The sequence below is a fragment of the Arvicola amphibius genome, chromosome 1, assembly GCF_903992535.2.
Source record: "Arvicola amphibius chromosome 1, mArvAmp1.2, whole genome shotgun sequence".
NCBI classification, from domain to species: Eukaryota; Metazoa; Chordata; class Mammalia; order Rodentia; family Cricetidae; genus Arvicola; species Arvicola amphibius.
In genome coordinates, this window is record NC_052047.1 from 36,860,872 (window position 1) to 37,005,050 (window position 144,179).

Sequence of the window (144,179 nt, forward strand, 5' to 3'; positions counted from 1 at the left end):
TCCTCCATTTATTCTCCAAACAGCCTTTATGCCAAAACTTAACTTAGGGGAAATACATTAGCATTCTGTCTCCTAGTAACCAGGTGAATGGCTTTCTGTCATGTCCACAGCTACCTGTGTGTTGTGTATGCTAGCTGTCACATAGGCTTGAATCAGCATTTCTATCAGGCATCCTCTAAATTACAAAGAAAAGAGCAACAATATCCTGATCCTTTGTTAGGGCAGTGACAGCCTGCCTGGTAGGATATGTGACCCATCTCAGGTGTGGCCTATGGCTTGATGGCTTGGCGGCCATGCCATATAGAAATATGGGCCTACAGTAATATAAATCTCTATGCATGCCATATGAAAAGATGGGATGGACTCTGTAGCCAACAAGATTTACCTTGTCTCATTCAGTCTTGGGGTTGTTCCCAGGTTGAGGGATCAGCATGCCCATTACTTGTCTTGTAGTCTTTCTTGGCTTTTTCTCTCATGTCTATAGCCAAGATCCTCAGGAAGTCCCTCCCAGTCAAATGTGATCTCTATTAACTTTGAAAGAATCTATAGCTTCTCATTTCCTGTGGAAACAAATGCACATATCTCCCCAAATGCAACACATTTACTCTTCATTATGAAGTCAAGACATCCCTAAAGTATATAGGCTGGTTTAATTCAGCAGTCCCTTCCACAATCCAATGTCTCTCAGAAGCTGTCATTTTCTGCTTATTAGCATTCAAAAAAGTTAAAATTAACACACCACCACAGGGGTTCCTGACTCTGTTTATTTTCCTTCTTACATGGCCTATCTTTTTTTATATCATTTTCAAACACACTGTAACCTGTTTAAAGGTCCCCCCCCCCCCATCTGAATCCGTGTTTTCTGTGCACCTGCAGCATTCTCTGGTCAGAAGAGACAAATTTTAAACTGCTATGTCAGCCACCTACATGGCTCAACTTAGCGCATGGTGCTGGTACATGGTGTTGTTGGCTGGCTCTAACCCACAGGTCGTCTCTGTATGCCAAGCCTACCCAAGAGACCTCGGTCACCAGGAAGCTGTGTTTTGAACTTTTTTTTTGCTTAAGTTTTCTCAGGCCTTATGTGGATATATTTGGCTGGATTTTGGGTACCATGTGTAGATGGATTTTTCATTGGGTTGCCAGCTCACAAAAAAATGACACAAAGCCTTATTAGTAGTTATGAAATCTTAGCCTTAGCTTAGGTTTGTTTCTATTATGCCCAAATCTGTGGGTCCCCATAAAAGCCAACAAAGGAGACCAAGTCCCATATGTAAAAGCAAAGAGCTTTTATTTTAATCAAGTTTGTAAACTCGGTCTCTCCGCATGTCCAACATATTGGAATATCCAGAGAGCCCCAAGCTCAATTAGAATTGGGTTTTTTTTTTGTTGTTGTTGTTTTTTGGTTTTTCGAGACCGGGTTTCTCTGCAGCTTTAGAGCCTGTCCTGGAGCTAGCTCTTGTAGACCAGGCTGGTCTTGAACTCACAGAGATCCACCTGCCTCTGCCTCCCAAGTGCTGGGATTAAAGGCATGTGCCACCACCGCCTGGCTAGAATTGGGTTTTTATAATAGTAAATGTGGGGGTGAGGGGTCTCTGAGGTTCAGGACCCCTGATTGGCTGACATTTGTCTAGGGGTGTCCTGGTGAAGTGCTAGCAGGTATTTCTATTTACAGTGTTTGGAATGTCAGGAATTTCCTTTGAATGGTCTGCTCTTGGGTAGGGGTCAGATAATCTCAGCCTGCCAAGCATTGTCTCAGGGTAAACTATTGAGACTCTAGACTCCATTTAAATTTATCAATGGCCAGAGTCCCAGGTGATAATGGTTGAAGTAAAGAACTTCCTTTCTGCCCAGACTTAGATGATCATGCCTGGCCCTCACATTTCTAACTAGCTCTTATAACTTAAATTAATCCCCTTGCTTTTTGAGCAGGGTTTCTTTGTCTAACAGCTTTGGCTGTACAGGAACTCACTTTTTGGACCAGGCTGGCCTTGAACTCACCGTATTTTTTAATCTACTCATGCCTGTTAGCACATCTCCATTTTGCCCAACCAGCTTCCTCCACCTTTCTTCTTCCCAGAGCTCTCTCTGTCCAGAAGTGCTACCTGTAATGTTCTGTCTCTTTAAGAGATAAGCCACACCCACTCCCTTCCTACTTGCAGCCTTGTTCCTCTCTTTCCTGTCTCTCTCAGAAGCAGCTTCTTCCTCTCCCCACTTCTCTCCTCCCCCTTCTTCTCTCTCCCTTTCTCTCTATCTGTCTCTGCCTCTCTACCCTCTTCTCCCCTTTTCCCTTCCTCTCCATAACCCACCTAATAAATGTCCAACTTCATTCTGCATGGTTTGCCTATCCTTCTCTCTCGCCTGCTCCCACTGTCACATGGAGACCTGGAGACCTGTCACGTGGTCTCATGCACTGTCCCTGCTTGGGACTGGCTGCTTTTGGGACCAGGCAGCTTGCAGCAAATCCATTAAACCACCTATATCTCCTGGCTAGCATTTAGCTTTTTATAAAAGCAATCACAGTGACACATCTTTGCAGTGTAAAGCAATATTTCACAACATCTGCCTGCCTCTGCCTCATGAGTCCTGGGATTAAAATTGTGCACCACCACTGTCAGGTGAAATAATGACCTTTAACTTCATTAAAATTTTTTTTGTCTGCCAGGTGGTGGTGGAGCACATCTTTATTCCCAGCATTCAGGTGGCAGAGGCAGGTGGGTCTTTGTGAGTTTGAGGCCAGCCTGGTCTACAGAGTGAGTTCCAGGACAGGTTCCAAAGTTACACAGAGAAATACTGTCTTAAAAAAAATAAAAAATAAAATAAAAATCAAGTAAAATAAAATGAAAAAATTTGCAGGGTGGTGGTGCACACCTATAATCCAAGTCCCTGTGAGGCAAAGGCAAGCAGTTCTCTGTCAGTTTGAGGCCAGCTTGGTCTACAGAGCCAGTTCCAGGATAGCCAGGGAGAGAGACAAGATCTCACTATCTTGCCCAAACAGGCCCTGAACTCCTCAACTCAAACCTCTTTCTCAGCTTCCTTTAGTAGCTTGAACTACAAAATGCTTTACTGATTATTTTTAAATATTTATTATAAAGTATTGGGGATGACAATTGATAAAAACCAAGACTGGTTGCCTAGGCCTGTATTCCCATCACTCTAGAGATAAAGGCAGGAGGGACGCTCAAAGTCATCCTGAGCTACATATTTAATTCAAGGCCTACCTGGGCTATGTGAAACACTGATTCAAAACAAAAGACAAAAAAATAGAAGAAAGTATAAAAAATAGCTAGTTTATCTCCTACATACTAGTCTTGGGTGTGTATGTATACGGAGGTACACCTATATGTACCCATGTGTATATGTATATAGATTATACCTATAAGTACCCATGTACATGTATATGGATGTACACCTATATGGATCCATGTGCATGTATATGGATGTACACCTATATGGACCCATGTGTATGTATACGGATGTACATCTATATGGACCCATGTGCATGTATACAGATGTACACCTATATGGACCATGTGCTTGTATACAGATTACACCTATAAGTACCCATGTGCATGTATATGGATGTACACCTATATGGACCCATGTGTATGTATACGGATGTACACCTATATGGACCATGTGCATGTATACAGATTACACCTATAAGTACACATGTGCATGTATATGGATGTACACCTATAAGTACCCATGTGCATGTATACGGATGTACACCTATATGGACCCATGTGTATGTATATGGATGTACACCTATATGGACCCATGTGTATGTATACAGATGTACACCTATAAGGACCATGTGCATGTATACAGATGTACATCTATATGGACCATGTGCGTGTATACAGATGTACACCTATATGGACCCATGTGCATGTATACGGATGTACACCTATATGGATCCATGTGCATGTATACGGATGTACACCTATATGGATCCATGTGCATGTATATGGATGTACACCTATATGGACCATGTACATGTATACGGATGTACATCTATATGGACCCATGTGCATGTATACGGATGTACACCTATATGGACCATGTGCGTGTATACAGATGTACACCTATATGGACCCATGTGCATGTATATGGATGTACACCTATATGGACCCAAGTGTATGTATACAGATGTACATCTATAAGTACCCATGTGTATGTATACGGATGTACACCCATATGGACCCAAGTGTATGTATACACATGTACATCTATTGATGGAGGACTCTCATTGGTTAATAAAGAAACTGCCTTGGCTTTTTGATAGGGCAGAATTTAGGTGGGTGGAGTAGACAGAACAGGATGCTGGGAGTGAGGCAGACACCTCGGGCAATCGTCATGCCTCTCCTCTCGGAGACAGATGCAATGAAGCTCCGACCCAAGATGGATGTAGGCTAGAATCTTCTCAGTAAGCCTCCCCTCGTGGTGCTACACACATTACTAAATATGGGTTAATCAAAATGTGAGAGTTAGCCAGTAAGAGGCTGAAGCTAATGGGCCAGGCAGTGTTTAAATGAATACAGTTTGTGTGTTGTTATTTCGGGTGTAAAGCTAACCATGTGGAAGCCGGGCGGGATGAAAAGCAGGCCTGCCCGCAGCTCCTCACTACAATCTATATGTACCCAGAGTCTCATGTGCTTACAGGAGCAAGGCTAAGGTATTTGTGGCTCTACTACTGTAGCAAATGTTTCTCTTTCCCTTAGAGACTATTAACTACCTATACAGATCTTAGGGAAGGGTGGGGCTTTGTGACCACTCTCCCTGAAACAGGATGGTTTGAGCTTAGTGATTCCAGACCAGCCTGTGCAACACAGACCATCTCCAGGGTTAAAGAGGGAGAATCTCACACAGTGAGTCACACCTCTGAACCCAGCACTCAGGATGCCGAGGCACGGCTGCAGGGAGTTTGAGGCTAACTTGGCATAAACAGTGAATTTCAGACCAGCCTGAGCCAGAGTGAAATCCTGTCTCATAGGAAAAAAAAAAAAGCAAAACCAAGCCAGGTATGCAGTGTACACTTTTAATCCCATCACTCAGGAGGCAAAGAGAAGTGAGGATCTATGAGTTCAAGACCTGGTCCTAAAAATTTCAGTCAGCCAGGGCTATATAGTGAGACCATATCTCTAGAAAACAAACACAAACGATTCAATCAAATTTGTCAGAGGCTGGCAAGATGGTTTAGCAGGTGAATGGCTGGCTATTGGTGCCAAGCCTGACCATATGATAGAGAGAACTGCCTCCTCCTCCTCCTCCTCCTCCTCCTCCTCCTCCTCCTCCTCATCCTTCTTCTTCTTCTTCTTCTTCTTCTTCTTCTTCTTCTTCTTCTTCTTCTTCTTCTTCTTCTTCTTTCTTCTTCTTCTTCTTCTTCTTCTTCTTCTTCTTCTTCTTCCTCTTCCTCCTCCTCCTCCTCCCTCTTCTTCCTTTTCTTCCTCCTTCTCCTCCTCCTTCTTCCTCTTCTTCCTTTTCTTCTTCCTCCTCCTCTTCCTCCTCCTCCTTCCTTTTTCCTTTGAGACAGCATTTCTCTGTGTAATAGCCCTAGCTGTCCTGGAACTAGTTCTTGTAGACCAGGCTGGCCTCCAATTTACAGAGATCTGCCTGCCTCTGCCTCCTGAGTGCTGGGATTAAAGGTGTGTGCCACCACTGCCCGGCAGAGAACTGACTTCTATCCCCTAACCTCCATACGATTGACTGTTGTGATGTTCTCAAATCTACTCCACAAATAAGTGTGTTGAAAATATATGTAAAAAGACTCAAAAAACCCCCCCAAAACATCAGGTAGGTGTCCTGCAGTATGCATGTTATTCTAGAAGTTGGGAGGCTGATCTGGGCTATATAAATGAGACAATGTCTCAAAAACAGCAGCAGCAAAACAATAAACAGTTTTCAGTGGGAGGTTGCTTCTCTTTGCTCTTTTAGAAAGGATCTCCTTGGAACTCACGTTCCACATGCCTTGGGCCCTAGAAGTTAGTGTAACAGGATTGCCCCATTCTGTGCCAAAAGACAGACATTCTAAAGAGTATCACAATTTGTTTCAGTTACATTACAAATCCCAGAGTTTACTATCTTCTGAGTGCTTACAAAACTAAACAATAGTAGGAGGTTTGTTTAAAAGTGGCCCCTTAGGGTCTCCCTGCCTCATGTGTTACTAGCTGTCTAGAAGTCTTGAGCTCAAGAAATAGCTGCAACCAGAGGCTAGTTCAAAGGTGGGTATTTTAAAGAACATCAAATAAATTCAGCCACTGCCCAGCTTATTATCATTATAGGACCCAGGCATGACAAGCTCAAGAGAGTCCCGAGTCTTAGTAGTTTATTCTGAGGCAATACCTGGTTCCAGGAAAGACCATAAACTGAGACTACCCCGGCACCACGCAGGAACAGACCATCCAAAGGAAATTCCTAATGTTCCAACGTTGTAGATAGGATCACCTGTCAGCACACACCCATCGCTTTTCACCAGGACAAATGTCAGTCAACCTGGGGTCCTTAGAAATCCCTCACCCCCACCTTTGCTACTATAAAAACCCAACACTAACTGAGCTCGGGGCTCTCCGATTACTCCAATACGTTGAACACACGGAGAGTTCGAGTTTGCAAACTTGTTAAGAATAAAGGCTCTTTGCTTTTACATTAAGGACTCGTTCTCTTGGTTGGTTTTAGGGGGACTCCGTGATCTGCGCATCGTCACCATTATCATCATTATTTGCTTTTTGACAGGGTTTCTTTATATATGTAGCTCTGGCCATCCTGGAACTCGCTCTATAGACCAGGCTGGCCTCAAACTCAGAGCTCCACCTGCCTCTGCCTCCCTAGTGCTGGGATAAAGAGGTGCGCCACCGCCGCCTGATTTATTATTCTTAATTCGTTTCCTGCAAATTATGCATGTATTGTCCTGATTCATTCGCTTCAATATTTACCTTAAATTACTCAAGCACTGCTTTACTGAGTTTTCCTTGGCAATCGTTTCCTTTGGATGAAAGTTAAGCTTTGGTGTATTTACAAGTTTTTTTTTTTTTTTTTTTTTTTTTTTTTTTTTTTTTTTAATAAGGTTCACAAACTCACACGAGTCACCCAGATACTGGTAAATCTGTTAAGACCCCACTCCCAGCTCCCATTTTTTCTGGGTTTTCACTGTCAGAAACTCCGATCCGTGTTTTTAGCCTGTACCCTGAATGACTGAGAGGCCAGAAGCCCAAGAACCATAGCTTGAGAGCGTCCCGTTGCCAACTTTCGATACTGCAGCTTTGAAAAAAATCTTGTGAGGCATCTAAGGTCGTAGGGAGCGACCTCGGGCGAAGACACAAGAATGAGCAAGCCCACGTTGTGCCCCTTCGTAAAACTTTGCCTCGGCTTCTATAGCTACGTCTGGAGGAGAAACTAGCAATTTCTGCGAGCAATTGACCATTTTTCCAGCCCGTCCGCTTCACACGTCCCCCATCAGACAAGCTTCCGAGAGCCCCGAACTCCGAGCGGGCCGCGAGCGCCCCAGGTCAGCGCCTCCCGACCTCCGCTTCCCGCCACCGGGGCTCCTCCTCCTCCGCGCGCCCGCTCGGCCGCCGGCCTCCCGGAGGCGCCCGCGCCGCCAGGTCTTGGCGCCAAACGGGTGGCGGCGCTGTCCACCCCGGCGCGCGGCCGCGTCGGGCCCGAGGGAGGCGGGGGTTCGGCCGGCGGAAGAAGGGGCGGGAGCGAGGCGCGCGTTGCTCTCGCGTGCTCTCGCGCCGCTCGCGTGACGGGCCCTGGGTGTGCGCGAGGCTCCCGCTCCGCGGGGCAAGGGCAGCCGGGAGCGCGCCGCGGCGAGAGGGGCGGCGGGTGCGGGTGGGCGCGAGGTGCGGGCGAGCGAGCGAGCGGGCCGGCGGGCGGGCGAGCGCGGGGGACGCGCGGGCGTGCACCCGCGCGCGGGCTCTCGGTGGAGTCGCGGCCGAGGCTGCGCTTCCTCAGCCCGACGGAGAGCGGCAGTGTCGCCCCGGCCGGCGCACGCTCGGCCCGCGTCTCCCCCCGCGGCGGCTGCTCCTCGGCACCGCCAGCCCCAGCGCCGCTCCGGGGCGGGCGGGCGGCGGCGGCGGGACCCGCGGAGCCGCTTTGTGTGCAGGCCGACAAGGGGCGGCGGCGGCGGCGGCGGTGGCACAACCACCTGACAGAGGCCTGGCGCTCGCTGCACCGTCCGCCCGCATGAGGAGGAGGTAAAGCGGCGGCCGGGCTCGCGCCCTCGGCGGCGGCGGCGAGGGAGGGACGGAAGGGGGAGACCGCAGGGGAGGGCGCGCGCCGAGGCCCGGCGGGGTCGTCCGGAGCGGCTACTCGGGCCTCGGCGGTGCCGGGTGGCGCCGGGCGGCCGAGGGGCGGGAGACGCCGCCGGGCTCGGTTGCTGAAGTTACGGAACAAAATGTGAAGTGCGGAGCCGCGTCCTCCGCTTCCTGGCGCGGGGCTCGGGCCGGGGGCGGCTGGCGGGGGTGGCGGGCTCGCTGGGGAGGGGCGGCTGCGAGGCGGGGACGCCGGGGGCCCGGGGCTCGGCGCGGCCAGGGCGTTCTGCTCCCGGGCGCCGGCGTCGCGCGTGGGTCCTCTTGGGGACCTAGTTTTGCGGCCTAAGCTGAACCCTCTAGGCCTCGCGTCTCCTTTCCCGGAGGGGACCGGCCAGACGGGGTCCCGGCCGCTTCTCCTGAGCCGAGTTGGGGTCTTTGGGTCCTCGCTGGTCCCTCGAGACCACCAAACTTCCGACCTAGGTGCCCGGGGGTGCATTTCATTGTGAAAGGAGGGCTAGGAAACTCCGGGCGCTGTTGGGTACCTCCCGCGGCCGCGGCAGCCGGGAGCCCGGTGGCTCCGGGGCTGGAGCGGGTGGGGGCGGCGGACGCCTAGCGGGATCCGAGTCCCAGAGGTGGAGCGAGTGGCGGGGGGGTTCCCCGGTCTCGGAGAAAGAAAGGGCTCTTCCCAGATTAGAGATTTTTGAAATGAAAAAGAGGTTACAAAGTCGCCCCTTTCCCGCTGAACTTTGGTTTTCTGACCGATAGAGGCCGGTAGAGGACTGTGAGAGAAAAGTTATCCCCCAGGATGGACTTCACGCAGCCGAAGCCTGCCGCTGCCCTCTGTGGCGTCGTGAGTGCGGACGGAAAGATCGCTTACCCCCCTGGAGTAAAGGAAATCACCGACAAGATCACCACAGACGAAATGATCAAACGGCTGAAGGTAAGCTTCTGGGTCGATGATCTGCGCTCCGGTTGGCTTGGTGACTCGTGGTTCCACTGGACTATGCGGCGTGGCCTTTGGAGTTTTGAAATACGAAGTTTTTAAAGATAGCTTATCGTCTTCTCTCTTAAAAGTATTCCAACTTGGATAGGTTCTGAAAGGACCTAAGTATGCGACATTTAAAAGGAGTGTGATTGTTCACTATTCCTGTTTATTAAGCATAAAAACTCAGATTTGGTTGCATCTCATCTCTCTGTGATCCCTTTCATTTACTGAATATTGTGGCCTGTATCCTTAAGTGTAGGCAGTGATTTGCCCCGGAAAGTTCCTTTTGGGTTTTTCTGTAGCCTTGACTGTCCTGAAATTTACTATGTAGACCAGGCTGTTCTTACATGGTCCTCCTGCCTCTGTTTCCCGAGTGCTGGTATTAAAAGCTGGTATTAAAAGCGGTCACTACTGCTCGCTGAAAGTTACTGTTTTTATCAACTCCAAATAAGCTGATGTGAGCACAGACAACTTTTTTTTTTTAAACCTTATGTGTATTGGCGTTTTGCCTGCATACATGTCTGTGTGAGGGTGTTGGATCCCTGGAGCTGGAGAGTTACAAGCAGTTGTGAGCTGCTGTGTGGGTGCTGGGAATTGAACCCAGGTCCCCTGGAAAAGCAGCCAGTACTCTTAACCACTGAGCCATCATCATCATCCATATATCAATACCCCCTATCCCATTTTCACACAATTTTCGAATAGCTCGAAGCTTAACTATGTATACAGTGTGGCTAAATTTGAACTTAAAGTAAAATGATTTAAGTACTCACGCCCAGGAAATTTGAGGACTGTATTATCGCTGTTTCTGTGAGGGTTATCTTCCTTGGTGTAAATGTGATAATACTTAACGTCAGTGTTATATGCTTCAATTTTGCATTGGTCGGTGTTGGGCTTTCTTTTCTGTGGACATAGATTGTGGATGGAGCCTTACCAAATGAGGGCAGTTTTTGTTAGTGAATCAGTTTCAGGTAGTGATTGTCACTCTGGGGCAACTTACATTCACCAGGGAATATTGTAGGCATTTTGGTTGCCATAGTTGGGGCTTGTTTGGAATAGGGAGATGGGTTCTGCTAGGAAACTAACAAGTTTAGGTGAAAGATCTTAAACTTTGTAAGTAGGGCATTGACAGTGGAAATAAAGAATGGGTCAGATGAGCTGTTTGAGAGAGGATCTCGTGTAGCCCTGCTGGTCTTGAATTTACCACTTTCCTGCCTCCACTTTCCAAATGCTAGAATTACCACATCCTGTTAAAACAGTGATTCTCAAATGAGGGGTTGAGACCCCTTTGGGAGTCGAACCACCCTTTCACACGTTGTATATCAGATATTTACATTTACCAGTAGCAAATTTCAGTTATGAAGTAGCAACAAAAATATTTTTGTGGCTGGTGTCACTACAACATGAGGAACTGTATTAAAGGCTCTCAGCATTACAAAGGTTGAGAACCGTTGTACTAAGATGCTTCGAAGTTAAGTCAGACATGGTGGAAGGCCCGGCAAGAAACATGGTTGACAACTTTTCTGCCTTGTGCAACTTTATTTTATGTGCATTGGTGTTTTGCCTGCATTTCTGTCTGTGTGAGGGTTTCGGGTCTCCTGGAACTGAAGTTACAGACAGTTTTGAGCTGCTGTGTGGGTGCTGGGAATTGAACTGGGGTTCTCTGGAAGAGCAGCCATGCTCTTGATCGCTGAGACATCTGTCTAGCCCATTTGTGCAACTTTATACAATGTATTTTTAGGGCCTGATCTTAGAATTGAGTATAATGTCTAGTAAGTTTTGTGTATTTAAAATATTACTGTGGTTTCGTTTCCATTTGTTGCCATTTTGAAAGAATCAGTTTCTTTAATTAAAACAGGTCTTTTCTGTTTTCTTTCCATTCCCTTTACTGGGGTGGGGAGGATGCACATGTAGGCAGTGCATATTAAACCCAGGCCCTGCTCTACCTACCACCCCAGCCTAAGGCAGGTAAATCTTTTTTTGTTTTGTTTTGTTTTGGCCTAAAACTTGCTATGTAAATGAGGCTGATCTTAAATTTCCCTCAGTTCTCTCCATTCTTTCTGCCTTTCAAGTGTCACTGTGCTCAACTAAAATTTTTATGTGAGAATGCCTAGCCTATATGTCTGTGTTTGTGTGTGTGTGTGTGTACTTGTGTGTTTGTGTGTAGGTACATAGGCACTTTTGTGTAAGTTTGTGGAGGCCTCTGGACAGTCTTGGGTATTATTACCTTCTGTCCTCTGGCCTTTGAGAGAACACCTGTGAAGTCCACCTCCTTTGAGACAAAGTTTCTGATTGTCCTGGAGTTCACCAATTAAGTTAGACTGGCTATCCAGTGAGCTGGAGAATCCTCCTGCTGAGACTACAATTGTTGTGTCCACATGGAGCTTTTTATGCTGTCCTGGGGATTGGAGCTCAAACTCAGATCCTTATACTTGGAAGGAAAGCACTGGTCACTTAGTTTCTCCTTAGCTCCCCAAAGTGAATCTTGGTACTTGTACTGAGTGTTTGTTAATGCTTCATAAGATTATATTGGATATTTCGAGTAAGACTGAATGACTAAGAAAAATAAAACTGTTCAGTAAAATTAGAATTATACCTGTATGTGTGTGTTTTGTCCTTTTGTATTTTATTCCCTATCCCAGTTTGTTTGTTTTTTAGTGTTTTTGAGACAGGGTCTCTCTATTTGTCCCTGGCTGTCACAGAACTCATTATGTAGACCAGGGTGGCTTCCTCTGCCAGGGGTGCTGGGGTTAAAGATGTGTTCCAATAAGATCAGCGACTCAACACAGGTTTTTGACCAGTTTTGAGACAGGCTTTTTTTTGTTTGTTTCTTTGTTTGTTTTTTTGTTTTTTTTGGTTTTTTTGTTTTTTGTTTTTTGGTTTTTTTTTTTGTTTTGTTTTTTGTTTTTTTTTTTGTTTTGTTTTTTGTTTTTTGATACAGGGTTTCTCTGTGTAAAAGCCCTGGCTGACCTAGAACTCACTTTGTAGACCGGGCTGGCCTCAAACTCAGAAATCCACTTGCCTCTGCCTCCCAAGTGCTGGAATTAAAGATATGTGCTATTACTGCTTGGCTTGAGACAGTGTCTTACTGTTTAGCTCAGGCTAATCTTAGATTCAGAGCTAATCCTAGATTCACAGATCCTTCTTTGGCCTCCTGATATGAGTGTGCTGGGATAACAGATATGTGCCACCAAACCTAGCAATCATCTAGCTTTGATTAAGTGTTTAAATTAAGAATATTGAAAAATGCCCCCTTATATCCCGGCAATTCGGGAGGCAGAAGCAGGTAGATCTCTGAAGTTGAGGACAGCCTGCTCTACAGAGTGAGTTCCAGGACAGCAAGGACTACACAGAGAAACCTAGTCTCCAAAAAACAAAACAAAAATTGAAATAGCGAGGCATGGTCATGTTCACATTTAATCCCAACACTCAAGGAGAGCACATAAATCTCTGTCATTTCCAGGCCAGCCTGGTCTACATAGAGAATTCTAGGCCAGCTAGGAGTACACACTGACACCCTGTCTCCAAAAAATAAATAAAATTAGATAAAAGAATATTAAAAGTTGAATTCTTAGGGGTAAACAGTCTTTTTTTCTTAAATAAGAAAATTTGGGTCCAACTTGGATTCTGTATTGTGGAAGGAGAAGGGATTCCCACAAGTCCTTAGACCTTCACATGCAAGCCATGCATATTCTCTCTTTCCCGCCCTCTTTCTTTCTCTCATACATACACAGTAAAGTACAATGAAAAATTTAAAAACGGGAACTTATGATATACTTTTCCATTTAAATAAAGATAGATAAATATTAGAAGCACTCTTGACTGCAAAAGGTCAAGGACAACACTGGGTTAGCTATTCATTTATTATGAATTTTTTTGTAAGTTAAAGTTGATACACATTTTTATAAATTTTACTTTCTTTTTGGTTTTTTGAGACAGGGTTTCTCTGTAGCCCTGGCTGTCCTGGAGCTAGCTTTTGTAGACCAGCTGGCCTCGATTTCACAGAGATCTGCCTGCCTCTGTCTCCCAGTTGCTGGGAATTGAAGATGTGCATCAGTTTTTGTTGTTGTTGTTGCTGTTTAATAAAGACAAAATCACATAGCCCAGGAGACCAGGCTGGCCTTGAATTTAAGATCCTCCTAACTCCATATCTGAAATGCTATGAATACAGGTATATGCCACCACACCTGAGGATTGAGTCTAGTGCTTCATGCATGCTAAACTGACACCCTACCAACTGACCCATATCCTTAGCCTCTCTTTTTTCCCCCTTCATATTGTTTATTCTTGAGAGATCTCTTCATGCCCAGACTACTCCCAGAATTCTGATCTTATATCCTAGGGGTCACAAAAATGTATCACTATATGAACTTGGCTCCATACTTTAAGAAAAAAATTGTGTTTCTGTATATAGGTCTACTGTGCCTTGGTGTGCATGAGGGAGTCAGAGAACAACTGAAAGTAGTTCTCTTTTTTTACCCCTTGGGTCCCAGGGATTGAACTCAGATTGTTTGGCTTGGTTGCATCTTATTGCTAAGCACTTTTATTTATTACTGGCTCCATAATTTTACAGTTAGAAGGATCCTAAAAAATTCTGGAACCCACTCTTAGCAGATGACAAAAGTTATGTCTGTTGTATCTAAATGACTCAGTAGCTGGTTAGTGGCATTGGCATTGTATTTGTTTTGGTTCTGATGTAACTTGCATCTAAATCGTCTTTAGTAGATATGGCTAAAGACTTGTGATGTTTTAAAAAGTGTCGGGACCAGCCTCAAACAAAAATACCTCTTGCCAGGGTAGAGGCGTGGGTATTTAGAAAATATTAGTAAAGAATATGAAGACGTGAAAGAAATTAATAGAGTGAAGAAACATAGTACCGGGAGGAGTTCCAGTGAGTGCTTAAAATTAAATATTTCAATTTAAATGTCCACAGCACATGTGTGGAGAGGTAGGACAATTTTGTATAGTTGCTTCTCTCTGTCCACTTTTATGTGTTCCAGGGATCAAACTTAGGTTGTCAAATTTGGCAATTGCCTTTGCTCTCTGAGCCATCTCCCCAGCCCAAGAGTTGTGACTGAGAGTGGAAGAGGGTGGGTTTGCTTTGACTTATCTGATCCCTAGCTTGCTGGTTAGCTGAGGATGACCTTGAGCTTCTCATTCTGCTTCTACCTTCCCAGGGATTCTAAAGCAGGCACACCTCTTTGGTAGGTTTCTTCAGTCTACTCAGGGCATCCTCAGGTTTGCATGGTAAAATATATATATATATATTGAGACATGGTCTTTCTACATAGTCCTGGCTGCTCTGAAGTGCTGGAATTGAAATTGTGCACCAGAATGCCTGGGCATAGTAAAATTTCAATTTCTGTTTTTCAGGAACTACTCTATTGTGTTAGGTTTCATTACACTTGGTTTCCTTTTGTTCCCCTTGAATATACTAGGTTCATTTCTGCTTTAATAGATTGTTCACATTGTATAGTCCAGAACATCTTTTGTTATAGCTCTCAGTTTTTACTAAGGGAAGTGTCTTGTGTCTTAGATTTCTTATTGGGTTGTTTTGCTTTTTGTTTTTCCCTGCTTTTTCCAGTTACTGTTTGTCTGTGTAACATCTCTAGCTATCCTGGAACTAGTTCTGTAGACCAGGCTGGCCTCGAACTCAGAGATCTGCCTGCTTCTGCCTCCTGGGTGTTGAGACTACAGGCATGTGCCAACTCCTTCAGGTCATATACTTGAAGTTTTATTAGTTCTGGACATTTGTTTCTTTGATTTGTCTTCTGCCCAAGCTTTATGAATACAGACACTAGATCACATTTGTTCACTTATTGATTCTCGTAGCATATTCTTCCATCTTAATACCTGGTCCATATACATAGTAAATATTTGTTAAATGATTAAGTACTTTTATGTAGGGATTTTAATCCCTTCTGCTCTTAATTTAAAGGCGTGTGCCACCACCACCCGGCTTAATTTAAATTTTTAAGAAAATTGTATGCTTGTGCTCACTTGCAAATTTCAGAGACTATTGGGAGTCAGTTATTCCCTTTCACCTTGTTGCAGCAAGGTCTCTTTCTGCCATCTTGAGTACTCTGAAGTAGCTGTCTAGCAAGTTTTAAACAATTTTCCTGCCTTCCATTTTATAGTAAGAGTACTAGAAATATGTTGTTTTGGGGGAAAATTAAGATGTTAAAAGTTCACTTTCCCCCTCTACCTTAATCTAATATAGGATTATAAATATTTATAATTTCTTTTAATTTTGGTCATTTCTCCATATCCTCGTTTGATTCTGGCCTTTTATTCTTTCATATTTATTTTAAATCTTTTTTTCCATGTGCTGGGGTTTGAACTCAGGGAGTTGCTCATGCTTGGCCAGTATTCATTACTGCTTCCTGAGCTACAGCCTCCACCCTGATGTAATCTTTTTTATTTTTAGATATATTTATTTTATGTGTATGAGTATTTTGCTTGCATGTATGTCTTTGTACCATGTGTGTGCTTTGCGGCCTCTTGGTCAAAAGAGGGCATTGTATTCCCTAGAATTGGAGTTACAGATGGTTGTGGATTGCCATGTTGGTGTTGAGACTGAACACCAGTCCTCTGGAAGAGAAGCAAGTCCAGCCCAGCATAACCTTTTTAATGCATTCATCTAGTATGTCTTAAGGTTCTCTTACTATTCTGATTCTATTATATTATGGCAAGTATACTATTTAGGGAGAGTTGAATAGAATAGTCTTTTTACATTATATTGGGAAACATGTCACTCGTCCTTCTAGGTATGCTATTTAATATTTGGTCTTTTGGGTTTTTTGTTTTTTATTTTTTGTTTGGCTTTTTGAGACAGGGTTTCTCTGTGTAGCTTTGGAGTCTGTCCTGGAACTCGCTCTATAGACCAGGATAACCCAGGCTGGCTTCAGACTCACAGAGATCTGCTTGCGTCTGCCTCCTGAGTGCTGGTTTTAAAGGTGTGCGCCACCACTGCCTGGTGTGAAGCAAATTTCTTTTCCTTTGCAATTAGTAAGTAATGCTTTAGAAAATAACTTATTAGACTACCTTGTTTTCTAACTGTTTTATTTGCTTTTCTATTGCTGTGTTAAATGACTGACCCAAAGCAACTTAGGGGAGGAAGGTATTTATTTTGGTTAGAGGTTACAGTTCATCTAGGGAAGCCAAGGAAGTAACTGAAGTAGAGACCAAAGAGGAGTTCTGCTTACTGAGTTGCTCTCTATGGCTTGCTCAGCTCTCATATATAACCCAGGACTACCCATCCAGGAATGACACTGCCCACAGTAGACTGGGCCCTTCTAAATCAGTCATTAACCAAGAAAATACCTTCAGTGAGGCAGAGATAGGCAAATTTCTGAGTTCATGGCCAGCCCTGTCTGCATTCCAGGCCAGCCAGAACTACACACTAAGACCCTGTCTCACAAAAAGCAAAAGCAAAGAAAAGAAAATGCCCCACAGACATGCCTACAGGCTAATCTGATGGAGGCTCTGTTTGTGTCAAGTTGTCAAAAGCTATCACAATTAGCCATGTTTAGAAACAAATGTCACACTGTTTTTTGAGTTGAGGTTCAGGCAGACCAAATTTAGCTCTGGTATCCTTTTTAATATTAGTGTCTTTTTCTTTTTGAGATAGTGTCTTACTGTGTAGACTAGACTGGCATGGAACTTGTATTAATTCTCCTGCCTCTGAGATTTCTTGAATCACTTTGTCCAGCTAAAGAATCTCCCCTTGCCAAACTGAGAATTAAATCAAGGCAAGAGTTCCACTACTACTGAGCTGCATTTCTCAGCTCACGCTCCCTATTGTCTTTTTGCATTCTCTTACCTCCCTTTGACTAGGCACAAGTCTGTATTGGTCACAGCTCCTTCAGGAGAATGAAGTGAGACTACCAGGTGGCACTGATGTAGTCCAACTATGCTTTATGAGCTGATGTAGGTAGTGGAAATGGTTGAAGGTCTTATCGTACAAGCCCACTATGCTTCCTAGCATATAATACCTCCAGCAGGATGATCTTGTCCCAAAGGTAGGTCTTCACCATCTTTGGCTTCTCTGTGGGTTGTACCTCCTTGGCCTTGTTCAAGCTACTGAATACAGTGAGTGTAGCATCCACTGCAGGCTTTGGTTCAGGGGTCACTTCTGGCAGGTGCTGTACAATTGCATCAATCACTCACAGGCTATGTCCAGCAGCTGGTTCAGGTCCATGTCATAGTAGGTGAAATTGAAGAAGCTCTACTTCTGCTCCATTTCCAACATCCTGCCAGGTGCTCAGAAAATAACGCATCACCTACACCTGTGCGATTGTCTTTTCAGAAGTGACCCTTTCACTTCTTGTCTAAGGTGTTATTTATCGTGTGCTTTCTGGCCCAGATTTGGGAAGCTCTTTTATTCCGGTGGCCCTAACATTTCCAGTTTTAGTAGAAAGTGGCATTAATAAATCAAAATCTAGGGTTTATATTTGCCTATAGGATATAATCCTTTAAGTTCTCGGTATACAGAGCTAGGAAATAAACTTACGTTTATTTAATCAGTAAGTCAAATGCCTATTTGGATACCCCCAGTTGAAACTCATCACATAATTCTTCCTAGGCTTTCCTCCTTTTCATATTTAGATTTATTCTTTTTATAAAGTAGGCCTGGTTTCTATAACATTGACAAATTTTCATACTATCCTACTGTAAGCACAAAAGTAAATTCACATTTTTTTTTATCAGTATCATAAGGTTTCTTTCTTTGATTAAAAGTTGAAGTGCTAGGGATTGTGCCCAGGATCTCAGGCTCATTCTATGACTCAGATACCTCCTGCCTACAAGATTTCCTTGCAGTTCATTTTGCTTTATTATTACTGTGTATGTGCATGGGCACACAAGTGCTATGGCATGTGTCAGAAGCTTTTCAGTTTCAGGAGGTCCCATTTATTGTTTCTCTCAGTGTCTGTGCTGCTGGGGTTCTATTTAGGAAGTGGTCTCCTGTGCCAATGTGTTCAAGTGTACTTCCCACTTTCTCTTCTAGAAGAGAAGGTTCAGTGTGGCTGGCTTTATGTTGAGGTCTTTGATCCATTTGGACTTGAGTTTTGTGTGTGGTGATAGATATGGGTCTATTTTCATTTTTCTACATGTTCGATACCCAGTTATGCCAGTACTACTTGTTAAATATGCTTTCTTTTTTCCATTTGATATTTTTTTGCTTCTTTATCAAAGATCAGGTGTTCGAAGATGTGTGTATTGATATTGGGGTCTTCTGTTCGGGTCCATTGGTTCTTCTGTCTGTTCTTATGCCAGTACCAGGCTGTTTTCATTATTGTAGCTCTGTAGTAGAGTTTGACATATTCCTATTTTGCCTTATTTAATTTTTCTTGGCCTCATTTATGTTTACTTCTTTAAAATAACTTTTTAGATTATTTAGTGTTTGGGGGTATGTGTGTACATATGTGTGGAGGTCAGAAGACATCTTATGGGAGTTTCTTCTTTTTTAATACTGTGTTGGTTCTAGAGATTGAACTCAGGCAAAGGAATTTAACCACAGATACAACTTGCACTACATTTTATTTGATTTTTAAATTTAATGATTGGAGACAGTCTGATTATGCAGCCTTAGACTAGTCACGAGCTTTCTTATGTTTCTGCTTCAATACTAGGATTACAGTTAAAACCTTTCATGCCCACCTTCCTGTCTTTCTATTTACATTTTTAAATTTTGAGACAGAATCATGCTGCTGAGGCTGGCCTCCAACTAACTATTCTAGGATGAACCTGAACTGCTGCTCTGATCCTCCTGTCTCCACCTTCTAAGTGCTAGAATCACAGGCATTACTGCTGCTGTTCACACTTTTGTGTATATGTTTGCATCGACTATTTTTTGTTTTTATCTGCTTAACACAGATTAGAGTTGTCTGGAAAGGGGACCTAACTGTGGAAAATGCATTCGTCAGATTGCCAGTGGGCAAGTCTGTATTTTCTTGATGATTGATGTGAGAGGGCCCAGCCTGCTAGGGGTGATTTTTACCTCTGGACAGGTAGTCCTGGTTAGTATAAGAAAGCAGGTTGAGCAAGCCAGTAGGCTCCTTTGTGATATCTGCTTCAGTTTCTGCCTCCAGGCTCCCACCTTGTTCTTGCCCTGACTTTCCTTGATGATAGACTGTAAACTCTAAGATGAAATAAACCTTTTTATCCCCAAGATGCTTTTAGTCATGGCATTTACCATAGCCATAGAAACCTGTGGCTGTGAGTGTTGTATGGTGGTATTTGTATACCTGAGTTTCTGTATCTGTGTACTTGTATGTGTGTGTACCTGTATGTCCATATATGTATATCTGCATATGGAGGCCAGGAGTCAGTTACTGTTGGGTGTCTTCCTCTATCACCCTTTCTTCCCTCCCTCCCTCCCTCCCTCCCTCCCTCCCTCCCTCCCTCCCTCCCTCCCCCTTTCTCTGCCTTTGTCCCTTTTCCTCCCTCTCTCTTTTTCTCCTTTCCTTTGAGACATAATTTTTTTCACTGAATATGGAGATCACCAAATAGCAAGATTGTCTGGTTAGTGACACCCTTCCAGTTCTCAGTCTTCCAATCTCTGCTGTTATAGGTGTAGACTGCCATGCCAGCTTCAGTTTGTGTGTGTGTGTGTGTGTGTGTGTGTGTGTGTGTGTATTTTGAGCATATGCACATATATGTGAGTGCCCATAGAGGCTAAAAGAGAAATTTGGATTCTCTGGAGCTGGAGTTATAGGTTGTTAGGAGTTGCCTGATAAGGGTACTGGTAACCAAACTTTTATCCTGGAAGAACAGCAAGTGCTCTTCTGAGTTATCTCTCAGTTGTTTCTGTCTGGAACTCAGTCTGTAGATCAGCCTGACCTCGAACTCAGATCCACCTGTCTTTGCCTCCCAAGTGCTGGGATTAAAGGCATGTGAGGCATGTACCACCACCTCCTACTGTCTCCACTTTATTTCTTAACATACTAAAACCTGAACACTCTATACTTACCTATTGTTTATATTATTTTTGACTCTAAGTGGGGTTTATTACCCAGTTCTAAAAATTACATTTATTTATTGTACTTGTGTATGAGTGCACACAGCCATGGTGCACATGTGTAAGTCAGAGGACAATTTGAAGGAGTCAGTTATCTATTTTTACCTAATATGAGTCCAGGAATTGTACTCACATGGTTGGTCATGATAGCAAGTACCTTTACCTACAACTGAATCATTTTTCCAGCCCTAAATTGGCCTTGTAATACTTTGTAGGTTTAGCTTATGTGGCCAAAGTGAGCATTTAAGTTCCAATTTAAAATTTTTATTTATGTGCATGAATGGTTAGCTTGAACATAAATATGTGTACCATATGTTTGCCTGGTACCTACAGAAGCTAGAGTGTGGAACTGGAGTTACTGATGGTTTGAGTGATCTTATGGGTTCTGGAAACCAAACCGAGGTCGGGAAGTGTTTGTAACTGATGAGACACCTCTCTAACCCCTGTCCCAAAGGATTTTAAATACTCATGATGAACAGCATGCTGTAAAGTAGATTGGTTGCTAAGTTTTTAAGTTCTTAAATGGCACCTGGTATTGTGTGCAGGTGTGTCATTGATCGTCCATGAAGCACACATGAGTGCATGAGCCTTCATATGTGTACAGGTGCCTTCAGAGGCCAGAAGTGTTGGATCCCCCTGGAGCTGGAGCTACATTTTTTCATTTTTGAAGACTCAGAAGTCCAACTGGGATTGCATCTACTACACAAATAATAATAATTGGGTTGGAGAGATAGCTCAGTGGTTAAGAGCACTGGCTGCTCTTCCAGAGGTCCTGAGTTCAATTCCCAGCAACCACATGGTGGCTCACAGCCATCTATGAGATCTGATTGATGTAGGTGTGTCTTCTATCTATCTGATGATTTCATTGGATAATTAATAAAGAAACTGCCTGGCCCATCTGATAGACCGGCCCTTAGGTGGGTGGAGTAGACAGAACAGGAAGAAGGAAGTGAGGTAGATGGCTCAGTCAGATTCCACGCCTCTCTTAAGTTAGGCAGACCGCTGTGCCTCTCCTCAGAGAGAAGCCAGACGCAATGAAGCTCCAGCCCAAGATGGACATCTTTCCAGGTCTTGTCCCTCACCCCGCCCCCCCCCCCGCACTTTTTTTTTTTTTTTTTTTTTTTTTTTTTTTTTTTTTTTTTTTTTTTTTTTTTTAGCAGTAGACCCTGGAACTTGCTGCCTCTTACTCTGAGATCATTGCTTCTGCATCTTGAGTGCTGGGATGAAAAGCACACACCACCACACCTTGGGCATCACATAAGAGCTTTTTCCTCCCTCCCCCCCTCCCTCCCTCCCCCCTTCTTCTTATTTCTTTAATGTAAATAGGAGTTTTGTCTGCATGCATGTCTGTACATCATGTCTGTGCCTGGTGCCTGCAGAGGGCATTAAGTGCCCTGGAACTGGAGTTATAGATAGTTGTGAACCCTTGTGTGTTTGCAGGGAGTCAATCCCAGGTTTTCTGGAAGAGCAGCCAGTGCTCTTCACCACTGAGTCATCTCTCCAGCCCTTTTAGTATTGTGTGTTATACATTAGCTGATAACTTACAACAGGATAATTGTACAAATTGAGAGGAGCCAGAAATGTTACAGGAAATTGACCATTTTCCAGTGTGGTAGTATCTGACCAAGTGCACTATTTTTTTACTTTACAAATGTATTAGAATTAAAAACAAAATACCTCACTTGACCACTTAGGATTTTTGAAATGTTTCTACACCATCTGATTTCCAAAGACATAATCTCTTGCTCGTTTTTCAGAGCCACCTGGCTTTCTTATAGTACTAGGGATCATTCAGCTGAGTCCTTACTGTGAAATTCTCTTCAGCTGCTTCATTTGCTTGAACAGCTCAAAGTGGTTGGGTGACAATCTCAATTTCAGAGTGTGTTGTATTCTATGGTAACCAGAAGCATAAATTAACTGACCAAATGTTAAGGTGGAAGCAAAACAATTGACTACAGTCTTAGGTATAATAGTGAAAGGAGCACTCTGATTTCTACCCCTCAGTAGAGAAGTAGCAGTTTGTTACTAGTCCAGAGCATATATTACAGTTTAAAAATAGAACATTACTGTTTCATGGGTGAAGTCACATATCTGACACTGTAACTGTATGCCATTCTGCTGGACTTATCTCATTAGTGGTACTGTGGAATATGTGCAAAGATCATAGGGTTCTAAGACTTTGAATTCCTTACCAATTAAATTCTAGCCTTGTGAATTCTAACAGAACTCTTTTTTTTTTTTTTTTTTTTTTTTTTTTTTTTTTTTTGGATTTTTTTAGGAAGAGTCTTGCCAGACAGTAGAAAATGACCTTGAACTCATGATCCTCCTGCCTCAGGATTACAGATAAATGCCATGCTTAGCAGCACAGGGTTTTCATAGTAAAATTTGTATAAAGATATGCTACAAGTTTTTTGTCCTTGCCTCTGTTGCCACTTACTGTGATCTTGTAAGACACATGCTTACTCTAAAAGTATTAAAATAGGAGCCTTAGAATTGATGGCGTACGGGAATTTTGTAGGACTGTCACTTTGTTTCTGTTATGTCTAAATACCAGTTTTACATGGTTATGCTTCTGTCTTTTACAGTCAAAGAAAGAATAAGTAACATATTTAATTTAGGTCACCTGTTCATTAAAAAGCAACCCTGAATTGATACCTGGTATCTGACTAAACTTCTGTCCTTTTGTGCTGTAATGAAGGAGGCTAGTTTTGGAGAGTGGAGTAGAGTAAGTGTCTATGTATGACACAGTGCCGTGGTAGGTATGGTGTATTCAACCATAGGAACTATCTAGGGCTGAAGATTAATGAAGTCCAGGGTGGTGATGTAGGGTAATGATTTTGAAATGGCTATGTTTAGCTCCACATCATTAGGCAGTAACTAAGGCAAGAGTGACTATACAATTCGATTGGAGATTTAGAATTCATATTGAAGGCAAAAAATATATGTAATTACTAAGGACAAATAGAAGAGTTATAGGTAGACTCGTTCTTGAAAGGAAATTGTGCAGTTTAGGATGCTAGAGGTAAAACATTTTTGAAATCTGAGCTCCAGGCTCCGCTAGGGTTTGATAAAGGTGAACACTGATGAGATAAATTAGTGAGAGCTGCTTTCAATAATTAAGCTGGGACCACAAGTCTGCATTTGGCCTTTCTGGAGCAGATCAAGGCACATGGTCTTCCTGTGAAGAGTTATGAAAGCTAAAGTGTTAATTGGGTTCTTGGTCTCCAGTGAATTAGAAATCTGAATTCTTAGTTTAGGAGCTCTGGACTTAGAAATTTTCTGAGGATTTGTATTTATTCCTGGATTCAAAATTTACCAACAATAGGAGATATAGATAAAAATTCTCTTTCCTGGAGTTCACTTTTTCTCTTGTAGAGAAGAGTTCTATTCGGTTTCTCCTTTTCATATTAAGGGTTATAATATCTACACTACAAGGTACTATTTATTATTTGTACCTGGGTTTTGTGGTATTATTATACTGATACCTGAAGTAATAGCTCAGTGGTGAAAAGTGCTTACTGATTTGTTCCCAGCACCCATGGTGGGTGGCTATAGCTACCTGTAACTGCAGCTCCTGGGCATCTGATAACTTAGTGGCCTCAAACACCCAAGTTTACATGAACATACCTGCACACAGACAAATACATATATACATAATTAAAAAGAAATTTAAAATCCTTTTAAAATACTGATATGTTTTGGGGCCTTTTTTTATTTTTAAAAGGAGTGTACAGCTAGGTGGGGGCACTTTCCTGTAATCCTAGCTCTTGAGAGGCAGCGGGAAGAGGATCAGTTCACGGCCAGCCTGTGCTACTTGAGACCTTGTCTCAGAAAAGGAAAGAAATGTATGCTCATTTACCAAAGAATTATCCTATCTCTGAACTTTATAGTCCCCTTAGTTCCTGAAGTGGCTCTTTGATTCTCTGTTTGATTTATAACTCATTAGGGTATGCTGGGGATGTCACTCAGTGGGAGAATCATTGTATTGAGACCTTAGTTCAATCCTTAGACACTGTGGGGAAAAGAAGCTTGTTTGTTGATTGATACACGTCAAAGTTGTCAGGCTCTAGGAGATGGAGAGATGACTCTGGTTTAAGAGCATTGGCTGTTTTCTAGAGGACTGGGTTCAATTCCTAGCACCCACATGGCAGCTTACAACTTTCCGTAATTCCAGGATCTGACACTCATGCAGCCATAACACCAATGCACATAAAATAAAAACTAATTATCAGGGGAAAAATAACTTCTTGTTCTTGAATAGGACTGGCATTCAGTTCTCAGTACTCACATGGTAGCTCACAGCCATTCATAACTCAAGTTCCAGGAAATCTCACACATACGCACACAGGCAGAACACTCAGAAATAATTTCCTAAAGCTAATATAGATGTCATACATGGTACAGATCATTTTGTTCACTGTTCTAGGGAAATTATACCTTATTTTTGAAAACTATTTTTTGCTGTTTTTATTTTGAGTCAGGGTCTCACTAAGTAGCCCTGACTTTCCTGGATCTCTCTCTGTAGACCAGCCTGGCCTCAAGCTCAGAGATCTACCTGCCTCTGCCTCCTTCCCAGTTGCTGGGATTAAAGGTGGGCGCCACCACATCTGACTTTTTTGTGTGATCCCAGGCTGGCCTGGAACTTCCTATGTAGTCAGAGCTGGTCTTGAACTCCTGATCATTCTGCCTCTGCCTCTTGAACTCTGGAATTAGAAATGTGCCGCTATATCCAGCTTTCTTGTGATTTTTATTTGCTTTCCCCTGGTGAGAATCTTTTCATGTTTTTATTAGCAGCTTATCTATTTTTCTTGGGAAAAAGATTAAATGCTTTGCCTGTTAACAACATTTTAAAAAAATACATTTGCTTATTTGTGTAGTGCAGAGAGGAGGGGTGTACATATATTACAGCACACATGTGGAGGTCAGAGGATAACTTGAGGGAGTTCTGGGGATTTCACTCAGGTTACCAGGCTTGTTGGCAAATGCCCTTATACTCCATACCATCTTGTAAGCCCTCTTTGCTCATGTTAAGTACATTTTAAAAAATCTTTTCATTATTAGTTACAAGTTATTTATACATACACACACATGTAATGAAGCACTTAAGCATGATTTCAGTTAACTTGTAAAGTCTATTTTCTGGTTTTGAGTCTAGGTTCTCTGTTTTCTTTTGTTCCTTTATTGGTATTACATCTAAGAAACCCTGACTTTAACAAAGATTTATGTATATTTTTGTTTCTAATATTTTTGTAGTTCTAGTTTCTTTTTTTAAAAGATTTTATGTGTGTGAGTGTTTGCCTGCTTGTATATATGTGCACTATGTATGTGTCTGGTTCTCAAAGAAGACAGAAGAGGATATCCTCTACAACTGTAGTTACAGATGTTGTGAGCCACCATATATGTGCTGATAATCAAACCTAAGTCTTTAACACCAAGTGCTCGAAACTGCTGAGCCCCAGTTTAAATTCTCGAATCCTTTGTCCATTTTAGACATTTTTATGTATTTCAAACTAAGGGTCTAAATTTAAAGATTTTTATTTTTCCTTATAACATTTATTAAAAAGCCTTTTTCTTTATCCATTGTTTTGGCACTGTTGAAAATTAGTTTCTGTTGAACAGAATTTTCATTCCGTTCCATTGAGCTATATGTCTTTGGATTGTACCATACTGTCTTGATTACTGTTGCTTTGTAATATGTTTTGAAATTAGTTTGGGTTCTTGTACTTTGCCTTTTTACCAGGATTTTTTTTGGCTCTTCTGAATTCCTTGCAGCTTATGGTCAGTGTATCAGTTTCTGCAGAGTAGATGGCCCACCAGCTCAGGTTCCGATGAGGTTTGTGGTGAGTCTGTAGATTGGTAGTGTACTGTGGGTTTTTTGTTTGTTTTGGTTTTTTGAGACAAGGTCTATAGCTCTGCTAGTCTAGAACTCAGTCTGTAGATCAGGCTGGCCCCTACAGAGATCTGCCTGTCTCTGCCCCTGGAGTGCTGGGGTTAAAGGTCCGGCCAAAAAGATTTCTTTTTTCCTTTAGTTTACTCTTCTAGCACCATTGTCAGAAATTAGAGGACTGTTGGACTGGTTTATGTTTGGACATCTTTTTGTGTCAGTGACCTGTTTTTTTTTGTTTGTGGTTTTGAGGTATAATTATAAATCAAGGGTTGTAATATATCCACAGTTACTCTTTTGCCTAGACTTTCTTTAGCTATAGGGTCTCTTATAGTTTCCTATGAATTTTAGAATTGTTTTTTCTATTTCTGTAAAATCAGTCATTGGAATTTTGGGATTGCATTGAATATGTGGATCACTTTGGGTAACATGACCGTTTGTTTCCCTAAGCATGGAAAGCTTTTCTGTCTTAGGGCATCTTCTCAAATGTCTCTTCAGTGTTTTAGAGATTTTATTGTAAAAGTCTTTCTCCCTCATTAGGTTTATTTGTATTTGTAGGATGAAAAATACATTTTTTTATATAATTGTTTGAAGTATGCTTATGGAGGACAGAGGAAAACTTACGGGAGCCTACTCTTCCCTTTCACTGGATCCCAGTTTCAAACTCGGGTCCCCAGCCTGGCAGCACATGCCCTTACACATTGAACAGTCCGTCCCTGAGAGCAGTCGGTATGAACTCCAAGCAGAAGTGGAGAGTGCTGCTTGCTGGTTTGCTCAGTCCACCTGCCTAGAAATGGGCACATCAATTAACACCTCAGGACCCTCCCCCATAGGCTAATCTAATGGAGGAAATTCTTCAGTTGAGGTTCCCAGGTCAGCGCCACACCCTCTCTTTGGTTATTGTCTTTACAGGTACATTAACTTTAGAAATGTCCTTGCTACTGTTTGTGGAGTAGTCAGGTTCTCACGGGCTCCTGAGGTCTACTAGCTTGTTCAGGGAAGAGGGCTGGGGCGGGGCAGGGTGGGGTAGTAGAAGTCCAAGTTGAGGGATGTGGTAAAAGCAAACAGAGCACCGAGCTTTGCACTGGAGCAAATCTGAGGAAACCAGACACTTAGTTTGCTGGTATTTTCAGACCTTGTCCAGCTGTAAGCCATCTTGTGAAGGGGGAGCTTGATAATGCAGTCATCTAGATTCACCAGGCTTGGGCTTAAGGGTCTCGGTTTTAGCAAATTGTACTTGGTAGTGAGGTAGCGCCAGAGGCTGGGCAATATTCTGGACTTGACTCAGAACTCATAGTCTTCTTACTAGTCTACAGGTGGTTGGTCTCACTCCTTGACACAAAGGGCAGGATCACCAACAATCTTATGTCCATGGCCTACATTCTGCTGTTCCAACTTCTCAGTGGGTCTACGGCTGATCCTGTATATTGTGGCATGGTGTCCTTAGGCTCCCTGACTTGTTTCTAGATTTCAAGAATAGCTCAGTCCTCAGAAAAACAGAAACAGAAGGTCTCCTCCCTTGATGGTGCCAAGCTGACACATTCTGAGCTAGAGCGGTAAGCTGATTTAGTGCACCCTCAGGACAAACCCCTGCATCTTACATATTACTACCACAAACTTTTCCTACATTGAAATTTCAGTTTATTGGGCTAATCATAGGAATTTGGATGAGGGGTTATCTATAGAAGCATGAGAGATCCCAGCAGGACTGTCTAATAGAAACTTGTAACAATAGGAAGTTCTGATTTTTGCATTGTTCAATATAGTAGTGACTAACCATGATACTATAGAAATAATGACTTTTATTTTCCTTTTTTTGTTTTGATTTTTTATATTAATATTTATTGATCTCTACATTTTTCTCTGCTCCCCTCCCTGCCTCTCCCCTCCCACATTCAACCCTCCCCCAAGGTCCCCATGCTCCCAATTTACTCAGGACATCTTGTGCTTTTATACTTTCTACTTCCCATGTAGATTATATCTATGAAAGTCTCTCTTAGTGTCCATATTGTCTAAGTTCTCTGGGATTGTGGTTTGTAGGCTGGCTTTCTTTGCTTTATGCTTAAAAACCACCTATGAGTGAGTACATGTGATAATTGTCTTTCTGTGTCTGGGTTACCTCACTTAAAATAATGTTTTCTAGCTCCATCCATTTTCCTGCAAAATTCAAGCTGTCGTTATTTTTTCTGCTGTGTAGTACTCCATTGTGTAAATGTACCACATTTTTCCTATCCATTCTTAGATCAAGGGACATTTAGGTTGTTTCCAGGTTCTGCCTATAACAAACTAAGCTGCTATGAACACGGTTGAGCACATGTCCTTGTGGCATGATTGAGCATCCTTTGGATATATACCCAAAAATGGTATTATTGGGTCTTGAGGAAGGTTGTTTCCTAATTTTCTGAGAAATCACCACACTGACATCCAAAGGGGTTGTACCAGCTTGCATTCCCACCAGCAATGCAGAAGTGTTTCCTTTTCCCCACAATCTCTCCAGCATAAGTTGTCACCAGTGTTTTTGATCTTGGCCATTCTTACAGGTATAAGATGGAATCTCAGAGTTGTTTTGATTTGCATTTCTCTGATGACTAAGGATGTTGAACATTTCCTTAAGTGTCTTTCAGCCATTTTAGATTCCTCTGTTGAGAGTTCTCTGTTTAGGTCTGTACTCCATTTTTTTAAATTGGATTATGTGATCTTTTGGTGTCCAATTTCTTGAGTTCTTTGTATATTTTGGAAATCAGACCTCTTTCTGATATGGGGGTTAGTGAAGATCTTTTCCCATTCTGTAGGCTGTCGTTTTGTCTTGTTGACCGTGTCCTTTGCTTTACAGAAGCTTTTCCCACTTGTTAAATATGCTTTCTTTTTTCCATTTGATATTTTTTGCTTCTTTATCAAAGATCAGGTGTTCGAAGATGTGTGTATTGATATTGGGGTCTTCTATTCGGTTCCATTGGTCCTCCTGGCTGTTCTTATGCCAGTACCAGGCTGTTTTCATTATTGTAGCTCTGTAGTAGAGTTTGAAGCCAGGGATTGTGATGCCTCCAGAAGTTCTTTTATTGTACAGGATTGTGTTTGGCTATCCTGGGTTTTTTTGCTTTTCCAAATGAAGTTGAGTACCATTCTTTCAAGGTCTTTGAAGAATTATGCTGGGATTTTGATGGGCATTGCGTTGAATCTGTAGATTGCTTTTGGTAAGATTGCCATTTTTACTATGTTAATTCAGCCTACCCAAGAGCATGGGAGGTCTTTCCACTTTCTGGTGTCTTCTTCAATTTCTTTCTTCAAAGATTTAAAGTTCTTGTCATACAAGTCTTCCACTTGTTTGGTTAGAGTTACTCCGAGATACTTTATGCTATTTGTGGCTATTGTGAAGGGTGTTGATTCTCTGATTTCTTCCCCAGCCCTTTTATCATCTGTGTACAGGAAGGCTACTGATTTTTTTGGGGTGGGGGGTTAATCTTGTATCCTGCTACATTGCTGAAAGTATTTATGAGTTGTAGAAGTTCCTTGGTAGAATTTTTGGGATCACTATGTAAATTATCATATCATCAGCAAACAGTGAGAGTTTGACTTCTTCTTTTCTAATTTGTATCCCCTTGATCTCCCTTTGGTGTCTTACTGCTCTAGCTAGGATCTCAAGAACTATATTGAATAGATATGGAGAGAGTGGACAACCTTGTTTTGTTCCTGATTTCAGTGGAATCTCTGGGAGTTTCTCTCCATTTAGTTTGATGTTGGCTGTTGGCTTGCTGTATATTGCCTTAATTATGTTTAGGTATGTTCCTTGTATCCCTGCTCTCTCCAAGGCCCTTATCATGAAGGGAAGTTGTTGTATTTTGTCAAATGCTTTTTTTGGCATCTAATGAGATGATCGTGTGGTTTTTATTTTTCAGCTTGTTTTTTTTTTTAAAGAGTTATTTATTTATTATGTATACAGTGTTCTGTCTGCATGTATGCCACCAGACCAGAAGAGGGCACCAGATCTCATTATAGATGGTTGTGAGCCACCATGTGGTTGTTGGGAATTGAACTCAGGACCTCTGGAAGAGCAGGCAGTGCTCTTAACCTCTGAGCCATCTCTCCAGCCCTTTCAGCTTGTTTATATGGTGGATTACGTTGACAGATTTTCATATGTTGAACCATCCCTGCATCTGTGGGATGAAGCTGACTTGGGGGATGATGGTTCTGATGTGTTCTTGGATTCGATTTGCTAGTATTTTATTTAGTATATCAATGTTCATGAGTGAGATTGGTATGTAATTCTCTTTCTTAGTAATGTCTTTCTGTGATTTGGGTATCAGGGCAATTGTAGCCTCATAAAAAGAGTTTGGCAATGTTCCCTCTGTTTCTATTGTGTGGAATAAATTTGAGGAGTATTGGTATTAGTTCCTCTTTGAAAGTCTTGTAGAATTCTGAGCTGAAGCCCTCTGGTCCTGCCCTTTTTTTGGTTGGGAGACTTTCGATGACTGTTTCTATTTCTTCAGCAGTTATAGGTCTGTTTACTTTGCTTATGTGGTCTTGATTTAATTTTGGTAAGTGATATTTATCCAGAAAGTTGTCCTTTTCTTTTAAGTTTTCCAATTTTGTGGAGTACAGATTTTCAAAATATGACCTGATGAGCCTCTGTATTTCCTCCATGTCTGTTATGTTCTCCTTTTCATTTCTGATTTTCTTAATTTGGATATTCTCTCTCTGCCTTTTGGTTAGTTTGGATAAAGGCTTGTCTATTTTGTTGATTTTTCTCAAAGAACTAACTCTTAGTCTCATTGATTCTTTGTATTGTTTTCTTTGTTTCTATTTTGCTGATTTCAGCTCTCAATTTGATTATTTCCTGTCGTCTAGTTCTCTTTAAGTAAGTTTACTTCTTTTTGTAGTAAAGTTTTCAAGTGTTCTGTTAATTCACTAGTGTGGAATTTTTCCGTTTCTTTGTGTAGGCATTTAGTGCTATGAACGTGCCTCTTAACACTGCATACATTGTTTCCCATAAATTTGGGTATGTTGTGTGGTCATTTTAATTGAATTTTAGGAAGTCTTTAATTTCCCCCTTTATTTCTTTCTTGACCCATTGATGACTCAGTTGAGCATTGTTTAATTTAAAAACCCATTGTTTGTGGGTTTTCTGGAATTGGTATTGCTGTTGACTTCTAGTTTTAAAGCGTGGTGATCTGATATGGTACATTGGGTTATTCCAATTTTTTTTGTATTTGTTGAGGTTTGTTTTGTTACTGAGTATGTGGTCAACTTTTGAGAAGGTTCCATGAGATGCTGAGAAGAAGGTATATTCTTTTCTGTTTGGATAGAATATTCTATAGATGTCTGTTAAGTCCATTTGAGTCATAACATCTGTTAGTTCTCTTATTTCTTTGTTCATTTTTTGTCTGATTTACCTGTCCAGTGATGAGAGAGGAGTGTTGAAGTCTCCCACTATTAGTGTCTTGGGTTTAATATATGATTTAAGCTTTAGAAGTGTTTATTTGACATATGAGGGTGCTCTTGTATTTGGGGCATAGATGTTTATTGTTGAAATTTCCTCTTCATGGATTTTTTCCTGTGACTAATATAAAATGTCCTTCTTTGTCTCTTTTGACTGATTTTAGATTGAAGTCTGTTTTGTTAGATATTAGGATAGCTACACCCGCTTGTTTCTTAGGTCCATTTGATTGGTATATTTTTTTCCCAACCTTTTTACTCTGAAACCATGTCAGTCTTTGAGGTTGAGATACGTTTTTTGTATGCAGAAACAGGATGGATTCTGTTTTCGTATACAATCTGTTAGCCTGTGCCTTTTTATGGGTGAGTTGAGTCCATTTACATTAAGGGATATTAATGACCAGTGATTGTTATCTCCTGTTAATTTAGTTTTCATTGTTGCTGATGTTAATTTGTGTATTTTTTTTCTTTGGGATTTGCTATAATGAGATCATCAATTGTGTGTGTTTTTGTTGGTGTAGCCATCTTCCTTGGGTTGGAGTTTTCCTTCTAGTATTTTGTGTAGGGCTGGGTTTGTGGCTAGGTATTGGTGAAATCTAGATTTGTCATGGAATATCTTGTTTTGTCTTTCTATGGTAATCGACAGTTTTGCTGGGTATAGTAGTCTGGGCTGGCATCCGTGGTCTCTTAATGTCTGCATAATGCTTGACCATGACCTTCTGGCTTTCATTGTCTCCCCTGAGAAGTCAGGTGTAATTCTGATAGGTCTACTTTTATATGTTACTTGATCTTTTTCCTTTTCAGCTGTTAATATTCTTTCTTTACTCTGTATGTTTAGTGTTTTAATCATTATGTGGCAAGAGGACGTTTTTTGATCCAGTCTTGTTTGGTATTCTGTAAGCTTCTTGTATCTTCACAGACATATCTTTCTTTAGGTAGGTAAAGTTTTCTTCTGTGATTTTCTTAAATAAATTTTCTGTGCCTTTGAGTTGAACTTCTCCTTATTCTATACCTATTATACAAGATTTGGCCCTTTTATGGTGTCCCATATTTCATGGATATTTTGGGTTAAGTTTTTGTTAGGTTTAATGTTTTCTTTAACTGATGAGTCTATTTCCTCTAATAGAATTTCCTCTAATATTTCTAATTATTTCTAATAATTCTAATAGAATATTTCCTCTAATATTTCCTTCAGCGCTTGAGATTCTTTCTTCCATTTATTGTATTCTGTTGTTCATGCTTGCATTTGTGGTTCCTGAGCTTTTTCTCATGATTTCTGTTTCTATAATTCCTTTGCCTTGTGTTTTCTTTATTTTTTCTATCTCAGTTTTCAAGCCTGAATAGTTTATTTTATATGTTTTGAGTTCTTTTGCTTGGATTTCTTTACGTGATTTTTTTCATATCTTCCAATTTTTTTGTTAGTTTTTTTCCTCCATTTCTTTAAGGTTATTTTTTAGATCATTTTCTTCTGGTTCATCCATATTTGGTTGTTTAGGTCTTGCTTTTGTAGGGTCTTTAGGTTTTACTGGTATTGTGTTGCTCTTTGTGGTGTAGCATGTGATCTTCCCTTTTCTACTCATCATTTCCTCTATTAGGTGTGGTTGGGGCTGTCTGAGATTTTTTTGAATGATCTTCTAGGTGCTAGTGAATCCAAAGCTCAGATGGTTGTTCCTCGTGGTACAGTCCGTGTCACAGTTCTAGTTACCCCGTTGGTTATTCCTGTTCCTGGAGGTAGCTCAGTGCTCCTGTGCTTTGGTCTGCTCTCTTGAAATTTGCTGTCTCAGGCCTACTTTGGCCTAGGCTGCTGGCTTTGATCTGTTTCTGTAAATCTTGGTCTGGATCTTCTCCTGTAGAAGTCCCTGGCTTGGAGTTGGACCTGTTGTTGTGAAGATTGCTGGCTCAGTCAGTCCTGATCCACCCGTGTTCCGGGACTGCCTTCGGTTCCTGGTGGAGCTTGTTCTCTCTGTGTCTTAGGTAACTGGCTCAGTCCTGCTCCAGTTCCGGTGGAGATCGCAGACTCTGAGTCAGGTCGTTGGCTCAATCCTGGTCTGCCTGTCCCAGGACTAGATTGACTCCCAGTGCTGGATTTGCTCCTGGCTTCTGCTCCCAGTGGAGCTTGTTTATTTACTAAATTGTACATTTTTAAATGAACTGCACCAGTACAATACTTTAAGAAGAAAAACAAGCTGGGTGAGGTTGTGCACACCTTTAATCCCAGGACTAGGGAGGCAGAAGCAGGCAGATCTCTGTGAGTTTGAGGCCAGTCCTGTCTACAGAATGAATTCTAGGACAGATTCCAAAGCTATAGAGAAACCCTGCCCCCCTCAAACAAAACAAAACAAAAAGAATAGAAACAAATATAACAAAAATAACCTTAAATCTTTATCATGTACAAAAATCAGTACCATTGTAAAATATTTAAGACTAGTAGTTGCTTTTTTAGTTCCTAAAAGTCAGTAATCTACACTTTTATCCTATTATTTCTGCATCACCTTTTTTTCTTTTTAGAGCCAGGTCCCTGAATCTAATCTCTTTTGTTCAGTTTTATTTCCTTATCATGACCAATAACAAATTATAACCAACCCCCCTAAGCAATGACAAACATCCACTGAATGATCAAAAACCATCTGCCCACCTCTTAGAAATGTGGGCATTGTGTTCTCTAGACTGTTTTCTGTTGTAGCTTTGGCATCTTTACGGAACCCTGAAAAAAAAATCAAGGTAATCATCAAGCCTTGGGGATGGTAGCTGTTGTCCAGTCTTGGTATGATGAGATAATGCAAAGCTTATCTGAAATTTTGGCTGGAGTAGTCTGTGAGGGTGGATCATATCAGCCAGCAGACTTAAAGCTGATCTGGATGCAGAACTCTGAGGAAACTGCAACAGAGGCACTGAAAGAGGTTGGATCACGTGGGGCCACGTATTTTCTATGGTGTTTGATTCCCTTTCTTTGAAAACACATAAACTTTTAAAGGTAACATACATATCTGCATTAACACAAGTATGGACTATATGTTATTCACAAGGTAGCCAAAGATAAGTTTTTCTTTTATGTTTGAGCAGGTAAAATATACATTATTTATCTTGTAATGTTTCTTGGTTTATTTCTTTATGTCTGAAGTCAGGATTTACTAGGGGTCTCCCCCAACCAAACCTGATCTCTATCAACCTTGAATGATTCTACAGGTTTTTGTTTTCTGTGCAAACAATAGCATAACCTCTTCTCCAGTGCAGCATATTTTTTTATTTCCATTTTGAAGTTAGGCCATTTTTAAAATATGTAGGTTGGTTTAATTTAGCAGTTTCCACATCCAATGTCTCAGAAGCTATTGTTTGTTCATAAAATTATTAAGTCAGTACAACACCATACAGGATCAAGTTTCTGTCTGTATTTTCTTTTTTTCCCTTTTTTTCTGTCTGTATTTTCCATCTTTATGTGACTTCTCTTTTTTAAAGTTTTTTTTCTTTGAAGACTTTATCTTACTATTTATAAGCTTGTTTTTTATGACTGTTATTTTCATTTTTAAGCTTATGTACATTGTTAAACACACTGTAACCTACTTAGAGTTTCTTTTTGTCTGAACCTGCTTTACTGCAGATCTTCAATTTCTTTGTCTGAGTGAAACCTTAACCTGCTGTGCAGCCTAGCTCACGGCTGGCAGATGGAGCCTGTAGGCAGTGGCTGGAGGTGCGTCTTTGTTGCTTAGCCTGCATGAAAGACTGTGGTACTACGAAGCCATGTTGGCTCCATTTTTGTGTGTTTAGAGCCTTTTTAAAAAAGCTTTCTCAGGTTCTATGTGGGAATACATGTTGGGTGCCATGTGTAGTTGGACTTTTCTTTGAGCTGCCAGATCACAAAACATGACAAATTTACTTATTAATTATGAAAGCTAGAATAACAGCTTAGGCTTGTTTTTAACTGGCTCTTATAACTTAAATTAACCCATTTTTATTAATTTACTTTCTGTCTTGTGGCTTTATTACCTCATTTCCTAATAGCCCATCCTGTTTGCTCTGTGTCTGACTGGCTGTTCTGCCCTCTTTCTAGACTTCTCTATGTCTAGAAGTCTCTGTTATACTTCCTGCCTAGTTATTGGTCATTTAGCTTTTTATTAAACCAATCACAGTGACTTTTAAAAGTAGAAACAAGATTGAGTCTTGCTATGTAACTCAAAACGGCTTCCAGTTAGTTCTTTAGATCAAGTTTAGCTCAAACTCAGCATGTTATTTATAATTTTCCATCAGCAATAGAACTACATGAAGCATATAAATATGGTTTTATATTATACAAAGGCCAGTAAAATTCAGGTGAAGGTTTAATGAGCCTATAAAATGCAACTTTGATTATAAAATGAAAATGATATAAAATGCTAAATACCTTATCAGTTGTGTACATGGGGTCAAAACCGTTTTAGTTGAGTTACATTTGAGTAATGAGATCAAACATGTTGACATATACCTGAAGTTACAATTGCTTGAGAATCCAAGGAAGAAGTTGGGAGAATTCCTTGGTTCTGCTCTGACAACTTAGCAAGATATCATCTAAATAAATAGTTCAATGTGATCACAAATGGAAGTCTTTAAGTTATAAGAAATATGGTGTAAAACAAATAAGGTGTCTGAGTAATCTACAAGTTGATTCTTGTTTTTATAAATTTCCTTGTGACTATGCTTTTCATGATTATGATTTTTTTTTCAGTGTGTGGGTGTTGGTGTGCATGCTTATGTGGTGGTTGGGAATGAACCTAAGACCCTTTGCTCTTCCACTGATCTGCACATCCCCAGCTCTTTTCCCAAGCTCACAAAGGGAAGGGGAGGAGGGACATCTTTAGCTGATTACTAAGTATTATGAATTGATACTATTTTTCTTTTTTTACAGATGGTAGTGAAAACTTTTATGGATATGGATCAGGATTCGGAAGATGAAAAGCAGCAATATCTCCCACTAGCCTTGCATCTCGCATCTGAATTCTTTCTCAGGAACCCTAATAAAGATGTGCGCCTTCTTGTAGCATGTTGTCTAGCTGATATATTTCGAATTTATGCCCCAGAAGCTCCATATACTTCCCACGATAAACTTAAGGTAAATATATTGTTTGCAAAATACCATTACTTTTATTTTGCCACATAAGATGGTTTTTGACCACAGTTTCATATAATTATTTATTATCTACAGATATGACTGGTACAGAATGAGGCTTTGGAAGGTAAAGATCAGAGCTTGTCCTGGTCTGCTCATATTTAACCTTCCTGTTTGTCCCCCAGAAAGCCCAGTCAGATAGATGGAAAGCATAAATAGTGGCTTAATGATAGTTTGTGAAACAGTACTATACTAGAATTTAGACAGTGAGATAATTTTCCCCTTATAGGTTATTAAGTAGTGGATATTTAGAACTACTCATTTTTGTGGTTCTATCTTTTAAAAACAATTGTTAGGGCTGGAGAAATGGCTTAGAGGGTAAGAGCACTGGCCGCTCTTCCAGAGGTCCTGAGTTAAATTCCCAGCAACTGCATGGTGGCTCACAGCTGTCTGTAATGAGATCTGGTGCTGTCTTCTGGCATACAGTCATATATACAGACAGAACACTGTATACATAATAAAAAAATCTTTAAAAAATTGTTAAAGTGATCTATTGAACTGATTTTATACTGTTTTTGAGTAATGCTTGGGGAAATTGTAATCTTTTATTATTTATGTGCTTGTGCCTGTGTGAGTTTATGTGTATGGCATGCATGTAGATGCTGGCAGAGATAAGAGGAGGCTTTCAGACTTTCTGAAATGAGTTACAGATGGTTGTAAATCCCCAGATGGATGTGCTGGGAGCCACTCTCGGGTTGTGTATAAGGGCAGCAAGTGCTTTCATCTACCGAGTCGTTGCCCCTTTAAGCACAGTTAGTTTTGCCCTCTCATCTCTTTTGTTTCTTTTTCCATACTTTCAGTCACTTGTGATCAACCAAAATATTAAATGGGAAATCCCACAAATAACAACAGTTCACAAAGTTTCAGTTTGATAGGACCATAATGAAGTTCACTGTCATGCTTTCTCTTGAGACATATGCTGTCTGCCCATGCATGAGTCACTTAGTGACTTTCTTTGTTCCCTGAGAACTGGACTAGTGTCTTATTGCTTACATTCAAGTCATCAGTACTTAAATAATGACCCCTTTTATAACTTTGTTTTGTAACTTTTATATACTGTTCTATCTCATGGTTATTTTTGTTTATGTTTTACTGTGCCTTATAGACTAACCTTTATCATGGATATGCATTTAAGGAAAAAACAAAATACATGTAGATTGCAAGCATCCACTGTCTGGATTACAGCAAAACAAGTCATTTTATGCTATACTAATATTAGTTTGAATGAATGAAAATGTCTCAAGGAAACTTATTAAGTAACAAAGCACCATCCTCAGTCCTCAGGCCAATGCCTTGCGTTTGTGCCAAATAGCTTTTCATCATCAAATTCAAAACCATGGACTGAAAACTACTTGCTTACATGTCAGGAGAAAAGAGTAGTTTTATTTTCCATGATGCAATGCAGAGACAGTGAGTGAGTGACAAGTGTAGTAAGATGAAGAATGTTCTCAGATGAGTTTGCAGTAAAAGTCTTTAGTTTTGCTTCCAAAGGATGTCGTTTTGTTTGTTCTAATCTATTCCAAGCATTTAAAATAATGCTGTCCAACAGCATTCAAATAAAGGGGAACTTTGTTTATTGTAGTTTATAATGACTTTTAGATATCTCTACCTCTATATGTAGATATAGATATGCACTTAGTGTATTGCAAAAATGACAAATAATAGTGTCAAAGCTAATAAATTTTTTACTTTTTTATTTCTTTAACAGGACATATTTCTCTTTATTACCAGACAGTTAAAAGGTTTGGAGGATACAAAGAGTCCACAGTTTAATAGATACTTTTATTTATTAGAGGTAACAATAATACTTTACTTAATAAATATGATTCCATGTAGTTGCAAATTCTTAAAATTATAATGTAAAGTAAAACTGTTATATATAACTTATTTATTAAATTGTCTTACATTTCATAAGGAAAATATCTCTATGTTTCCTCCGTCTTTAAAAGATGAAGTATATCTGCTGAAAAAAATAATTTGATATTTCACTGTCATTCTTAATCTAAAAATGAATCTTCACAGCTTCTGAAATTTTATGCGTATATATATATTTGTAATAATTCCTAACTATTCAGTACTTTTCAACCTGAGACAGTTGATGCTGCCAGTTAAGTTTTTAAAGATTGGACTGATTTTAATTGTGTACATTGAGTCTTTGTAGACTTCACTGTAAACAATTCTACATGTAAAAATTAAAATTGTACTCGTGTGCTTTTGTGTGACAGTTCTACATGTATGTGATTAACCAGTTATTTTTATTTGTTGATTTAAGAATTTAGCTTGGGTTAAATCATATAACATCTGCTTTGAGTTGGAAGATTGCAATGAAATTTTTATTCAGCTTTTTAGGACTCTCTTCTCAGTAATCAAGTAAGTTTTTTTTAAGCTTTTTAAAAAATAATGTGTGTATTGAAGTATTATGTACTCTAATATATAAGTTAAACTATATTTCTAGAGAAATTATTTTCTAAGAATATTACAAAGGGGGGAAATCAATCTGTTGTTTGAAAGCTGTGCTTACCATTTTTCAACTAATTAGTTAATTATTTCCTTGATATAGGGGCTCCTTTGTAACTTTGAGAGACCTGGAACTTAGGTAGCCAGGTTGGCCTCAAACTTGTAGTCTTCTGCCTTAACCTACTGAGTGATTAAATTATTAGGATTGAGGCAGCATGCTTGATGTTACACTGCCTCTTTAAATTTGCTGTATAGATGAATTGGTTGACTTTTCTGTGTTTTTTTGTGTGTTTCAGGCTAAATAATATTAGAGGATTATAAAAAAAAGTCCTTGGAGTTTTTTATTTTACTTTTTTAATATTTAAATATTTATTTGACAGTTGTGTACATATATACATTGATTATTTCACCCTCAGGATACCCAATTTTTTGTGTTGTTCCTCCTTCCCCCCCTGTAATCCACTGAGTCCTGTTAGTACTTCCTGCTGGAATATTTTAAGGCTTTTGTTAGCTTGTTCTTCCACAGATGACGATAGAGTGAGTTCAGCAGTATAGTGCCCATGCCACCTTCAGAAGACAGTCCACAGCACTCCTCCTTCTCTTCTATGCTTTCTAGCCCCTCTTCTTTGCTGTTCCTCACGTCTTGACTAGGAGAGTGCAGTGAATTTCATGTTGAGCTGGTCTCTCAACCAGCACTTATTCTCAACACTGCATTATCTGTTGTTTACTTTAGAAACTTCTCTGACCAGGCTTAGAGCAACACTGACCTATGGGCTATAAACACAAATACTTAGGGCACGGTTTGATCACATGTCCATTTAGCAAAACAGCAGGAGTAGACTCTCATCACCAATTATCCCCATGAATTTCTGAGCCATGGACTTTTGACCAGATTTATTATACTGGGCATGTGTTCTCTTTTGTGGAACAGGCCTCTAATCCAATCAGAAAGTGGTTGGCTATCCTTTTCCCTCCCAGCTGTTTGCATAGTACTTTCTGCCACTATAAAAGCTAGCTATTGGGGGAAGTTTTCGTGTCAGTTCCAACTTGATTTCTCTAACTGTCCTGCAGCCACAGTATATGTGTCTCCAGTGGTAGTGGTAGTGAGCAATCAGAAACAATAGAAATGGTCTGTGTTAATGGGATGTGGGGACGCTCTTGAACCTCTCCAAACAACAACTTTAAAGGAGGTTTGAAAACACCTTGTTTTGAAGAAACTTAGCCATAGAAGCAATGGCATCATAGTGTAAATGGCATGAGACATTAAACAGTGAAGTATTAGGTATTTTGTGCATCAGCGATGTGGAACAGAAGAGATTAGTTCGTTCACTTACTAACTTTGATAATGTTTTCTTTTTGGATGAAGATAATAAGAGTATGTATGTAACATGTATTTTATGAAAGTTTTGGGATGAAATCTAGTGCCTCAAACTTGCTAGATACTAGGTAAGTGCTCTACAACTGAACTATAGCCCTGACTCTTGAAAGTCATATATGTTGCTTGAATCAGCTTTTCATAGAATGGAGAAACTAACAGAAGAAAAAAAAGAACCAGTATAGTTCCTGATCAGGAGAATCCAAACTGATTTCAGTCTAGTTGTTTTCTTGTGGGTTTCTTTTGGAGGCGGGGAGAGGGGTTGGGTGTGTGTGTGTGTGTGTGTGTGTGTGTGTGTGTGTGTGTGTGTGTGTGTGTATGTATGTATATAAAGACAGGGGTTCCCAGTAGCTATGTAGCTATGGAGCCAGTCCTGGGACTCACTCTGGCCTTGAACTCATAGACCTGTCTGCCTGCCAAACACTGGAATTACAGGTGTGCATCACCACTGACCAGCTTTTTTTTTTTTTTTTTTTTTTGGTCTAGCACTTTTATTATTTGTTCATACCTAACATCTGAGATGTGTCTTAAGGTGTTATATTATACGCACATATATCTTGTGTCAGTTTTAAATTCTCTACCACAATAAGAAATGGCAGTTAGGATAAAAAGCAGATGAATTTCATTTTATTGGTTCATTGTATCCAAAAGACTTAACCTTTTAGTATGTGACTCTGTTGGGTTGCATGTGGATTTCTAGAAATTTTTTTCTTTCTCCTTTAGTATAGTGAAGGTTTTATATTAACCTAAAGTAGACAGATTTGATTAGTCTAGTAGCTAAAACATTTAGCTCATAAGAGCTTCCTTTGTCATTTTACTTCCAGCAAGCCATTGGAATAAGTGACAAACTTTTATGCTAATTACCATCTTCTGTATAACAAAGCCTACTAGGAACTTGATTGTATAAGAAGCCACCATTTTTTGCCCATGATTCTGCTTGGCAGTTTGTCTGGTTTGGGTTCTCTGTGGTGTCTGTAGTTTTTTAACTGGGCACCTGGCAGTAGATTGAAGAAATGCAATAATAAAATCACATGTCAGTATCTTTATACACTGAATAGGCTTCAGAATTATCAAGAAAGGCAAGCTCTTCAATACTAGAATTTTTGCTAATCCTTTAGTAGCTTCGGACTTATTAGCTAAGCTGGATGTATAGTCAAACCCAGATTAAGGATTGTTCATATGGGCTTCATGAATGGAACATCACTGTAATGTGACATAGAGGGACAGTTTGTGGGGAGATTACTCAATTGGTAAAGTGCTTGTTGCTTGTCTTTAACACATGTTCAAATGGGTATTTGTACACTATGAATATGTACAATAGATACACTAAAATAACTTAAAAAACAATTTCTAACTTTGCATTGTGACATTTCATAGACTTTTCTTTTGAAATTTATGATTACTATCTTCAATACTTGTGAAATTATTGACTTGTTCCTCCTATAACCTCTACAAAATCTACTCGAGCTGCATTAAAGCCTTTGTTAATTCATTTCAGGAAATTTGTTACAATATATTTTAGAACTTTTCTTCTGGCGTTGATTTGATTTGGGTTTTGTACTTGGCTCCTTGAGTTTCTAGATTCTGGGCTTACCTTCTTTTGATTACTCTTCCAAACTCTCATAGGAAGTTCAAAGATTATTCATTTCCAGATTTAAGGAACTTCTCACTGCATGCAATGATCATTAAGCACTTGAATCTTTGAGTTTGATTCCTGAATAATTCTTTGTTCACTGATATGCAGCTCTGCAAACTTTATTCTGTATGTACTCTGCAGAGAGAACCATTAGGGTCCATGAGGGCTGTCTTCCCTGGGCTAGCCTGTTAGCTTACCCAGAATGTGGTGCTGTTTTTTTGTTTTTAGTTTTTTTCATCAGTGTGTGAATGAATCCCTATATCAGAACTCTATTGTTTCTGTATTTTTCCTCTGTTTTTAGTTGTTTCAGATAAAACACAAAACATAATCTTGTTACTACATCCAGATTCAAGTAAAGTCTTAAGTTTATTGACTTGGATTGGTGAAATCTTTAAAATAATTTGTTTTTGAGACAGGATATCATTGTGTAGATCCTGACTGACCTAGAACTCCTTATGTAGCCCTGGCTGGCCTTGAATTCACAAGTGTTTCTGCCTCCCAAGTATTGGGGTTAAAGGTGTGTATCACTAAGCTTGGCCGTGAATAATTTTTTTTAAAGTCTCTTTTATCTGTCTTCCTTTATTTTTTCTTTCCTTCTCTTGATATATGGATCTGAGAACTAAGCACTTAAGATTTTGTGGGGGTTTTTTTTGTTTTTTTTTTGGTTTTTTTTGTTTTTTTTTTTTTTTTTTGTTTTTTTTTTTTTTTTTTTTTTTTTTTCGAGACAGGGTTTCCCTGTAGTTTCTAGAGCCTGTCCTGGAACTAGCTCTTGTAGACCAGGCTGGCCTCCAACTCAGAGATCCGCCTGCCTCTGCCTCCTGAGTGCTGGGATTAAAGGTGTGCGCCACCACCGCCCGGCTTTGTGTTGTTTTTTTTGCATCAAGCTGAATATATTCTTCAAGTCATCCACTGCCACACACAAGACATATTGAGAACTGTGCCTCAGTAGTCCTTCACAGTTGGCATTTGTAAAGTGTGTAAGATATTTTGGAGAGTACACATGAAAGGACTGTCTTTTTAAACATTGTAGAAATTGGGGCAATCTCCTCCCCCCCCAACTTTTAAAAGCTTACATGTTTTCCTTCATTAAATGCTAGATGGGTCAATTATTTTTTGTTGTTGCCTCAAGAAAAAATTTAAACACTTAGATAATCCAGTCTTTCGATTTTGTTTCAAACTTCTGTATTTATACTATAGTATATGGTCCTATCATTCTATAGACATTTTAAAGATATTTCTTTGTGAGTATGTATGTGTATATAGCTAAGTGACTTGTAGGGAATACTTCATTAGAAATTAAGGTGATGTTAGTTTAGAGTACTTTATAATATGATTCACTTATCAAAGTAGGCTGTTGCAGGGTAGTGGGAGAAGTAAATCTGATAGCTGGAATTTCTTTGCCATTGTCATCATGGTTCCCTGGATTAAAAATCCTTTAACACCTGAGATTGTTTGTGTTGTGCTGTGGTTGAATCTAGGGCTTCGTGTGCATTTAGCAAGTACTCTACCACTGAGCTCTATTTCCCAACCTTGTTCTCTCCCTAGAGAGAATCTTGCTTATTTGATCAGCTGGCTTTAAGCTTTGATTTACCCTTCTTACTCTCCTGAATATATAGGATTAAAGGCCTTTGCCTCTAGGTCCTAAGATAATTGCTTTAAACTGAAAATTTTGATTGGCATAGTGGCACTTAGGGTGAGGAGGTGCAACCTAAGTTTGAGGTCAACCTGGGTTACAGAGCAAGACCTTGTCACCAGTAAATAAACAAGTATATGAAAGAAAACAGACCCCAGTGAACTTTGTCTTTCTATATGCCTTAATTATTTTCCCTTCTTTTTAGCAATAGCCACAATAAGAAGGTACAAATGCACATGTTAGACTTGATGAGTTCTATCATCATGGAAGGTGATGGAGTTACTCAAGAGTTACTGGATTCTATTCTTATCAACCTCATCCCTGCACACAAGGTCTGTATAGTATCAAGATATTAAAGATCAGTTTACCTAAAGAAATCAGCTATTGGCCTTTTCCTTTTGCGATTTTATATAAGAATTCCTATTCTGATGCTAGAATCAGTCTACATTGTCTAAAATATTTAATAGTTTTTATTTGCTTTTTTAAATGTGTATGTTTATTTTTTGCTTGTATATTTGTGCACTATCTGTACTCAGTGCTCACAGAGGCCTGAGAGTGCCTGGAGTTACAGACAGTTGTGAGGCACTATGTGAGTGCTGGGAATCAAATTCCTATCCTCTGTAAGAGAGGCCACTGCTCTCAATGACAGGCCCCAGAAATGTGTTTTTAGCTTCTTTTTGAGAGGTGTAAGATGAGAGAGATGTTAACAGGTGTTCTTTGAAACAATAATTGTTTTTTCGATAAATTTTTAAAATTTAAATATATGCCATGGCTACCATCTTTCTTAGATCCTTTATTTGTTATAATGCATTGGTACATAAGGAAACAGAGTAGTCATCATTTCAGAAATAGGTGATCTGGGTGTGATGGCTCACAGCTTTACTACAGTCGCTTGGCAAACAGGCAGACAGATCTCTGAGGCCAGCTTGATCTCTGTAGTAGTTCCAGGCTAGCCACTGTTACATAGTTAGGCCCTGTTTCAAAAGAAGGTTGATCAAGGACCTTCCCAGCCTTTCCTTGTTGTGGTTTAGGAATTTGAATCTTTGGTGATTGCTCTACAATATAACTGAATCACATCCTCAGGACTTCTTCAAGTACAATTGATTAAACAATGAAATATTTAGTATTTGGGTATGGGGAGGGAGCATGCATTTAGGGTAATGTGTTTAGTAAGTTCATGTTGGTTTTAGTTTAGTAAAACTTGCTATAGGTTGGATTTCTGGCAGCCTGTCATATATATTTTAGAGTTTGTTTTGTTGAGTTCATTTGGCTGGCACCTTCTGTGTAAAACCTTGAATGGAATTCATTTAGCTGTTTTCATATTTTGGTTAAATATGTAATTGTTCAAATGATGCTATCATTCATCAGTTCATTTGTAGCTTTGCATGATTTGTTTTTCAGAACTTAAATAAACAGTCCTTCGACCTTGCGAAAGTCCTGTTGAAAAGGACAGTCCAGACTATTGAAGCATGCATTGCCAATGTATGTATCTCTATACATTTATTTCAGAACTCTGATTCTTGGACTATGTGGATTTATTATAATTATATACAGATACATTTCTCGTAAAGATGGTTTTATTCAGATAAAATATGAAAACATACATAAATATGATCACAATTGGAAAAAATGTAGCATAAATGTAAAATGCCTTTAAACTTGCCCAAGTGATAGATATAACTTTAAAATTTGACCCCTTCTTCTGCATCTGTATTCACACTTGCCGTATTCTCCCAAATATGCGAAACTTTAAATTCGTCTCTGGAATTTTTTTCCCTTTTTATAAAAAGGGGTCTCATTCTATATCCCTGGCTGGCCTGGAACTTTTAGGTAGATCAGGCTGGCCTAAGAGATCTGCCTGTCTCTACTTTTTGGGTTTCTGTCTATATCTGTATGCATTTGCCTCTTTATGTATTCTGGGTCATTTTTTCTAAAACAGTTTCTTCTTTAATAGATGTTTATAAATATATATTTTAAAAGACAGTGTGTGTTATGGGGAGCTGGAGGCTCACAAGATAATCTGTAGGAATTAAACTAAGCTCATCAGGTTTGGGAACAAATGACTATGTCCAGACTTACAGTGTTTTTTAAAAATTCATTGACAGCTGAACTGTGGTGGCATGTGCCTTTAATGACAGCACTTGGGAGACGTAGACAAATGGGTCTCTGTGAGTTCTGAATTCAAGGCCAGCCAGAGCTATAAGAGAAATCTTACCTTGACATGCTTCCCCCGACCCATACACACGCAAGCATGTGCATAAGTTAATTCTGTAAAGAAAAGATTGTAATTAATTGAGCGTAAATTTGGTCTTTGTCAAAAAGTAGAATTTTATTTAAAAAAATTTTACTACTGGGCTGGAGAAATGGCTCAGCAGTTAAGAGCACTGACTGCTCTTCCAGAGGACCCGGGTTCAATTCCCAGCACCCACATGGCAGCTTACAACTGTCTGAAAATCCAGTTACAAGAGATCTGACACCTTTACACCAACGCACATAAAATAAAGATAAATATATCAAAAAAATTTTAAAAAATTTTACTACCTTAAAATAATAATTCTCTTATAAATTTACTTATGCACATCTACTGTATTCTATGTCTAGCTCTATATTTATGTAGCTTTTTATTAATAATATAAGTGAGTATAAGTTGACACTTATTTTCCTTATTGCCTTGTATTAAAGGTTTTTATCAGTGTTTTCCTTTATAGGTCATCTTTGAGAATGCAGTTCTGTCTATTGTGGAATTACCTCCTTATAATAAATAAAATAGGGATTATTAATTTAAATTGTATTAAATTGTTATGTCTGTTATTAAATTAAATTATTATTAAATTAAATTAAATTATTAAATTAAAGACTTTGGTAGGTTGCCTTGAATGTCCCGTTCTCAGTTATTAGAAATAACTATCGATAGTTCACATACACTTCCATAAGTATCATACCATGCTTATTTGTGCGTATGCATATATTCTTTTATTTTATATATATAGATGTTTTTACTACATGTATGGGGGTCAGAAGAAGGCAACAGCCAGCTCCCTTGGGACTAGAGTTACAGATGGTTGAGAGATACCACGTGCATGCTGGAAATAGTACCTGAATCCTCTGGAAGAGCAGCCAGTGCTCTTAACTGCTGAACCATCTCTCCAACCTCATTTATGTATATTTTAAGACTGTATTTATTCTTTTCAAAGACTCCATTGAAATATTAAAATTTTCTGATTCATAATTTAGCTATCTAAAAAGATACATGTAACTTTATGATTTCTGAAACAAATGCTAGCCGGGCGGTAGTGGCACACACCTTTAATCCCAGCCCTCGGGAGGCAGAGGCAGGTGGATCTTTGTGAGTTTGAGGCCACCCTGGTCTACAGGACAGGCTACAATGCTACAGAGAAACCCTGTCTCGAAAAACCGAGAAAAAGAAATGCTGATTTGTATAGACCTGTGTTTTTAACATTTCAAAGTCTGGTTCCCAGCTGGAGAGATGGGTCAGTGTTAAAGAATGCTTACAGAGGACCCAATATCCTCTTCCTAACATCCATGTCTCACAACTGTGTATAACGCCAAATTCAGTGAATTCAGCACCCTCTGACTTCTGTGGTCATATACTCAGAATATATATACACAAATGAAATCTATAAAAAGTAACAAACATTCTCATGTGTGTATGTATGTGTGTGACACTTGTGACAGTTGTAGTACTTTGGATATGAAATATTCATTTTCCTGTATTCCTTTAGTGTATCCAAGTATCTCTGATGGTGAGGGGGTAGGTGCACACAGTGCAGTTAATTTTCTTTGGAGAAGACCAGAAAATGGTATCACATCACCTGGAACTAGAATTACAGGCTGTTTTACACTTAAAGATCTTTGGGAAGTAAACTTGGGTCGTTTATAAGAGCAGTGCATTCTCTTAATTCCTGAACCATTTTTAAATTACTAACTTTTGTGTCTTCGACCTTTATTTTTATCATCTGAGTCAAATTGTATTTGGCTTTCACTAGAAATAGAAAGAGAGCACAGAAACTTAAAGCCTACCTTAAAATAATTATCACTCAACTCAGGAAAAATAGAATTCTTTAAAATTGAAATCAGATTGAGAGTTTAAATTGTGTCCCTATAATGAATCACACGTGTTGTCTAAATTTTCAGATATGTCATCCTTATTTGAAACACAACAGTAATCAGTGTTTTAATTCATGATTTGATAATATTTGGAAGTTTGTCTCGTTTAGATGTCTGTCCTTTACATGTTAGCAATTCCATAGCGATCTGCTGTTCCTTTCAGTTGTATGTGTAATGCTCATAGTTCTCTTTGTGTCTATATTTATAGAAAAATTTTAAAGTAAATTAACCCTTCTTATTGTAATGTCTCCTATAGTTTTTCAATCAAGTCCTGGTGCTGGGAAGATCGTCAGTCAGTGATCTATCCGAACATGTATTTGATCTGATTCAGGAACTTTTCGCTATAGATCCTCATTTATTGTTATCTGTCATGCCACAGCTTGAATTCAAACTGAAGGTACCCTATAAGCTTTACAGGAAAAAAATGTATATTTTGAAGATTTTTCACTACCTCAGCTGTCTTCTCAACATCACAACCTGCCTACTTGTTATCAGTTGATAAACACAGTGACAGAGATAAAGTATTGTTGTCTTTGAAATTTACAATATTCAATATTTTTATATTAAATAATGTTCATATTTAAGTAGATACTAAATTAATTTTATTTATAAATAATGGATTTAATCATTTTTTTGCCAAATCAGTGTATTGGGATGTTCCATACAGTCATACATATACTAAATAAGTATTATATTATACACAAACTAAATAAATACAACATTTTAAAAATTGATAAACTATTAATATAGAATGTTTTAAACTTTGTTCCACTCATTCATTAAAATGGATATTGTCAGTTCAACATATATCTTCATGAGATAATACTTCACTGTGACTAAAAAGCTCTTTTATACCTGAAGGCCATTGCAAATTCACTTGAGGAGCATCATAAAATGAGTGCTTTAGGTCATCTTAGCAGTTTTATTTTAGTAGTTATAGATATAAAGTGTTACGTGAATTGAAATAAATGGATCTGTAAATATAGTCATTCACAAGATTTCCTTAGATTCTGTTGTTTGACATTTAAGGCGTTAATTTTTTCTTAAAAGGTTAATTGGATTAAGTAGTAAATTTTGGAGGCACTAAACATTGATATTGCTCAGCATTGTTTTATTTATTGCTTGAGAAAAAAGTTTTTTTTAAAAAAATCCATTTTGTTACTACTGTGTTAAAGCCTTAACACAATTGTCATTTTGCATTTGTTTTACACAAATGTAGATATTTTATTCCTACTCCCCAAAAACTTTCTGAGAGTAATTAATTTGATTTTTCAATTCTTAATCTCTTTAGTAGTATTATTCTTCTTTATCATGTTTTTTTAGTCAGTGGAGAATCATTGTTAAAACTGTATACCAAAACCTTAAGTATTCTGTATTCATGTTGACGTTTCAATTGTCGGAAAGAGTCTTTATGAAAGAAGCTCACTAGCGTAGGAATTATGTGTCACTTTGTCCTTTGCGAAATTTTCTAAAGTCTTAGACAATGTAAAGATTTAATAAAGTGCTTATATTTGTACAAAATATAATCAATGTGTAAATAAGTTGAAAAGTAGGCATGAATTAGCAATCTGGAAGATAGAAGCAGGCCAAGAGAGCCCGCAACACAATCCAACATGGAATCAGACAAAATTTCTCATAGTAAACAAAAACTTGTGCTAGTTCACATTGTTCATCATGATAGTTGAAATATAAAATGGTTTCTACTTGGGAAGTAAAGTGCAGCTTCCTTCATTGTGTCTTTTCTCTTCGCAGAGCAATGATGGTGAAGAACGATTAGCTGTGGTTCGACTTCTAGCTAAATTGTTTGGCTCTAAAGATTCAGATTTGGCAACTCAGAATCGGCCTCTTTGGCAGTGTTTTCTTGGGCGGTAAGAGAGATAACTTAGAATTTTGTATGCTCTCAGAGTCCACATGATTGAGAATAAATACACCAAAACATTAATTGATATTTGTTGGCTTTTAGAATAAATTGTGGAGCAAAGTATTTATAAAGACAGTTTATACATTCATTGTAACACTTTGTGCTTGAGTGTGTTTAGTGCAGCGTGTGGATGTATGCAGAGTATTTTGTAACAAAATTTCAACCTTTAGTAATTAAGGTCATCAAAATCTGTTGTCTGAATTGGAGAATATTTATGGTAGTTTTTGTTTCAACATGATAAGCACATACTGTTTGCAAAAATGTTTCTATAGAATTGTGCGTCTTCTTTTTTTTTGATATAGGGTCTCTATTATGTAGCTCTGGCTATCTTATGCTCACTCTGTAAACCAGGCTCTGTCCTTGAACTCATAGATCCACCTGCCTCTTCCTCTTAGAGTGCTGGGATTAAAGGCGTGGGATACCTGCTCAGTTCTTTATATTCTCCATAGAATACATTAGCTATCAGTAACCATTGTTGTTCATAAACACTTTTATATTATTTATTTGAAAATAATTAAATTGCCTCATTAATATTTAACGATCTTCTGTTTAGCTTTAATGACATTCATGTTCCTGTGAGATTAGAAAGTGTGAAATTTGCCAGTCACTGTTTGATGAACCATCCAGATTTAGCAAAGGACCTTACGGGTAAGCCTCCCGATTTATTAATCTTATCAAGCACAAAACATTTCAGATGTGGCCTGTACCTAACTCTTGTTTCCATTAAGGATTTGATTCTAGGATGGTTTCATGTCTGCTTTGTGGACTAGGAAATTATTTCCTTTTTATAAGATAAAATTTAAAAAAAAAATCTATGTATTGATCATTTGGAATTTTTTTAGAAATTATGTTGAGATAATGACATTGGAGTTAGATACAGTACACATGTACATTATTAAATATAGTAATATCCTTAATGTGTGCAGAAAAAAAGGGGGGGTTATTTAGTTTAGATGCAACAATTACATTATTTAATTTAAAGTATTTAATCCTACCTATTTGGCAGCAGCAAATGAAAAGCTTTTTAATCAGCCTAGTGCTACGTATTAAAAACCTAGTTAATTGCTTTTTGTTTTGATTTTATTTGTATTATAATTAAAGGGTCATTTTGTGTTTTTATGTTATGGAATATATATAGTGTTCTCATTTGACCTTCCACAAAAAGAAAAAAAATTCTTAAAATGTCCTCTGAAGTAATAAGCCTAGTTTTATTTATAGTAAAGGCTACTTAGTGATGTCTTATAGGAAAATTTTAATTTTATCCTGTATTTTGTAAACATTATACAGACAAAGCTTAAAATTTTGCCTTTTTTTCATTCTGAATCATGAAAATTTATATAACTAACATCTTAATTGTTCCTTTTTAATCATAGAATATTTGAAAGTTAGGTCACATGATCCAGAAGAAGCCATTCGTCATGATGTCATTGTTACTATAATAACAGCTGCCAAAAGAGACCTTACCTTAGTAAATGATCAGTTACTTGGGTTTGTCAGGGAAAGGACACTGGATAAGCGGGTAAGATCTGGGAGTTTTGCTCTTCCCTCATTTACCATGTTCATATTGTTTGCTCTGTATGTCTGGTATTATAATACCAATTCAGCTTTTCTTTGAATATCAGAATAACACTAAATCTGTAGAACTATTAGTTTTTATGTTTCCAGTGCACATACTACTTTTGGAGACAGGGTCTCACTGCTGTCCTGGAACTTGCTATGTAGGATATGCTGACTGCAGACTTGCAGAGATCTGCCTGCCTCCATATGCATAGTCTTTGCTTATCTCTATAAATAAGTTTGTGGGTTCTGAATCTTTTTTCCTATTATGGCATAGATTTTTAAAAATAATTTATTTTTAGTTTATGTGCATTGGTGTTTTACCTGCATGTATGTTTATGTGAGGGTGTTGGGTCTTCTGATACTGGAGTAACAGACAGTTGTGAGCCACCATTTAGATTCTGGGAATTGTACCTTGGTCCTCTGGAAGAGCAGCCAGTGCTTTTAACTGCTGAGTCATCTTTTTAGCCTCAAGGGTATGGATTTTTCTTATAGCATTTCTATATAAAGTAGAAATAGGTAAATGAAATAATTTAATTTTCTGCACATTTCAGTTTGCAAAGTTCAAGTCATTGGTTATGTATATTTACTTATATTTTGCTTAACTTAACTGAATCTAGCAATCAATTCAGTTAAAAGAATATCTTACTTTCTAAGAAAAAACATTGTTTGTACAATGCCTGCTGAGCTAAAAGCAGAAATGTTTCTGTAATTACTTTATTTTGCTGTTTCTGTCATTGAATGCAGTTAGAAACATGGCCTGATAAAGAAAGGTGATGTTTTGAACAATGACAGTAGTTACTAAGAAGATTTGAGTCCATCTTAAGAAAGATCCAGACTTAACTGTGTGGCACTTGCCTTTAATTTGGAGGCAGAGGCAGGGGCATCTCTGAGTTCAAGGCCAGCCTGGTCTACAAAGTGAGTTCCAGGATTGCCAGGACTACACAGAGAGACCCTGTCTAAAAAGAAAAAAAAGAAAAGAAAGAACCATACTTGTGTTTAGCAGCAGTTGCAGTATAATTATAGTGTACTGGTTCAATTGACATTTTTGAAAAACTATTGTTTTCTAGGAATGCATAATTTAGGTGTGTTTTCAGGATATACCAGTATGTTTTGACATGCTACCAGAGGTTGTCTTTCTCTTCTTAGTTTTAAAATAGTCATGTGACAGATGTCGGAAAAGGAAAGGACACTAATTTGTTTAATGATGTCGGTAATTAAAACTTTTGAGTGTTGGTTTTGGCGATAAATTTTCAAGTATGAGTTCACATTACTGAATCTCCTCTTCCCCTTGACTTGCAATTACCTATCAAGGGCATAGATGGTTAGTGTGATATTTCTTCCTTTACAAAAATACTGCTCTTATTAATGTTTATCTCATATTTTCACAGAGGTAAATAAATTACTCTTCCTGACTGCATGATCCGCTCTCTCATTTACGACACATTTTTAGTTCATGATTTTGGTCTCTTCAGTTAGTTTGATATCCATTACGGAAGATGGTGGAACAGGAATAAATCTTAGATTTCACTGCTCACATTACTGAGTTTCATTCCATGCATTCAGTAGACTAAAAAATTTATTCAAAAACTTAAGAGAAAATACTGATTTAAAATTAGCTGGAATGTTTTCTCTCCCCTTGTAAAAACAAGGATTCTTTCCCCCTTTATTCCCCTGTCTTTTTCCTTGTACCTCTGGCTGTCCTGGAGCTCTCTATAGACCAGGATGTCATCAGACCTACAGACATCAGTCTACCTCTGCTCCTGAGTATAGGAATTAAAGGTGTCCACTTTTTCCCTTTTTCTTTTAAAGACAAAGTCTTGGGGCTGGAGAGATGGCTCAGTTATAAAGAGCATTGACTGCTCTTCCAGAGTTTCTTAAGTTAAATTCCCAGCACTCATATGATAGCTCCCAAGTGTCTATAACTGTAGTATTACCTCTTCTGGTGTGCATACATGCATGCTCATATATGTTAATAAGTGGTAAATAAAAACAGGCTCTTTAAAGTCCAGGCTGACTATTACAGCTAACGTTGACCTAGAATTTCTAGTTTTCTCTGTACATTTGGTGTTTGGGATTCCATGTTTGCAATGATGGGAATCAAATCTGCGATTCTGGGAATGCTAAGTGGGCACTCTTCTACTGAGCTACATTCCCAGGCCACAAACTTTTGTTTATTTTTTAAGATTTTTATTTATTATTATTATTGTTGTGTTGGGGTGTGTGTGTATGCAGTCTGAGGATTCCATGTAAGTCCCAGGATTGAAATGGTTACCATGCTTGACAGCAAGTGTCCCAACTTGCTGAACCACTGCCATTTGCTGAAGTCTACAAAGTGAGGAAGTTCTCCAAAGATAAACAAAAATATTCTCAAAAACTTTGTTTTTCCAGAATTTTTGATTCTGAACTTTGTTGTTATTTATAGTTAAGCTCAAAAATATATAATTAAGAACTACAACAGAAGTTGGGGTGGTGGCACACGCTTTTAATCCCAGCACTTGGGAGGCAGGGGCAGGCGGATCTCTGAGTTTCAAGGCCAGCCTGATCTACGGAGTGAGTTTCAGGAGAGGCTCCAAAGCTACAGAGAAACCCTGTCTCTAAATAAACAAACAAACAAACAAATAAATAAATAAATAAAAAAGACCTAAGACATTGAAGCCTTTTGTGTACAGAATAAATTAATATAATTTGCAATTTTCCATTTTCCTTTTATTTGCATCATTACATATTTAAATAATTGAATTGATTGAAATCTGTACTTTGTTTAGTTGGAGGCAAACTAAAAAAATTGGTAGATTATGTAACAATACTACCATGGAAATTAATGAAGGAACTGGTATCTTACCAGCAGTAGTTGTGAAAATGATTAGTAAAACAGTTTGGCAGAGCTGCTTGTGAGAAGATGCACTGTGTTGCTGTGGATGACATATTTATTACATAGCCTAGTGGCTTGCTCATCTCATAAGTGCTATTTTTCTAGTGGCGAGTAAGAAAAGAAGCCATGATGGGTCTTGCTCAGCTGTATAAGAAATACTGTCTTCATGGTGAGGCAGGAAAGGAAGCTGCAGAGAAAGTCAGCTGGATAAAGGACAAACTTCTGCACATCTACTATCAGAACAGCATCGACGACAAGTGAGTCTAATAGTTTGGTAAAATTGCTTTTTATTTTTAAATATTTCTGTATAATTTTATGTAACTTATTGCTAAATATAAAAATAATTTTCTGTATATTTGTACATATGGTACTTAAATATGATTCTTCCTAATAACGTAAGTAGTGTAACAGTAGTAAAAAAAAGTCTGGACTTAGGAGTAAGGCAGGATAGAGACTAAAACCTACATTCTGTCTCTTGTCATTTTTATTTATATGTTCTTCAGTTTTAAAACTAAGGAAGTCTAGTGAATTTAGACTGGGGATAAGAAAAGTCAGATGTGCTTATTTTCAGGAAGTAATGATGGTCGATCCTCCTGTTTTTATTACATGACAGTGTAGGCAAGGAGCTGAACTACATTCAGGAAGTTGATTAGTTTCTTGAGAATTAGCTGTCCTTGGTATTATAGTTTTCTATTAGTGCTACTTATAATCTGTTGTTTCAGCCTGCTGAAGATTAGCTGGGACAGTCAAATACCTGGGTTTATAAATGACATTTAAGAAACCAGGGCTGATGCTACACACTTGTAATCCCAGCACTTTGGAGGCTCAGGCAAAGGTTCAAAGCAAGTTTGGCTTATACATAGCAAGTTTGAGGGCAGCCTGGGCCACATGAGACTTGGATTATAAAAAGAAACAAACACAAATCTCTCCTCCCCGAGAAAGAGAATAAACAGGACCAGGGCTCCTCGTAATCCCAGCACTAGGAAAGGCTGAGGTAGGAGGAGCTCCCTGAGTTGAAGGCCAGCCTGTGTTACAGTGTGAGACTCTGTCACCTTGGAGTAGCAGTCAAGCATTCTTGAAGAAATGTTTTATGATAGATTGTGAAATTAGCTTCAAGTATAAACTGGATACAGGGTCACTACTGATATACTCTGAAGGAAGGAGTACTGACGCTTTTCATTATTTTGGGGCACACAGATTGGTTTAGTAACATTATACAAAATGGTTAAATTCACTTATCACCTCTTAAACAGCATAATTGTTTTTGTGTGTTTGCTTTCCATAGACTCTTGGTAGAGAAAATCTTTGCCCAATATCTTGTTCCCCATAACCTGGAAACCGAAGAGAGAATGAAATGCTTATATTATTTATATGCCAGCTTGGATCCAAATGCTGTGAAGTAAGTTACTTTTCAATGGCTCGTATGTTTTCTACATGAGTATTTTGTTTTGTATTGTTTTTCTTTTTTTAATATGAGTGTCTGTCTGTGTGTTCGAGTGTTCATGCACACTTTTGATAATAATGTCAGTAATAGGGTTTCAAGTATTCAATCAATTGGTGTGTATGGGTATTTAAACTACCAGCCTTGCTACATAGTGAGTTTAATTCTAACCAAGATACTCCATCTTGACTGAAAAGAGACACACATACAAGTGCACTAGGGTGCCATTCATGGTCGCGCACAATTTTAATCCCCATGCTCAGGAGGCGGAGACAGGTGGATCTCTATACGTTCAAGGCCAGCCTGGTCTACAGAGTGAGTTCCAGAACAGTCACAGTTCTATAAAGAGACACTGTCTCAAAAACCTTAAAACAAACAAACAAAAAAACCTAGGGATAACTCATTGGTAGAGAGATCTTGCCTGGAATTCTGGCATGCCCAAGGCCTTGGTTAAACATCAAACACACAGAGAATGCATGAAACACTGCAACTTCAAACTTAAAAGAAAGTTGCAGAAATAGCAGAGCACATAGTAGTATCTATCATATTTGACCATGTGTATTTGTTTATTCTATCTAAACACATTATTTTTCTTAATGATTGGAGAGACATTTACAGATATGTACTTCAAAATATTTCAGTTTTTTATGTATGAAGAAAGGCCTTCTCTTACCTACATAACCTTTATATGACTTAAAATTTTAAAATTTGGGGCTGGAGAGATGCCCAGTGTTTAAAAATAGTTGTTGCTCTTCTGAAGGCCTGAGTTCAGTTCTCAGCACCCACATCTGGCTGTCCACAACTGCCTGTGATTCCTGGCCTTTGAGGGCACCGCACACATGGCGTATGTTTACATAGACACATAAATAAAGTTGATCTGAAAAAATTTAATTCAATAAGTTTTCCACCATCTGTGATTTCCTATTACATATTTAGTTTTTACATGTTTTAGAACAGTGTTGCATAAATATTGTATCTGGTTATTTTATACAATTTGGCCTAAGTTTGGGATCTTCCAATCAATGTTTTTCTTGTTGGATTGAGATTATGCATTTTCGGCAGAAATCCCACAGGCTAATGTTGTGACCCTGAGGTATTTCAGCAGGTGTTAGTCATCTTCCTTTGGAAGGTTCGTGGTGGAAGCTAAGGCTCCTTTCGGGTGGCTGAATCTTGCTGATGTTGATACCTTTTGTATTTCCTTTCCTTCACTCCCTTTCAACAGGGCCTTTTGTAACTCAGACTAGGCTTTAACTTGCTATGTAGCTGAGGATAACCTTTAACTTCTGGTTGTAATACTGGCATTACAATAGGACACTTGGAACACACAGTTTATATAGCTCTGGGGGGTGGGACCCAGAGCTTTGTGCTTGTTAAGCATGTACTCCACTGCCATCAGTCCTCCATTTATATTTATTTCTACATATCTAGACGTGAGTATTGAGTTACCATAATTCTTAGAAGTGCTCTTGACAACTGGAATATAGAGGGGATTTGTGTGAGGTAGAAAATCTCTCTTTTCCTGTAGTCTTGACAGGGTCTCATGTAGCCCAGGCTCGTACAGACTATAATGATCTCCCTGCTTTGGCTACCAAATGCTAGGATTACAAGTATGCTCTACCATGCCTGGTGACAGTTCAATTCATTTTTCAATTTTTATATGATTGTGTATGCATATATGTTCAATTGTGCATGTGCAGCAGCATGTATGTAGACATCATCAGACCTTGTCAGGTGTCAGTCCCTGTCTTCCACCTTGTTTGAGACAGGACATTTTGTTCGCCTAGTATCTGCCAGGCTAGCTAGCCCTCAAGTTTCCAAGCATTTTTCTCTCTGCCTCCAGTATAATCTTAGGTACACGGGGATTATTAACATGGATTACTGCTTTCCATGCATACTGGGATATGAAGAAAGGTCTTTATTTGTGTATAGCAAATATTTCCCACTGAGCATTTTTCTAGCCTAGCATTTAATTTTTTAATTATGATTACATTATTTCCTCTTTCCCTTTCCTCCTTCCAACCACTTATGTATCCCACCCTCCTTACTTCCACTTGAATTCATGACCTCTCTTTTTCTTTGCTTCATATTGGGGGGGTGTTAACACATGTGCCAAAATATATAAATACAGCCTGCTGAGTTTGATTAGCATTGTTTATATGATTTTAGGACTGACCACTTTGTACTAGATAACTAATTAGGGGACTCATCCCTAGGGAAGACTGTTTGTTACCTCTAGAATTTCTTTAGTTCATTATGGTTCTTTGTTGAGGGTAGGCCCCATGAGATTTCTTCCTTCCGTGTTAGCATGTCTGTTGGTGGTACCCTTGTTCAGGTCTTGTTTAGGAACCTATTGAGCTACTGTTAGTAAAGCTTCCCTGTCCATTCTAAGAGGTACAATCTCCCCAGATTTCCTGGTCCTCTGGCTCCTAAAAATATTTTTGCTCTCTTGTCTGTAATGTTCCCTACTAGTTACCATGGTCGTGTTGTAGATGTGTGAGTTAGGGTTAGTCACAACAGAGTCACTTATTTTTTGCGTTTTGATTGGGTGTTATTTATTGTAATGGTCTCCATCTTTTTCAAAGGGAAGCTTCTTTGATGAGGGATGGGAGCTACATTTACCTTTGGGATAAATATTTAGAATGCAGTTAGGAATTATACCAGGTTAGCAAAATGATGGTATAATATGTTTGTCATAAGATTCATGGCCTCAAACCTGGCTAGGTGTCTAGTACCATGATTGTCTCTTTGTTGAAGGATAATGATATTAGAGAGCTGTTGGTTACTAAAAAGATATGAGTGGGGCTATTGTACTGTGCTAGTTGTGGTTCACAACTGGTGTCACAGCTGGGTAGGCTATTTTCTTCCCTGGGCTGCTTTTGTGGCACTTTGTGGTACTGTGAAAGCTAGTCCTCAGGGAGGAGGCTTTCAGGTGGCTCTTGAACAGTCTCCATCTCTCCCAGTGTCTTTCTGGCACTCGATAATCCTGTGTCGTTTATTTATCTCTACTCCAGAATCTGTATGCTCCCACTTATACTCTTTAACACCTTTCTTTTTTCATTAGACCAGAACTCTCCAGCTCCCTCTGCTTAGAATTAAAGCTTCTTTCAGTCCATTTATGACCTTGGCAAGATCAAATTGATTCTTTGAAATGGGGCATTCACTCAGTGGTGAAATGCCTGCTAAATTTAAACTTCTTTAAATTCTAATAAACTGTTGCTTAAAATATTTTATGTAGGAATATAGAAATAGCACACTTAAAAAGTCATAAAGTTGAACAGTTTGCAGTATTGTTAAATGTATCTTTTCATGTTTATAACTATATACAGAGCTCTCAATGAAATGTGGAAGTGTCAGAACATGCTTCGGAGTCATGTGCGTGAACTGTTGGATTTACACAAGCAGCCTACAGTAGGTTTATGATTTTTGTTTTAATTTACATATTTCAAGTCACTATTTTTTCAGTAATATGGTATAATGAAAGTATTTCAAGGTGTTTTAATTTCCAAATGTTGGTTCAGCTGTTTTCAAAGCTAAATTACATTCTTAGTTTGTTTCTTTTTCTTTTTTTTTTTTTTTTTTTTTTTTTTACATTTTTTTTGTTTCTTGTTTTCAATATTTTAGCTCAAGCTAGTCTAGAAATCACTGTGTTGCCTGTCAAATTCCCAACAGTTTTCCGTTCTCAGCATTTGGTAGCTGGGATGCTAGTCATATATTAGTTCCTTTTCTTATTTTGGTGTCAGAATACCCGACAAGTTCAAAAGCAACTTAAGGAAGAAAGTATTTGTTTTGGCTACCAGTTAGGGCACAGTCCACCTAACCAGGAATGTGTTGTAGCAGAGCATAGGCCCGCTGGTTATGTTGGCAAGGCTGACTGGGAATTCCTGGGCTCAAGCAATACTCCTATCTTAGTATATGAGATGACAAGCACATGCTACCACAACTGGCTATTCAGTCTCCTTAATTTTCCTGATAATATTTTTTTTCTCTTAATATATGTTCCTTTTCTACTATTCTTTGCTTAAAACTCTTTCTCTTTCTCTCATACACATACACGTGCGGCGACAAGTAAGGTTAGCCCTAGTTAGACTATGATGAGTTATTTAAAGATGATGAACATTGTTCAGTGTATTATTTTTTTCCCAAAATATTGTTAATACAAATGACTAGTTGTTCTTTCATTTTTGTTTTAAATTTTAGTCAGAGGCTAACTGTTCTGCCATGTTTGGAAAACTGATGACCATAGCAAGTAAGTATGTTTTATTACCCAGTGAGCATGTAATAAATATCAAAAAGGCTTTTTAAAATATATATCTCATATATGAATTTTTTGCATGCATATTTGCATCATGTATGTCCCTGCTCAGTTCCCTGGAGCTGGAATTACTTATAGATATGTTTGTGAGCCAACATGAGGCGCTAAGAATTGAAACTGGCTACTTTCCAAGAGCAACAAGTAATCTTATCTGCTGAGCCATCTCTCCAGCCACATAAAACAGGTTACTCATTTATGAATAAATGGTAAAAGATATTCCTTAATTTTGTTTATAAGAGCACTTTGTCTCACTGTCTTTTACTGGGTCACCAATATTTATTTTATAATATTGTTTTTATTTTTAATTATGTGTAAGTTTGAGTTTGAGTCTTGTACCTGAGGATTCCAAAGATAACAGATCCTCTGGTGTTACAGCAATTGTCAACTACCTGATGTGGGTACTGGGTCCTTTGCAGGAGCGGTAAACACTCTTTCTAGTAACTTATTTATGTTTCTTTTATGTGCATTATCGTTTTGCTTGCAAGTATGTCTGTGTGATGTCACATCCCCTGCAACTGGAGTTCACACAATTGTGAGCTGCAGTGTTGGTGGTAGGAATTGAACCCAGGAGCCTCGTTGTTCTTAACTGCTGAGCTATCTCTCTAGTCCCTTCCCCTACAGTGAACACTCTTACCTGCTAAATCTTCTCTCCAGCCCCCTACCAATGTCTTAAAGTCATTCTTTTCTAATATTTATTCTCTTCATTTTATAGAGAATTTGCCTGACCCTGGGAAAGCACAAGATTTTGTAAAGAAATTTAACCAGGTTCTTGGTGATGATGAGAAGCTGCGGTCTCAGTTAGAATTGTTAATCAGCCCAACCTGTTCATGCAAACAAGCTGACATTTGTGTGGTTAGTGAATTAGCCTTTATAATTTTTTTTCTAATAACTTGGAGAAATCTGTATTTCGTTACATGTATTTTTGTGTTTCTTTTAACCGTACGGTAGATGCTAAATTACTTAATAATATATCCAAATGCAACTAAATTCTCCTTTCCCAAAGATTTGAGCCAGAGAGACTGGTCTTAGGGAATCACCAAGACTTTTTATTTAATGTGTGTTTCTTCACTTAAGAAATGGAAAATAATTTTCATAATGTTTTATATGCATGCACTTCCTTCTTTTTTCTCTGAGCATAGAAAAAGCCTGCCAATAATTTAGTTATAATCATGTCATCATACAGGATTTGATTTGTAGAAGAAATAAATTCTGTTGTAGAGTTTTCTTTTCTTGCACTCCTTATTTTCTAGGAAACTAGTATGATAGAAAATTAGAGAAGAAAACTTTGTGTCTTCAGCACTTAATGCTATTATGCGGATGGTATACATTATGCAAAGATTAGACTTAAACATGAAGAAAAGATTAGCATTTTGATTACTTATTTTTACCTTTGTTCTGAAAAGGATTAAAGTTGATAATTATTTAAATATGTAATGAGGGATTAAAGATTATAATAGATGTTCTTACAAAGTGGTCAAGGAGCCTAAAACAGTTCTTATTCTTTGGGGGGAATCTAAACTGATCATTATGTAAGAAGATGTGCTGCAAGGTCCATTGGACAAGAGAGCTCTTCTTTGTCCAGGTGTAGTCATTGGCCAAGTGTCCTGATATTTTCACCTTTGCACTTACCTGAATAATTTGCTGCTTTAAAGATTACATGTACTTAGAATTTAGTGGTGTTGTAGGTTTCAAAGAATCTTCTCATATAATTGGATTGATACAGTTTAATGACTTAATTACCCATGAGAGCATGTGGTTTAAAGTTTTGCCTATAAGGACAAAGAATTGTTAAAGGACATTTTTCATGCTTCTTTTCATAGCAGGATATAGTGGCTAAATTACAAGAAGAGCCTGTATTTCATGTGTGATAGTGTCATTTTTTTTGTAAGAACCAGTGCAGGGGCTTATGATCATGAGGTGTTTTGTTACTAATTAAAAAAGCATGAAGACTTGAGTTCAAGTGCCCAGATCCCATGTAAAAGGTGAATCATGCACCTCATCTTAATACTGTAGAGGTGAAGACAGATAGATCCCCCTGAGGACTCACTGTTTTAATCACAGGTGTACACATGCACACCACACACACATAATACAAAGCAAACCAAATACCACACCAAAAAAAAAAAACAAACTGATGATGAAACTTTAATCAAGGGATACTTTGATTTGGGAGAAAATAGGGATTTGAATTTGATAATAAGAGCAATAGCATGAGTCCCTTGGTTACACCAGAAATATATAATAGGCTTCAAAAATATATATTTATGGGGCTGACTTCATGGCTCAGCTGATAAAAATTCTTGCCCCCAAACCTTAGAACCTGAGTTCAATTCCTGAAACCCTAATGGTGGGCAAGAAAACTGAGTTCCAATTTGTCTTTTGAACTCTACATATGTATGCATTCATACACTCACACATGCACGCGTGCACACAAGCACACACAATATATGAATAAATAAATGTAAATGAATTACAGAGGTCTGTAATTAAAATATCCAGGAATGAATGCAATGAGCAGGCAGTGCATGCAGTCATTGCTTCTGGTTTTAAGTATCAGGAAGGTGAAGGGGGAGGAGGAGGGGAGGAGATGGAAATTTTTAATTTTAAAAAAATGAGAAAAAAAGAATCAGGAAGGTGGAGATAAAAACTATATTTGTCTGAAAAATAGCTTGATATGATAGTACTTGTCTGTAATCCTAGCCTTTAGGAGATGAGGGGAAGAAATCACCATGAGTTCATGACCATTCTGCAATCCATAGTGAGATCCAGATTGTGTTTGTTTGTTTCTAATAAATGAATAAAACAGAGCTAGTCAGATAGCTTGGTGCATAAAGGTACTTCCTGTGAAGCTAGATGATTGAAGATTGATCCTTTACCCAAGTGGTGGAAGGAGACAGTAGAATCCTTCAAGTCAGCCTCTTACTCCCACAAGCCCTCAGTGGTGCACGAGCTTGCGCACACACACACACACACACACACACACACACACACACACACACACTAAAAATATATAGATATGTAATTTTAAGAGTCTGCTAATGGTTCCCGTTCTTACCTTGCTATTAGCAATGACTGTGTAACTTGTATGTATTATTTAAATCAGCCCTGTTTTTATATGTAAAGTAGAAACACAAGACCCTGTAAGCTGCGGGAGTTAGCGGGATGGACATTGTACTGTGTGACACTGTAGAGACAATAGAGAAGAGCTACTAGAGGGCATCACTCGTCCTCTAATTTGTGTTGCAGAGCAGAAAGTAAGCATGAATGGTGGTTCATGCTTATGACCCTAGCGTTGGGGGAGGCCAAGACAGGATGAATAATTGGAGGCCAGTCTCTTAAAACCCTTTTTCAACAAAGCAACAACAAAAGATTTTTGTATGGGGTTGTCCAAATATACATTGGATCTTCAGAAATCTAAATTTATTTTCCCTTGATCATGTTTACACCGTTTTAATTTATTGTTACTTTTAGTAATTTGTATTATACATGGTAACTTGTAGTTTAGGTGACAGAAATAGGTCACTATTTTGATAGCCAACACAACATGGTAAGTGTTGTAATAGAATTATATATGGAAGAGCATCACAGAACCCTGGAGGGGTAGAAACAGGTCAGAGAATAACTTACTTTGGAATAAGTGGTTCCTGGGTTGAATCTTAAAGGACATGCAGGAACTAGATCACTATGTCTAGATCACTTTTCTAGTTTTGGGGAGTGAACAGTTCTTTGTAAAAATAGATCTATTGTTCAGTGGCAAGCTCCCACCTGAATTCAGTTCTAAAACCTATAGTGAAGGGGATGAACTGACTGTGAAGATAGTCCTCTATCTTCTATATGCAAGTTATAGAATGTGTGCACCCACATGAAACACACACACTTCTAATAATAAATAAAATAAAATTTAAATTAAAAAATATGAGATGACATGTTGTCTGACTTATGATTTGAAATCTAAGTTTTTACCTGGTTGATATGTATTAACACTGTTAAATCACCTGAAAGACCTAGAGACAATAAGGTAAGATCCCGTTCTTGTCAGAGATAGTTAATATTACTGCCATCTTTGAGCAAAGACAAAATTGATTCATGAATTCAGAATAGTGTAAAATAATTCTGTGTTCACATTATTAAAATTCTGGAAAACTACATGCTTCTATTTATCTCTTCCTTCTGTTTTTTCAGAATTTAAAAATATTGCCAGACTTTTAAACATAGCACCTCTCTCCCATTTTTTGGTTTGCTTTTTTATGCTAGGTCTCACTGGCCTACGCTGTTCTGAAGTTCCTGGGCTTGGTGCTTCTGGAGGGTCTCTTACCCCAAATTTATGTATATGCCATTATATGTATGCTGCATAACACCCTCTCATTTTAAAGTTTTTATTAATTTTCTGTGGCTGCAAGGGGACAAATAGGTCAAAGGAGACAGTTTTCTCTCCACCGTATGGGTCTTAGGGATCAAACTCCGTTTTCCTGCTCCATAGCAAGCCCCTTTATCGTCATTCACCTTGCTGCCCTTTCCTTTTTCAAAGAATAATTTAGGCTTGGATTGATAGTAGTTACAAGCTCATACTGCTCTTGCAGAAGACCATAAAGTTCATTTTCTAGAACTCACATAGAGCAACCCACAACTTCCTGTAACTATAGTTCCTGTAATCTTTTTAGAAAAATAGCTCTGATACTGTCCTCTGACTTCTATTTGCACTACGTTCATGTGCACAAACGTACACTCACATACATACATAAACACATAATACTGAGAATGTAATTAGGAAATTAACTGAAAGAAAGCCCAATATTCTATTTAATCATGAAATAATAAAACCATTTATAACTGAATGAAATTTTTTTTAAATAGAGCATTTATGTTGTTACAGTAAATAGAAATTGTATAGTGGAAGTACAAGTCAAAATCAAGTCATTTAAAACTACTTCATCCTTTCTTGTTTTTTTCACTGTCTGTATTTTTTAGTGATTACTTACTATGTACATTTTTGTCTTCATTTCTTCCTGGTTTTCAATTTTTCATTGCTTCTCTCCCTATAGTTATTGTGAAAAATCATAAAGTGATGAAACTTAGAGTAAAACTTTTCTTTTATAGAGAGAAATAGCTCGGAAACTTGCAAATCCTAAGCAGCCAACCAACCCCTTTCTAGAGATGGTCAAATTTCTTTTGGAAAGAATTGCTCCTGTGCATATTGATTCAGAAGCCATAAGGTAAGCCAGGAGATTTGTGCAGAATAAATACACTCTAACCCAAGAGCATGTTTGTGAGCTTAAGTGCTGAACCCACAGAGATCCGTTCCTTTAATGTAGGAAGTGTATCCACCACTCAAGGATATATTTAATGCCTTTTACTTTTTGTAAGTTCTTACAATTAGATTTATTCCGTTTGTGCTGATTTTCAAAATCCTAGAATACATATAAACAACATAAAGAAAATTTTAGAGTTTGGTTAAGCATTTCAGTGTTCATGTTGTTTTCTGTTATGGCTTGTTTTATTGCTGTACTTGATGTATGAGAACAGAATGACATTGAAAATGAGAACTTGTTTTTTTTTTTTTCAAAACAATCCACACATTTTATTTCTAAGAGTTTACTATTGTAAATATGTATGAATGATTCTGTCTTGTGATAATTGTTACTCATGTTGGTATACTTTGTAGCACTCATTGGTTCTTAATCCAGATATATCTGGATCTGGAGACCTAATCTTGGTACTCAAGAAACCACCAATTATTTCATCTGTATGAATCACTACTGTGGGTTCTCTTGGAAGACATGTTATACTGGTTTTCAAGGGTTACCATAACAAAATACCATTGGCTAGCAAGATACCTCAGAATGTGACAGGTCTACAGTAGAATATTTTTTTCTAAAGTCCTTTTCTTCTTCTCAAGATAGCTACCAACTTCTCATTGTGTTTTCAAATGGTCTTTTCCTGTGTATCCAAAATAAATCTGTGTCCTTACTCTCCTTATTTTTAAAAAATAGCGGTCATCCTAGGTTAACCTCATCCATATAATTTCTTTATATAATTATTCATTAATGCTATATCTCTAATATAGTCACATTGTGAGATACTGGTCACTAAAATCTGTGAGTTAGAGAGGAACAGTTCAGCCCAGAACATCATTTTTACTATGATTAAATTAAGACTTCCTGATTGACTTTCCTCTTTGCAAAAAAGAAAACAAAGGAACAAAAGTTTGGATAATAAAACTTTTGTCCATAGTTAGTTTAAAAAATGTAGATATATTATTTCTTGTCAGTAAGTATCCTTTGATCTGTACCATATACTTCTCACCTACCCTGCCCTTGTGCAGCTTGCTGTGTATGTGGAGGGGTGGGGTACAAACTCAGGAGCACATCCATGTGTGCTGGTGCCACGCACCGCGCTCCCGTGTCTGCACTCTGTGCGCTTTTACCCCAGTTACCGAGATTCGGGTGAGGGGCAGGAGGTTAAAATACACAGACACACACAGACAGAGAGACAGTGACACAGGGTCATCCTTGATTCCCCAAGAATGCCCCCCTTTATTGTGTTCAGGGACAGATTATATAGAGATAGCCATGCCCCAGCCAAACCCCACCAGAAACCACTCTCCTGCCATCAGGAACTCCTGAAGGTCTCGTGCTCAGAGCAGCCTGTAGGCACTCAGATCAGGGGATGACAAGAAATTCCAGGATCTGGGGTCTCACTGCTCCCAACATGCTGGGGAATGAATTCAGGATCTTTCCAATACTGAGTACATGTCAGTGTTTATCAAGTCAACCCCTGGCGCTGTAGCATCCCTTTGTATCCGATTAAAGATACAATGCAGTAGGAATAGGAACTCCTGACTGCATATTAACTTAGATAGGGATGTGCAGTGGATATCAGGGAATTTCACAGGGGTTCTTTATGTCGCAGGTTACTGTTCTTTGAGTCCCAGTGTTAACAAGTCTTCTGAAAAACTCAGAAATTTTTTTGCCATCAGGAGGTGTTTGATTCAGAGAAGAACATCTTGGTTAAGATTTCTACAATAATCTGAGGCATTTAAAAAAGCAGAGGAGATGGATCTCTCTTAGTTTGTGGCTAACCAGACCGACCGTAGTTAGATCTAGACTAACCAGGGATGACCCTATATCCAAAAATAAAAGGACATCTTCCTTATATTTAGCCAAATCTTCAGAATAGTAGATTACAAATAAAAAAACTTATTGTTAGGTTTTATGTTAGCTTTTTGTAGGTTAGCTTAAAAATAATAAAGCTATGTGTAAAGTACATTGTGTACCCACTGAAGAATAAGTTACATAACCCAAACTGTGAGTGGGTGTGTTATTATAGAAGGCTCCAAGAATAAACTGTACATCTGATGAGTGGTAAAAGGAAGTATAAATTATAGAGATTAACCAAGTAAGGACTTCCCAAGATATAATCCAGGTCACGGACCTTGGGTTTGTAGGTTACTTAGGTACTCTGAGCTTCAGTTTCCAGATCTATAAAAAATTATAGCAATGATAATTACTACTTTGTTTAATCATGGAGAGGTTTATTGTATGTAAGTATCATTCATATTAAATAATCTTATAATTTGCCACACTTAGTCTTTGTATTATATGCTGGCTAATATTGGTAGTTTTTTAAGGGAAAAATAGCAGACAGAAAAAAGGGGAAAAACAGTCAAAAATATTTATATAGGTTAGTGCTATGACTGAGTAGGAGAGCACACATGCGAGAGAGAGGAGAGAGAGAAAGCGCTAGCTGTTGTTTTGGAACTCACGGTGCCTCCTGAGTGCTGGGATTATAGGCATATGACACCACTGCCTGACTATTTAGGTCTCTCTGTCTGGTCTTGAACTTTTTAGCCTCCTGCATGTTGTGATCAGGCCACCCGCCGCGAATAACTCACAATGTAGAATTGTAAAGCATATAGTTTTACACTCCTTTAATCCCAGCACTAGGGAAGCAGAGGCAGGTAGATCTCTGTGATTTGGGAGTTAGCCTGGTCTATATAATGAGTTCCAGACTGATCAGGGTTACATAAACCCTGTTTGAGAATACAAACAAAAAAGAGAGGAGGAAAAAATTGAGAGAATCAGAAAATTATCCATCCCCAACCAATTATATACAATGTTAAAACTACAATAGTCATTGTAATAGTGGTTGAAACCTAGGAATGAAAGTAAAATTAAAGTGGGAAGAGGTGAAGAGAAAGAACTGAATCATGAGGAAATAATGATGTCATCAAATATGAAAACTATTTAGTAGGAGGAATAACTAGAAAGGTTAATGTTTGGCTGAGCATGTAAAGATGCTTGCCAACAACTATAATGTTGGAATTTGATCTCCAGAATCCACATGGAAGAGAACTGACTCTTCCACACATGTGCCATGGCGTTTGTGTGCACACACACAGACACATGATAAATAAATGTATGTAAAATGCAAGGGTGCTAAGAAAGATGGTTCTGCGGTTAAGAACATACACTGTTCTTTTGTTTTTCCTTCTCTTTTTGAGACAAGGTCTCTCCAGGACACTGTCTGGCCTTGAACTCACTATGTACACACACCAGGCTTCCCTCAGACTTCACCTGCTCACCTGCACCTGCCTCCTGGGTGTTCAGAATGAAAGATAACAGTACTACTCAGTATATGCTTGGAGCATATGCTGTTCCTGCAGGGAACCTTATCAGGGACCATGACAAAAATACCACTTGCCAGGGTAGGGATGTGGGGACTAGAAACATAACTAAAGAGCACAAAGATGTGAAAATAATATAATAGAAAACATGAAAACTACCGGGAGGGAGTTCCAGTGAATACTGAAATCACCTGCGTTTAATTTTCAATTGCTCAAAATACCCCGACCACAAGATTTTTTTTAAAAAAAATACATTAACTTGATATGAAGAAATGAACAGACCAGTTGAAGGTCGTGGGCTACACCCAGTTAAACATTCTCTTGCTAGAACAAAACAAGTCACGCTCACGCCCTACACCAAAAAATTCTGTAGGCAAACCAACCACTCCCTGGATGGAATCCAGTATTATCTCTTTGAGGGAACTGGAATCTTAGTTGGACCCTTAGACTTTTGTTTGAGGTAGAAACATGCCTACTTTTCTATTCCTGAAATACATGATCTGTATATTAGATACATCTGTTGACAATAACCTTGAGAGAGCAGAACTCTCTGAACTAAATCTAGGTGGGACCTTTGTTTGAGGTAGAAACACAATAATCTTGGTAAGTTCCAACTCTTTGACCTTTAGTCTAGGTGGAATTAGGCTCAATAGAACCCACGTTGCTGATAGCCCCCTGTTGCTCTACTTGTAGGACATCCAATGCTACTTTCTGACAGATAGATATGCCATACAGAGAGAGCTGGGATATAGAGTTTATTTAGTGGTTTGTGGGTGAGGAGGGAAATGGAGAAGGGCAGGAAAGGAAAGGGAGAAAGAGGGAGAGGAGAGAGAGGCAGGAGCTGTAGTTACCTCTTCTGAAGAGGGACAGAAAGAAGGCAGGCTGGAGATGGGAGGTGGGGTTGTGTCTTAAAGAGACAGGGTACCCAGGTGACAGACCAGGCCAGCTGATTACAGCACAGGCACCTTCAAATAAAGAGGAAGTAAATCTGTGGCAACTGAGTATATTTGGAGAAGAAACATTGGATTCTTTTAATAGTTGACTTTTGGATATATAAAAATTTTATTTGTGTATCTGTGTTGGGTTTGTGCAGGTGACTAGTACCCTCTGGGACACCATGAAAAGAGTGTCAGGTCCCTTGAGCTAAAATTAGTTATAGGTGGCCTGTAATCTCACTCACTGAGACATCTCTCCACATTGCATGATTTTACTTTTTCTGTAGTCCATGCTGGCTCTCTGTACTTGGATTTTTCTTCTCAGGTGGTGATATTGCAGTTGTGTACCACACACTTCAGGTTCATACTTTGTATTTAAAACAAATAAATTCTTTACTACTAGAACTAGTAATGGTAACATATGCCTGTAATTCCAGCTTTTACCATGTAGAGAAGAGACTATCCTCTGCTACACATTGAATTTAAGGCCACCCTGGGCTATGCGAGACCCTGTCTCAGCAAGAGCAAAAACATTGTTTGATTTCCACGAGTGGTGTGCATTAGTCCCAGCTACTCTGAGACGGGAGGATCACTAAGACTGAGTTAAAGGCAAGTCTGAGCAATATGCAAAGACCCTATCTGATAAAACAAACCATAATAATTTGATTGAAACAGTTATTGCATCAAAGGAACAGAATCTTTCTCACTCCATTCCTCATCCTCATCCCTAACTGTTTCTTGAGAGAGCATCTTGCTGTGTAACCTTAGCTGACTTGGTGTTCACTGTGTAGCCCATGCTGGCCTTGAACTCAAGGCAGGCCTCCCACGTTAGGTTCCCTTATGCTGGAATTACAGGCAAGCACCACAACACCCGATTTTGTGTGGCATAGAGGATCAAACCCAGAGCTTGACAAGTTTGGCAGTCTATATAAAAACTACATTCCTGATCTCGTATTTGTTTTTATTTTAAATAGTATTAGTTTACTTAGAGAAAGTAACTAGACACCTGTAATCTTACCACATAGGAGACTTGAGCAGGAAGGACCAAGAGAAGTCAGCCTTGGATACATGTGAGATCTTGTCTCAAACAAATAGATCTATTCTATTAGATACTATGATTCTATAGATCAGGTATTATTCTATTTTGTGGTGGGAAATATATGGAAAAAGATAACTCGTCTACAGTTCATGTTATCTACTTGCATGTTTATGAATACAGCATGTTTCTAATTAGTTACCTTTTGGTTATAATATCTTAGAATGGAATTACTGATGCTAGTGGAATTAACACTATTTTCCCCTGTATTTGTTCATTGCTGAATCTTTACATTACTTTTATTTATTGTGTGTGTTAATGTGGCACATGTAGCACAAATTTGGAGGTCATTGAACACTTTCAATAATCCTTGGCATCTCTAATGTGGGTCATGGATCAAACTCGGCATCAAGCTTACTAGCAAGTACCTTTACCCACTGAACCATCTTCCTGCCCTAGTGTCTGAATTTTGTTTGGCGTGGCCATTTGCCAGTTACTAACTTTATATGTAGAAATGAATATTGAAATAGCTAATATTAATAGCTTATTTTTTTTAGTCATTGTTGTTACTATTATATACAATTACGCTTTGGGGAGGGTCACCTAAAAGTAAGCTTACCCATCAAGTGGTCATGCTACAGAAACTTCTTTGACCATTGTCTTTTTAGATTCTCTATGCTTATCATATTTCAGTTGGGATCCAGTTACTAATTCAAGCAGTCTTACTAACTTACATTTCCTTCTTTTAATAGTGCACTAGTAAAATTGATGAATAAATCAATAGAAGGGACAGCAGATGATGAAGAGGAGGGTGTAAGTCCAGATTCAGCCATTCGCTCAGGACTTGAACTTCTTAAGGTATTTTTAAAACAATTTTATATCTGCTTATTTCCAAAGATTCATAATGGCATTCCCTTTAGGGTATGCAACAGCAGGCTTACTATACTTTAGATTATGCAAAAAAAAAGAAAGTTTTCTGGCAGAAATTACGTCCGTTTCTTTTAATGTTTAAAAAATAAACCAAAACAAAATAAAACAGACTCTCATTCTATAGCCCAAACTGTCATGGAACTCTCATTTATCCTCCCTCTCAGACGGCCAGGCACTATGATTCCAACTGTTTATCTAGAAATTAGATCTTATAAAACATTTTTTTGCATCTTTAAAATAGTTTTTAATAATTTGCAAAATCATTTTACATTAATACTGTAGCATCTTTTTTAAAAGATCTGTATATGGGGGCTGAAGGATGACTCAGGAGTTAAGATGGCTTAGCAGTTGGCCGTTCTTCCAAAGGACCCAGGTTCTATTCCCAGCACCTGCTTGGCAGTTCACAACTGTCTATAACTACATTTCTGAAGGACCTGGCAGCCTTACACAGACATACATGCAGGCAGAACCCCAGTGTACATAATAAATCTTTTTAAATAAAATATTTCTGATTATCTTTTGCATTCCTGCTCTACTTGTGACCATGTATGCCAAATAATCCTGAGTTATCTTTCAGAGAAATTGTATCTGAGATAGTTAGCTGACCACTGGAGTTGTTGACATCATCTGTATGATTGGGACATTTTAAAGCTATCATGATCTCTTTTTTTGGTGGGGGGAGGGGAATTGGTTCCAGATAGGGTTACACTGTGTAGTTCTGACTGTCCTGGAACTCACTCTGTAGATCAGGCTGGCCTCGAATTTAGAAAACCACTTGCCTCTGCCTTCCGAGTGCTGGGATTAAAGTCATGCACTACCACCACTTCCCAGCATGCTATTCATGATCTTAATAAATGCGGAATAATTCAGTTACCTATAAAACAGAGCCAGGTATGGCTCAAGAATTTTTACTGTGACTGCAAGTAAGAATTGTTTTCAAGCCGGGCGGTGGTGGCGCACGCCTTTAATCCCAGCACTCGGGAGGCAGAAGCAGGCGGATCTCTGAGTTCGAGGCCAGCCTGGTCTACAAGAGCTAGTTCCAGGACAGGCTCTAGAAATTACAGGGAAACCCTGTCTCGAAAAAACAAACAAACAAACAAAAAAAGAATTGTTTTCAAGACTAGTAAAAGGATTGGTCCCAAGTTACAGAGTGACATGGGAGCTTTTAATCTACTGCTTTTTGCCCATTTTAAAAATGAGTTTCTCTAGTTTCTCTGCAAGTAAAAAATCTCACTGAGCCCATTTCTGTACTTTTAAGATGTATTTAATGTTTACTTTTTAAGAACAGGAAGATGGACTGTCAATTTTCTACTTCTCTACTTAGCTCTTGTTTCCGATAGAAGTTAGCCTCATCTTTCCCACATTATGAAGACAATGTAGCCATTTCTTAAGTTAGCTGGTATAAGTTCCTTAATGGTAGAGACTGGTTAGGGCTCATGTCCAATACATGTTTGTAATTAAAAGTTCACAGTTATGTCTTTATTGTTGACAATTATAATATATTAACTTTCTGTGAGGATTTCACTTGACATATTTCTATATAGATCATCATTTTGACAGCCAAAGCTGTGTTTTTTGTTAAAAATCAATAAACTTGGTGCTTTTACTTCAAATAAAAATTTTCTTACTTAAATATATTTATAAACTGAAAGTGCTTATTACTATTTAAGATCATTCTTCATGAGAAAAATAAGCCTTTGGGCAGGAGAGATGGCTCAGCACTTAAGATGTTTTAGAGGACTGAGATTCAATTCCCAGCACCCACATGGCAGGTCACAACTGTCTGACACACATTCAGGCCAAAACACTAGTGCACATAAAACAAAAATTTCCATTTTGTCAGAACTTGCTTTGCAAACATGAGCACCTAAGTTTGATCCCTACTACCCAAATAAAAATGCCTAGCTTTATAGCATGCTTGTAATCCCAGCACTGGGGAACGAGAAACAGGAGGATCCCAGAGTCTCACTGGCAAGCCATTCTAGCCTAGTGAGCTCCAAGGCAATAAGAAGCCCTGTCTTGAACAGAACTGTGTTTCTGAATGTGATGCCCAAAGATTTGCATGGGCCTCTATAGACATGAGCCTGCACATGTGTACACACACACACACACACACGAGCATACACAGGCATGATTTTTCTTTTTAAAAGAAGATATTCTTTGTTCTAAGTGGCAGTAATAATCAAGAGATTAAGTGATTACATCAAAGGTGGCATATTAGCTACCTTGGGGAAATGACTTTAATTTAAAATGACTTTAAGCTACCATGCATTGTTTTATTAATGCCTCATGAGTAAAAGTAACTGTAATGGTAGCTAAAATATGTAATATGTATTCCATGTGGTGTAGCTAACATATGTTTACCAGAACATTTATTGGTTGAAAGAAATCTCCTTTTTAATAGAGTAGAGCTGCACTCTTAAAGGTGTATCTATTCCTCCAGGTTCTGTCTTTCACACATCCTACCTCGTTCCACTCTGCAGAAACGTATGAGTCCTTGTTACAGTGTCTGAGAATGGAAGACGACAAGGTAGCAGAAGCTGCAATACAAATTTTTAGGAACACAGGCCACAAAATAGAAACAGACCTTCCCCAGATACGATCGTGAGTATATATTTTTTTTAACCCGGGTAACACAAAAGTTTATGTTTGTGGAAGCAATTGAATCTTGATTTCTCTTTTATGGAGGAAGATGGGGTAGAAACAAAACTTCCACTTTCGTGCTGATTTTCTGTCTCCTTTAGTCTCTCTGTCCCCTCCTTGCTTCGTTGCATCATATTTAGGATAAAGGTAGAAGAACAAACTACAACTGTTTGTTTAGAAGAAAATGACTTGAAAATTTCAGTAATCAAAATGTTATTGCTGAATTAAATATTTTATTACATTTATGAATAATTTATTTTTCTAATCTATGTATTTTCTTTCAAATTGATTATAAGTTCAAAGCTGTAACCTTCCTGTCCCAAAACAAAAAAAAGGAATAATCAAATAGTGTTCATCATAAGGGATATTAAATAGTGTTCATCATAAAATATTTTTTAGTTGCTTGGTAATTGATAATGGTGGCAAGACCGTGGGAATAAAGTACATTTATATATTTTAATTTGGCATTTTAGGATTATACTTATAAAGGAGGGAGATATAGAAGAACATGTTGATATTATCCATTGCATCAGATGTTCATTGTATATGAAAATAATTCATGATAAATACAAGTAAGGTTTGTCTCTTAATATAATTAAAAAACACATGGACTCCTAAGGTTTTATTAAATTTAATTCGTGTGATACAAGTCTACACTGTCAATCCTTGTCTTCAACAAGCTTGTGGTCTAAAAATGATCTTGTTATAATGAAAAGATCATTATGGTTAGGCTTGTCACAGATCTGCAATCCCAGGCAAGAAGACTTTTAGGGCTGGAGAGATGACTCAGAGGTTAAGAGCACTGACTATTCTTCCAGAGGTCCTGAGTTCAATTCCCAGCATTTACATGGTGGCTCAAAACCATCTCTAATGAGATCTGATGGTCTCTCCTGCTGTGCAGGCATACATGCCTGCAGAACATTATAAATAAATAAATATTTTCAGTAATTTTTTAAGGGAATTTGGGAGTTAAGGACATAGCTCAGTGGGAGAATACATACTTGACATACATGAGTCCCTCCCTGGTTCAAACCCCTGTGTACAGAAAAGGAGAAAAGTTAACACAGTAGGATGTAGTTTATGACATTTTCCTCCAGACTTAGAATAGTTCTACATTTTAAGGCAAGACCTTTGTTAAAAGAATGCTGTATAAAAAGAAGCATTGAAAAAATAGATACAGGTGGAATAGTTAACTTTAGAATCAAAGAAGGAAACCTTTTGTTCTTAAGAGGATAAAAGGAATAGACACAAAAAAGCAAAAACACAGTATGAAGATGTCAGTAACCACCCTGGTATTGCCTTTGGATACTAGCACTCTAGAAACAAAACAAAGGTGTGGGGAAAAAAAGAAAGATTAGTTTATTTTTATATCACTTCAGGCTTTTATTAAAATAATTTTATATACCTGTACTTAATCAAAACTATATCTTCTGGGCCTTGCAACCTGACTCAGCAGCTAAGAGCACACACTGCTCTGCTCTTACAGAAAATACTAGCTTTCTTCCTAGCACTCGTAATGCTTGTAATTCCACCTCCAGCAGATCTGACTCCTGACCTTCACTGCAGTGCATCTGCACTCAAGTGTGCATGTCCACACACCGGCACAGAAGCATAATTACATATTTTAATATATTTATGATGGATGCATCCTTTAATCTGCACATTTTTTTCAAGTTGGGTATAAATTCAGTAGCTACCACCTTCCTGTCCCAGCAAAGCAAAATAGGACAATTAGTGTTCATCATAAACATATTTATTAGGTGCTTGGTAATTGATAATGGAGAAAATGATCATGAGAATAAAATACATTTAAGTTGTATTTGCTTTAGTTGTTCACCAGTTTTAATAGTGGTGAGCTTATAGATGTGAAATTATGAACAAAAAATCCAAATGGTGCTTTGGCTAGCAAGGCTATTTAGACATGGAAGTCCCTAGTTTGGCTATCCATGGAGATAGGCTTGAGATGTTTATAAACATGTCAGATTTATACTGACTCTCATGTTCCACACTTTTTTGGTTTTCAGTTGAGGTGTATGACTTGTGCTCTTGAATATTGCTGTTAAAGTCTGTTGTTCAAAGTAGGCCTTTGTATTTGATGGCATCAAGTTTTTGGTATATAAAATGACGCCTTTTAAAAATTGTATTGAAGTTATAACAAATATTTGCTGTAGAGTTCTGTTGCTGTACAGATTTCATCTGATTATCTAAGTATTTATATGTATCGTGACAGCTGAAAATAAGGCTGGGTGTGTGCCTCCATGGTAGTGTGTGCATAAAGCTGTGAGATGTCCCAGCATTTGGTGGGGAGGTCCGTTCACGAGGCTGGGAAATAAAAGGAAGTGTGCCTATTTCATGTTTAGCTTTCTCAACCTTGCTATGGCTATAATAATAGCCACAATAATAGTTCTTTTCAGGTATTAATAGTCATTAGTTGAATTAATACGTGTTCACAATACCTCAAATGATAGTTACACTTAAACATACTGGATGATTATTAGAAATGTCTAATTTCATTTTACCAAACTGAATGTAACTATCTGTGTGTACTTATGCTCACTGATATCATTTCAGCTGTTTAATAAAACTTGGCCTTTTACTACTGATTTTCCATGGCTTCTTTGAAAAACTGAAGGGAATTATTAAAGGGAACTGAAAAATTAGGAATGTCTACTTAGAAGGTAAATGTGAATATGCCTTGGTTCAAGTAGAATATTAATTAAGGGTAGCTTGTTCTTTTCCTATATTCATAAGTTAGCTTTAAAATGAAAATTGTTTACTTAAAATAGCCTTTGAACAAATCTGATTAAGTGGGGGAAATGATGAATAAGAAGAAACCTAGGATTTGTATGCTCCCAGAAATGACAACTGTATTATTATTTCTTGCAGAACATTAATTCCCATTTTACATCAGAAGGCAAAGAGGGGTACTCCACATCAAGCTAAACAGGCTGTGCATTGTATCCATGCCATCTTCTCAAATAAGGAAGTCCAGCTTGCACAGATATTTGAGGTATACCTACTACATAGAATGTGTTTCCATTGGTTTGTCTCAGTCTCTGTCATTTGGTAAAGCTGGAGTCTAGGTTTATAAACCTGTTTACATGTGTTCTTACATTACAGTGTGAGCACCTCAGAGCGCTTGTCTACTCAGCACTCTATTCCAGCTGTTAATCTAGGGTCACATATTTCCTATTGGAGGGTATTTTATATTAGAGGGTATTCTCCTTGCCTTTAGTCATTTCCGCTCTGGCTTACACACACAGACTGTTGACTGTCCTGCTTAAGTACCTACAGCCATACCTGACGGCTAATCCCTTGTCAGTCTATGGAGATGATCATTGGGCAGGCAGAGTCTGCTGAGATGATATGACTTCATGAACCTTTACTTTTTTATTATTTAGTGTTATTTAAAATAACTTTATCAACATAAAAATCCATCAACATAGCAAATTAGACGTAAAGAATTGGAAAATAATGCGGATTTGGTAAAAGACTGATGTCCTAATTCTTACTACTTTTATTAAGATTTTATTTTTCCACTTTATCTTTTTTTTGTATTTTTTCAATTTTATTATTCTCTTAATTACTCTTATATTTTACTGTGTTGAGACACCATGACCAAAGCAACTTGTAAAAGAAATCATTTAATTGTGAATTTGCTTGTAGTTTCAGAGGGTTAGTCCATCACCATCATGGTGGGGAACATGGCAGCTTTCAGACAAGCATGGGCTTAGAGAAGTAGCTGTACACATCTTATTTGTAAGTTGCAGGCAGAGAAATGGAGATACAGGCTTTTGAAATGTCAAAGCCCATCAACAAGGCCACATCCCTAATCTTTCTCAAAATATTTCAGTAACTGGGGACCAAACATTCAAACATATGAGCCTGTGGAGGCCATTCTCTCTTGAACTGCAATTAATAAGCTGGTGAAATAGCCAAATACCTAGAATTGTTAAAATTAATTATGATCATATCACTTAAATCAGGAAAACAGATTGACTTGTACATGCTAAAACGACTGTAGAACATCTAAATGCTTAAAACCAATTGGTGACTTCTCTCTCTTACTTTCATAGCCACTCAGCAGGAGTCTGAATGCTGATGTACCAGAACAACTTATCACTCCATTAGTCTCACTTGGGCACATTTCCATGTTAGCACCAGATCAGTTTGCTTCCCCAATGAAATCTGTAGTGGCAAACTTCATTGTTAAAGATCTTCTGATGAATGACAGGGTAAGTTTCTCATTTATTTATTCAGTTTAGAGTCATGAGTTTAAGGCTGTCTATATATCACAGAAACATTTACTTTTGAATATCTGTGGGGTGAGTGTGTGCATTAAGCCTAGGTACATGTTTTACATGTTAGATTTGAGGTGACTGATGTGCCTTCTAGGATCTAGCCCTTATTGTGTACTAGTTTTAAAGTGACTGTACCCTGTTAATATAACTGTTTGTCACTTTAAAATTATAGTTTCTTTTTTTAAAGTTTCTTTTTTTTTTTTTTTTTCATTTTGTTTTTCAAGAGAGCGTTTCTCTTTATAGCTCTGGCTGTTCTGGAACTCCCTCTACAGACCAGTTTGGCCCAGAAATCTTGCCTGCTTCTTCTACCTCCTGAATGCTGGGATGAAAGGCGTTGTGCCACGACCCCTGCCATTCATTTTTATTTTATGTGTTGAGTGTTTTGCCTGCATGTATGCCTCTGCACCATATGCAATGCTCCACTTTTCTTGGCCAGGAAAAGTCAGGGGATCCTCTAGAAGTAGAGATAGAGATATCATGTGGAAATAGCATATAACTGTAAATAGCACCTTGGTTGTCTGCAAGAGCAGCAATTGTTCTTAATCACTGAACCATCTCTCCAGCCCCCATAATGTATTTTTAAAGGAATCTAACAGCACAGAATTAGGGAAGGTTCAAGTACAAGACACATTTAGGGATGTCATTGTTTTTAGTGTAACATTGAGCACTCTAAACTACTTTTTATTAACATAATTCATATTTCCACCCCCATTTTTGTTTAGTTTCTTCCTCTCTTCATCCATCTCCTGCTCTAGTTTTCTATTTTGCTTTTCAAGACATGGTATGTTCTCACTGTGTAGCCCTCGCTGGCCTGAAATTGTGTATGGAGGTCAGGCTGGCCTTAACTCATAGAGATGATCCACCTGCCTCTGACTCCCAAGTGCAGGAATTAAATCTCATATTCAGCCTTATTGTTTGTTTATCTTTTTAAAAAGAGGAGTGGCTCTACTTGGCTGGTCTGGAATTCACTGTGTAAATCAATCTGGCCTCAAGCTGACAGAAATCTGCCTGACTTTTCTTCCTGAGTGCTAAATTAAAGGCATGTACCACCACCCACAATCTTTTTTAAAAAGTTTTTATTACATGTTTTTAATTAGGTGAGGGCTGTACCACAGTGCATATGTGAGCTTGTGAAGGTCAGAGGGCATGTGATGGAAGTCAGCTCTCTCCTTCCATCATGTGGGTCCTGGAGATTGAGTTCAAATTGTCAGGCTTGGCAGCATCCTGAGCCTTTTCTCCCTTAGCTGTTGCGCTGGCACTCATCATAGGTGTATTATCTACCCTCCCAAATAGAAACACTCTGCTGCTTATTGAGCACGGTACTCAATCCCCCTGCATAGCTCTTCAGAACCTCTACGTGCTAACTCTATGAATTTAGTCTAGCTATCTTAATGTCTGTACTTGTCCTTTTATAATCTAGATTGTTTTAGTTGGCATGTTTTCTAGATTCATTTTGGTACGGTATTGATCAAAATTTTATGTATTTTCTGTCCTGAAAATTACTACTCCTTTGTGTTGTCTGCATTTTGTTTGTTTATTAATTAACAATTTGAAATTGTTTTTCACCTTTGACATTGTAATTAATCCTAATATGTACAATCAGAATATTTTCTGATCTTTTGGATAAGTAACTAAAAGTAAAGTTTCTGAGTCGTGATTATTTGCTATTGAACATTTACCATAGTGTCCGTTCATTTTTAATACTTTCACCAGCCTATTCTGAAGGTTACGGTTTCCTTACCTCCTTTTTGAATGGCTATTTTGATTTTTGAAAGAATAAATATTAAATAATTTTTTATTAAGGATGTGCTTATTTTATAGTATTTAGAATGGTTTCTGCGTGTTTACTTGGCATCTATGTGTGTTTTTGGAGAGCTGTCTACTCAGGTTCTTTAGTACTTTCAGTTGTTTTGTGAAAGTGCTAAATTTTGGTATTTTGAAGATAGGTGCTCATGTAGCCCGGGTTGAGCCCAAGCTCTCTGTGTAACAAAGGCTGAGCTCTACCTTTGCCTACCTCCCAAGTTCTGAGATTACAGGCATTCATCACTACACAGCAAGGTTTATTTATAATTCCCCTTCTTTTGATAAGTGCAGGGTAACAAAGATTTCTTCCTGTGTTGTGTACTGAGTTTATAGTTTTAGCCTAGTATGCTTTTCTTTTAGGTGATGTTTGTAGTTGGTAGGACAGTTTAGCTTCAGGCTTCATTTGTTGGTTCCCGGGTTTCTTAGCATCATTTCTTTAAAAAATTATTCTTTTCTCACACTTTGTATGTGTGCCTTTGTCAAGAATGAATTGACCCTTATAATAAAAGTGTTTTTAATAAAAAAGGTTTTTTTTCCTCTCTATTCCATTGCTTTGTATCTGTATTCTTACACCACGATCTTGATTACTATAGGTTTATAGTATGTTTGAAATTGGAAAGTATGACTCTGCTAATTTTGTTCTCCATTTTTAAGTTCTTTTATCTGTATATTTTCACGTGTATATTACTCCACATGAAAAAAACAATTTCTTCAATTGTCTATAGTCAACAGGTGAGAAGAATGGAAAATTGTGGTCTCCAGATGAGGAAGTTTCTCCTGAAGTACTAGCAAAGGTAAATTTGGATAGGTCTTAATGATCTTCATGTTGAATAAAGGAATGCTTGTGGGTATTCTGGGCTCTCTGTAGTGAGCTGCTTTATTTTTTACTTATTAACTGTGGGATGGGGCAGTGTGTGTGTGTGTGTGTGTGTGTGTGTGTGTGTGCACGTGCACATGAGTGCAGGTCTCCTGAAGCTAGAGTGACAGGTGGTTGTAAGTCACCCTATTGGTGCTGAGATACCCCATGTGCTTTATTTGAAAATTCATTGTAAATTAATACTTCTATAAAGAATTGTAGTTGCCATTGATTTTTTTTTTAAAGGGTTTGAGTTGGTGCTGGGTCAGTGTTCTAACACTGAGTACAGCCCTATACTTTTATGTGTGAGCCTATATTATTTTATTATTGTGTATTTTGTGGCCAGTAAAGTATACAAAACAATACTTACGTCTTTAACTAGCTTTTCATGTATGGTAGAAATAGTCTTTTAGTAAATAAGACTACAAATAATTATGTAAACACCGTTTTAGTCAAGATGTTTAAGATGAACCTGACCTGATTTATTCAACAGTTTTTGATAGATACTACAGTGATACAAAAGCCTCTAAATAATTATTTTTAATCAACATAGGTTTAGTGACTATTTTTAAGTTTTTAAAGATTTTTAATTCATACTGTACTTTTTTATGGAGGTTCTTAGCTCATATCTTTTCTTTGTATTGAGAATGTTCATAGTCCTCTCTACTAGCTACCTTTGAAATGTCCAGTTAATCATTGCTAATCCTAATTATCCACTTTTGATTATATTTGAAGTTACTTGGTGCACATGCTTTTAATCCAAGACCTCAGGTGGAGCTCTTTGAGTTCTAGGATAGCCTGGTCTACATAGTTCCAGGGCAGCCAGGGGTTTGTAGAGAGATGCTCAAATAAACAAATAAATATTTATTTTGGTTTTTTGAGATAGGGTTTTTCTGTATAGCCTTGACTGTCCTGGGACTTGCTCTGTAGACTAGGCTGGTCTTTGACTCCTGGCTGCTGGGATTAAAGGTGTGCCACAAAAATTACTAATTCTTTCCAAGTACATTGCTGTACCAGTTAGCACCCATTCCTCCCTCACACTGGCCTGGTCTCTAGTAACCACTGTAGTAATGTGTACCTTCTGTCTCCTCTGTTGGAGATGCAACATGTACAGCTCTGAGAAAAGTGCATCTTCAAGTTGAACAGAGTGATGCTCTTCATCACTGTTACTCTCTCAGTATCTGCTGATCAGGATAAGTAGTGTCAGTAATCAAATTGTTGAAAATAATCTCCTAATTGGAATTTTAAGTTGCTTTCTTTTTTTAGCATGTTAATATTTTATAGGTACAGGCAATTAAACTTCTGGTAAGGTGGCTGTTGGGTATGAAAAACAACCAGTCTAAATCTGCCAATTCAACTCTTCGGTTACTGTCAGCGATGTTGGTTAGTGAGGGTGACCTGACAGAACAGAAGAGGATCAGGTGAGCTCTTCCTAGTTTCCTTGACCATAAGGTTGAGTAAGAGTTGCGTACCGTTCCTTTCTTGACTGATACTGAGTGTTAGTCTTGCACTAACCGCTTAGGAGTTACCTCTCTTGAATACATTGAAGAATGTTAGCCTTTTTTTTTTTTTATCATTCCCAAAAACTATGAGTGTCTGTAATCATCTCAGTGTTAGTAAACATTCATATTTGGTGACTGATCAAACAGTTACTTGTTGAATTTCTGCTCTTTGTTTAAATTTTTTATGTAATTTTATTTTTGAGACTTTTTTTTTAATGGCTTTGTAACCTGTCCTGGAATTCACTGTGTAGACCAGGCTCGCCCCAAACTCACAGAGATCTGCCTGTCTCTGCTTCCCAAGTGCTGGGATTAAAGGGAAGCCCCACCACCACACAGCTGAATTTCTACTCTTTGTACACTATGAAAAGTGTAGCAAAGACAGATTACCCTATAATGGGATTGAACAAGTGGAATGGCTTGAAGATAATAAAATGGCTGTTAATAGTGGCTCAAAAAACAGGGGGGAGTAGAAGCTTTCCAGTAAGTTCAAGGAATGTTTATAGATGCAAAAAGGGGGAAAATGGGTAAATTAATTTTAACCTTTCAGTATAGTGAAATTAGTGTCTCTTTTTTGTTTCTTATCTGAGGAAATTGTCAGGTTCCTTATTTCTTTCAAATGCTTGATATATCAAGAGCGTCAACGAACATAACTCATGATTTTTACTTAGATTTACGTGAGAGGACGGACACGGGGCTATTTTTTATTTTACGAATTCAGTATTAAGTACTGTTGTGTAAAACTGCACCGGTTCCGTCTGCGCTCTACTCATTACGCACTATGGTAACTAGGCTGGAAATTTAAAGACATACACACACAGAGACAGACAGACATATGGGGCCACAGGGACATCCTTGATATAAGAATGCCCACTTTATTGTGCTCAGGGGGAGCTTATATAGGGCTCTGGCCACTCCCCAACTCTCGGGATCTTTTAGCTACAGACCCATCAGAGCAACTGCAGGCTGCTCAGAGCAGAGGAAAACAACTTGTTCACAAGAAATTCAGGGTCTGGTGGTCCACAGTCTCCAACACTGTTGGATACTAGGTACTGCTGTGTTGGGTTTTTTTTTTTTTTAAGATAATGTTATTTTCTCCAAAAACTATATAATCTGCTTATTAAAGTGTTATATATGACAACTAGTTCATTATATTACGTTTAATGCTTTAATAAATTGAAGCAATATGCAAAAATAAAATAAAGCCCAACTTTCTCATGGCGAGTAAGCCAACAGAAGGAGCTAGTTTGGCAGTAATGAAAATTTTGGCATACCTTTACAGTGTACTTAAATGCCTTGTAATGAGGTCTCTTAACTCAGTGATACATAGGCACAATCCTCAGCAGAGCTGAATGTTAAATATTGCCAGTTGACCTAGAAAAAAAAAATGTTTAACTATTTGAAAAGCTAAACTAAGTAACATGATATAAATTTAAGTAATACCGTTTTTTCCATCAAATTGAAAATATTTTTTGTGTAGTGGAAATTAAGAAAGTGGATTCTGTACTTATTCTCCTCTGAGTTGGTGCCATCCTTGTAGAACTCTGAAACTTTTTATATCTTTTCTTTTAAACAGGTTAATACTGACACATCCATATTCATGAAACTTAATATAATAACCATTTAAAATATACATACAAACATAGTCTAATCTCTGTCTTTTCCTTTGAAACATCTGGTACTTTATAATTGTCTGCCTATTTTACTCAAAAACTGTGTGAGTTTACTCATAAACTTAATTATGTGTATAAATATATGTGACAATAGTTTTAAAGTGATGATTGGCTTCTATTTGGTTTAAATCAAGATTTCACAATTAATAGTGTAATTGACAAGGGATTCAGATTGTGACGAAATAGCTTTTCTTAGCATTCTAAGTAGTTTGGTAGAATAAGACTTGCTTTGTTGAATGAAAGTTTGAATGTAGACCATGGGTAGAAACCATAGTTAACTGGAGCCTTTCTTCTAGGTTGAGTTCATAGACACAAAGTCAGTGCCTTTACATACATGTTAAGTTACCTACTATCAATCTCACACTCAAGAAACTATCAGAATTTTATGTGTAATGATGTTTATAGAAACATTTATTTTGTTTGTTTGTTTCTTTATAGTAAATCAGATATGTCTCGCTTGCGGTTAGCTGCTGGTAGTGCCATAATGAAGCTTGCTCAGGAACCTTGTTACCATGAAATTATTACCCCAGAACAGTTCCAGCTCTGCGCACTTGTTATTAATGTAAGTGGAAAACTTCTTTCAAATCCTTGTCTTCAAAGTTGAATGTGTTTACTTTGCTTTGAGTACAGACTCATTTAATATGTGAATATGCATAATAAGAGATTATTGCTATTGTTCCATACTAATCATCATTTAAAGTGCATGCATGTATGTAAGCAAATGTTTACCCATCTTGTGTATCTTTGTTTTGTGCTGATACAGGATGAGTGCTACCAAGTAAGGCAAATATTTGCCCAGAAGCTTCATAAAGCACTTGTGAAGTTACTGCTCCCTTTGGAGTATATGGCGATCTTTGCTTTGTGTGCCAAAGATCCTGTGAAGGAAAGAAGAGCACACGCACGCCAGTGTTTACTAAAGAACATCAGCATACGCAGGGAGTACATTAAACAGAACCCCATTGCTACCGGTACGTACATACTTAATAGTTGTCCTAGTTAGGGTTTCTATTGCTGTGAAGAGACAACCATGACCATGGCAACACTTACAAAGGAAAACATTTAATTGGTTGGCTTACATTTTCAGAGGTTTAGTCCATCATCATCATGGTGGGGCATGGTGACATGCCAGCAGACATTTTGCTGGAAGGAGCTGGGAGAGGAGTAGAAGGTACATCTTGATCCTGCAGACAAGAGGAATTAGGACATTGGACATAGCTTGAGCATATATGAGGCTTCAAAGCCTACCCCCACAGTGACACATTTCCTCCAAGAAGGGTTCACCTCTTAATAGTATCACTTCCTATGAGATTATGAGGGCCAATTACATGCAAACAACCACAGTAGTTCACAGTGTACATCAGATAGAGCACTCACATTTCCTTTAGTTTATCTTAAAATGGTTAACTTTATAGAGTGTTGTCATTGTAGCTGTAGTATGTGTAGAAACTGAAATCTTGGGGCTGGACAGATGGCTCAGAGTTTAAGAGCACTGGCTGGTCTTTTAGAGGTCCTGAGTTCAATTCCCAGCAACCACATGGTGGCTCACAACCATCTGTAATGAGATTTGGCATCTTCCTCTGGTGTGCGGGAATACATGAAGGCAGAAAGTTGCATACATAATTAATAAATAAATAAATAGATTTTTTGGAAAAAAAAGAAACTGAAATTTTGTATTGAGTCATATTTAGCTTTAAATTGTTTGTGGTGGCAAGCACCTTTAATCCCAGCATTTTTGAGGAGCAGAGGCAGATGGACCTCTGTGAGTTCGAGGCCATCTTGCTCTACAAAGCCAGATCTAGGACAGCCAGGGCTGTTACATAGAGAAGCACTGTCTCGAGGGAGGTGGGGGGATAGTCTTGGGATATTTTCTTATGCAGTCAGCAGCGTGGTTTAATTTGTTCACATTACTCACATATTAAAGTGTGTGCTTTTTTCCCCTGATTGTTCCAGTCATCTGCTATATAATTTGTTTATTCTTTGGCTTTGATTTCTTGCAGGATAAAAGTAAAAATATTACGGTGTCATCTGAACACACATTCCTTTCCTTTTGTAAATATCTGAGAAAAAAATAGAAGCAAATGTTTAGAATTCAAACAATGAGGGAATTTATAAAAGCTGTTTTCGTTAACCATGATTTTTTTCATTTTAGAGAAATTACTATCACTACTGCCTGAGTATGTGGTTCCATACATGATTCACCTGCTAGCCCATGATCCTGATTTTACAAGATCACAAGATGTTGATCAACTTCGTGATATAAAAGAGTAAGTTGTGTGTTTCAGAAATTCCATGGGAATATCCTGAATTTTCTTTTTTAATAATTTAAATTTTTTGTGTATTGGCATTTTGCCTGCATGTATATCTATGTTGGGGATTCTCGATCCCGAGGAACTGGAGTTACAGATAGTTGTGAGCTGCCATGTAAATGCTGGGAATTTAACCCTGGACCTCTGGAAAAGCAGCCAGTACTCCTAACTGCTGAAGTCCAGCCCCTGAATTTTTCTTAATTTATTGTATATTTTTAAAAATGTTACTTTAGAATTATTTCCATTTAACCATCCTTTCCTTACTCTTTTGTTTATTCCTATTTATAGATACTCATCTTTCTAAGTCCTGAAATAGATTAATAATTTATTTTAGATTTTATGCTTTAGTTTGGTAATTTATAAAGCTGTGATGAAAATTTCTTCTCATGGATTAAGAATTTATTTACTGGTTTGTATACCATTTTTCTTGGAATGTGCTAGTTTCGAGGGAGAGGGGAGGGAGGGAGAGGAGAAAGGGGGGGAGATTGCGAACACCCTATCTACCTAAAATAATAATCATTAGGACTGGTGATGTGACTCAGCTGGTCGTGTATGTTCCCTAGTATATATGAAGCTCTGGGTTAAAGCCCCAGCCACACATAGATCAAGCATGGCAGCATATACCTATAATCTCTCCACTTGATCAGACGTTCAAGGTAATCTTCAGTTAAGTGGCAGATTCACGTCAGCCTGGAATAGTTAAGGCACTGTTTCAAAAACCTAATGGGGTTTTTAAAAAAAAAAGTAATCTTTATATCATTCTTTAAAAAAAAATCTCCTAAAGGAGGCCATAAATTTGAAAGAGAACAAGGAGTAATATGTACATGAGAGGAGTTAAAGGGAAGAGGGAAATGGTGTAATCATGAGAAATCTCAAAAATATGTTATATTGTTTAAATATTTTGTTTATCTAAAATATAAATAAAAGCTCAAATAAAGAAAAAAGAAATCTAAAAAAGTATGTACCCATCTTTGAAAAGATCTGGGGCAAGTCTGTACATAATTATAAAACACTTGATTGGATTATTGTTTTTAAACTACAGTTTTATTATTTGATAAAACTGTATCAAATTATTATGATCTGATATAGAATGAATGAATTAAAAGAGACTGAGATTTGGGCATAGAGACCTAAGAAACTTTGAAACAATATATACTTTCTTCATTGCTATGTGTGTGTTCACAGTATAAGTCTTCTTAGGAGATGTTTAGATGGCCAGGCAGGTGTGGAAGGGATACATTTATTAGTGATGCTCGTGCAGTGGTGTGCATCTGCAGCCTCATCAATCAGTCTGCAACAGGAGATTCTCAGCTCAATGATGGTTTTGGACAACACATGGAGATGAGAGCACACACACACATCTATTTGTAAAGCAATTTTGCTGTGGAATGAGTACTGTGTTTGAAGTCATTGGGACTAGAATTGAGATCAGTGGTCTTGTAGCCTTTTGTTTGTCATGATATAGGAACAAATCCTTCCCTGAGAGTAAAGGTGCTGGAATGGTGATATGAACACAGTAAAGGTTGAAAACAGCTTCTTGTCAAGATGAAATTCAATTTGATAAATTGTTAGCTCATGTACAAAGATAAATTTTGTTTTTGAGACAAGGTCTCATATATCCCACTTAATCCACAATCTTACTGTAGAGTCAGGCATGACCTTGCAATATCTGAAAAAGTACACCACCATGTCCAGCAATGGTGGAATCATAAACCTTTTCATTAGAAGCTGCTCTGCCCCTTAGCAGTTAAACGTTCTGCCAAGAACCCAAACACTTGAGGGTTTTTGTATGGTGGTGGGCCATACATACCATGAATACTTGTGTGCACATAGAGGCCAAGGGTCAATCTTGGGTGTTCTTCTGGAACCATTCACCTTGGTTTTTACACACTGGGATATACATGTCTGTCTCTGCCTCCCCATTGCTAGGAATGCAAGCAACAGTCACAATGCCATGTGTTTATACAAGGGCCAGGCATCAGCTTGGGCTCTCATCTGAGTGACAAGTACTTTCCTGACTTAGTTATCGCCCCAGTCCCCAAGTTGTGTGTTTTTAAGGCAAGTGTATTAGAAAGAGAAATGTATTAGTATGAACTAATCAGTATGGAGTATGAGCTAAATGTTGAATAAATACGGTCACAGTAGAAGACTGGAGAGCAAGGGGGATAGAAAGTGTTAGAAAATTAACAAGGCCTCAAGCTGAGAGGTTCCTATGAGGTCGAAGAATATAGCCCCACCTCCCAAATCACATGTCCTAGAGGCTTTAGACATTGCTAAGTAGCTATCCTACCGTTGAATCATTTCTCTCTCCCATAAGACTAGAGGACCTTAAAGGACGTGTACCAGAAATGCAGCAGTGATGCACTAGTGGGGAGGATGCCAAGGACAATGACAGGCTATATGGATAGTTGATAGACTGTAGTCTAGAAATGAATGAGTGTACACATCACAGGAAGTTGATAGGCAACAGTAATGAGGAGAAGCGAGTACACATAGCCATTAAAGTGGCAAAAGCTTCCTAGGTATAAACATAGATTAATTAATTGGAATTAGTACCAGAGATGAAAGAAGCTGACCACATCCCAACCATAAGTATGCAACATGTGGTAGAAAAGGGATTGTAACCTCAAGGCAGGGGATGCAAGAAAAGTTGAGAGATGCTTCGAGCATGGTCTCAGGTGTGTGGAGGTGGCCATTCACTAATGTCTGCCTTCTACACATAGAAAGGATATTTCAGGGAGCTTGGTGAAAAGATTTGGGAAGGAACCCATGCTTTGAGGACTGCAACTGTAAGCACAGTACAATGGGCTATGTGTGCTGTGGAAGATGAATAATATTTGCAGTTCCATGTTTTTTCAGGATAAATTTGTGTGTGCTTACTGAGTGTGGGAGGCTCACATCTGTAATCCTAATACTCAGGAGTCGGGAGCAGGAGGGTTAAGTTAAGAGTTCAAAGCTAGCCCAGGCAAGCCTAAAAGCAAAAAAAAAAAAAAAAAAAAATGTATGTTTTATATGGCCCTTAAGTTTTCAACATATTCTAACTTCACAAAAAATGATGTCAGGAAGTAGAATCACCTGAGTAAATTGGGAGCGTAGAAACCATGGGAGAGGGAAATATTCCCCCTCAAAAAAATAAGTCCATATTTCTTATGTTGTTTTGTATCATAGAGCATCTTAGCATTTTCTGTGTGAAGGTTGGTACAGTTATATATGTTTTAGACATTTATATTTATTGTCTTTGGAGTCAGATTTCTTTGTGAAGCCCTGGCCATTCTGGACCAGGCTCTTTTTGAACTCGAGATTTGCTTGCCTCTGCGTTCTGGGTAATAAAGATGTTTACTACCAACTCCTGGCTACATTTAAAATCATTTTTTTCTATTAGTACTTTTAAAAGCAATGACTCTTATACTCTTAAGGAAGTAATTCTAATGCTGTAGGTCTCTGTAAAAGCATCAAGAATTGTGCAAGTTGGGGCTGGAGAGAAGCTTTAGCATGAGTGCACTGTCTGTTCTTCCAGAGGATCAGGTTCATTACCCAGCACCCACATGGCAACCCAGAACTGTCTGTAACTCTACTTCCTGGAGACCTAATACCCTCACAATACACCAGTGCGCATAAAATGAAAATAAATTATATATATATATAAAGAATCTTCCAAATGAATAGGATGTTAGGGTTCTGAACCCAGAGAATTTATGAAGTGTCCACTTAAGCAAACTGAGTGCCTCAATCCTTGAATCCGGTATAGTCACCTTGGTGCAGTATAACTAGTTGTTCAGATAATGCTGCATGTATACATAGTTGCTCAGATGAAGCTTTTTATACATGTTTTCATTAAAAGTATAAAAATTCTGATTCTATCTTTTTATATAGGTAAACAGATGGCATTTGATCCCTCCCTTAAAAAAAAAAAAGTTCCTAGAAGTTGTTTATGTATGAGATGGGGTAATTTTGTATTCGTTGCATTTTCTGTTTTAGTGTTTTGATTGCAGCAGTCAACTAGATGACTCTGCCAGGGTTAACAAATACAGATACCCTCACTTCATGAAAAGATTTTGTTCGTTTCCTGTTAGTTTTTTGTTTGGTTGGTTCGTTGGTTGGTTGGTTTTGGTTTTTATTTTTTGAGACAGGGTTTCTCTGTAATAGCCCTGGCTGTCCTTGAAATCACTTTGTAGACCAGGTTGGCCTCAAACTCCCTGAAATTTACCTGCCTCTGTCCCTTGAATGCTGGGATTAAAGGTGTCCACAACCACTGCCTGGCCCTCTTGTAAACTGTTAAGCTGAGCTCAGTTAAGCTGAGTTCATATAACACTTAATATAGGCAAGAATGTCCATGTAAAAGAGAATTGAGATAAGGTCTTTTGTAGCTAGTGTGGCCTCAAACCAACTGTATAGTGAGAAGACCTTGAGCCTCCACTTCTCAGGTGTGTACGACCACACCTAGTTTGTGTATTGCTAGAGATAAAAGTCATGGCTACATCCCCATCCCCTCACATAAAATGCTATCAAATTAATTCTACATTTTCAATGGAACACAGCAGGTACTCTAATCTGTAAATCGTTTTGGGAACTTTGCGAAAAGCAAGCTCTGTCCATGTGTTTGTCAGTTCCCCAAGTGATGCTTGTGTTTTGTATGATTTGGGGTTCACTTGTCCTTGGAAAACATTCATATGCCATCATCACAGGCTTTGTATTAATGAGTGTGCTGTGGCAAGAGGAGAGAGCGAAAGTGATCTTACAAGGCTCCGCTATAAACAACTAAGCTTCACAGTAAGATTGATCCATTAAGAAAAACCATTTGTTCTGTTCAATGTGTTTCCACTTAGGTGCCTGTGGTTTATGCTTGAAGTCTTGATGACAAAGAATGAGAACAATAGTCATGCCTTTATGAAGAAGATGGCAGAGAACATTAAGCTGACCAGAGATGCCCAGTCTCCAGATGAGTCCAAGACGAATGAGGTCAGACAGTTGTCAGGGAGTGGATATCAAAGGAAAATACACTAACTGACTTGCCCAGTAGTTTAGTTTTTTGTTTTCTCCAGACAGGGTTTCTTTGTAGCTTTGGCTGTCCTGAAACTTGCTCTATAGACCAGGTTGGCCTTGAACTCACAGAGATTCACCTGCCTCAGCCTCCTGAGTGCTGGAATTAAAGGCAAGCGCCACCACCCCCAGGTTTATTTTTTTGTTGTTGTTTTTGTGGGGGGGGATATTTTTAATGTATATGAGTAGGTTGCATGCATGAATGTGTACCAAGTGTGTGCCTAGTGCCCATGGAGATCAGAAGAAGGACCAGGTCCCCTGGAACCAGAGTCATTGATGATTATGAGTTAACCATGTAAGTTGTTGATAACCAAGTCCATGTCTACAGTAGCAACGAGTAGTGTTAACTCTTGAGCCTTCTCTCCAGCCCTGGTTTTGAGTTTCTTTTTAATGCCTATATTCACAAAGTTTGTTTTTCTGGAAACCGTTAACATTGTACAAATAATAAATAATAATAATAATAACCCTTAGGAGGGTACAAACTGATAAAATATACAGCAGTCTTGTGTTAGTGACTTCTTTCTAATGAGAGAAAGTGGATATGCTTTTGGTTTGCCTTCTTCACTGGGATTCTGAAGAATGCTGAGCAGAAACAGGAACTGTTCAAGGAGCAAGGGGTCACATGTCTTTCAACCTGAATTTATATATCTGATGGAATTGGCACTTGTGATTTTTATGTAATCGTGGAAGTTATGTAATTGTCTTTATTTTTTTTATTCTCTAGAAACTTTATACAGTTTGTGATGTGGCTCTGTGTGTTATAAATAGTAAAAGTGCTTTGTGCAATGCAGACTCGCCAAAGGATCCAGTCCTCCCAATGAAGTTCTTTACACAACCTGAAAAGGTAATTTTTTTCACTTTATTTTTCAATCACACTAAAGATAATTGAATTTTTATCATCAACACCAGTGATGAATATTGTATAGTTTTAAGGGCAGATTTTACAATAAAAAAAAAAAGCCTATAAATTTATTGAGAAATGGAAGCTTGTTCTTCTTCTCTCAGTAGTAGAGTCCAAATTAAGTTTTTTGCTACTGCTTAGTCATGCATTCTGGGTATGGCAAGAAGCTTTCAGGTTTTAAAATTATTTTATCCTATTTAATTAAAATAACTACTTGTGTATTTCATTGTATGTATATTTGTGTTTTGAGCTTTACACTCAGGACTACAAAGTGCTAGGCATAAAGCTCTACAGTGAGCTTCTTCTCAACTGTACAGAAGGGACAGTGTTGTCAGGCAAGGGGAGCACTTGAAAGGCCGAGGTTGGAACATCATTAACTCAAGGCTGGAGGAATCATGGGTGGATAGATGGATGGATGGACACATAGAAGGCCAGGGGAAGATGGATGCATAGATTGATAAGATATAAGATGTTTGAATATTTGCCTAACATATAAAAGGCATGCTGCCACATGCCTTGAATCTCAGCAAAGCAAGTTCCAGGACAGCCAAAGCAAAGAAAGAGAGACAAAGAGTCCTAATAGGTACATTTAAGCCCCTCATTCAGTTCTGTCACAACTGCATGAAGGTACATTTCCTAAAAGAAAAATGTAGAAAAATAAGGCCATTTTTGTCCCTATATACAATGTTCTTTAAATGTGTTTTTAGTAATTAGTAAGACATTCCTCTGCAGCCCTATGGGCCACCTCTGGTTCCGGTCATTGTCCCCCTCTTCTCCCCCAGAGTATGTCTAGCTATAACGCCCAAATTGATCTTGATCTTGTACTCCTAAGGGCAAATGATCTTCCTGCTTCTGCCTCCCAGGTGCTGGGGTTGATGATATTGCTACAGATATTTGTTGCTTTACTAACACTATTGTACTTTATTCTTAACTTCCAGCATATGTAATAGGGAAAGTCATCAAATGATAAACTTTGAGTTGGTCTTAGTAGTTAGTACACAGCTTTAATCCCAGCATTGGGAGTCAGGTTGGACCTCTTGTGAATACAATACTAATCTACATACTGAGTTTCCAGGGTACCAGAGTTCTTCCCTCTCCAATCCCTCATCCCCCCAAATATAGCTTAGATACAGATAGACATAATTCAGTAAAACGTGTTTGCAGTTGATTTAACTTTTTTATTGACTCATTGGTATCAATACTGTTAGGGAATGTTATGTTTACTTATTTGTTTTGTAGTGTGTTTATCTTTGTAATTTGAACTTAGGTCTTACAGTTCTAATAATTCCTGGGTTTTGACCTGTTTCAGCTGGCTTTAAAGTTGAGATCCTCTTGCCTCAACCTCCCAGTAACTTGGAATTTAAGCATACATCACTGTACCCAGCATATATTGTTAAGATTAGAGGTTAAGGTTAGTCTAGGATAAGGCTGGCATGGTAGCAGGAGGATCAGGAACCCAACAGCTGGGCTACATGAAACTTTAAAATTACGGTGATAACAAATACACATTGTCTACTTTATCAGCTGACAAATAGATTTTATACTATAGTGAGAGGTAGTGATAATACTTTGAACAATATGAAAAACTAGAAATAGTTTATTTAAAATGGTGAAAGTGATTTTCACAGGTACTGTACACACATGGTACACTTACACAGATGCAGGCAAAACACCTGTACACATAAAAATAAAAATAATCTTGCTGGCAGTGGTGGTGCTCGCCTTTGTTCCCACGACTGTAGAGGAAGAAACAGGAGGATCTCAGTGAGTTTGAGGCCAACCTGATTTACATAGTGAGTTCCAGGACAGCCAGAACTGCTTAAACCCTGTCTCAAAACAAAGAAACAGAAGTTTGAAATGTTCAAAGGCTGAGGATGTTATTCTGTGGGAAAGTTTCCTGGGTTCACTCAACAGTAGCGTTCACTACAAAGGGAGAAAATGCACCTCTTGCATTTATCCAGGAACAGCTGCACACGGACAGTTGCTGCTTGTAAAACATCCTGAAAATACTGTTCAGATGATAAAAGTGTTCCATTTTGTTGTTTTGTTCTTTTTTCAAAATAGGACTTCTGCAATGACAAAAGTTATATTTCAGAAGAGACAAGAGTGCTTCTGTTAACAGGAAAGGTACTAACACATCTCCTCTTGGGAGCTTTGTTTAATATGTTTCTTGTGCCTTTTTGCCCCTAGATTCTTAGGGATGCATTAAGGGTTTGTATAGCATCTGTGTTCTCAGATATTTTTCTGCAGTTAGCCAGTATTCAAAATCATTGCTGTATACTCTTAGCTCTGGTGAAAAGCATAAAACTATTTAAAGTTTTTTTTAAAAAAAGACTTTAAAGTTCATAGTGAAGAAATTCATAAATAAAAATAAGTAGATAAGAAAGATAAATAATGTGAAACACTGATACAGTAGATATTCATGAAAGTAAGGTGATGTAAGATTACATATTCAATTGTCTATTTCTAAGGTAAATGCATCATTTATTTCCATGTGTTTTAGAGGCATGCATTTTGTTTAAATTAAGGAATAAGAGATAGTAAATATTTCCTCATTATTAAGTGAAGATAATCCATATGTTTTTGCTTATTTTAAGAGAGCCAAACACATTTTCTAGATTTATCATTTATAATGATTTTCCAAGAGAACAACCACCCCTGGCTTAAACATTAAAATATATATTTTACCTGTTTATAAATTTTTAGGTATTCCTTTCTGTAAAGTGTAAAATAACATGTGTGGTTTTTGTTGTGTTGTTTTGCTTTTCCAGCCAAAGCCTACTGGAGTGCTAGGTACAGTAAACAAGCCTTTATCAGCAACAGGAAGAAAGCCTTATGTTAGGAGCGCTGGCACAGAGACTGGAAGCAATATTAATGCCAATTCAGAGCTGAGTCCTTCAGCCGGAAGTCGTTCAAGGCAATTTATTTTTCTCTAAATACATTTTGTTCTCTTACTTACTGCTTGGCTTACGTTTTAACTTATATCCAAGGCATTAGATCATAAGATGAGCTTCTGTGGAATATAAAATAATATTCATGTGTTTTAGGATTTTTTTTTTTAATGTTGAGACTCAACAGTGTACTGTATCTTTTCTGAAACAGGGTCTGACCGTGTAAATCTGTCTATCCTGGATAGACTTGGCTGGACTCTCACCTGCCTCTGCATCTGCTTCTCTGGTGCTGGAATTAGAGTTGTGTGCCACCACACCCGGCTTACAAACAAAGCCTTGTTTTACATTATAGATTGTATACTACAAACTTGTGGCAAGCCTCTTACCTTAGCCTCCGTACTAGAATTGCAAACTTAAATACTAAGGCTTTTAAGATTTTACTCTTATCTGAAATTTAAGACTAAAATAGTGTTTAAATCACATCACAGCACATTCAAAAATATAAATTCTAAGAGCTATGGATTAAACCAATGGGGACTCAACCCCTCCCTGGCAAGTGGATTCATAGTAATACAATCTATTAATAAGTAAAATTATTTTAATTCTGCTTTGGGGTAATTCTAAGAATGATTTCTTTTGGGGGGAATTCCCCCCCCCCCCCTGCAGAGACAGGATTTCTTTATGTAACAGTCCTGACTGTCCTGGAACTCACTTTGTAGACCTTGGTTTCTGACCTCGAACTCCCTGAGATCCACCTGCCTCTGCCTCTTGAGTGCTGGAATTAAAGGTGTGCGCCAACACTGCCCAGCTTAGAACAATTTCTTGACAATTTTTTTTTGTTGGTTGATTATAGTCAATGATTTATGTCTTTTGTTATGAATGTTAAATAAAAATGGTGTAATAAAGTAAATGAAAGACCTTAGTTAGTTTTTTGTTTGTTTCCCTGTTTTTCTACTAGGGAACAGAGTTCAGAGGCATCAGAAACTGGAGTTAGTGAAAATGAAGAGAATCCTGTGAGAATCATTTCTGTCACGCCTGTAAAGAATATTGATACTGTAAAGAATAAGGTAATTGTTTCTACATTTGTTTGTAGTGCTGGGGCTGAGGCATGCACAAGTTAGGGCTGGAGGGATGACTTAGCAATTAAATACTAATGATGTTTCAGAAGACCCAAGTTCAGTATCCTATATGACAACTCACAACTGTCTATAACTCCACCTACAGAGGATCTAACACCTTCTGACCTCTATAGGCACCAGGCATACATATGATACACAGGTGTACCTGTGAGCAAGATAATCCTATGCGTAAAATAAAATTTGAAGTATGTAAACAAACAATTTAACAAGTAGAGTTTTCCAATAGAGATTTTTACTACAATTTCAAGGTTGTGGTAAGAAACTTATAGATAGCAGGTTAGTGCAATACCACAGTTTATATATATGTTTATTTTAATTTCATACTCAACTGTGCTTTTGCTCTTTTAAAGTGATTCTTTCTATACCCATCCTCTTCGTTTTGTAGATGATTATTTATAGTAACACTTTTCCACACTGCTACTCCAAACACTTTAAAAGAACAAATTTGAGAATTGGGCGGGGTGGGGTCTGATGAGAAGGAGATGGATTCCCTGGGGCAGGAGTTGCATTTGGTTGTGAGCTGTCTTGAGGGTGCTAGGAGCATAAGTCAGATCTGATTTTAATCCTGGCTCTGCCACTCACTGGCTTGCATCTTGATTGAGATTGCTTTACTTCTGTAACCTTCCATTCACTTGTAAAATGAAATTAGTTGCTTAATAGGAATGGCTTGAAACAGAGGATGATAATAAACAACACACGAGCTCCTTCACTACCAAAAGTCTTAGAATGAAACCACTAGATCTGCTTATTATGGGATCTGTGTACAGAATTAAGTAATTAAATAAATAATTAAGTAATTAAGTAATTAAATAAAGAAACTCATAAGGTGCCCTACTGCTATAGACATTGAGTTATATATGCTTACAGTAATCAGGTGCATTCATAGGGCCTTGTAACTTCACTAGCCATTGGGCTCCTCCCTCCCTTTATATGTGTGTCTATGTCTTTGTATGTTATGTTAGTCAGCAAATGCAAGTCTTGGTGCCTGCTAAGCATCGTTTTTTACTGAGCTATAACCTTAGACAAATTGAACATGTAAATTTTTATTTCTGAATGGTCATAATTTTGCTCTGAGTGATATGAAATGGTAAACTAAACCTTTCCTTCTCCTTTTTACATTTTCAAAGAATGTTCTTAAGGGCACCTTGACGTGGCTTGGTTGTACTTTCAGAAAAGTGTGACATGGTCAGTTCTCTTAGGTCAATAGGGTAATTTTCCCTCAGTTCTGTCCTTCATTTCTCTAATATAGGCATTATAAATGTTTTTATTATTTATTGTACATGTGTATATGTCTCTGTATGTGTGCTTGTATCTGAGGTAGGGTCATCCCCCAGAGATGGAGTTAGAAGCAACCTGATGTGGGTGCTGGGAATTGAACTCAGGTCCTCTGCAAGAACAATGCATGTTCTTAACAACTGAGCCATCTCTCCAGACCTAGAATATTTTTTAGTGACCAGTTTCTCATTAAAATTGATATATAAACCAATGTACTAGTCTGCATGAAAATTGTGCATGCACATGTGTATGCGTTATTGTTATTTGTTTGTTTTGGTAAAGTGTTGTTTTGAGATCATGTCTTAATCTGTAGTCCAAACTGCCCTGGTACTCACTATTTAAACTCCTGAGTTCCTGGCCATCCTCCTGCCTCCACCTCCCAAGGACTAGGATTGTATGTGCCCCTACCCACAAAATGGATATGAATATTTACAAATCAGTGTATTCGCTCTTGTTATTTGTATGGTAAATTGTAACATAAAGAATGAGAACTGGATGTATTCAGAGAACCAAGATTGCTTGGATTCAGGTGAGGGACAGTATTAGAACTTCCTTCCTCCACAATTAGCTTTTTACTTGCTTTCCTTACATATGTCTATGTATGTAATCCTCATAGTGAGTGTGACCTTATGGGTAGTTTGCTTTGTGGTACAGGCTGACTTCAAGTTGAAATCTTCCTGCCTTAGCCTCCCTAGTGTTGGGATTATTATACAATAGTACCACCATGTTGGTTTGATTTGGGGGTTAGCCTAGTGATAGAGGACTTGACTATATTTATATAAGGCCCTGAGTCACTGCAGTTAATACAAAGGTTGGCTGTGTGATTGGCACACCTTGTTTTCCCCCAAAATCTCCATGTTTCTTCAAAAGGACTTAAGCATATCCCTGTTGTGTTGCCTTACGTGTTGTGCTGCAGTCCATGAGGACTATTCTTGGCAAACACTGTGGTCAGCCGTCCTCTCAAGGAAAGACTTAGAGTTACACTAAGGAATTGGGTGTGACACTGACTTCTGGAATTTACTTCGTGATAGTCCCCCTGCTGTTCCCACTCATTCTAGAAATATTTTTTCTGAGAAAATTGAAAACTGTTGAAAAGCTGGTTGTTGTTGTTTTTTGGTTTTTTTTTTTGCATGATGATCATTTTCTTCTATTTGTTTTGGTTGGTTGTTGGTTTTTGCTGTTTGTCTCAGTATGTAATCCAGGCTTATCTGGTGTTTGCTATGTGACCCGTGCTAGTCTCAAACTTGTAGCCATTCCCTGCCCCAACTTCCCGCATTCTGGGATTATAGTGTGTGTCAAGCCTAGCTTTTCTTTTCTTTTCATTAATTGGAATTATATAGTTAAATTTAACTTATTCCTAAATGTCATCTGTGTGAAGGTCAATTTTATTCTGCCTGTCACTGCTTCTCCCAAAGCCCATTACACCGGTTTGGATGAAATGGGTTTTATTACTTGTAACATTTTATGCGAGGTAATATTGAATTTTAAAACAACTTAGGAGAAGGTGAATTAATGATTGAATTCACATAAAAAAAAAACAGCGAATGGATTCAAGTTAGAACAAAATAGATTATTTGAGAGGCAACAGAATAAAGCCTGTTGATTTATGAAAATATCCCTTCCATGAAAAGTGATACATATGGAGAATGTCCTTAGTAAAAAAGGAACTAACATGAAGGGAAACAAGTAGACTTCTGTTACAGTCTACTATTCTTTTGTGTCCATGTGTGTCACATGTGTGCAACTTCCCAAGCAAGACCAAAGTGGGTTTCATGGAGCTGTCTCAGTCAGATTAGTCCTGACCTCCTCATCTGCGTGACTTGTGCAGTAGCTCACCCTTGCAGGAGTTCAGCACTTCCCTCGTCTTTTCTCCGTGTTGTCTTTCTGCCCCTCTTCTGTGATGGTGTGATGGGGCGAGAGAGAGGGGGTGTCCATGTGATATCAACAAGCACTCATTCAGCATCCTATATCCCCACACAGCTAAGGTAGGCTCCAGGCACAGTCCTTAACCTCTGGGAGCTTACTTTTCTAATGGAATGAAGCAATTCATGATCCTATAAAATGGTTTCTGAGGGACTCTTGATACGGCTCCACTCATAAAGGCCATTGCCACTTAACTCAGTGATCTGAGTTCAATCTCCAGGTCCCACATTAGGTAGGGGAGAGAACTGACTCCTGCAAGTGGTTCTCTGACCTCTATTCATATGCTATAGTATGCAAATATGCACACGCAAAATAGATAATAAAATGTAATGATGGGTTCAGATACTTTCGGGGAGCTGGAAAGATGAGTCAGTGGTAGAGAGCCTTTGGTGCATGACTAAGACTTGAGCTTGGCTCCCAGTACCCATGTAATGATCCAGGTGTGGTTTCATATGGACCTGTGACTCCACCCCTACCCCCCACCCAAGTGAGCCAGGAAGGATAGTAGGATTCCTGGAATTTGCCATCTACCAACCAAGCCAAACATCACAAGCTCCACATTTAGAGAGCAACCTGGAATAAGGCTAAACATTGAGGAGGAAGACACACAATGTACTTAACGCACATAAATTGGATCCACATGCACACAAAATTTAAAACTAAATTTATTTTTTAAAATTTATTATCTTTTCTAATATGCTCAGGTTTTAAGGAATTGGTGTTAACAAATTTGCTTTTGTGCTCTTTTAGGAAATTAATTCTGATCAGTCTACCCAAGGCAACATCAGCAGTGACCGAGGAAAGAAGAGAATTGTAGCAGCAGCTGGTGCTGAGAATATCCAACAAAAACCAGATGAGATAGTAGATGAGTCAGGACCTCCTGCGCCTTCCAAACCTAGAAGAGGACGTCGCCCCAAATCTGAATCTCAGGGCAATGCAACCAAAAATGATGATCTAAATAAACCCACTAGCAAGGGAAGGAAGAGAGCTGCAGGCAGCCAGGAGAGCCCTGGGGGTCTGGAAGCAAGTAATGCCAAAGCGCCCAAGCTACAAGATGGAGCCAAAAAGGCAACACCAGCAGAGAGACCAATCGATTTACAAAGGTAACGTGCCTCACTCACCCTCACCATGTCAAGGACGGTGGAACGTGTTGACAGAGTATTCAGAGTAGGAAAGAACATGCTTCCCCACGTTGAGGAAATAGAACACATTTTCATTAATTGTATTGGTACAGAAAATATATAAAAACTGATAGGTGATGATGCCCCTCTGTAATCCCAGCCCTGTGAGGCAGAAAGAGGAGCTAATGAGTTCACCACCAACCTAGGCTATGAAGCAAGGTCTTGTCTCAAAAGAGGGAAAGAGATCAAAAATTAAAGTAGTTTTTAAAATTAGTACTTTGAAGAGAATAACATTCTGAACATAATGGATGAGCCTTTAGGGCATCATGCTAAATTAAATAGACCAGTTTCTACAGGACATGATGATTCAGGGGTGGTTTTTGTATTTTTATTTTGCTTGTTTGAAGCCTGACAAGTCTTAAACTTGGGCGGTCCTGCTACCTTAACCTCTTGAATGCTGGGGTTGCAGGTGTGAACCTCTCTTCCTGCAGCTGGGAATTAGCAGCTCCTGTGAGGTTTCTGTGGTGGTGGCTCTTGCAGACCAAGGAGACAGACCTTATGTTGATGAAGTTCCAGTGGAGGGCTCTGGGAACGCCCTAAAATTGGGTAGTTCGGGCTACTGTACTATAATGTGAATATACAAAACTCTACTGTTCTGAAAATAGTTTGCTACATAGAAATCTAAGATGATTTTATTCTCTGAAATGCTGGGGAGTAGAATCATTATAGATTTTGAATTTTATGGCATTTGCAGGTATATAATAATACCTAAGAGATAGAAACCAATTCTAACACAAAATTTACAGTTTTTCTTAATTTGCATGTGTGTGTTTGGTTTTTCAAGACAGCTTTGGCTGTCCTGGAGCTCACTTTATAGACCAGGCTGGCCCCAACTTCACCTTCCACTGCCTCCCCAGTGTTGGGTTTAAACATGTGCGCCACCACTGCCGAACGTGTTTCTTTGTTTTGAGACACAGTCTCACTGTAGACCAAGCTGGCCTGGAGCTGACTTTGTAGATCATTGCTTAACTCTAGGCAGCCTTCCTGCTTAGGCCTCTTGTGTGCTGGTATTGTAGACATGAGTTACTGGACCTTACTTCTTATATGTTTATACACAAACCCTAAAAAATATGAGCTGAGAATGTGTCTCAGTTGATAAAGTGTTTGCATGTCACGGATGATGTCCTGGGCTTCATTCCCAGTACCATCGAAACTTGGTGGCTTAAAAGTTTAAGGTCACACTTGCCTGGTTTGAGACCAGTCTGGGCTACATGAATAAGACTAATGAATGAATGAATAACGAGGTAGCTTCATGGAATGTTTGTAGTGCATGTATATTCTTGTCGACATTCTGTCACTTGATCATGTGTGTAATTTATCATCATTATTTTGTAGCGTTTCATATTCTTGGTTTTCAGATTAGGGTTATGTAAACCCGTAGAGTAGCTAATGCTAATACAGTAATGCTTGGTGCTAAGCTGAAGGTGTGCGCTCGTGCATTGAAGCTCAGCAGCTCTCCAGAGCATGAGGGCCGGTAGAGCCTTCCATCCCTTTGCTTATGTGAATGATGAAGGTATGATTAAACAGCAAGCACGGTGCTGAAATCCTAAAATACTGTACTTTAAAGATTAAGTTGTTTTGAGTCTGCTGCTGTTTATGCTTGTTATTATAAATCCTTTGAGGACGTTTATTTGCATGTTGTCCATTTGCAGTTCGTTTGTGTGATCCTTCTTGTGAAGATGAATATGTCACCATAGTTTTAATAACTGTTAGGTAAATATCAAGAATTTAACATAATCACATTTTAAACTAGACGAATTTCCTTCCGAGCACATGCAGAGAAAAGCCCCCACTTTAAGTTTTAGTGAAAAGAAGTAAAGGAAAGATCAATAGTTTTGGAAATTGGAAAACTTAGAGTAGTTGGAACACTAAACAGGAAGAAACAAACCATGGTGAAAGTTGGTAAGATTTACCTGTAAAGCAGTGGTCATGACCCCTTTGCCAAACAGCAGCTAAATGACTGTTTAGAATTAGCAACAAACTAATTTTATGGTTGGGAGTCAACTCAACATGAGGAACTGTATTAATTGGTTGTAGCATTAGGAAGGTTGAGAACCACTGCTGTAAAGGGTACGCGACATGCTTGTGTGTCTGTTTGTGTGTGTATTAGGAAAAGTTGTCTCGAGTATATGTGGTCAGCCATATAGTAAGGAAGTGTGGCCATTTGCTTTAAATAAGTCATCATTTTCACCTTAGTAGCCTGTTAACACTGATGGCTGCAGATGTGTTTCTTTTTTCAATTAGTCATTTTAAAATCTTTTATCTTGTAAGCATTCAGGACCCTATTATTTCTCCCTTTCCTGCTCCCGATCCCCTTTACCTTATGTTACTTATTTTATTGGAACTGGTCTCAATAGCTGAACTTTTGTGTTGAGTCTAAGATTTGTTGCTTGAAGAAATACTTTCCTATTTAGTTTAGTCTGATAAAACCAAAAATAAAGGCCAGTGGTGGTGACACCTTTAATCCTATACCTGATGTAGAGGCATGGTGGAAGCCTGTGAGTTGAAGGCCAGCTACTGCTCCAACTTTTTATTTTAAAAACATTTAGAAGCAACAGACTGGCAAAGATGATTCAACCTATAAAAGCGCTGGCCACCAAGTCAGACTCTCACAGAGTGGAAACAACTGTAACGTTAGGACCTGGCCCTGACACGTCCCACACCAAATGTAATAGAATTTTAGATTTCTAAAAAATACTTATTTATTTATTTATTTATTTATTTATTTATTGTGTTTACAATATTCTGTCTGTGTGTATGCCTGCAGGCCAGAAGAGGGCACCAGACCCCATTACAGATGGTTGTGAGCCACCATGTGGTTGCTGGGAATTGAACTCAGGACCTTTGGAAGAGCAGGCAATGCTCTTAACCTCTGAGCCATCTCTCCAGCCCAGATTTTTTTTTTTTTTTATGTGTATGGTTTTACCTGCATGTATGTCTGTGAGGGCATTATATCCTCTGGAACTAGAGTTACATACAGTTGTGAACTGCCATATAGGTGCTGGGAATTGAACCTGGGTCCTCTGAAAATGAATCAATCAGTGTTCTTATCCGCTGAGCCATCTCTCCAGGTTCTATAATAAACTTAAGATAACAAAATAAAAGACCAGCACAAACAAAAAATACTATTAAATATTACTGATTCTTAATGTTCTGCTTATACTGAAGGCAGATTCTTCCACGACGAAGAAGCTATTAATAAACACCAGTGGTGGTGACTAGTGTACATCTCGGTTGGTCCCCAGCATCACAGTAGCTAGGCACGGTCACTCAAACAGTGGTTCTCCCAGATGGAGGCAGAGCATCAGAAGGTCAAAGTCATCTTGGCTATGAATGGATTTTGAGGCCATCCTGGTCTATGTGAGAACCTGTCTAACAAATAGGCAAGACCGTGGGCAAACAGTCTTCAAACTTACAACGTATGGGAGATTTGGACTGTTAGAGAGGTATGATAGCGGATGATGGTTTTCTTTAGGTCCTTGTCTGCCTGGCATACTAAGTGTGGAATCTTGGGAGTTTTAGGATCTTGGAATTCTGGTCTTTCTTAAGCAGAAGGATTTACTGGTTTGCTTTGCAATGAGAAGACGACATAAGCTCCTGTCATACAACTGCTTATGGTTTACAGGGTTGTCAGATATTACTGCAGGTCAAGCCTCAGCCTCCTGAATTTGCAGATTATAGACCTGTGGCTATATCTTGTGTATTAAGTTTGATATAAATATACTTTCGGGAAAAAGTAAATTTCTTTTTAATCTTTGGTTTGGTTGGTTGGTTTTGTTTTTCTAGGTTTGTTACAAAATTATTTTTGTTCATACAGCCCAGAAATCAAGACTTCCTTCGCTGTTTATAAATTCACTGTTTAATTTCTAGTTACAGTTTTTCTCCTATAATTTCATTTTTAAAAGGATTAATTAAAAAACTTGCAGTTCTTCAAGATGACTGGCTTAGCATTTGTAAACAAATAAGCGCTGGCCACAGCACTTGGCAGCAGCACAGAGACTCGTGTGGTTTTCTTTAGCTCTGGCTTGTTCCCTAAAGCTAGTGAAATTCCAGGTCTGAAAAGTAAGTTTTAGTTCACAACTTTAGACTGAAAGTATGAAACACATAGTAGATGGTTCTTTTGAGCTCGTCCTTCCATGTGTTCTAACTTTGTGTTCTTCTGTTCCTAAGGTAAAAAGAGAACTTACTTATACAGGGAGAAAATGAAGGCCAAACAGAAGCAGATTCCAGGTTCTGTAAAAACTTGGATTCATATGTCCCCAAACAGAAAATGAAGCTCACTTCAAATACACACTCTCTGCCTTGAGAACTGCAAGAAGCTAGCCTTCCTTTTCCACAGCCACAGTCCTCTGGTGGGCATGTACAGCAGACTAGAGAGAGGCTGAAAGCGTCTCCGTTCTCCCCTCCCCAGACTTTTCCTGGGAAAAGTCAATAATTAAGCAAATTGCTTAACTCTTGGTTCCAGTTCCTGTATATCTGGAGCTTAAAGGCATAATAACCATTGTTTCCATGCTGCGGTTTTCATGAAAGAGTGGAGATGTCCGTACACTGACACTGAGAGCGTCCGTCCTCACCACAGAAAGCAGGCGTCTACTGAACTGAGTTCTCATGGAGATCAGATGGCTTTTTCTTTGTGTTCCTTTTGGAAACTTATGTATTATTCTTTCTGCCTGTCTACTTTTCTGCAAAAATGAGATGTACAGATTTCTGTTCCCTGCTATGAAAAGTAATATCGTGGCAATTTTATAAATGTTGCTTTCTGGTTTTTATCAGAATGAGAAAATAATTAAAATTATTATTGATTTGCAAGTCGTAAACACTTCATATTATGATTTCTCCTGTTTTAGTTTAATATAATTTGCAATAAATGTACATATTGTTTCATAAGGAATATCACTTTTAAATGGTTTTGCTCCTATGATTATGTTGGAATATTGGGATTTTTAAAGGAGTAAAGACTGTCCTGGATTTGGTTTTATAATTTTTGTCACCAGATTTTTATTATTAATGTAAAAAAGAGTTGTTTTTTCCCTTTTGTTTTGTCTTTGTTTTTCCTTTGTGATAGAAGTAGACGGACACTGGCAGCTTTGTAAGAAAACAGAGCTGTAGGGTTGTGGCCAGCTTTCAGTTTCCTGCTGTTAGGAAATAAGCCTTTTATTTTTGTCTGATAATTGGGGCTCAGTTTTTAACTTTAATTTACAGACAACTGTTACATCAATATTCTGTTCCTTGGCATTCATTGTTCAGCATAGAAAATGTGTGCACCATTTGTGTACACATAATCATATTTCATTTTTGCATAAAATAAATGCTACTAGATGTCCTATGGAAGTCTTCAATCTTTTTATCATGCTTTCATCTCTTAGGAGTTTTTTATGTGAAAGGGCTAAAGTCAGAGAAGCAAAGGAAATGATTCCAGTCAAACTCTCAGTTATCTGTGTAAAATAGAGTTATTCTTCAAGTGAGCAATTTTGTAGTCATCATAAACATAAGAATAACAAAGGCATCTGCAAGAATAGTTGAGGAGAAACTTGAAATTAACTTTTTCTCATCCTCAGAGTTTTTGCCTCTCCTTACTTTCCCCACTTGGATTGTGCCCAAAGCCCTTGCAGAATGTGCTACTATATTTGCATTATGACTTGGTCTTGATGGGATGTATAAAATCATTGAAGTGTCAAAGTTTCTCCAGAATGAAATTCATAGATGATATGTCACTTAGGTTCTCATAGATAATTGAGCGTGGGCTATAAATTGACTGGGTGAAAGTTGGGTTTTTTCTTTTAAGTATTGTAGCTCTTTTACATGTACATGTTTGGTGTCAGAAGATGCTAGAGAACAGTGGATACCAATGACAACAGCATTTCTTGAAAGGGCATAAAAGCCCTACTCTTCCTGCTGCCTCTCCATAACCTTTTAGAAAGAACAAAACATTGCCTCCAATATGCTGACAGAGTATCTATGCATACGGATCAGTAAGGTCCCTCAATCAATCAGTGCTATATTCTATTTAGAAGAAATCTGAAGTTCAGACAACTTGATTCTTAGGGCCACCGATTAGTCACAAGGTGCAAGGAGGGAAGGTTCCTGGGTGTTTAGTATTTTAACAGCACAGCAGAACTGTCCACATTCATTATGGCTCTCTGGAGATTTGCAGTAGGACAGTTATTTTCAGGGTCTGCTCCTCATGGGTATGTAAGCATGAGGACTAGATCTCTGGCTCTACGGGAGAGGAGAGAAAACTCTTCAAGGATTAATCCCGAGGGACTCGATTACTGGAAATGTGTCAGGTTTTCTTTGAAAAAGAAAATGTAAAATCTCTTAGGAATTTGGTATTTACATCTCAGAGAAATACAACACAAAAGTGCAGACTTATATTTGAGAATTACTGTTAACCCTTTGTGTCTAGTTTGAAGCTTCTTGTATTTGTCTAAAACTACAAGCCAGACTTTTGTATCCTTTGATAAAAGTGTGTATAATGTAAAGTAGTTTTGCATATCCCTGTGCTGCACATGGGCTGGGTTTTTAGAATTTTTTTAAAGACTTTAAGCAGAACCTTGTAATTTGTGTAAATGACAAGTGTAAAATCCTTCCATAAAATGCTTACAAATATGCACTGTTTCAAATAAAACCAAGAAATGCAGCATTATATAGGAGTGTGGGAACCTGAATATCCATGCGCCCTGTGTCAAAAGTCAATGAGACATGGTTGCTCACTTACCATTCAAGCCTCTGATGGAGCTTATAGTGACTGAAGAAGAAAATGCTGGACAATCAATTCTGAAGGATCTTGGGAAAATTTTTCTGATGTGTTCTTTAAGCTAAGAACATAAGAAGGAATAATCTTTGTTCCCTCCTGTTGTGTGGTAAATGTGTCACAAATGGTGAGCAGGATGTGCTGGTTTAATAATGGAGAGTGAGCAGATCACATGATGGGCAGAGTAGGAGATGGGCAGAATGGGAAGTGGGACAGATGGTCAGACTAGCTTTACATTTGACCTATATCTGCTCCTCCCCATATTTAACCCCTTGATATTCATAGATTCTATAACTTGATCAAAGAACTAAGGTGAAGGATATTTTCTAGGGGGTGTACTTGTGCTATACTTTTTCTGACCATTGTTCCACAAACAATACCGTATCATTTAGCAATTTAACAACATGTTATGGTGTTTAGTGTATCATTAGTAATGCCACCTGAAATAAAAGGGAGAGAAGATGTCAGTCATATGTAACCACTACACCCTTTCATGTTGGTCTTGAATATTTACAAAGGTAAGAGGGGGGAGCTCTGATAATCCTCAACCAATCTCTGTGCTGAAGGAAAGGTGTATTGACCCAAGTTCTTTGCCTTCACTTCAACAAGTCTCTAGCAACTCTTACAACTGCTCTTGCTACCTGTCAGGTAATACGGCCAACAGAACTTTGTAAATTCCATCCCTTTGTACCTCCCCCACCCCCTTTTTTTTTTTGTCTTTGTTTGTTTGTTCTTATTTGAGTGTTTTCCTTGCATGCATGCCAGTATTTTATGTGCATGCCTGATTTAGAAAGGAATGTTGGATCCTCTGGAACTAGAGTTGAATGTGAGCCCCAATGTGGGTGCTGGGAATTGAACCCAGGTCCTCTGTAGGCTCATAATCTCTAAGCTCTCTGTCCAACACCCTGAACCCCATGTGTTCTCATGCCCAAACTGTCCCTTGAATTTACAGTATATAGCTAAAGATGAATTTGAACACCTAATCCTCCTGCCTCTACCCCTAAAGAGCTGGGATTGCTACCCCTACCCAAGCCTTAGACTTCTAACTAGTTACCAGAACATCAGGTTTTCACAAACACACTGTAAGAATAATAGCCTGGTTGGTTTTCTTGCCTCAAATTCTAGCACAGACAAATATCTCGTTTCTAAAGTTTTGGGGCCAAGGTGATGATGTTTGCAGATCATGTTTTCTTATTACTACCTGTTGCTAAATAGTTGCCGTTGGCACCTAGTTGCTCTTGTCATTATCTAGCAAAGGTCCTATTTTTCATATTATTCATATATATATATATATATATATATATATATATTTTAAACAACACAACATTCATTGTTTCAGAAGGAGCTTGAAAGAGAACAAACTGGAGTTTGTCTATACCTAGAAGGGGCAGCCTAGTGCAAGGGCAGTATCTGTGGCATTGGATAGGCATAGTGATGTATGCCTTTAATCCCAGGATGATCTCTGAGTTCCAGGCGAGCCATGGCTATCATAAAAAGAAGAGGAAGGTAGTTGGGAACTGATTTAATAGTAAAGTTGTATAGAGTATCATAAGGAACATGCAGCTTATTCTCTATTTGGTTAAAAACCATTTTGTGCAAACATTTGTTGTCTTAAGAAATACTATAACTGCTATATGGAAGATAAGCAGTGGAAGCTAGAATAGAGATATATGTGTCTCTAGACAGATATCCCTGAGACTGGAGTGATAGGGACAGCAGTGTGAGTAGCAGGAATTGGTCCACGTTTATTGAATACAGGATCTCGTGTACCTTGGGCTGTTATTGGCTAGCTATATATCCTACAATAACCTTTAACTTCATGGATCCTCCTACCCTCCGGCCCTTTCCCCTGGGTTATAGGTCTACACCACCACACAGTACTAAGCCAAACAGAGTTTAATGAGACCTTGTCATGACTCCTGAGAGCCATACATAGTTTTTCCACACAGAGTAAAAGTTGATTGTGGTAGATGTTTGTGCAAATTAGTGTTATTAAATCACTGGACTATATGCTCATTTTTATCCAATTTTATTGAAGTATAATTAAATGTATGTATGCAGTAAATTACATACTGTATATTAGTAATGAATTTCTCAGTAAATCTTAAAAGCGCATAAACGTAGATAACAAATTTTTGGGATTTATACATGTTAGACATACTAATTCTCTCTATCCCTGAGCTACGCCCTAGCCTTCACGCATATCAACGCACAAGCCAAGCTCAAATTTATTCTTTAGAGGTATTTTGGAAACCATCTGCTTACGCTGTGGTCTGGTTGCATTCATTGATTAAAAGTACCATGTTTTTTCATTCCTTTTTTTTTTTTTTTTTTTTTTTTTTTTTTTTTTTTTTTTTTTTTTTTTTTTTAATCATCGGGTTTCTCTGCTTAGTTCAGGATCTCACTTTATAGACCAGGCTGACCTTAATCTCACAGATTTGCCTGTGGCCAGCTGGACTTAATTAAAAGCATTTTTTTAAGAAAGTTTATTCCCTTAGTAATGTGTGTCCCACTCCTGGCTTCAGTTTTCATTGAGTTGGCAATTCATGAGGAGCAATATTATTGGTTTCCTTACACTTCAACTAAGACTTCTGCATGTTTTCATATAATTGTGACTTCTTTGGTTTTCTGTTCTTCATAAATAGAGTAATTTCTACTGCCAGTTCTTAAAACCCTGATGTAGTGCTGTACCTGGTAACTACGTGATAGCTTTTCTTTTCCTCTACCATGTGGAGTACTCTGGTCCTGTCCCAAACTAGAGGGCAGCACTTGGCTGCTGGACAGCTACCATTGTAGCCCTGTCTACCTCCTCTCAGAAGAAATAACCTTCATTTACATAGTTTCCCCCACTTGGGTGGATTTATTGCTTGCTCATGTTCCTCAAAATCCCAATGAAAGGCCAAGATTGAGACCTTGAATATATGGAAATACCCTACGCTGGCACTCCAGCTGGGAATGGAACTACTAGTTAGAAATGCTTTGTAGGGCCTGAAGAGATGACTCAGCAGTTAAGCGCACTGGCTGCTCTGGCTACTTTTCCTGAGGTCCTGAGTTCAATTCCCAGCAACACAATTGGCAGCTCACAACTGTAATTCCAGTTCCAGCAGATCTGACATTCCTACGCCAATTCACATAAAAAAAATTAAATGCTTTGGAATTAAGAAAGCCACTGTGACCCATCTTGAATCCTAGCACTCTGGACAAGACTGAATCTGAGGCTAGCCAGAGCTGTTTCTGAACGGCAAAGAGGTACTCTGCATTGACTGGAAGTTTCCATAGACAAAAAAAAATGGTGTTTCATTTTCATATTTCCCAAATTCCAATTTGTTTTTTGGTTGTTGCCAATACTGTGAGACAAAATGTGCCTATAAACATTATGCTGGCAAAATGACCCTTTAATTTCTTAAAAATTTGCCATGTTCTAAAATTTTTTGTATTTTTTAAACATAATTATTTTGGATTGGGGAGTTGTATTTGCTTGGTAAGTTCCCACTGTGAGAGCTGCTATATAGCCCAGGTTGCCCTGTGTTCAATACTTGATTCTTGGATGTGCAGTCAGTGGTTATTTTATAATAATAATCCATGTAGCCCAGGCTCTTCTGAATTCTGCCATCACAGGAATGTACTGCTGTGTAAGTATGTTTCAGGGAAGTTCCAATTTCAGGATTTTTTCTTACTATACTGATCATGGTCATTAGTACTTGATGCCATTTTCATTTCTTGTTTCCATAGCTATTTGTTTGTTTTTACTTTTCTTGGAGCTGAGGACTGAGTTCAGGGCGTTACAAGTGCTCGGCAAGTGTTTACCAGCACATCCCCAGCAACCTATTTGTTTGCCTGATGCTGCAGTCATACCCAGGGCCTTGTAAACAGTGAGTGTGTGCTGTACCACTGGGTCCCAGCCCTCTGGTGGGATGTTCATTTGTATGAACTTAGCTTTCTCCCTGAATCCCTTTGAACAATACTTTCATGAAGATGATCTTCCATCTCTTCTCCCTCAGGCCTGACTGTCAGCACTGGAGAAGCTACGACTATGGGCTGAGGCAGCTCGGATGCTAATGTACTTACCTCATGAGTGTGACTTCAATACCCAGCAGCACATGAATGGGCTCCCTGTGACAGCATGGTTATAATGCTAGTGCTGGGGAGGCAGAAACCAGTGCGGAGCTGGGGCTTAGTGGTCACCTAGTCTAACCCAGCCTCCGAGCCCCAGGTCTCAGTAAGAGACCATCTCTAAAAACATTCCAGGGAAATTCATCTCTGGCTCCCTTAGCCAAAATACATGTGCACCCACAAACACGTGTACAGACCAGGGAGCTACCACATTCGTCCTCATTTTCATGCTGTTCCTGTGATCTCCAAGGATCCATATCTAAAGGAGTTTTGATCCTAAGATTTCTAGTTACCTGCCTGCCTGGGCAGCAGGAAACCCAACTTTCAGCCACATCTTACCCCAGGGCTGCATCGTGCAGCAGCTGATCTGTCGGACTTCTGGGTTTACTTGCCCTCTGCAAACAGGTACAGTCTTCCCATCCATTCGCTCCCTGGTGAAAATCTGAACCAGCTTTTTTAGAGGCAGGATCTCTCTAAGGCGACCTGGTATTTTTGGAACTCACTGTGAAGATCATGCTGGCCTTGAACCTACGTAGATCTTCCCTGCCTCTGGGATTAAGGATGTGCAGCACTACACCTGGAGTGAAATACTAAATCCATGCTGCATCCTTTAAGAGGAAAATCAGTCTACATACCTAACCAGTTGTGAAATAAGACAACCCCACTCAATGGGCTGTTCCTAGCTATCCAACTGCTTATGGCCTCTGCACAGTGCTGTTGGAATATGAATAGTTTGAGACATGGTCACATTAACTTGTAATCCAGGCACCTGGGAGAGAAAGTCAGAAATATGACCAAGTTTGAATCCAGTGTGGCTTTTTAAAAAATTTATTATGTATACACTATTCTGTCTACATGTACGCCTGCAGGCCAGAAGAGGGCACCAGACCTCATTACAGATGGTTGTGAGCCACCATGTGGTAGCTGGGAATTGAACTCAGAACCTTTGGAAGAGCAGGCAGTGCTCTTAACCGCTGAGCCATCTTTCCAGCCCTCAGTGTGGTCTTTATATTAAGTTCCAAGCCATTCTAGGTATAACATGAAACCTGAGTTAACGGGGGGGGGGGGGGGGGGGGGGGGGGAGAGAGACGAAACAAGATCCACGAACAGAAACTATATAGTAGAAGGTCAAGTTGGCAAATTAGGAGGTATGTTTGTCTAAACAGCATAGTACTGGTCCCTCACAAGGCCACCACTAGTTGCATCTCAAATGGAAAAGAGCCAAGGAACAGCCATGGGCACAGGGGCCAGGTGCACGGTGTGGGTGGTGTCCTTTAAGACCCACGCTAGAGCTCATCACTGCCCCCTGCAGGTGCTGTGCCAAGGCATAAAGATCTCTTGAAAAGCCCAAGGGTATCAGTATTTCTATGCTGTGGATAGGTGCCAGCATATCATTTGCAAGTTACAGCCACAACACTAACTGATGCTGTTTGTGTTCTGTTTTAGGTTCTTTGTCTAACTTAAAGGGCAATGGATTTTCACAACAATCCTAGCCCGAAGATGCTGAGGCCAGACTCAAACTGTGAGAAAAGATAGAACAGTGAACCAGAAAGGGTATCACTTGGTGTTCTGGTGGTATTCTGGTAGCCTTGAACTCTGGTGATCCTCCGCCCAACCTCCTGAATGCTGGGCTGAGTTATTCAGGTGTGGGTTTGGAAAAGAACTGAAAAGGGTAGCGAAGAAGAAACCCTGACTGGCAAGAATTGGCAGTATGAAGGTGTAAGAGGATCAGTGAAAGGCTTGGGTTTTGGTGAGGGTCGGTGTGCACAGGGGTGGGAGTGGAGCCCAGAGCCTGGCACATGTTCAGCTACCTCTAAGCCCCTGTGCCAGCCTGCCTTCACACATCATAAACTCTGAGGACAAAAGTAGAAATCTCAACTTTACATAAATAGATACACCTGGGATGCTTCCTTGCGTCCCACAGGCCCTATGACCACTGCCTCCTGCTCCCCGTGTTGTCCTCTACTCTTCCCTGCCTGGCCTTCCCTTGCATCATCTCACTGCCTATCCTGTCTTATTTTACACCTTGCTCCAGTTGATCTCTTCTCCCACAATAGCACAATAGCCCCCCTTGGCAGAGTGAAGGCAAAGCTATAGGGCACTGGGGACAGTTCTAGGTCAGGGTGACTGCTCAGTGAACATTAGGATCTGAGCTTGAGTCCCAGCACCAAATTCAAGAAAATTATACAAAAGGGGGGGGGGGGGTGGCTGGGCATAGACACATACATGTAATCCCAGCATTGGAGAGAAACCGGGTAGTATAAGTCCAGTAAAACCCCTTCTCAAGGGATAAGGCAGGGACCAAAAGAGAAAGCTTCTCAGCATCCAATCACCTCCACTGTGTTCCAACATGCAGTCGCATCAGACACAGAAACCCTTTAGTGCTCACCAGTTTAGTTTTTTTGAGGCATGGTTTCGTGCAGGCCCCAGGTTAGCCTGGAACTCCCGATCATGCTACCTGCACTTCCCAAGTGATGGAGTTGGAGCAATGTGCCACCATACTGGATAGCTCTAACATTTCATCTCATTTTACAAATGAGGCAAAACGCTAAACATATTTACCTAGATAAAGAACCGGATCAGAAAAGCCCTGGTCTTTTATGATAGTATCTAACTATGTAGCTCTCATGAGCCTGCCTGCCTGCCTCCTGAGTGCTGAGAACACAGGCATCCACCACCAGACTCAAGTCACCTTAAAACTAAGTTTAAAATCCAGGACATACCAAGACCATCTGCATGTGTGCATATGTGTGCATGTGCAAAAACTAAATAGTGCTGCCTCAACCACCAACTAAAGTGGAGAACCCGAAACCCTGGGCCAAAACTATGCCAGACAATGCCCCATGTACAAATAAGCAAATCTGACTAAAAACCTTACCCTTTGCAATTCAAAGACTTGACACGACTCACAGAATCTATTAGCACATGCACCACTGTGAAGAACTGTTGAAAGCATTGTTTCTGGCTCTTGTTTAATGTGAAGGCTTAATTCCTTGCCCAGAAATAATACATAAACCATGTGTGAAGGGGGTGGGGGGATAGGACATGCATGCATTTATTTTTTTAAGAATTCCCAATAAGGGGGGAAATTCAACATCTTTAAAAATGTGTTTATTTTTTTAAAAATTCAGTTGTATACAAAAGTGTTTCGTAGTTTTTAATTATCAAGACAAACACCAGCCCTCCACCCGCAGCCCACCCTGCTTCAATGGTATATCTGGTAACCAGCCCATTTTCCCCTTACAGGAAGTTGATGACTCAGAACAGACCCTCCTACAGAGTTCACCATCACTAACAAGCTGTTTAGAGATCTAAAGAAGCTAACAAGCAAGGTTCTTTCCCGGTGAGGTTAATGAAAATCCCTAAAATGGCAGTAACTTCCAGCAGACACAACAAAGCACCATCAATTGCTGAAAGCTAAAAAATAGATATTTTCAATAATATTTCATTTTCTATTGGAAAAGTCTTTAAATTACATTAAATAAGTCTCTTTTCCCCAAGGAAATTGTCTAGCTTCTAATATGATGCCTGTAAAGGTAGGTGACAGTAAGGAGACAGGACCGATCAGGAAGAGCACAGCCAAAGGTGACACAATCAGGGCACCTTCCGGTGAGGACTGCAGGCTTCTGAGGCCCTAGCAGTGTAAGAGCCGGAACAACGCGACAGGAAGGGAGGGAGGCACGAGCACCCTTCCTTCACAGCACAGCTCTGCTGTTCATGGCAGCTGCAAACGGGAGTGTCACACAGCAAGTGTGGACACTGGAAGTCATGCGGAGTGGAAGCCTGGAGTGGCAGATGGGTGTGCATTTACTGAGCCAGGACTGGAAGAGGCGGAAATGCAACTCTTACGCATCAACTCCTTGGAACTAGAAAAAGTGATTAATACAGAATCATTTTGTCAAAGTCCATGAAATAAAGTTAACTGTAAACAGACACTTTTCTTTTTCTTCTTCCTATCTAAACACTGTTTCTGTCTATGTACAAAATATACCTGACTCCACTATTCTCTGCCCAATCCATCTTAATTCCTTATACCACCAAAAACTCATTCTGGTGTTCTCCACCGGATCTCGAAACACCCTATTTCTACTGCAGTGTAGAGCTCCTACCAAGCACACACTTACAGTCGAGCTCTGCTTTTGACACTGGTAAGTGTGCTCAGCATCCTCACCAGTAAAATAATATGGTGCATTTTGTAGTGCATAACGAGTAAAACCTGCTGCCAATTCCTTCCTGCAGACACATAAGGATTTTTGCATAGTGTTAAATGCCACCAACAATCAGGAATCCAAAAAAAATTCAAAATAAGTGTTTTAATCTCGTTTCATAGGCTATACTTCTCAAAAGCAAAATACTCAATTCCAAACATTTACATATATTTGAAGGTGTTATGTGTTTAAGTAAGATAAGAAACATTTGAGAGCACAAACTCAGGGCAGCTGGATAGTACTAGTGCCTTAACTATCTACATCCTGTGCTTTCAGTCAAACCTTTCTGTGATCTATCCCAACATGCTTACAACTAAGTTTTCTACTAAAGTCAGGCACAGGCTCAGAAAAAAAAAAAAAACCCACAAAAACTGGATTATGTAAACCCCATTAGAGGGTCAGTGACTTGAAGTAAATCTGCATGCTCTAAATAAGATCCCTCTAAAATTACTGGGAAAAGCGATGTTCCTACAAGGTTTGTGGAGTTCTGGCTGACATGGAACACACAAATCTGTATGCCTCTGCCTCTCAAAAACTCTGGGACTAAACCAACACCCAGAACAAAATAGTAACTTTTTTGGACTTTTTAAACTGACAAATCCTCAAACACAGAAATATTAAAATAATTTCACATCAGGGTACTTTTTACTAAGTCTGAATTTTTAATATTCTGCTTAAAGTATTTAGTACCAGAATAAAAAGCCTAAGTCTTTTTTGTTTTTTATGAACTAAAGCTACCAGTTGTGAAATAAAAATAAAAACAAACAAACACAAAAAGAGGACAGCACAGAAATACAAAAAAAAAAAAAAAACTATTATCACATTAAGTAAAAATGAGGGAAAATCTCAACCAGTCTTGCTTACATAACCCAGATAGCCCTGAACTTAAGTGTATTTAGCACAAACAGGATGGGGCAATCAAAAAAGAAAAGGAAGGAAGGAAGGAAGAAAAACCAAAGCATTGCTTAACTGAAAAGTAGGTGATGCATGACTCCAGTCAGAGTTCTCCTCTGTGTCTACCCAGACAATACACCCTGACAATATGGGCAAAGAGTAAACTCCAAGATATCTAAATATTAGTGTTACCAAGCTACCTCCACTAAAAAAACAAACAAACAAAAAAAACCTTTCTAATCAATAATGGAGCTAAACTTTCCATGATTTCACACAATTCCATCTAATCTCAGAATATAAAGAAAAGTACAAAGTTTAAGCTATTTAAAATAAATAAAAATCTTGTTTCCTTTGGCATCTTTAGGACATAAACTACAGCAATAAAAGGTGTGGCTGCAACAGGAAATGTGTGTGTCTGCAAACATGGAGAACATAGCAGCCTGAGTTTAGTGCATGGCCCTAAGAGTCACTGTTAACTGAGAAAGCTGCTGGAAGAACCTTCACATATTTAATGTCATAGTCTATTTAATGGCTCTTTTATTGCTTGTAGTATCAAGAATATTGAAAAGTCAAATGAAGTTATGCTATGTTAACAGGTTCAAAAAGTATTTTCCAACTACTATGACCACAAGATGAAGAACACTCCCAGCACTCGGGGTCAGAGGCAGGCAGATCTCTGTGAGTTCAAGGCCAGCCTGGTCTACAAGAGCTAGTTCCAGGACAGGCTCCAAAACTACAGAGAAACCCTGTCTCAAAAAAACAAGAAAAAAAAATGAAGAACATTTCAAGAAAACAAACCTTTTAGAATATGATTTTCAAGAGAGCCTTACTTTAATTCAGTCTGATTCCATTACATTTCTGTTACTTATGCATTGGTCCTCAAATAAATTTATATTTGTATCTCCTACGTAACAACTGCCTACATAAATTCACTTGAACCTTAGTAAGATGGTTAAATTAAGTGTCTGAGTTTGTAAACCAAGAGTCTTTAAACTTCGGAACACAGGGTGAGAAGTGACAGTGAAGAACAGAAGTCTATGTACAGAAGGGAGAGTTCGATCCTCACATTGTCAAAAACATCATAAAGAGAGCTAGATGCCTAGCACGCCCCTATTCCTATGTGCATCTGAAGTACGTACAGTGAGACACCGACAGCCTTCGTGTGTCAGCATGGGGAGTGCAAGAGTGACTCAAGTGTCTGACAAAAGCAAACTCTAAGTCCCATTAGACTTGACACTACTGAAAACAGCTGACTGCATCCTTCAAGTTTCCAAAGACTTCATCAGTTTAAACATATCAAATTCAATTAAAAAAAAAAAAAACTAAGTAGGGTCCTTTATTAAGTCTGGGAGTACTGCAACATCAAGTATTTAATTCTTTTATAAGAGAAATAAAATTGGCAGCCCCATTTTTACATTATTACTTACATAGTAAAGCACTCGGACAAAACATTTCAAACCTATAACCTAAAACAGAACAAGGGACACTTCCTCAGCACGTTTCCCACCAAACAGAAATTTACCATGAGAATCTTAGCTTTGTATGGTTAACAGGGAAGAAATAAGAGTGTCCCTATCTGTCCACAGTTACCGAAAAGCTCTGATTAGGTCATCTTAAAGTCTGGATAAATCTCATAATCCGAATTTCCTAATGCTTAAAAGGGTGGTCTTTTCAGCTACCCATCCTAAGAAGTCAAGTACAAGCATGCAAGTAAATTCACAGGCACAGAGGATCCATGTTCAAACGCTTAGGGAGCTGTGATGCATCACGACAATGGGAGCGGCGACACTTGAGTGTTTCCCTAGTGATCAACAGAACCCTGAAGCAAACTCGCTAGTCTTGTTACATGGCTAAACACTAATGTAGCATGTTTTTCCATGGTTTTAGCTTAGCTCAAAGATTTTTTACACTATTAAGAAAAAAATTAAAGTATTTCCCCTTTTTAAATTTACACAGACGTTTAATTAGCTTTATTTACAGAGCAGGGAATTTGGTTGGTTTTTTTTTTTTTTTTTTTTTTGCAGTCTCCAATGGTGCCTAGATAACATCATTAGGCAAGAATGCCAGTTTAAAAGAAATTTATGCAGAATCCTAAAAATAACAGATGTTGGTGCTCCTCAAGAAGAGGTGAGCTTGGCTGGCAGCAGCTCCCATGCCTCAGTTACTCAGAAGCAGTTCTGTTGCAGTCTCTACATCCCATGATTTTGAAGACAAGGCCACTATTACTGCATTCTGTAAAAAGAGGACAAGAGCAATCACAACTCAAGGAAGCACTTGCTAAGCACTGAAAAACCTCACTAAGGTTTGGCACTGAGAATCATGCATTCTTTCCTCTACCAATGACTGGAATCAACAAAAAGAATCATTATTAAATTCAATAACAAAACACTATTAACCCAAACTAGATTTCTTTTATATTGTAAGTCCACCTGTATCAAGGACTGGGAGCAGTTTAGAATGAGGAAATCAACTCCTCCTGTACTTACCCTATCAAAGCCCATAGCACACAGGTTTTCTATTTTTTTGGTGTATTCTGGACTAGAAACTGGTGCTCCGGCATACACATGTGCCCAGAGTCGAGCTGTCTGCTTGAACATTTCAGGATTTTGTTTGTACTACATGGAGGGGAAAAAAAAGATTAACATGACAATACAGTGAAAGTCAACACAGCAGCTCAGCTAAGGCTCTGCTTCTTCTAAAGAAAACACATTTCTATTTAACACGGGACTCCTTTGGGCTGGGGCTGCAGAGATCAATGAATGGCAGTGCTAGCTTAATAATAAGCCCACAATCACAAGGTCAGTTACCAGCACTCCATGTGACAAAACACAAACTGGTATTCGTTTTCCACTGCGGATGTGTCATTCAAAAAATGAAGCTTTGTGAAAATAAAGGACAAAGTTAATACACTTTAAACAAGCATCTATTATTAAATGAACCCATTACTGAATCATTGTACAGCAAATCACACAACTCAACAAAATCAGCAGCATGTTAAATTACATGAACACTGGCTGATAAATATAAGCAACTACTTTACTGGGCAGAGCTCAAGGTGAGACACCTCTCTTAGAGCTGCTCTGTAATCAAGTAAACCCAACTCTAACTTGTATCACCACCATTCAAGAAAATTTACAATTCAGAATCCTTTTACATAGATTTGCCATATGAATTTGAAAGATGTGAGGTACATTCATTTATAGAAACTGTCAAATTGTTTAATAGCTCCCTTTTTGTTGTTACTGTTGTTGTTGTTTGAGACAGGATTTCTCTGTGTGAAAGGGCTGGTTGTCCTAGAACTTGCTCTGTAGACCAGGCTGACCTCAGTTACAGAGATCCGCCTGCCTCTGCCTCCTGAGTGCTGTGAATAAAGGTGTGCACCACCATCTCCCGGCCACTTAATATTTCTTATCAAAGTACCATTTTTAAAGATTTTTAAAGATTTACATTTGTAAGTATGTGTGTATATATGCACATGCGTGTAGAATCCCCCAGAGGTCAAGAAAAGGGCAGTACAGAACTGCGGAATGTGGGTGCTGGGATCTAATCTCCGAGCCATCCATCTCTCTAGTTACAAGGCAGAAGGCAAATCAATTCATTCTTTTCTTCTCTCCCCCTCTTTTTCTTTTGCTAAAATAAGTTCTCACTATATAGACCTGGCTATCCAAGAACTCTCTATATCTACATCAGGCTTGCCTCAAACTCAGAGATCCACCAGCCTCTACTTAGAGAGTACAGTGGTGGTGCATGCCTTTTGTTCTGAACTATATAGAGAGGCAGAGGCAGGAGGATCTCTGTGGGTTCAAGGACGGCATGGTCTACTGAATTGGTTCCAGAAGAGCCAGGGATACACAGAGAAACCCTGTCTCAAAAAAAAAAAAAAAAAAAAAAAAAAAAAGATATATTTAATGTATTTCAATACTTTGTTACCAAACAAGGAAAATTATTTTAGGTGTTAAAATGTTAAAAGTCAGCTTTGATCTTAAATCTCAATCTGTGGGGAAATCAAAGCTAAGCTTCTTAAGAAAGACTTCTGTATGTGCAAACAGTGAAGAGTCATATCTTCAAGCACTTTGAAGTTCAGCAATGGAACTAAGGAAGCATGCATAGAAAAAATGAGATCGTCAAGGGGAAGGAAGAGAAAAAGTTGTCAAAAATATATATTTACATTAAAGCCATAAAGAGAAGCCTGGATAGGCGACTCAGTGGTTAAATTGCACTGGCTGCTCTGCAGATGATGAGAAATCAATTCCCAGCACAAACTTCAGGGGGCATAACTTCTACCCAGGGTATCCGACAACTTCTTCAGACTTCTACGGGTACTGGCACTCAATTTATACAAGAGACACAACAGAGACACATTTTAAAATGGCTGTCATGGGACTCGCTTTATAGACCAGGTTGGCCTCGAATTCACTGAGATCCAGTTAGTTGCCTCTGCTTCCAAAGTACTGGAATTAAGGGTGTGCATCACCACTGCCCGACAATAAGGTTTTCTTTTATTTTCTTTTCTTTTAAGAGCATAAGGATAAAGAAATTTGGGCCAGAAAGATGACTCAGCAGCTAAGAACACTACCTGCAATAAGCCTGACAAATTGAGTTTGATGCCTGAAAGCCTGACAGGGCTCCCAGCACTCAGGAGGCAGAAGCAGGCAGTTCTCTGTGAGTGTGAGGCCTTCTGCTCTGCAGAGTGAGTTCCAAGACAGCCAGGACTACACAGAGAAGCCCTGTCTCGAAGAAATAAAAACAAACAAAATACAAAAAGAGTTTGAAGCATGAAACCTGAGAAACATGGAAGGAGACACAGTTGTCCTTAGACCCATACATTCCTGCCATGAGGTAGCAGTACCACACTTAAACATCAAGCAGGCACACATATGTGTACACATGTGCTTACACACACACAAACAAATAATAAGCACACTTTAAAAAAAACTAAGGATACTTGATAAATGTTTCCTCAAAGAGAAAGCAAGAAAAACAGAATGACATAAAAATGATTATGATCTCAGAACTTCATGATCTCAAATCACAGGTAAGTGTTAAAAGTGTTAAAAAGTTACAAAGTGCACAGGATAATTTATCATGAAGAACCTTTGCAATGTAAACAGTAGGCTCTAAGTGCGTGATAGTGAGTTCCTAACCACTTGGTTTTGGTTGTTTGTTCTGAGATAGGTTCTCTGTGACTCTGCCTGGCCTGGAATTTACCTAGTAGAGCAGGATGGCCATGAGCTCACAGTGGTCTGCCTGCCTCTGCCTCCAACTGCTGAGATTGGAGTGCACCTCCACACTTGGAAGTCGATTCTGTTTGGGAGAGGATTTGGGGTTCAGGAAAAAAACTCCAGCATAAGCAGATCCTTGGCGTGCACTGACAAAGTAGGCGCTGTGATCATCCAGTGATCAAAGCAAGAAAAACAAGAGTGGGCTACAAAAGTTTTCATTAAAAGAGGGTAACAATGGCCAGGAAGTAGTGGACTGGGAAGGCAGAGGAGGGCGGATCTCTGTGAGTTCAAAGTCAGCCTGGTCTACAGAGTGAGTTCCAGGAAAGCCAGCCAGAGCTGTTATGCAGAGAAACCCTGTCTCAAGGGGGAAAAAAAAGAAAGGGAGGGAGGAGAGAGAGAGAGAGAGAAAGAACGAAAGAAAGAACGAAAGAGAGAGAGAGAGAGAGAAACAAACAAACAAACAAACAAACAAACTGAGAATCAACTGTAAATATAGGGAGAGAAGAGGGAAGTATTTCATACATTGAGAGATGATGTTATTTAACAACAAAAATGCTCAGTAAATCAGAATACTTACAGTAGAGGTTGGCAAGCTATGTCTCAAGGTATATGGAATTCATAATATTATTAGTAATTTAAGCTTTTCAAGTCACAGACAGTATGTAACACTGTCCCTGTGACTCTGTTCCTATAAAATAAGATTACCCAAACCAGCCATAGTGGAAGTGCCTTACCTTATCCTTAAAGGCATTATAGATAAAAAGCAACACACATGAAAATCACTCCTAAGGCCACTACTGTGGACTCCACTTCTTTGGTAGGGGGTCATTAGATTACCACCAGGAAGAAGTCAAGAATGTATGGAGAGAGGGCTACACGGGTGCACAAATGATAAGACGCATGTGATAATGCTAACTATAGAATCTGGATGGTAGCTACATAGGGACTCACTGTGGAATTCTTTCATACATTAGGAAATAGCATCTATCACATGCCCAATTAAACCATTTCCAAATAAGCTCCAATAAAGAATGTTCATATGCTGACATCAAGTCTAAGAAAGTCTTTCAAAATCTGCCTTCTTACCTGATTTGCTACTACTGCATCCTGGGGGTCATCTGGTTCTGCAGCTGCCAACAGAGCTTGCAATGACAATAATACCGTGCGGAGAGTCATTGCTGCCGCCCTAAATTTCAAAATAGAAAAATATCCTGCTTAAAAGGAGCTATGACATAAACGAAGTGTATGTATTCTGAATTGAAACAAGAGTTAACAACTGTATGCATAATTGCCAATTTTTTATTCTTACAATGAGTCTATTTTTAAGACAATTGAAATCACGTCCTTACCCAACCTTGCTTTTTCTCATTACTTTACCTATCCTGTAAGCTTTATCTACTTACTCCATTGTTAATTCGTTTTCTTCTTAAACAAATATTTTAGATTTTATATGTAGAGTATTTTCCCTTCATGTATGCATATGCACCTAAATGCGTGGTGTCCATGAAGGTCAGTGAGGGCTCTGATCCCTAGAGCTGGAGTTACAGATGATCCTGAGTTGCTGCAGGGATGCTGGGAACCAAAGTTGAGTCCTCTGCAAGAACATGTGCTCCTAACCACTTAGCAACCTCTCCAGTCCCCTGCCTGTAGTTCTTAATAGAGATAATTCAAGTTATTAATACTAATACAACCTATGGAATTTTCTGAAGGAACTGTTTTTATTTATAAGAATATTTATGTATGTGCACAGATGCAGGTGCCTACAGAAACCTGAAGCAGATGATCCCCTAAAGCTGGAGCTACATACAGTTCTCTGTCACCTAACATGGGGACAGGGAATTCAACTTGGGTCCTTTTAACCACTGACCCTCTCTGCAGACATCTCTTTTAAGAGCCTGCTAAATAAACTGCCTTTTAGAAGTTCTGCAATCAGTTCCTAATATTCCTAACTGGGACAAACTATATTATCACATGGAGCTGGAGACAAATTACAGTTAATGTAAGTGTACTGCTTTTGCAGAAGACCTCTGAGTTTAGGTCCTAGTAACCATGCTGGACAGCTCACAATTGCCTGTAACTCTAACTCCAAGAGATTTAATGCTTTCTGTCCTCTATAGGGACTCACATACAATATATATACCAATACATATACATAATTAAAAATAAAAACAAGCAACGCTTAAATAATGCTTTTAAATATACTTACAACAACACCTTGTTTTTATGAAGCAATTATTTGTTTAAAATGAGCTTTATTAATACTGAATAAAATCTACAACGCAATGTATTGAAGAACCAACAGTACAGTTTTCTGAGGCCCTGGAGAGCCTTTAAGGCAAGACACTCTACCACTAAGCTACGACCCAGTCTCACCCATAGCCACAAATGATCATTCTACATCAGCCTTTTCTAACTGAGTTTGTAATTCCTAAAAACAAACAAAAAACCCCAGTTCCCAGCCTCATCTACAGAGCAAGTTCCAGGACAGCCAGGACAACACAGTGAGACTGTCTCGAAACAAAACAAACCAAATCAGCGACTTTTGTACTGTCCTCGGAAAATACAAGGCAATCCTAAATGTTCAGGCTACAAGGTAATTTATTAGAAACAGCATGTATGAGATCAGTCAGTGTCATTAGATGTCCTTCTCCCCTGATTAGCAGCATCAGCAGGACAAGGAACTTGATTTTGGGGACAGAGTCTAGCTACAGGATGATGAACTGGTTCCTCCTCCTGGCTCATCCTCCCAAGTGCTAGGACTTTAGGACTGTATTTCTCATGCTCAGCTAAATTCTCACTGCACACCTGCTCAATTAAAGCTGGGGTGGTTTGAACAGATTGTCTAATGAAAATGACAAAAAGTAGTCATTTTGATTTAAGCTAACTGGCAACATCTGTTCTACACCAACATAGTATATGTGTATATATATATGTAGTATGCGTGTATCCCTGCAGGCCAGAAGAAGGCACGTTATCTCATTATGATGGATGGCGGTGAGCCACCATGTGGTTGCTGGGAAATGAACTCAGGACCTCTGGAAGAGCAGTCACTGCTCTCAACCACTGATCCAACTTTACAGCCCTAGAATGAAAATTTCTAATCAATTTATATCTCTAAGGGAAGCTAGAGCACTGAAAAAAGTGCTGAAAATCACACTGGCACCTGGTAGACTCAGAAGACCAAGACTTCAGTCCTCAGCTACATAAAGAGTTCTGGGCTACACTGAGACAGAGTGGAGTAAATAAACAATAATAGGCTGACATGCTGAATTAGTATTTAAATACAGTAGTTCTTTTCAAAGCTTTTAAAGCACAGGTTGGCGGTGCAAACTTTCACTCTCAAGAGTACTGTAGGCAGAGATAGGAAAGAGTTCAAGGCCAGCCTGGTCTACAGTTTCAGAACAACCTCAGCTACACACACACTATTTTAAAACAAAACAAACACTTTTCAAATAGCTATACAGCTTTATAGCCTAGCCGACAAAGCGGACCATGTATTTTTTTTTTCTAGCTCTAGGTGTTTAATTTCTTAAGAACTTCAAATTAATTTTCAGCCAAGACTTGTTAATATATTTTTAGCACATACAGAGGCTGCTGGGATGGCTGAGTAGATAAAAAAACTTGTGACACCAGCCTGAAGACCCAAGTTCATTCCCAGAACTCAGGTTCAAAGAGAACAGAATCCATACCGATGTCCTATGACCTTCACACAAGCACTGCAGACACACCATATACACATACAGTAAGTTCTTAAATAAAAGAGCAAACAGACATAACCAAATTTAGCCCTTAAATACTCATACTTGTCTTTCCATTACACAAAAAGATGAAAACTCATTCCTTAGAAGAGTATATCGCTCTAATTTTTGTGAATTTCAGAGGCTGGAGAGATGGTTCAGTAATTAAGGACCCCTGCTGCTCTTTAGAAGACAAGGTACAGTTCCCAGACCCCACAGCAGCTTCCATGTGTCTATAACTACAGACGTGGAGGTTTCAGCACTCTATGCCCTCCACATGCTCAGACATGAATGTGGTACACATACATGCAACCAAAAAACCAAATAATTTTTTTTAAAAAAATATCTTAATTAAAAAAAAAAACTTTCCAAGGTTATGTTTTGTCTTGTCCGTCCTTCGTCTGTCTATCCTCCCTTCCTTCCTTTTCTTTTTAATGTGCATTGGAGCTTTGTCTGAATGAAGGTGTCAGGTACACTGGACCTGAAGCTGCAGACAACTGTGGGAGCTGCCGTGTGGATGCTGGGAATTGATCCCAAGACTCTGGAAGAGCAGCCAGTGAGTGCTTCTGAGCCACCTCATCAGCCTCTCTAAGGTCATTTTAAAAAGGCACAAGCACATTTAAAAATAGCCTAGATTTATCAGCAAAAGAATGACTTTTACTAGCACCACACACACACACACACACACACACACACACACACACACACACAAGCTGGCGACCAAATGTCCCGAGGGACTTTGTTTTCAGTCAGGCACTCTCTAACATGGAGATCACGGAGCCAATGCCCAGGTCTTCCAAGAACTTTCTTATAGCCTTCCTTTTTGCTCAACATTGTGGAAAAAGCATCTCACTTGGTGTCCTGAGAAGGCCTGGGACTAACGCTTAATTCCTATATTAAAAAAATAATAATAATTATGTATGTATTTTAATAAAGTGTTTTTGTTTTTTGGAGCCAAGGTCTGTTAAATAATAGTAAATAAACTGACATTAGTTGGCCCAGGAAAGGAAGCAACAACAAAATTACCCTTTAGAAAGGAGTTTTATTAGGGGACATGACATCTGAACCATGAGCAAACCTCAAAGAGGTAGAAAAAACAGAATAGTATTCACATATATGTGTGTTTCTTATACAGTTTCATATATATATATATATATGTACACACGTCTGTGTGTTTTATGTGTGTGTATATGTATGCAACAATGTAGGCCTGCATCTGACTACATTTTTAATATTTATTTAATGTGTATGAGTGTTTTTTCTGAATGTTTGCCTTTGTATCATGGGTATGGCTGGTGCCTGAAGAGACCAGGAGTGCGTGGTATCCCATAACAATGAAGTTAGTTGTGAACTACCATATGGGTGCTGAAGAGTTGAACCTGGGTCCTCTGGAAGAGCAGACAGTGCTCTTAACCACTCTCTCTGGCTGTAACTCCAGCTTCAGGGAACTGGACACCCATGAAAAACACCAATACACATAAAATAAAAATAATTTTTTTTAAATAACAAAACAAAAGAACAAAAGAAAAAAAGGGAATAAGGAAGGAGAGGGAGGGAGGGAAAAAGGGAGGGAAGGAGGGAGGGGAGGTAGGCAAAAAAGGAGAGAGGGATGGGAAAAAGGAAGGAGGGAGGGAGGGAGGAAGGGAGGGAGACATGGTTGAATAGCAAAGAAGAATTTAAATATAAAAACCTCCTATCAACTGGGTGCACACCTTTAATCCCTCCTGAGGCAGAAGGAGGCAGAGCTCTGTAAATTGGGGGCCTGGTACACAGAGCAAGTTCCAAGGAAGCCAGGGCTACACAGAGAAACCCTATCCCATAAATAAATAGAGGGAGGGAGGGAGAGACGGAGGGAGGGAGGGATGGATGGATGGCTAAAAACAAAGAAAGAAAAGAAAAAAATATAAGATGCCTATCAAAACAAAACAAAACCAGAAAATGACAGTTGCTAGTAATTTAACTGTCACTCACTGTTAGCAGAAATACTGTGGAAGTTCCTCAAAATATTAAATAGAGCTAACATAATAAAAATTAAATAGAGACCCAGTCACTCTACTTCTCAGACTCACAGCATCATACATAAGCATCAGGCAGACACGGTTCCCACTGATGAATTGATGAATAAATAAACAAAACCTTTAAGTTTTAATTATTTAACCTTAAAATGTAAACTGTGACACGTGCAATGCCACCATACTAATAAACCTCAAAAGCATTAAGTGAACTAAAATAAAAGACATAAAAAATCAGATTATATTATGATTCTATTGAAGACAACTGGGATATTCAAATTTATAGCTTTATCTTTTAGATTTAAAGAAGTCCTGGCCAAGCCGGGCGATGGTGGCGCAGGCCTTTAATCCCAGCACTCGGGAGGCAGAGGCAGGCGGGGATCTCTGTGAGTTCGAGACCAGCCTGGTCTACAAGAGCTAGTTCCAGGACAGGCTCTAAAGCCACAGAGAAACCCTGTCTCGAAAAACCAAAAAAAAAAAAAAAAAAAAAAAGAAGAAGAAGAAGAAGAAGAAGTCCTGGCCAGGCATGGTGGTGCACAGCTTTAATTCCAGCACTGGGGAAATAGAGGCAGGTGGATCTCTGTTCCAAGTTCCAAGACAGCCAGAGTTACATAGAGAAACCCTGTCTCGAAAAAAAAACTCAATAATAAGATAATTCTTGAAACTGTCTGCATAAGTATATGGAACTTTAAGCAAGTCCATGGAGAGGCCTCAAAGATTAATGACCCTGTGCACATTAAGATGTGAGAAACTAGCCGGGCAGTGGTGGCGCACGCCTTTAATCCCAGCATTCGGGAGGCAGAGGCAGGCGGATCTCTGAGTTCGAGGCCAGCCTGGTCTACAAGAGCTAGTTCCAGGACAGGCTCTAGAAACTACAGGGAAACCCTGTCTCGAAAAACCAAAAAAAAAAATGTGAGAAACTGCCAAGAAAGGGTTGAAGACAGGGACTCCAAAGGGTTTACTCCAGAGTCGTCTGGGCTGAATATGCAGTGAATCTAACATAGAGTAAGGAGGAAGACTCGCAAGCCAAGCCTGAGAGTTTACTTGCTGTAGCAGTTAGAATGAAAAGATGCCCTACATAGTGACATGTATTTAAACACTTAGTTCCCAGTTTTTGGGAAGTTTGTGGTAATTTTAGAATGTAGAACCTTGCTGGAGGAAGCAGTCAATAACCCAGGCTCCTACAGCCTCCCCAGCTCCAGATCACTTCACTCTGTGTGCTGCTATGCCAACGACATGTGGTAGTGGGCTGGCTGCTCTGACTGTCTGCTGCCATTGGTCCATGTCATTATGGACTCATGCCTTCTGGAACCATAAGATAAAATAAACACTTTCAATTCTAAGTTGATCATGGTCATGGTATTTTATCACATCAGCAGAAAAGTAACTAATATATTTGTATTTTCATACCACTTATTAAAATATAAAATAATAATTGTGGATAACTGTTAATTATCAAAAGTTAAAAAACTAAATATACAGTTGAAATGATATATAGCCTCATGTTCATAGAGAGATTCTTTTAAAAGAAATAGGTTGACAGTAATAGTATGACATCTAAAGCTTACTTCTGGCTTCCTGTAGCAAAAAAATAAACACATAAATATATAAATTGAAAGATGAATGGATAAATAAGAAAGCATGAAGACATGAAGTTGGGAAAACATGGCAAGGAAGAGTAAAGTAGTTGAAGGGGAAAATGAGAAGAGATACACATATTTCAATGTATACAACATATATGAAATTTTCAAAATAAAAAAGTATTAATTTTTTAAAGTAATATTAACCAGCTGTGGCGGTGTGCCCTTAAATCCCAACACTCAGGAGGCAAAAGAAGATTTCTGACTTTCAGGTTAGCCTGGTGTTTCTAGTGAGAGCTCAACCTAATAAATAATAAGTAGACAGAGATAGAGATAGATGGACGGATGGACGGACGTGCGGGCAGGTAGGCGGGCAGACGGTATAATGCTAGCCAATGATAGTCAATGACACTTTGAAATAACTGTTAAAATACCACATAAAGCCAACTTAGTCAACCCTACAAACTATAGAAACTTTATCTTTGATGGCATTAACATCTATTTTTATTGTTTTATATTAATTTTTAAAATCTAAATTTGTTAATGTGAAAAATTAAGTATCTGAAAAAACTCTTGCATTCTATTCATTACTGCCACAAGTGCTGATTAAATTGTACTTCACTGAGCTTTTCAGCACTTCATATGTATAATTAATCTTACTTTAGGAAATACGCAAAGGCAAACAGAAATATGAAATTTCAAAATGTATTTATTAGCTTGGGGTCAGCAAGAGAGCTCAGAAGGTAAAGGACCTTGCAGTGCAGGCTGGCAACCTATACCCAGATTGGAAAGGCAGAAAGAAATGTTGTCCTCTCACCTCTACGCATGCTCTGATACCTGAGCTCACACACCACCTACACAGAGGAATAAATTTCAAATAGTAGGCACTGGCCAGCCGTGAGGCTCAAAGTTCAATCAGCAGCAAGGCAAAAACGAAAGGTGAGAAAGAGGGAGAGAGGGAGGGAGAAAGAGGGAGGAACAAATGGAGCCTGCAAGAGAGCTTCACAACCTGAGTTTAATCCCCAAGACCCATATGGTGGAAGGAAAGGGCTCCTCAAAGTTGTCCTCCACCTGCCACAAGTGCACCACGGCACACACATAAACACGTAGGCACAGACAGACGGACAATACAAATTTTAATAATACTGCTGAAAATGACCAGAGTAGAGCAGAGTGGTGGACTGGGGGATAGGCCACTGGGATCACCCAGATGAAACGTAAGCGGACAGTGAATCCACTTACATGACAGTAATGAAGGTAGGGAAGCGGCTTGTGAGACTGCACGCTTATCAACTGCTTTGTGTAGACAGGTGCACAACACCAGAAAAAAGAAAAACCAGGCCAGGTGTGATGGTGCATGCCTTTAACCTGAGCACTTGAGAGGCAGAAATCTCTGTGAGTTCAAGGCCAGCCTGGTCTGCAAAGTTACTTCCAGGCTAGCCAATGCCACACAGGGAGACCCTGACTCAAAAAAAAAAAAACCAAAACCCACCAAACCCAAGATCATACTGAGGCTTCCACCTAACCAACTGAACAAATTAAATGAGGAAGACTGTGAAAAGAAGCAAAAAGATATTTTTTTATTTACTTACATGTATGGGCATGTTTTGCCTATAGATATATGTCTGTGGACCATGTGTGAGCTTAGTGCTCCCTACGCCAAAAGTGGGTGCTGGATTCCAACCTGAATTCTCTAGAACAGCAGTCCCAATGGATTTTTTTTTGTAAGTTAGTATTTCACTATGTAGTTCTGACTGAAGTGGAATTGTCTATGTAGACCAGACTGGCCTCTACCTAACAAAGACCTGCCTGCCTCTGCCTCCTAGATGGTGAGATTTTAAAAAGGTGTGCCTCACCAACTTCCAGAACAGTAGATTTCAGGTGGTTGGTTTTTAACAGACTTAAGATGTTTATTCCCTAATTCAAGTACAGATAAGTAGGCATCAGCATGGGCTTGGAGTGTAAAGAGGATACTGATGCGCTGGAAGATGGCTCGGTGAGCAGAGGCTCTTGACTCCCACACTCGTCTCGTTTGATGGTAGAGAGAGGGTACCGACTACCAGATGTTGTCCTTTGCCTCGCTCCATGCTCTACATTTTTACATGTGCACACATACACAAACATGTTTAAGTGTGAAAATAAATGTAAATACATAAATAAGGATATTTGTAAACTGCCAGTTTGTAAATGGGAAAATATAAAATTAGAGTAGTTCATCAAGAAGCAAAGATGGAAAACAAGAATCTAAACTGCTTCCTGCAGCATTTTCATGGGCAAAAGACCAGGGAGACACAGAAAAACAAGCAGGTTATGAAGTGCAAACAGGGAAAAGAAGCCAAAATGGACGTGATGTCCTGGAAGCAAAATAAAAGGAGAACATCTTCAATTATTCAAATACGCACTGATATCACTGAGACATGAAGTTATAAAAGACTGTAAATAAACGTTACAGAAAAACAAAACCATGAGACCTTGACTTTTAAGATGCTGGCAAAAAAGTCACATGTCAAAGAGTGACTAGTTAAGTATAGTCTAAAATAAATCAAGAAACTTGATACAAAAAGAAACCAAAGCAGGAATTCTACTCTGTTTTCAGTCAAACAAAACAAACTTCCCACAGACTAAATGTCATCACTGCAGCATGAGTGCTCTCTAACATCACTTTCTTTCCCTAATACAAGATTTCTCTAAGATCAGTGCTCCATGTATTCTTACCAATGGCACTGCTTTCCTTTGTTTGATGACATCACATTCTTTTATTTTCTCCCTTTTAAAGCAAGGTTTTACTATGTAGCCCAGACTAGCTTCAAACTTAACTATCATCCTGCCTCTGCCTCCCCAGTGCAGGAATCACAGCTGAATATTGCCTTACTCGATTTCATTTTATAGTTCTGGACACAGTTTTTCCATTAATAAGATTAATTTATTAATAAATAAAATACAAAATACAAAAAAACTACAAATAAGAGGGCAAGTGAAGTGAAAGATTTATGCAAAAAAAAAAAAACAAAATAGCTGGTGACACCTGAGCCTTAAATATCACAATTAATACAACTCTTGCCTATAAATCATCTGAGTAAGAGGACAGCTTCAACTGACATTTTTAGTCCACTACAAATACCTTCCTTAGGCAACAAAGAGGGAAATTTACCAAAATAAGAAATAAAACTCAAGATTTTTTAAATGTAAAATTAGTATCTGATATTATTTTTAAAATGTCCATTTAAAAAGCTATCATGATCTCAATTAAAATGTACTTTCAACTATGTACTTAAGAGACTTTATAAACTACTGCCTAAAGTATAACTTATGTTTCGGGGAATTAACACACTTAACATTCTTAGTCTTGGTTCTCCTATGTAACAAAGAAGAGAGCAAATTCAGAAGTCTCTTACCATTGATCTTTCAGGATATCCAAACAAATAGCCCCTGTGACGGAACTAATATTAGGATGCCATATTTTAGTGATAAACCGGACCTAGAATATAAAGCACACTTGAGTTTTTAAGCAACAAGAGATAAACAAAACAAAAGACCCCAACATGTAGAGGTAAAATAGAACTAGAAGAAAATGACATCAAGAGAAATGATACACTTTATGATAGTTTTCCAAGGAAGCATATAGGAAGCAAAGCTTTCACAGTATATCAATGGTAAGGGCAAAGGTCAATGACATATGTTTAATGTTTTTAACGCACATTTTACATACAAACACACTTAACAGTTATCATATATTTACACTGTACCTAGAATTATGCTACATGAGAAATAAAATCCAATCAAATCCAATAAAATAGCATGTAAAACCAAAAAGAAACATTAAATGATACCTACCCAAGTGTGAGATAAAGTGCATAATAGGCTTAAAGAAAAATGGATGCATATGTACTAATGGCTTATAATGGTCCTAACTTCTCTATACAAGTTATTCTCAAATATTATTAAATAATTCAGAAATATTTGAAGTTCTACTATTACATGTCTAACACAAATGAGAAACTTAAAGACTTTAAGAAAACTAAAATCAAGATGGGCGTGGTAGCTAACGTCTTTAATCCTAGCACTGGGGAACCAGCAAACAGATCTGTGAGAGTTGGAGGCCAGCCTGATTTACAGAGAAAATTCATACCAGCAAGGGCTACAAAAACAAAATAATAATAAATATTATATCACTGTATTCAATGATACCTATCTCAATAGCTCTAAAGAATGCTCACTACTGATTGGATTTGTGACAGGCCAGGCTCATTCACCTGGTATGAGATCGTGCTATTAGCTTGACTTTAAACCACAGCTCAGACTTCATCCCCATTCTACTCTCTGCCTCGGTATCATATTCAAGAATTTTGTTGTTGTTTTTGCAGCCTGAATTTTGTATGCTATTTCTTTTCTCTGTAACATTCTTCTATACTCTTCCCTGCACTAAACTCATAATTTTAGCTCCATTATTTATCACTTCTTCCCAACCTAGTCCCACAGCTTTCTCCACTTTTTCCTGTGTAATACAATTAACTTCACATCTTTAATTCCTGCCTTGTTTGGTCTCCAGCCACCTGGTATAGCATCTCCAGTGTCTGAAGGACCTGACGCTATTATGACAAACTGCTATCATGGGGATAAAACAAGAGTCTGCCCCCCCCCCTTTTTAGTTTCTCAAGTCAGGGTCTCTCTGTAGCTTTGGAACCTGTCCTGGAACTTGCTCTGTAGACTTGGCTGGCCTCAAACTCACAGAGATCTGCCTGCCTCTGCAACCCCAGTGCTGGGATTAAAGGCGAATGCCTCCACCACTTGGCGACAAGAGCTCTTAAATACAGACAAAGTCACTAAGACATACAGGACTTATGCACAGTAACCATTTCTTTTGTTTTTCCAGACAAAGTTACTCTGTGTAGCCCTGGCTATCCTGGAACTTGCTCTGTAGACTAGGCTGGCTTTGAACACTGAGATCTAGCCTCTGCAAACATCACCATGGCCCACCATGTACATGTGTGTACACACATGTGCATACACACGTGCACGCACTCAAACGACACTTGAATGGGTCCCTGAAAAGGCTACAAAAGGATGTCAGATCACTTGGAGGTGGAGTTCGAAAAAACTGTAAGCTGCCTAAGATGCGTGTCTAGAACTGATCTCAGGTCCTCTAGGAAAGCAACAAGAGCTTTAAACTGAACCATCCAGCCCTCCAGTAACTATTTCTTTGTAAGAGATAAGCACAAAAATGTACAACTTAATAATCAATCAATATATTAAACTCATAAAGACATCAAATAATGACTGAAATTATCAGTAATATCTCAAGGAAAGCACAGCATTCTGTAATTTTTTAATATATTTTGAGACAAAGTCTCACTACGTATCCCTGACAGGCCTGGAACTATGTAGATCAGGCTGGCCAGGAGATCTGCTTACCTGTCTCCCCAGTACTAGAATTAAAAGTATGTTCCAGTATACCCAGCTATACTGCAATTTATTTTTTTTTTTAGATTTATTTTATGTATATGAGTGTTCCATGGACTTTATGCCAAAAGAGGGTATCAGATCCCACTATAAGATGTTTGTGAGCCACCATATGGTTTCTGGGAACTGAACTCATGACCTCTGGAAGAGCAGCCACTGCTCTTAACTGCTGAGCCATCCATCTCTCCACTAATCTTAAAGCTCTTCAACCTTTCCTATTTTGTTTTGTTTTGTTTTGTTTAGAAAATGATGACCTCAAACTCAGGACCCTCCCATCTCAGTTTCCAGGGGGAAGAAATTTTAAAGCTGTACTACACTAATATAGCTAGCTTTTATAAAAATATTAAATTATTACTAAAAATGCCAAAAAGAGTATTTTAGGCAAGTAATCTGAGGACACGTTAACTCATCTTGTTCTTGCAGAGAGGAAGTACACAGTGTTGGATCTCAAACCTAGGACTCAGGGAACACTATACTGTAAAGCACTATATCTTTTTTTTAAAGGGAAAGGAACCTATACATTATTTATTGAAGCTATATATGTACAGAACCAAGGAATTAAAGGGAGCAAGGAAATTGTCAAATTAATTCTTATACTGATGTATAATTTACTGTTACAAAAATTTTGAATATAGATGGTCCAAAAGAATAATTTTCTTCAAGACAATTATCATCTACCCATTCAGCAGTGACAGACTAATAAATGTGTGCATACACCAGCATTCCATCTCTTATTTTTTTCTTTCTTATTGTTTTAATTACTAGCTTCCTACTTTCTCACTCTGCCTTTCCTGGGTCTTATGCTTCCCCTAAGCAACCACATGCTTTTCTCTCCATTGTTCTAACCACCTGGTACCCACTATATACCAACACTTCTCCATTTCTTTAATTCCTGAACTAAGTTAACAGAAATTTAAAATCTTAAAAAAATAAAATAAAAAAGTTGGCAGGGATAAAGTAAAAACTGGAAGGTAGAAGGAGAATCATAGATGTAGGTCATAATTAGTTGTGTAGAGTTCTAGACCTATCTGGACTGAGACTCTGAAAAAACAAAATCATAGGCCATGTGCTATGGTACATGTTTTTATTCAGAACCCTTGGAAGGCAGAGACAGGTGGATTGCTGAGAAGTCTGGGCAAGCGTACTAAGTTTCAGCCCAGCCAGAGATACATAGTAAAACTGTGTCTCAGCCTGTGGTGGTGGCGGTGGCACATGGCTTTAATCCCAGCACTTTGAAGGCAGAGGCAGGCAGATCTCAGTGAGTTCGAGGCCAGCCTGGTCTACAAAGTGAGTTTCAGGATAGTCAGAGCTGTTACACAGAAAAACTTGTCTAAAATAAAAAATAAAAAGAAAGAAAAGAAGAAATTCAAAACTTACTAGCTATAGTGAGTGTTCAACTGCTACACAAAAATCTAAATATTGTAGAGAGAAAAAAATTGTTACAGAACAAAAGATATTGCTTAATGACTCATATTAGCAACAATTATTCTCTCTTCCTGCGATCTCCATTTCTCCCACTCTTTACGTCAATAAATATCACAGCTCTTCCTCCATGTTAGACACAAGTTCACAATTCCATTATTAACTCTGATGAAAAAACTTATAGATACTATATTTGTTCCATAATAGAAAATACTTCACTCAAAGAAAAGTCTGTATTATTTAAATAAAAAAAGCAGACCTGCTCCTTAAGGACTGGTATTGGTGGGATGGAGAGATGGCTCAGTGATTAAAAGCACTGACTGTTCTTCCAGAGGACCCACTTTCAAGTCCCAGTACCCACATGGCAGCTCACAACTGTCTATAATTCCGGTTCTAGGGGATTGGACAACCTCACATAGACAAACAGGTGGGACACCAATGTACATTAAATAAAAATAAATTTTTTTAAAAAATTAAAAAATAAAGAAAAGATAGGTATAGGTATTTAATACTCAATTTCAGAGATGAAGAAATGGCTCAGTGGTTAACAGAACTGGTCATTTTTCTGGAGGACTGGGGTTCAAATTCAAGCAACCAGATGTTTGTTTCTTTTTAAAAAATAAACTGATTTAAAGAGTCAAAGGTGCAGATCTTTACCGTCTTACTTTAATGTAGAAGGATGTTGTGCATACATTTATGTCTGTGCACCATGTATATGCATGGTGTTATGAGTTAATAAGAAGCCTGAGATACTAGGCCAATCTATTTATGATTAATGTAGACCTCTATGTGTTTATTTGGGGCTGAACGATTGCAAGACCGGGAGGGACAGAAACCTTGGTCAACAGACCATAATCCATTATGTGGGTTCTGTGACTCAACCAATGCTCTGAACAGATGAACCACCTCCCCAGTCCTCTCTCAACTATTTCTAACTCCAACTCCAGGGGATACACAACACTCTTCTGGCTTCCAAGGGCACTGCATGCATGTGGTGCACATACATATATGCAGACAAAAGCATACACGTAAAATAAAAAAAAATTACTATTTATTTCATGCATCAAACAGCTATATTGGCTAGTCCAGTATTGAGCTGCCCATACTAATTGGGAGTTCAAACAATTATATCCCCAGCCTATCAGCATTTAATTCTAAATTTTTTTTTTTTTTTTTTTGGTTTTTCGAGACAGGGTTTCTCTGTGGCTTTGGAGCCTGTCCTGGAACTAGCTCTTGTAGACCAGGCTGGTCTCGAACTCACAGAGATCCGCCTGCCTCTGCCTCCCGAGTGCTGGGATTAAAGGTGTGCGCCACCACCGCCCGGCTCTAAATTATTTTTATTAACTCAAGAAGAAACCCTGGGTAAAAGCATTTGCCTAGTAGGCACAAGGACCTACTGAACATAACAAAAATAGGAAAAAAAAACTGAAAGGGCTAAGGACATGAGCCAGTGAGAAAGAAAAAAGCAACTGATACAGAAACCTGAAGACCTGTCTCTCCTCTCTGTGTCTGTCTGTCTCTCTCTCTCTCGTCTCTCTGTCTGTCTGTCTGTCTGTCTCTCTCTCTCTCTCTCTCTCTCTCTCTCTCTCTCTCTCTCTCTCTCTCACACACACACACACACACACGGGTGAGGTAATGCTTTATTCTTACTCCTTTTGTATCAGGACCTCAGACGGATAATCAGCCCAATAACCTAACATACAAACTACCAAATTCTCAACTATCTGGATGCTAGTTAATCTCTTAGCCCAAGTTCTCTCACCTGTCAGAGCTAAAATTCATTACAGAAAATGAAAATTCACAGCACAAGTGACAGTTATCACAAGTGACAATTACAAAAGGAAAAGAAACTCTGTTTCCCCTCAAAAGTCAGGCATATCATAAAACAGATGTTCCTAAGAACAGAGTCAGGTGCTCTAAACTCACCCTGGAGCACTGCAGGTGAAGCTGAATGGTAATATATCTGTCTAATGGGTACAGGCTACAGGCTGAATGGTAATGTATCTGTCTAATGGGTACAGGCTACAGGCTCAATCCAGAATAACACAAAACAATGACATATATTCAACCTGGAATTTTTGCTACCATAGTAATTCCTTTTTGTTTGTATTTTGGTTCCATTTTCTCTCAGTTTCTGGTACTGCACCAGAGGGCCTCACTCAGTCCTACAAACTGCCATCTCCAGAGGTTACAGGTTCCTATCTATTAAATAGAAAAAACCAGGAGGCTGAGTGATGCATCCCAAAACATTTCAGCTGCTATGATAGGCTAATCACAAACATTCCACTATTAAAAGCTACAGATAAAACATAGGAGTAATAATGACACTGAAAGACACAGGTTCAATACATGAATTGGTACTCTTTGTCAGCATTAATAATTTTATAAAATACTAATGAGATGGGGGACAGCTCATTACCTAACAGCATTTGTTGCTCGTTCACAAATGGCAGCTGACAATGTCTCAGAACTGCTTGTATCCAGAGTCCAGCTACAAGGGGTATCTTCTTCTAGCCTCAATGGGGACCCATACACACTCAGCATACTCACATTCTCACACACACACACACACACACACACACACACACCTTTGAGAACAAAAAATACAGGCCAGGAAAGCTAATAAGGTCCTTCAAATCCAATGTTTGGGAGGCAAAAGCAATTGGATTTCTTGGCATCAAAGTAAACATAGGGAGTTCCAAGCCAAGTCAGAGCTGTCAAGATGGCTCGGAGATTAAGAGCACTGGCTGTACTTTCTGTGACCCATGTTTAGGCTAGGTTTCTCTGTTGCATACAATTCTAGAGTAACGCCATTCTCTCTCAATATTCATCACCATTAGAAGAATGGTTTTTCCCTTCTACAATGTGAGATCCAAAAAAGCAGAGAGTAGAAGACTTATTGAAAAATTCCTCGGTATGATTTACTCATTTCTGTTTTTTTGTTCATTCTTATTGTGGTTTGTGCGAAGTTTTTCTTTTTGGCAGTAATTAAAATAGAACCCAAGACCTAGCACATGCAAGCAAAGCACTCTACCAATGAGCTAGCTAATCCCTGATCCTCAAATAATTTCTAAATTAGTGTAGAACATATACTTCTTTAAACAACATTTATTTAAAACAAGTAAGAACCTTTCTCTAAATTAGTAATATAGCTAATTAACTGAAGCTAGTATTTGGGCCATTATGAGATACAAATTATACGTCAATATACAGCAATACAGCTTTAGTAAGCTTTGCTTCTCATTATAACTTTATTTTTTTTTTTTAAATACTGAGTTTATTTCACATGTATATTTGTCTCCCTACCATTTCCACATCTGACCACCACTATTACTATGTCCTATCATAACATTCCATACATACTTAAAACCAAGTAAAGGGTGGAGCTCCATCCTTGAAAACTAAACAGGCATTTTAGACAACACATTCTTGGCAATGGAACCTGGACAACATTTATCAAACACAGTAGGGAAAGTTCTCACTTTGCATTATAAAAAGGACAGCCAGATATATCAACTGTTACAGAAATTAAGTAAGACGGAATATTTCAAACTGTTTAAACCATTTTCTTAAAGAGACTTCCTCCACTGCCAGAGATCTTGGATAGCCTCCTGGTCAGTCATCCGGAAGCAATTCTTCACATAATTAATGAACTTGGCTTCGACTTTGGGAAGAGAGCCACCTTTTTCTATACTTGCTTGCATTTTTGCCTTAATGTCTTCTACAGAACTAGGTCCTTTTGGTGTTTTAGGGGTTTTTTCCTGTTTTTTGAAGGACTCTTGACCCTTTGATCTTGGTGTTGATGGTTTTAAGTCTTTTCCATTTTGGTTTGATTTTTGTGCATTTTTGGCTGGGGTATCTCGTACAGATTTCTTCACTGGAACTTTTTCTTCAGCTTCCTCATCATCAAAATCATCATCATCATCATCTTCATCATCCTCATCATCCTCATCATCTTCATCATCATCCTCATCAAGTTTTACTTTTTTCTGTGGAACCTTGTTGCCACCTCCAGGAGCAGATCGCTTTCCAGACATACTCAACAGTTTTACATCCTCCTCATCTTCATCTTCAGACTCTGCATCTTCCTCTACAGCTACTAGATGCTGTCCACTAATGTGCACAGGCCCTGAACCACACTTCAATCTTAAGACCACAGGAGGTGTTATTTCAAATCCCCCAAGAGAAACTGTTGGCTGTACAGACATTTTCAAAGTTGCCAGTGTTACTTTAATTGGACTGCCTTCATAATTCATTGCTTCTGCCTCTACGATGTGTAATTCGTCTTTTGCCCCAGCACCTAAACTAACCGTTCTTAGAGATAACTGGTGCTCATTCTCATCATTATCCACCTTAAGTGATAATCTTTGTCGGCTTTTAATTCACAACCGAAAAGGTAGTTCTGAGGCCTTAGAGGGCTCATGTCCATGTCCATGGAGTCTTCCATGAGGTGGAGGCGCGTTCTTCGGTGGTAGAGAAGTCGGACGGAGGGCACTGCCTGCTGCTCCTCAGAACAGGCACGCAGGACGGAATCACGCCAGGGCTCATTATAACTTTAGAAGTAAACCATTGACCAGTGCCTGAAATCTTGTCCATTAACTTTATTCACATTTAACTCTGAATGTTGTAACTTTAACAAAGTACTTAAATATACTGATATTTATCCATTAATAAGGTGAGTCAAGAAATACAAAATATTTTAAAACTACATGCATAAAACAAGGTTTACCATACCTTAGGGGGATTAAATGGATATGTTTCTGGTATTTTTATCTCTAGTTGATATCGTCCACCTAAAAAAATGGAAAAAACAAATTTGAGAATGCTGATCAACTCTAATATGTGAAATCAAATACACTGAAAGACTATTTCAAAGTAAGTATAATTTTGTATTGAGTGCTGAGAAAATTAAAATTCCAAAATAAAATAATCATTCATGATTTTATAATACTTAAAGCATAAAATGTCCACTGTATACATATTATATTAATTAGCAGTAACAGAACTAGAGAACCAAAATACATTAACTCTATAGACAAACCAATGTCAAATATTTCATTATTAATTAGTAGCATAAGGTTCAGAAGTCTTGTTTTTTCTAGTCCACCTGATGAGAGATATTAACAGGAAACAGGTTTTAAAGGGGGGAGGGCAGCAAGGAATTACAGCATAGACAGTATAGAGACAAAATACACAGATACATCATTAAGAAAAGGGAAGCTCTCTTAGATAGATTTCCCTAGTTTCAGTCTTCCCATTTATGCCCCTTAGACAGGCATGGTGTCACATACCTGTAACCCCAGAACTTGGATAGTATAGAAAGAAGAAAACCACCGCGAGAGAGAGAGAGAGAGAGAGAGAGAGAGAGAGAGAGAGAGAGAGAGAGAGAGAGAGAGAGAGAGAGCGGGAGCACTCCTTTAATCCCAGCACTTGTGAGGCAGAGAAAAGGGATCTCGGTGAGTTTGAGGCCAACCTGGTCTACAGAGTGAGGTCCAGCCGAGACTACACAGAAAAACCCTGGGGTTTTGTTTGTTTGTTTGTTTTTTGGGGGGTGTACCATGAACTCAAGGCCAACCCTGGCTTCATAGAAAAGTGCAAGACTAGCTTGGGTTACATAAGACCTGTCTCAAACAAAACAATCAACTTTTGTCCCTAAATTAGATGTCAATATTTTGTTTAAAATTTCAAAATAAAGCCAAAGAACAAAACATAAAACAGGCAAAAGAAATAACACTATCCTCTTCTAACAAAGTACTACAACAAGTATTCCACAAAGTACTAACTGGCAAAAATTTATATAAACCGAAAGCAATATTCTGTTTGGTTCTGATGTTACCTTTACCAACCACAAGTTAAACAAACATTTCTAAAAATTCTAAAAATAAGAAAAATGTATCTAGGTTTTCAAAAATGAAGTATTCAAAGTGAACCATAACTCCTTGTTCCAGATCACTGAAGGCGAAAGTCTTGCAAGAGATGAGACTGGCAAAGAATATCCTCTCTTAACTGGGTGTGCAACACAATCCTACAATGCTATATAGTACATGGTATGGGGAGGCTAGACGACCTCCTGATTCAATGTCCTGCTGACTTACAGAGCAGAGAGAACATTCAAAGCTGGCGTGCCTTAAACACTCCACTCCTCTCCTCTCCTCCTTTCTCTGTCTCTCTCTTCTTCCCCCCCCCAAATTCTACATCTAATTAACCTCCCAGTTCTAGATTTCATGACCCACTAACATAAAAGATTCACTATTAAAAAACATTGCTGTAACATTTTTACAATAAAAAGATCTTAAAATAATCTACTCTTCAAGCACATGTCCCCAAATCTTAGGAAAGCTATTAAAAATATTGTATTATTTTGAAGCACCTGTAGAAATAAGCAACTTGTTTCTAATAAATATAGAATGCTTTATCTCAATTAAGAAAAATTATATATTATCTACTTTTTACAAGTTCATTTACTTATGAAACATGGCTAATAAGGTAACATTCTTTTCACTGAGCTTGAGAGGTCCCTGTGTACTATAAGTTTGCTGCAGCTCTAGAATAATAATACTATTTCTTGCATTTTAAAAGTATCTGAGCTATCTCAAAAAGCACTTCAGGAAGAATTATGAGACTAGGGATATAGCTCAGTTTATAACTGCTTGGGAACATGCACAAGGCCTTGAATTTCATCTTAAGTACCACAAAAAAATAATAACAAAAGAGAAAACAAAACACAATTACAATACCTGTCATTAAATAAGCTAGGAGATCAAAACTACTAAAACATTTGATTTTTGTAAGATAATGAAAATCTTGTAATGGATGTCAAAAAAGCTAAATGAGCCAGGTATGGTGGTACATGATTTTAATCCCAGTACTTTGTGGGGCAAAGGCAGGCAGATTTCTATGAGTTCAAATCCAGTCTGGTCTACATAGTGAGTTCCATGAGAGTCAGAGCTACATAGTGAGAGACCCTGGAAGGTGGAGGGAACACGACAAACATGTACAAGCCAGACATACTAGTGGGTATGGAATACTTTCAGTATAATCTTTGTTTGCACTTCAAAATTGGTGCCCGAGGCATATGGGTTGTGCTTGTGAGCCCTGAAACTGGAAAGTGGAATCTAGAGGAGCAGGAGCTCAGAACAAGCCTCAACCACACAATGGCCAGTCTGAGAACAGTTTAGGTCACAAGAGAACCTGTCTCAAAAAATCAGAGGTGAATAGGGAGAGAGTAGGGGGAAAGCCAAACAAGGGTCACTCATACCTATAATCCCAACACTTCGCAAACTGAAAAGGAGAACCTGCTGAGAGTTAAACTACAAAGAAAATCCCTGTTTCAAAAAACAACAAGAAAGAATTTATAACAATACTATAGGATCTTTTAAGATCTTGAATGAAAACAAAATTTGCCAACAATATTGGGTTTTTCTGGGGCTGGAGAGATGGCTCAGTGGTTAAGAGCACTGACTGTTCTTCCAGAGGACCCGGGTTCAATTCCCAGCACCCACATGGCAGCTCACAACTGTCTGAAGATCCGGTTGCAGGAGATCTGACACCTTCACACTAATGCACATAAAAAAATAAAGTTAAATAAGCCCTAAAAAAAAAAATTGGGTTTTTCTGAACTTCATTACAGATTACTAAGAGTATTACATTTAAAGAAGCCATAAGCACCACTTCTAATACTTGGTGAATCCTGATTTAATCAAAAGCAAAAAGTTATTTAAAAGCATATGCTTTGAAGTTAAAGGCAAGCTAAATCTCAGCCTTTTCACTTAAGAA

At 38.6% G+C, this 144,179-nt stretch overlaps 2 protein-coding genes and 1 pseudogene across 2 annotated transcripts in view; 1 reads left to right on the top strand and 2 right to left on the bottom strand.

The window, feature by feature from the left end:
* The first annotated feature begins 8,005 nt into the window (after positions 1–8,005).
* Positions 8,006–107,647, top strand: Pds5a (PDS5 cohesin associated factor A). Its single transcript, XM_038327396.2, has 33 exons — positions 8,006–8,195; positions 9,018–9,192; positions 36,451–36,654; positions 38,420–38,506; positions 38,984–39,081; positions 44,018–44,144; positions 45,214–45,294; positions 48,197–48,337; positions 49,693–49,808; positions 50,415–50,509; positions 51,235–51,380; positions 54,399–54,550; positions 55,579–55,692; positions 59,061–59,142; positions 59,932–59,980; positions 60,759–60,898; positions 65,144–65,259; positions 71,393–71,498; positions 74,014–74,174; positions 77,100–77,223; positions 78,290–78,448; positions 81,043–81,111; positions 82,458–82,594; positions 84,784–84,907; positions 85,109–85,313; positions 86,495–86,609; positions 91,478–91,610; positions 92,416–92,535; positions 94,657–94,719; positions 95,364–95,509; positions 96,442–96,550; positions 100,571–100,923; positions 105,172–107,647. Exons 2-33 carry the CDS (start codon positions 9,058–9,060, stop codon positions 105,173–105,175), a joined length of 4,011 nt encoding a protein of 1,336 aa, XP_038183324.1. The 5' UTR covers positions 8,006–8,195; positions 9,018–9,057; the 3' UTR covers positions 105,176–107,647.
* A 10,135-nt stretch (positions 107,648–117,782) lies between these two features.
* Positions 117,783–144,179, bottom strand: part of Ube2k (ubiquitin conjugating enzyme E2 K) — a 59,925-nt gene continuing 33,528 nt past the window's right edge. Inside the window, exons 3-7 of the mRNA XM_038323543.2 lie at positions 141,138–141,196; positions 132,917–132,999; positions 123,279–123,378; positions 119,457–119,585; positions 117,783–119,202 (exon numbers count right to left, since the gene is read on the bottom strand). Coding sequence (XP_038179471.1) covers positions 119,128–119,202; positions 119,457–119,585; positions 123,279–123,378; positions 132,917–132,999; positions 141,138–141,196 — 446 coding nt within the window. The 3' untranslated portion in view covers positions 117,783–119,127. The remainder of the gene's footprint in view (positions 119,203–119,456; positions 119,586–123,278; positions 123,379–132,916; positions 133,000–141,137; positions 141,197–144,179) is intronic.
* Positions 139,664–140,934, bottom strand: LOC119810175 (annotated as a pseudogene).

Coding starts and splice junctions, on each gene's coding strand:
- Pds5a (XM_038327396.2), top strand. CDS start 9,058: ATGGACTTCACGCAGCCGAAGCCTGCCGCTGCCCTCTGTGGCGTCGTG. Junction 74,175..77,099: donor GACCTTCCCCAGATACGATC/GTGAGTATATAT, acceptor TATTTCTTGCAG/AACATTAATTCCCATTTTAC. Junction 78,449..81,042: donor ATCTTCTGATGAATGACAGG/GTAAGTTTCTCA, acceptor AATTGTCTATAG/TCAACAGGTGAGAAGAATGG.